General features: G+C 35.4%; 10 protein-coding genes across 14 annotated transcripts; 5 read left to right on the forward strand and 5 right to left on the reverse strand.

Annotated features, from left to right (window-relative positions):
* Positions 1-838: 838 nt before the first annotated feature.
* On the reverse strand, positions 839-11281 carry LOC128669654 (trypsin-2-like). Of its 2 annotated transcripts, none has more exons than XM_053744620.2 (5): positions 10544-11281; positions 3364-3679; positions 1716-1965; positions 1372-1521; positions 839-1061 (listed from the first exon to the last, which is right to left on the reverse strand). In XM_053744620.2, the coding sequence occupies exons 2-5, from the start codon at positions 3591-3593 to the stop codon at positions 909-911; spliced, it is 783 nt and encodes a 260-aa protein (XP_053600595.1). In that variant the 5' UTR covers positions 3594-3679; positions 10544-11281; the 3' UTR covers positions 839-908. The 2 variants fall into 2 exon arrangements, with proteins under 2 accessions (XP_053600595.1, XP_053600594.1); XM_053744619.1 differs by lacking the exon at positions 10544-11281 and adding an exon at positions 3910-4063.
* Positions 11282-12048: 767 nt separating this feature from the next.
* LOC128669651 (sensory neuron membrane protein 2) lies at positions 12049-33907 on the forward strand. Of its 3 annotated transcripts, none has more exons than XR_008404675.1 (12): positions 12463-12981; positions 21792-21949; positions 22254-22398; positions 22796-22964; positions 25721-25812; positions 27399-27619; positions 28738-28863; positions 30397-30583; positions 31280-31402; positions 32779-32920; positions 33151-33211; positions 33810-33907. XR_008404675.1 is itself a non-coding variant. In XM_053744617.1 (11 exons), the coding sequence occupies exons 1-11, from the start codon at positions 12868-12870 to the stop codon at positions 33893-33895; spliced, it is 1563 nt and encodes a 520-aa protein (XP_053600592.1). In that variant the 5' UTR covers positions 12049-12867; the 3' UTR covers positions 33896-33907. The 3 variants fall into 3 exon arrangements, 1 of the variants encoding a protein (XP_053600592.1); XR_008404674.2 differs by having other exon boundaries at positions 12464-12981; positions 33151-33219; XM_053744617.1 differs by lacking the exon at positions 33151-33211 and having other exon boundaries at positions 12049-12981.
* Positions 33908-34249: 342 nt separating this feature from the next.
* Positions 34250-38468, reverse strand: LOC128669650 (uncharacterized protein). The gene has a single exon (XM_053744616.2). It carries the CDS (start codon positions 38253-38255, stop codon positions 36498-36500), a length of 1758 nt encoding a protein of 585 aa, XP_053600591.1. The 5' UTR covers positions 38256-38468; the 3' UTR covers positions 34250-36497.
* A 499-nt stretch (positions 38469-38967) lies between these two features.
* LOC128669649 (uncharacterized protein) lies at positions 38968-60190 on the reverse strand. Its single transcript, XM_053744615.2, has 20 exons — positions 59983-60190; positions 59730-59842; positions 59218-59312; positions 58682-58810; positions 58216-58344; positions 57873-58024; positions 56713-56862; positions 56065-56236; positions 51630-51797; positions 51003-51089; positions 50289-50454; positions 49427-49574; positions 47566-47757; positions 46658-46803; positions 45751-45898; positions 43986-44129; positions 42660-42769; positions 41221-41369; positions 40577-40784; positions 38968-39139 (listed from the first exon to the last, which is right to left on the reverse strand). Exons 1-20 carry the CDS (start codon positions 59998-60000, stop codon positions 39007-39009), a joined length of 2757 nt encoding a protein of 918 aa, XP_053600590.1. The 5' UTR covers positions 60001-60190; the 3' UTR covers positions 38968-39006.
* On the forward strand, positions 51919-54000 carry LOC128669653 (putative nuclease HARBI1). The gene is made up of 6 exons (XM_053744618.1): positions 51919-52357; positions 52447-52618; positions 52703-52893; positions 52984-53119; positions 53218-53359; positions 53490-54000. Exons 1-6 carry the CDS (start codon positions 52263-52265, stop codon positions 53894-53896), a joined length of 1143 nt encoding a protein of 380 aa, XP_053600593.1. The 5' UTR covers positions 51919-52262; the 3' UTR covers positions 53897-54000.
* Positions 53965-56027, reverse strand: LOC128669655 (uncharacterized). The gene is made up of 5 exons (XM_053744622.1): positions 55389-56027; positions 55169-55301; positions 54898-55083; positions 54636-54732; positions 53965-54366 (listed from the first exon to the last, which is right to left on the reverse strand). Exons 1-5 carry the CDS (start codon positions 55541-55543, stop codon positions 54068-54070), a joined length of 870 nt encoding a protein of 289 aa, XP_053600597.1. The 5' UTR covers positions 55544-56027; the 3' UTR covers positions 53965-54067.
* A 7013-nt stretch (positions 60191-67203) lies between the features above and the next one.
* On the forward strand, positions 67204-71873 carry LOC128669369 (V-type proton ATPase 16 kDa proteolipid subunit c). The gene is made up of 3 exons (XM_053744158.2): positions 67204-67458; positions 68792-68978; positions 70997-71873. Exons 1-3 carry the CDS (start codon positions 67386-67388, stop codon positions 71199-71201), a joined length of 465 nt encoding a protein of 154 aa, XP_053600133.1. The 5' UTR covers positions 67204-67385; the 3' UTR covers positions 71202-71873.
* Positions 71874-73888: 2015 nt separating this feature from the next.
* On the forward strand, positions 73889-76911 carry Ostgamma (Oligosaccharide transferase gamma subunit). Its single transcript, XM_053744212.2, has 6 exons — positions 73889-74084; positions 74167-74448; positions 74654-74794; positions 75063-75351; positions 75750-75960; positions 76759-76911. Exons 1-6 carry the CDS (start codon positions 74007-74009, stop codon positions 76772-76774), a joined length of 1017 nt encoding a protein of 338 aa, XP_053600187.1. The 5' UTR covers positions 73889-74006; the 3' UTR covers positions 76775-76911.
* Positions 76912-77021: 110 nt separating this feature from the next.
* Positions 77022-81348, reverse strand: LOC128669400 (uncharacterized protein). Its single transcript, XM_053744213.2, has 4 exons — positions 80650-81348; positions 79880-80068; positions 78594-78901; positions 77022-77989 (listed from the first exon to the last, which is right to left on the reverse strand). Exons 1-4 carry the CDS (start codon positions 80975-80977, stop codon positions 77897-77899), a joined length of 918 nt encoding a protein of 305 aa, XP_053600188.1. The 5' UTR covers positions 80978-81348; the 3' UTR covers positions 77022-77896.
* A 1847-nt stretch (positions 81349-83195) lies between these two features.
* On the forward strand, positions 83196-85136 carry LOC128669342 (bombyxin A-2 homolog). Of its 2 annotated transcripts, none has more exons than XM_053744102.2 (3): positions 83196-83475; positions 84356-84528; positions 84815-85136. In XM_053744102.2, exons 2-3 carry the CDS (start codon positions 84357-84359, stop codon positions 84994-84996), a joined length of 354 nt encoding a protein of 117 aa, XP_053600077.1. In that variant the 5' UTR covers positions 83196-83475; position 84356; the 3' UTR covers positions 84997-85136. The 2 variants fall into 2 exon arrangements, with proteins under 2 accessions (XP_053600077.1, XP_053600078.1); XM_053744103.2 differs by lacking the exon at positions 83196-83475 and adding an exon at positions 83969-83999.
* Positions 85137-101823: the final 16687 nt, after the last annotated feature.

A 101823-nucleotide genomic window follows, 5' to 3' on the forward strand; every position in this document is an offset into this window, starting at 1 on the left:
ATCCTTTATCCTTTTGGTGAACAGCAAGCGAGGTACTAAAGAAGGTTTTGAAACCCCGAGGACAGACGGAGGGAAGTTATCTGTGTCATACCTATCCGTCAATCTGTGTCTGTCCGTGGCATCGTAGCACCCAAACGGCTAAACCGATTTTGATCTACTTTTATTTATTTGAAACAGAATTTATTTGAACGTGTTGTTAGATATGTTAATTTAATGTGTGTTCCGGCGTTTGGGAACCATCAACATTCAAACAGCTGCATATGAGAGGATGCAAGCAACTTCCACAGGCCAGGTGGTTTGGTTCGAAATTGAGTTGCAAGATTCCACCCGGACAACCGTATATTGGAAGTTATTACATTATCATCAGTAAATGTGTATTTACTGATGATAATGTAATAACTCAACATTTCAGCTACAAAATTTCAGCTCAATCGATTGAAGATATTTGGTTCAGAATACGGAAAAGCACTGGTTTCAATTTTGAAAGTTATATGAGTTTATATTCTAGAGATTCTGGCATTTTTGTAAATATATAATTCTTATCCTTTTGTTGAATAGTTTGTTATTTTTAATAAGTTTTATTTATTTTTTCTTTTAGTTATAGGTACTTGTATGTAAAATAGTATAATGTAAAAAACTTGGTGACAACAGACGAAGACACGAAGTGTTCGCCTCGCCCAGTAATAAGGCAAAGTTTTCAGTGTAAATCATTTGAATATTGAGAATGTGAAACTGAGCTACGTTTACCAATCATTGATACATTATATAATAGTAAAAACTTAATCAAAAACTCTTAACATATCGGCGACAAAAGACTCATCATTTTTTCTATTTCGTTTATTCGCAATTAACACATGATATATTTGACCAATAAATTATTCTTATAGCTAAAGATTCTTGACATTTCTTCAAAGGCCAGTTTGCTCCTTGATAAAATCCCGTATGGTGGGAGCGGAGACCAGCGCGAAGACACTTGGAGACAGTGGCTGAGCGCAGCCTCGCCCGAAGGATGTAATTCCTACAACTTTACCGTTCTGAACAGCTGGGCCGCCTGAATCACCCTGCAAATATATTTGAAATTACCCAACATAAGTGACGGACTCGTCAGGATTTAGTGTACAGGGTTTTTATAATTCTAGTTTTGACTATACAACAAAGTTTATCTAATATATCCAAGACAAAGATTGTTAGGTTAACGTTTAATGGACTTGAGCCGGAATTGAACCCTGCCTAACTGGGACAGTGCTCAGTGCAGTTCGGCCGGAAATTAATTCAATTTCCGCTCGAGTCCCGAATTTTCTCATCTCATTAATTATATTTTAATTAGTTAATGTGTGACATGTAATACAGTCATTTTAATGCTTATGGTACCTGACATGTTCCTTTTCCTCCGAAAAAGAAGTTACCAGCGCACAGCATGTTCCTGGTGAGCACGCTGTAGTAGACCAACATGCAACGGAAGTAGGACACTACTGGGATCTCAACTTCCATCAGTCGCTCCGGTATAGTCGGGGCACCTTGCTGGAGCGTACCAAACAATATAATAAGCATGCCTTACACTTCTTAAGTCATGTTGGGTGCATAATTTTGTTAAATATTAGTGATTTTAAAAACATCATCACATCTTGTTTGTTTAGTTTTCACTATATATTAACAAATGTTTTGACAAAATCGTAATGTGGCGTTAGGGAACAGAGAGCGCCGTTCTTACTCACCATCATACGCCCCCACCCGCTGGCTATAAGAGTCATCCCCTCATCTACAGGCTCTTCCCTCTCTGGCAGTGCTATCGGCTGCATCGTTTCATCAAACGTCATCGGCAGAACAGTTTTCATCACGGCCACGTCTTTGTCGAAAGGGGGGTTATCGTATTCTGGATGGGGGGTCACTGAAGCGATCGGTATGACTGTGCCGTTTTTACGCCAGGCGCTGCCAGCTCGCAGGACAACAGTTGTAGGGTCGACACTGAAATGGCGATATTTTTAAACTCTTTAGATCTTATTGTTGAAGCGGTGGTGGTGTAATGGTTAAAACCCCCGCCTGTGGATCGACAGGTCCCGGGTGCGAAAATCCTACTCGTGCCACATGAGTTTGTATACCAGTCTGACTTATTTATAGTAGTTTTCATCGACCACCACTTGCTTCCGGTGAAGGAAAACATCGTGAGGGAACCTGCACACTTGTTGATTATTAACTTGTGTGTGAAATGAAGAAGGCAATGGCAAACCACTCCATTAATAATGCCTATAAAGTTGTTATGTGTGTTTCAATCCATGTAATGACCACGACCCTCAGTAGTACTTATTGTAATATGATATTACATATTTTATATCACACATACTGTTTTAAACTATATTCAAATAATGAGATGAAAAAATTCAGTACGAGCGAGAAACAAACCCTGGGACGGAGAATCGAGCCGTTATTCCCGCTCAAGCCCTGAATTTTTAAATGTCATTATTTAAATTTAAAACATATTACATAATCAAATGCAAAATTATTCTTGTCTCTTTTTGAAGAATTTTTTTGTCATATTTTGAGGTATCCTGAATTTTATAGGTCTTTTAATGACTTTATTCTGAATATTAATCCCTGTTGTATATTCATGAGAGTCTAAATTAGATTCCCATCTGGAAATAGATCTGCTCAGCATCGGGCGAAAGAACTGGCAAGAGAGCAAACAATCCATATAAAGGATATATGTCTGTAAATGTAGCAAATATCATGTTTAATGAGGCTATTGAACTATGAATAAGTAAACTTATTCATACAGGACCAGTAGCTTTGTAGGTATGTACCTATGTAGTCCTGGTCCAGACTACATAGGTACCTATAAATTTACAAAAATGTTGGAAAATTCTATAAATAAAAATAATCTTCTAACGCGCCACAGACAACGTGGCCAAGACACTAGCAGCGTTTCCTCACTGTATTGCGAGACTTACACGCTGACCAAAAAATGTGCCAGCTCTCAAATCTCCTGTAGGCCTATCATCAACTTTTACAGAACGATTCCAACGCAACTCAGTTCAATTTAGGAACCTAAAATGAATCGCATTCATACTAAAAATCAAGTCGATGGTACGAATTTGCGATGCAGTTCAGTTTAGATCGTAAAATGGATCGCGTTAAGAGATGATGGTAAGCCCCCTGTTGCCTCCATGAGGCGCGTCGTGATGTCTCTTAAAAATAATTTTGCTTCAGAACCCCAAGGACCCATCGTTTTCATGGCAAAGGGTAAAAAGTAATAATTATCTACTACTAATGTATACCAACACTAATGTTCAGTATAGAAAAAAGGTTAGGCTAGAAACACACAAATGAATGTAAGAATAAGTATTATTTCCAATTGTATTTACTCACTTTTGAGCACAATGCGCAGCAGTCATTATATAGTTCTCGCTGATAATAATTCCACCACAGAAGTAGGAATTGTTTACAATGAATGACACTTGATAAGGATGGTCCTCTATTTCAGCTTCTGTTCCACCCACGATGCGGTCTTCACTCACTGGAGGCCTGGGTTCTACATACTCTGGATAGATTGGCACTTTCTCTGACAGAATTATGGAGTCATGATCGAAGCCAAGCATATCAAGAGCCTTTAGATTGACACCTTCGGGAGATTGGAGCTCGTCATCTGGTTGTAAGAGGACTTTTTCTGGCTGTGTCAGGGTGGCTGGAAACATTAGCATAGGATTTTTAATCTTGGTACAAAAATACACGTTTTATAAAATTTAAGTTCGCGTCAAAAATTATGATAAACTATTCGTAACGTTATAGGATAATTTTCGTACGGTTTTCACGTTATGAGGTTTATGATCATGACAAACGGTGTGGTTATATTATTCACACCAGTGAGACAAAAGGTAATTTATTTATATTGAGACTAAAACCATCTAGACTTACCCAAAATTGAATGAGTACATAGCACAGCTAATGTAATAAATACGTAATGAAACATGGCTTAGATGCACTATTAGATGAAATACTGACGAATACCTGAATGTCAACTATTTATTGTCTCCCCTATTTGAATATCGTATATAGATTACCCATATGGAATAAATTTGGTATTCTGTCATAATGTCCATTGGATATTCTAGTCTAGGAGCCCATGAACAGTTTTTAATGGATTTACCTTACTACTACAGCATATTTTAATCGAACTATGAAAATAAAAGCAAAAAGTTGATTTCGTTCAAAATCAACTGACAAAGAAAAGAAATGTTTTAGTCGATGACGGTTTATGTATACTTTCTAGAGACACACAGCCAGTGCAAGGTACGAGACGGGTGATCAGTCCTCATATTCTGGGACAATTTGACCTATGTCAGCACAATGCGCAGCAGACAATGTGACCTAATTCATCTATACTTAGTAAAGAGATGAAATACTCACAAATTATCAATGATAATAATATTATGTCGTATGTAAAAAGTTTGGAATTTAGAAAAGAATTTCTCATCGGTTTCAACATAGATATTTCTTTTATTATGCACAGTTAGTTGTCACAATCTTTTTACTTTTCGAAATGACATCATATAATCATTCATTCAAGTCACCAGGCTCCCAGACTAAGCACGCGAGCATGTTTTTTAAATGAACTTGTCATCGATACTTTCACAGTTAGTGAGAAATCAACCACTGACATGCACACACGGCCAAGGTTTCACAATCAAGGACATCTATTGTTTAGGCCTTCGATCATTGGCGTAAAGTAAAAAAGAGTTAAAGTTAAAACAATAAGTATTTTGTATTTTTGGAGGCTATTGTGCGTGTATTAATTTTAACACATGTACTTATTTTTTGTTTTACAATAATCTTATTACAGACATTTGAAATTCATAAGTTTAGAGTGAATAACTTAATGGCTTATTAATCTCAATCAACAACTCAACAGAATAAATGAATATGTTACTTAATGCTTAAGTCCATGGGAATCAGAGGCAAGATTTTTGATTACACAAACATCCTGTTTCTTCTATTACCTAGTACTTTCTGTTAATTTTAAAATAAGAAGCAGACAATTTTATTAAATTAATGGGTTATTTATTTTCATTTTCGTTTCGTTTCGTTTCGTTTCGTTTCGTTTCGTTTCGTTTCGTTTCGTTTCGTTTCGTTTCGTTTCGTTTCGTTTCGTTTCGTTTCTTTTCTTTTCGTTTCGTTTCGTTTCGTTTCGTTTCGTTTCATTTCATTTTATTTTATTTTATTTCATTTATTTCATTAGTCATTATTTATTTATTTATTTATTCATAAACTTTCTTGCTATTACAAATATGTACTAAAAGTGACACCATTGCTATAGCGTGTAACGGAGCCCTATTACTAGTATTATGTCTGTCCGTCTGCCACTAGGTTGAATCTGATGAACCGTGACATCTAGATGACATTTTCACAAATGATGTACTTTTGGCGTTATAGATAAATGTTAAGGAACCCTTCGGTTTTATTAAACAACTGCTAATAACAATACGAATAAACATGTAAATAAACAAATTAATTTTGTGTTTCCAAAATTGTAATACAGAGTCTAATACAACGTAGTATACAAACCTTTTTAAATATTCAAAATAACGTGCTTATTGGAAAAATGCTTTCCCGTTAAAGTTTAGACTATAATTATTTTATAGTGTGTCGATTCATAGTGAATATAAATACCGTGCATACACGGAATTCGTAAAAGCAAGCAGCACGCGAAGTACAGTCCCAGCACATCATGCTATTTCAAACCATTGTAAATTCGCTGCTATTGCCTTTGCATAAAGTTCCAAACGGGGTGAATGAACGTGCGACATCGTAACTAGAGGTGAAAATTCCCGAAAGTCTAACTTTGAAGGTTTCCAGGAATGTTTCAAATTCAAATTCAAATTCAAAATTCTTTACATACTTCATCTACATCACTTATTGACGTCAAAAAATTACTTAAACTAAGTCTACTGCCGGCTTCCAAAGCGCAAGTGAAGAAGAAGCGGCGCAACAAACTTCACCGCGGCCTTTTCTCCGAAGACGTCAATTAACAAAAGAGTTTCGAGAAATATTCCAAAATTACTACTTAAAAACTTTCAAAGTTTTTAAGTAGTAATTTTGGAAGTTTCCATAATAATTTATTTTATTTACAATAACATCGATGAGGGTTTTAAATGGCATCGAGCGAGTGCATTTCAAATATAAGAGTACATAATTGTCGAAGACTATTTTTACTAATATTATTTGTAAATTTCAGCAATTGTTCATTATAATAAAAAATAGTTTTTATGTTAAAATTCCGTGTTCGGTAATGCCTATGCATATGAATAATGTCATTGTGAATAAAAAATATTATTTGAAAACTTCCAAAGTTGCCGGTGGTTTTGGATGTTTCCAGGAAACTTTCCTTGTATTAGGAAATGTTCCTGGCAATTTAAATCTATAATCCTAACCCACTGCAACGTACATTCCTATAGAAAAGATGACACAGTGGACTAGGGTGGCCGATCACGTATAGGAAAATTTTGCTTTTGTATTTTTTTCGCCCTTTGCCCAGCAATGGGACTGTGGAGCACAAAGTAAATCATTATTTTTTTAGGCCCAGTATAAACATAGCCTATACCTCGTCATATTAATTTCTTTTCAAAGTAAATAGTTTTAGTGCTTCCCCAAAACGCTGAATTATGTAGCATTAGGTGCTCTCATAATATTATCAAAGTTCGATTGAAGTATGCTACACAATTAATATATATAACAAAACCCTTTTATAACTTATTTATAAAATACAAATTAAATTATAATGCCCAAAAGACGGCCATAGAGCTGGACTCTACAGACGCTCGGCTATGCTGTGCTAACTCATCATCATATCGAGTGTGTTATCGCTAACACTGGTGTCCGATTTTATTCAAGTCTCCTAAAGGCATCTAACATGACTTTTACGACTACTTACCGCCATCTAGTGGCAGGTAGTCGCATTCACACTGAGTGAACTAAACTGTCCACCAGTGTGCAGGTTTCCTCACGATGTTTTCCTTCACCGAAAGCAAGTGGTGGTCTATGAAAACTACTATATATGTATAGGTATACAAACTCATATAGCACGAGTAGTATACGAACCTGAGACCTTTGGATCCATAGGCGGGCGTCCAACCATTACACCACCAAGCTTCAGTTAGCACAGCATAACAGCTGAAGCTGTGCCAACAATAGTTATAAGTAACTCCACTAGTGTTCTAGAACATAAGAGTTCGGCTTTTATAACTGTGAGCAATTACTATTTGTAAATTGGAGAAGAAGAAGACTAAACATTAAACGATGTGGTGAACATATAACATAAAGCATAATGTGTTCATCGACATTACGAAAACGTAATGAGGAAAACTCACTCCCTTAATATTACTCGTAATGATAAAAATAATTGCCTCAAATTGAGTTGAAAGCTATTGCTCGTAATTTTCATGAATTATTTTAAAAGATAATGTTTTATTTATAACTTGTCGACCGCTGGGGCCTAATGGGCATCATGCCTACATGGCTACACTGAAGGCCCGGGTTCAATCCCCGGTCATTTTACCCTAGTAATAATTAAGAAACAGAAAATACAACTACCTAAGTACAATCGACTGTACACAAACTGGACGAAATGCACAGAGAAGCAACGAAAATTCTTTTAGATTCTCTCTTGCTGATTGATATGTAAATTAAATTTCTTCTTGATTAATTTAATATTTTGGTCATCAATTAAATTTAAATCGAGTAAATTACATTAATTTACATATCGAAAATAATCCGTTTCCCTATGGAGCGTAATGACACCGAATTACCTAATCGCAGAACATTAGTGCTTCCCACACAATTTGTATTACTGATAACATTCTCATCTCCATTCAAGCTAAGTTCAATATCAATCGGCGGCATTAAAACTGAACAAGAGCTAGTGCTCAGAGAGGCAGAGGGTTCCGTAAGAATAAAAAAAAATAAAAAAACACGAGTCATATTAATTACTATAATGACTCGTGTTTTTTTTAATTTATTTAAAGTAGTTAATATGGTTACATAGGTTCAAAAGATCAGCAGGCCTTCCATCAACTTTTACAGAACAATTCCAATGTAACTTAGTTCAATTTAGGAACCTAAAATGAATCACATTCATACTAAAAATTAAGTCGATGGTACGAATTTGCGATGCAGTTCAGTTTAGGTCGTAAGTGGATCGCGTTAAGAGATGATAGTAAGCCCCCACGTCTCTAACTTAATTTGGGGCCAACTCAATCCGTGTGATTTGTCCCTTTATTTATTTGTAGATAATATAAAAAATAAAAGATAAATATAAAGATAATCCGGCTCTAGAATAGGCACTCTCCGTATACTCCTGTGGATGTCGTACAAGGCGACTAAAGGATATAAAGCCTTGACAGTTGATAAGCAATAACAGCATTCCTAAAGAATGTTGACGTCAGACGGGCTGGTCTCAAAATCACAATCGAATCTTCAAAATGCTTTATTGTTTAAGCGGATCACGGATAGGCCTTCAAAAATCTTTCGAGAAAGAAATTAAAGGAGCCGAAAGGATCGCTATAATTAATTTCTAGTAAATTTCTTGAAAATGGTTCATGACGGACAGACAACCCTAAAACCAGCACAATTATACCGTAGCATGACTATTGTTGATTATATCAGTTGGTAGTTCAGCCATCGGTCAGTCGGTTTATATCCGTAGTTTTAACGTTTGTCACAAAATTGATTTAATAATGTGTCTGTGTTTAGCATAAACGTCAAATATCACAACTTTTCGTGTTGTGTTAAAGTTAGAGTAATTATTCTGGATGTAAAATTACTTGATGATTCTTTCAACCACTTCAGATGCGAATTTCCTTTCATACTGCGGACTGTCGCAATTCTGTCTTCGCTTCGATATTTCCCAAATCTTTTTTTTAATTTAGCCAAGACAAGGGTGAATAGGCACTTTTTTTGCATGAGTGTAAAACCGTAGACCCCATCTTTAGTTTTTACAAGGTTAGATTGAAGTCAAACGCAATAAAAACATATATGTATTTAGCGTATTACCCAATTGTTTAGACTAATTTATTGTTAATTTCGTCAAATACTTTGAAGACCGATCATTAATTAAAGAAAAATAAAATTAAGATACGATCATATGGCCCCAATTATTTAAATAAAAATTATAAATGATCTGTCCCGTTCCGTTATTATCAAAAGTTAAACAAACCAACGGAAGAAAATTGAAAAATTTGTTGAAAAAATAAAACGTTTAGACGATCCAAAGTTTGACTCCAGTGGACTTTAGTGACTCTGCGTCATGAATTGTGTAAAAAAATGTTTATCATTGTGATGTTGAGTTACGTAGCAACTAATTGCATTGTATTGTTGTCTTTGTCTCAACCTCCACACGAAACGTTAAGAGAAAAAAAAAATCTTTGTTCAATATTATCAAAGGATTCCCAAGATTCCCCGCTACTATTGTAGTATGAGGTCCAGGCCAAGTGATCTGATATGTAGCTGGCTGACTGTATATATTGTTTTATGTTACGTTTCAAGAAATATGGTTAAGTACCTCCGCGATTTACTTAGTAAATCCTAACGATAAGCCACGTTTTTTACTAATGTAATGATATAATAACTACAAAGCACGACGTTAATATCAACCTTTATAACAATTTAATTAGATAAATGTATTATAGTTTTATTTTCAACTATAAAAAAGCTCTTTCTCTGTTGTTCGTGTTGAGGAGCATTCTCGGCCATGGCTCCCCGAAGCCCAGGTACTTATCGAATAAAAAGAAAAAGGCAAAAACAGAAACACTCAGATATACTGCACATTTATTTAAGTAATGGGCGTTACATGAGCCATCAAATACTATATTTGAATAGTATTCAGTAGGATATTTGAATTGTATTGTATCATCTCAACTGATATTATAAATGAAATTAACCTAAGGTCGCACACTAATGCCACTTCAGTTTTATTCCTTATATATAAATATCCGTTTTTAAATATAATTTCCATATGTAATATAAAGAGTTCTCAAGTATAATTTAAAGTCCAAAATACGTAAGTGATCGTGAAAATTATACCAGTTTAAATGTTTATGGGGTGGAAAAAAACATTAAATAATACGTTAACATAATATACTTTGACCTCTGTGACGTCAATTGGACTCAGGCCATTTATTTATCCTTCTCAATGCAGGACCGGACAAATTAAGTCGGCAGTGTGACATTGAATCATTTTAGGGTCCTCTTAACTTAGGTTTTTTTATGTTATTTGGGTCTTTGTTAACTATTTTTTTTTCCAAAAAAGTCGAACAGATTTCCAATATATAAATTCGTAAAACAATAAAGTAAGGCATGAGCTTGCTACTTGAGTGGAAGTCGGATATACAAAACTAAATTTGGTCCCGAGGTTTGACATTGAATACAAAGAAAAAACGATAAATAGTGAACATTATACTATTATAGTCCACTTTTTAAGTTGTGCTGTAAATTTTTGAAAATCCACCGTTTTAAAAATTTTATTTTTAACATTTGGTCAAGAAATATCTGATTTCACCTGATTATAGTTACCCATGGGGCCCACGGTAGCTGTTAACACCCGGCTCTGCCTCCATACACTTCGATCTAGCAATCTACGACGTTAAGACTTATGACAGTTCCTACAAAGAAACTTTATAACAACGGCAATAATTACAACAAGATCAAATCTTGTTACGGCTTTTTATGTTATTGGGTCATTGGTCAAGTTATATTTATTTGCAGCTATAAATAACTTCCGCTATGATTAAAAAAAAAACAAGTTTGCTTCGTCCAAAGGTACCGAATTAACAAAAAAAAAACATGTTTTGGAAAATTCCATAAAACCGTAGAGAAAAAATAATATTTCTATGGCTAGGCATTCAGTTTTACTGGCGTAAAAGTATTAAGATTAAATAGTTTAATCTATACAATATAAGTATTATGTGCTGTACCACGCAGGTAAGATGAATGTCTAATCTAATATTGCCAAAAAATAATTTTTAACTTTCGCGTTTCATTATTACGTATAAATACTAGTCCCGAGTAAGAACGCAATAAATTATACACATAAAACTTCTTCAGAAAAGGCACTATCTATATTTGAAAACCGCATGAATCCAAGCCGTAGTTTTTGAGTTTAGTTAGTAGTTTGACGCATAAAGACGTGATATACACTGCTTTTGTTAATAATTTACTAAATGAAAAGATAATACGTTCGAGATATAAAAAGGCACGTGCGCGCTTAATGCGATTATATTATTCAGTATTATTAATATTTATTGGCAAATAGATTATCTATAAATAGTGATCTCCTGCAATCCGGTTACCCAGCATAATCTTTGTATAAGGTAAGGTAAATTTGCAACTAAAACGCATAAGTTGTTGTTGATTGTAAATATCAACAGAAATTAATTACTACGCTACTTTGTAGACAGCTCAAGAATTAAAACAATTATGTTTATTGTATAGTTAAAACGCGGAAAACTTTATAATAATATTCTATGGAATTTAAACTTGTTTACTTTGGAATAGAATTCAAAATCGTTTATTTCGAGTTCTCAATAAATATAAAATTAAGTGACTTTTTTTTTTAATTTTCTTTCCATAGAAATATGTATGTAGTATTGTTATTGTCCTATTTGTAAAAAAAATATCTGTATTGTTATGTTGTGTACGGTGAGGCCGTCATCCAAGCATCACTATTTGTGTTTCACAGTGAGTACTTTGCTAGCAAAGATTTAGGTAAATTTACTATTTAACTACCAATCAGCGACTCCTGTAACATCTGTCTTCGAAAAGAAGTGAAAGTAACGTATTCAAAATAAAGAACACGAATTTTTGAGACTGTCATAAAAAACTACCCGTTCGGTTATTATATATTTTATATACATTAATAAGCAAAATAATCATTTAATACATTAAATATAAATTCGTGTAACAATTAGTATATCAAAGAACACTGAACTCTCGTCCTTGTGTCCTTTGCGACAAAAAAAACAGGATTTTGGTATAAAATACTAGCCCCAGGCTAATGTTGAAACAATCACACATCAAAAGAGCTTTTATGTTGTTTTAATCTGTCTCTACCTCAATTTTTAGGACTCAAAAAGCCTTTGGTAATAGATATTGAATTTTCATAAGGTATACAAGTTCCAAAAATGTTGATAAAATACATAAAAGTAAAGCAAACGACCGAGAATATGTTCGTGACAGATTTTTATTTTATCTTTTTAATAGTGTTTTGCAATTTTTTCATTGCAATTTAAAAATAACTGGCCATCACTAATTACAGGATTAAATTAGCTGAACGGACTTTGACAAAACAACATTGTAACAAAAAAAAAAACTTCCGCATAATTTCATACATCATTAAAAACTATGACCTTCCACATAATGCTATGACATGACAGAGCCGTAGAAATGAAGATCTAATAGTATAATAGCACCTCCGTTTGAAACCTACTGTGTTAAAGAAACTACCATTTATATCAGCTATCGGAAAAAACACAAGGAAAAACTGCAAACACAAGACATAATCATTCTTACGTCTTCTTATGAGACGCGCGTTCTGTGCGAACATGGCCATAAATTCATAAAAAAAAAAATTAAAAAATATATATGAACACGAAAAATCTATAATTTAGAATAATTTTTTTTTTAAAGAATGTGCCGTGCTTGAAATTTTTATTTAAGGCCAGTTATATTTGTCTTTTTCATTCCATAATAAAAAATTACAGTGAAAAAAACATTCAATGTGTATTTATTCAATTTGACTTAATTTATTAGTGAAATATTTGTAGTGAACTTTAATTTTATTTAATTAGTGAGTTTGAGAGCGGGTCGTGGTAGTAATAAATTGTCATGCTGGGAAAGCATTCTAAGCTATGTTTTGGTGTGTCACTCGCCGCATTGATTATATCTGTGGTTCTGGCAGCATGGGGCTTCCCGAAGATAGTTAGCAAGCAAATCCAGAAGGTGAGCTGTGGTTTTCATACTTAATTAAAATAATAAGATACTTACAATTTGCCCTATGATTTTAGGTCTCAAATGAAATGTATGTTGAGTCATCCTTTACCTTTTTTATAATTTTTTTTTGTGGAAATAAATATGCCTTGTGGAATGGAGGAAAAAAGTTGGGAAACGGATTCTGGGCTCGCTCCTATGAGTAAAGAAAAAAAAATTTTTCATTGTAACTTTGAAAGTGAATAACTTTACTTGGAGTTGAACTCCATTCACGGATTTGAATAAACCGATATTTGATAATGATATTTTAGGACATCTCCCATATGTTAAAATTCATCAAAATTCGTAAAGCAACTTTTAATGGAGATATTGGTAGAGGATAAATATTCACTATTTTGACGTATTCAACATAGCATAATTTTCAATAAATTTGAATATGATTATGTCTGTATGATGTTAATCTCGGAAACATAGCTTCTGAAGGTTTTACTTGACAACTGCCGCTTTGGTATTAGCATACAAAAATCGAATGTGTGGTCTTGAGGGATACTTCACTTAATATAATTGAAATAAATAGAAATTATGTATTTATACATACTCAATTTTAATTAATTAATTAATAATAAAAATCTTAGATTTTTCCCCTTTCAGTTGACCGAATTAGCGAAGCGTAATAAATTTTTTTTAACACCCGACGCAAAAACTAAGGGTGTTATAGTTTTAATTGTTGTGTGTGTGTACGTGGCACCGTAGCTCATCAACGGGTGAACCGATTTGGATGCGGAACCTGAAAGAAAACAAGAAACCACTTGAAATAAGCAACATCTTTGTATTTACTTTCACTATTTTTCACACTTTTACATTTTATTTTTATTTTTATTACTTTTATTTTTTATTTTTATTAATTTTATTTTTATTGTTTATCTGTAGAACAAATAAATCGTAAATTCAGCAAAGTTCATGAAAAGAAATGAGAGAATTGAAAAACACTTGCGCGAAAGACATTACAAAGACAAGACCAAGTCACTTGCGCACCAAGACACTTGCGCGAAAGCCACTTGCGCGCAAAAACAAAACAAATCACTTCGTGTGTATGTCTTTGGCGCCAAATTCAGTGCGCGCAACTCAATGAAAAATAGATTATAACGTTTGTATTTTTGCCCTTTATATGTATGAGACATAAAGATAAATATATTTTAATTTGCATTTTACTATTTAAGTACAAAACCTTTAAAATGCGTCGTGGCCGCTTAACAGTCAAGTTATCGTCATTGCGACCTTTTTAATGTCAAAACAAGCACAGTAATTGAAGGTCTAACAAACAATTTAAGGTGCAAATTTCATTATGGTAAATGGTAAAATTACTTGTTTTAAACAAGACTGTAGTTTACATAGTATTTATTTTACCTAACGAACATTTACCACTGAAAAAATACCTAACTAAAGTGCGCTTTAACCGCAATATCCGGTCACAAGATGGGTGACTAAAAATGTATTCATCTTATAGCAGACTGCTGGGTCAATGGGCCTCCTTATCTAAAGAAAAGGAATATGGGCCATGACCCAACACGCGGTGCCATTCCGGAACACTGCAGATACAGCCGGCAACAACGGCTTGTGTTCCGGAGCACGTAAGAGCTCGAGATAAAATAAATAAATACATTTTCATAATGCACTATCCAATGGCAAATTTTAGGCCCAATATTCAAATGAAATAAAACCATACGTAAACATATTATTCATAAGAATAAATTAACATATCACGTAAATATATAAAAAAGTGTTAATCATTCGCTGCAGTGTCAACCGTTAACAATACAACACAGAATCTGTCAGCCATTCAAATAATAATTGGAAAACATCATTAGCAACTCTTTGAAGACATTTATTTGCAAACAATGCCGCGAAAATCCCACGTTCTAGCAAAATAAATTATACAAGCGCTTAGCCGCGGCTTTTGCTACTTGAAAATTTATAGATAAATCTTTATTTGTAGCTAACGAATACAAATTGAAGGTACATAATTTGCGTTGCCAAAATGTCGATAGCTTGACTATCGATAGTTGCAATCAAAATATTATAAAGGGAAAAGATTTGTATTTTTGTTTGTAATGAATAAACTCAAAAACGACTGCGCCGATTTTGATAAAACTTACCGAAATCGGTCCGTCGGTTTAACCAACTATAAGGGTTTAATCAACTGTAAGCATCATGAACAGACCATAAGGGTTCCTGGTTTACTTTGGAACCCTAAAAACAAATCAATAGAACTTGTAAATATATTCATAATTACATCAATTATCATGTCGTATTTTTCCATGATACGTTGCGATTTGTTCGATAAATATGTAGGTAGTTTCACTTGATTGCATTTTTTTTAAATCAGTGGGAAATTCGGGAAACCCGCCGTCAGTCTGCACCTATTTGAAACAGAAATAGCAAAATATTCAACTCTCTGTGTAAATATTGTTTCGGGGTCAAAGGGCCGGAAGCGGAATGTTTTACTTTTTTGTTGATTGTTGATACGGCTTGGGAGTAATGTTGTTATATTTATGTTATAACTGGCCGCAAAGAAAAGTTACTCAAATTTATAAATAGAATTTGAAAGAGCGGGAGAAAAATAAGAGACAATTTGTTGTCGTTTGTGTATTTTCAGTAGGTACATGTTTTTTGATTCATCTTCAAAACTTTTGGAATTAATATAAAATTACAGTAGTTTGTGCAGAAGAAGTGAACGAGATTTGTAAGGAGTGTTGTAGCAGAGATCATAATAGTAGTAGTCCCCCGTAAAAACCAGGTGAAAACCGTAGCCCTAGCAGGGTATCTACAGGCAGGTGTTTCTGGTTACATTTTTGGCTGTGACTCCTCAAAACCCTTTGAAAATTGAGTGATTTTAGGACTGGCCGCCTGTCTGACGTGCTTTTTGAGTGAATTCATTGAATGATAATCTTATTGTTGCCTGGGTATAGACTGACAAGATTTGTTATCTCTTAGTCGCCTTGTACGACATCGACAGGAAAAGAGTTTTACTATCATAGGGCGGAACCACACGCACGGAAGTAATATGCACTGGCGTTTATTTCTTTGATTTGAGTAGTTAAGGATACAAAATCTCTGAAACATGCATTGTAATTTCAATTATACAAATACAAATGAAAATGTTTTTCTCATTTTCGTCATTCCTTACAGACTTTTACGAGAATGGCGTAATGAGCCGTTTTATAGCTGTTCCATAAAGTCTGATTAAACGCGTATTACTTGACGATCGTCTGATGGACGGCATGTGGAGCACGACGACATTATATTGCGGTCACCCTTCTTCATATCGAACTGTAAGGTCAATCGATCTGAAAAACTTGGTGTTATTTTTTTTTAATACTTAGTCAATTAAATTATTTATCCTGAAATTAGAACATCACAGGCACCATTTTACGTCATATCCTGAACTAGCTTTTCGCCCGCGTTAATTTCCCACGGGAACAGATATTTATCCGGGATTAAAGATGCCCTATGTCTTTCTCCATACTTCAAACTACATGTATGCAAAATTTCAATAATATTGCTTGAGTAGATAAAGCGTGAAGAGGTAACAAACTTACTTTCGCGTTTATAATATTAGTTAGGAAATAGGAATGTTAACCTAAGCTACAAGCTAACGGAAAGACTACTGCTGAGAAGAAATGTCTAAAGAAAGTGATTTAAACAGTGTCCTAAATCTATCGTATCAGAAGGGCTTACCATGTTTTATAGAAATATTTTTCTTCATTGCAAATACCAAATAGCTGAGCTGGTTACCTTTTCGGCTTCGATTCGCACGGTAACCTCAGACATTACCACCGCCAATATTTTTCATATCTCGCTCCTGTCCCTATGTCCTTTAAAAAATTTAACAGGTTCGTTGCTACTGCAAAGAATATTATATTTATTTGTACCATGTTCAAAACACGTATCTATAAGGTCATTTTTAACTATAGAACTAAGAAGTACTTCACAAAAAGACCATTGGATAAAAAAAAGTTGTGGAAAAACCGGCTTTAACATTTGTGTAACAACGCTAACATGTCTTGGCAAAAAACTCAAAATGTTGCGTTGAGTAAGATCGGCTCAAGCTTTTTTTTCTAGTACTAGCTATTGCCCGCGTCTTCGCACGCGTGAATTTCAGTACTTAAAAGGTACTGTACTTATATTTCATGTGTCTCACTTCAAAAATTACGAAGTTTCATACAAACTGGCAACCCCTATATTACCCCTTTAAGAATGTAATTTCGAAATATCCTTTCTTAGCGGTCGTTTCCTAGTCACAATCTACCTTCCTGCCAAATTTCATCTTCATGGGCTCAGTAGTTTTCGAGATATCGTGATACATGAGTATGTGAGTGAGTGAGTGAGTGTTTTTCGCTTCTATAATATATAGAATAGATATATATCGATTTATTTATATATATGGATATAGATTTAGTCTGAGCGAAACCATAGCGCGTTTTAAAAGTCTTGGTGGCGCCATCTATTATCTTTATGTTCAAAACTAAAGTATAACAAAATTAAATTGAAAATTGATACCTTCTAACTATATCTGATATCCGACTTTCATCAATAAAAAAAATTGTTTACTCCTTTCTACAAAATTTTAAAGTAAATCGGCTCTGTAGATTATTATTTTAATTTTCCCACAGGACCCTCCTCATTTTCCGGGATGAAATGTCTATAAGATGTTAACCCAGGATTCCGAAGTATTTTTTGTGTTATAAAAAATGTACTGGCCCTTCTTCAATTTTAATTTAGTTTTTTAATTATCCTACAGACAGACAAAAAATTCCAAAACTATATTTTCGTCATCTATATCAGTAACTAAAGAATTAACAAAAATCCAATGTACAAATTTGGCCTTTCTTCAGTTTTATTATATGTATTGATTGATTGATGATTAGGGAACACCGCTGAAGGAAGTTTATTCCATAGTTTAGTACAGCGCAGGAAGAAGTTACGTGAGAACAATACGTACCTAGTTGAGCGCTAACATTACATTCTTCCTTAGATTGCGTCTTTATATCGTCATCTATAAAGTTAAGATCATAACTAAGTAATGGCCTAATTGACTGCTTCTTTGCATAAACCAGTTTCTGAGGCTGGGTTATACGAGCGAGGTAGGTATTATTTTTTATGGTTCATAATTTTTTATGTTGTTTCTTTGCAGGCTTTTAGTATCGTGACTGGGCCCTATCATGTTAGCTCATAATTGAAACAATATCGATTCTAACACTTTCTCTTAGTACCTTTGCAGCGTCATATTGCATGTACATGCAACAGCACATCGACCTACCTATCCAAATTCATTGCAAACAGGCGGCTATTACCGCGTCATAGAGGTTCATGCAGGGCACAATGGATTACGTTTAAAGTGTCCTGCACAATTTTAGTGCTTGACATTATTGTCACTGAAGCGGTGGTCGTGTAATGGTTAAAACGCCCGCCTGTGGATCGATAGGTCCCAGGTTTGAATCCTACTCGTGCCACATGAGTTTGTATACCAATCTGACTCATGTATAGCAGTTTTCATCGACCACCACTTCCGGTGAAGGAAAACATCGTGAGGAAACCTGCACACTAGTTGATTATTATTAACTTGTGTGTGAAATGGAGAAGGCAATGGCAAACCACTCCATTACTAATGCCAAGAAAGTTGTTGTGTGTGTTTAACTCCACGTAATGACCGTGGTGGTCATAACAGCTTTTCATAGTCGTATACCTCAGCCATGAGGAATACGACTATGAAGAGAAATATTGTCACTGATGGTTTAAGACATGAATTGGACATTGAAAGAGAACGTAGAGCATTGTCGGTGCGAGGTAATACGCTGACCCACAGATTCACTCGCTCGTGTACAAGTAAAGCTAATCCTGTTTAGAGCATATTGTCAAAGCTTTTACACACGTAAAGCTGGTCCATAAAGCAGCTTTACGTCGAAGCATACATTGCTCTGAGGATTCAACATAATAGTAAGTTGAGGTCTTTGTTGTGGCTTCCTCGATTCTGCAGTGCATCGGGCATGTTTGCAGATGTTGGCTTAGATGAATTCTATGTCATTATTAGCAAAAAGTCAGACTCAATGTTACGGCGGATGAGAGGCTCCCACAGAGTCCTGCAGTTCATAGGTCAGAGGATGGACGCGGAGATTTTTAGGAGGCATACTGATATTTCATATAAGTAAATCAATTAATTTAACACAATTATGCCCAATATTGTCTTTTGTCTGAAATATTTTTTATGAACATATAATTGACCGAGCGAGCAAAGCGAGTGAGATCTACAAGTCAACTTGGGGCAAAAATTCATTTTTTGTGTGTATGTTTGTAACGCGATAACTTTCAAACCGTTGGCCTGGTTTTGATGAGATTTAAAAGGTGTGTTAAAACTATCAATAGAATTTGTAAGTTCATCAAAATCGGTTAAGTCGTTTTTGAAATATTCACAATTTCCTAAAAAAAATATTGTGTTCGCGGGGTACATTTGTTAATTCGCGAGGTACATATTACTAATATTAGTGTCTGATTTGATTTATGTTGCCTAAAGGTATCTAACATAAGTTACGTCAACCCAGGTAAAACATCGATTATCTTTGGGAATAAAATGGGAAAATGCTGATATGTAATCCCATTTTTTGATATGACTTTTACGACCATCTACCTCCAACTAGTGGCAAGTAGTTACGTATATATTGATAAACTAAATAAATAATAACCCAGTGTGCATTGCGTACAGGCATGTGCTGGATTTCACAAGAAGTTTTTCTTCAAAATTGCTATAACGAGTACACATTTTGATGTACAAACTCATGTGTCAATAGAATTCGAACTTCGTACCTTTTGATAAAAGGTAGGCGTCCTACTGGACCACCGTTTCACTGTTTAGTTTTAACTATATGATAGTAAGTTTAGTATGAAATGAAAATAAACATTTTATGCTTATGTTACTGTCATAGATTTAAAGTTAAAAACTAATATTTTATTCATTAGTTGTCGGTTCGGTGGGATATTATTGTCTTTACTGCGTATACATTTATGACATTAAATTATAATATTATATGTATAATATTTATTTAATTTTCAACTTTTCAACTTTTATACGATTTCTTTCATTCAAATTAATTAATGTAAATATGCCTTAGAAGTCATTATGGTATTTCTATTTAATGTTTTAAATGCGAATGTAGGTAAGTAGTGAAAAAAAGTAAAGAAAGTCGCATCTGTGTCTGTCTGTTCGCCATAAACTCAAAAACTACTGCACGGATTTTCATGCTGTTTTTAACAATAGTTAATGTGATAAGAAAAGTATTATTATGTTTTTACCCGACTGAAGCCAGGACGGGCCGCTAACAGACCTTTCATCGCGGAAAAAAGAACTGTTTCTGTGGTAAACTCACGCGGGTAAAGTCGCGGACTAACGCTAATAAGAGAATAAAAATAGCCGGAACACCTAATGGTCTATACATGGGTCTTTGAGACACGGAAAATGAGAATTGGGTCAATATCAACAGACTGGGGGTCAACTACAATATGAGGCACATGCGGGCTTATGTATTACCTATTATTATTACAACGCTATAGCATTATGTCAAAGAAATAGATACTATTAATATTTATTAAATCTACTACATAGATCAAGCTCCAATAAGCTATTCGACTGGGTAAAAAATAAAACGCAAAATAATCCAATCACGATAATTAAATGTTGCTTTTATTCATCAGAAATTTGATACATCATTCAAAGTGAGACACGCCATTGTGACGCAACGACAACCAACCTGCAATGTGATTGGTTCGCTGCGTCTCACTTCGAATCGATTCGATGGTGAGAAGTAAAATGCAAGTCCGTACTTCGTCCACCAGTTTCATGAATTGTGCTATTTAGGGTGGCTTGCACCGTCAACTTTGACGTTGATTTGACAAAGTGTCGCGACAAGAGCAATACTACGTTTTACAACTTTGCAATAAAAATACTAGACGGCGCTGCGTGTATTTTAAATGCATGACGCAAAAACTGCTGGATGGAATTTAATGCGGTTTTTCAGTTGTATAACGGAAGGTCTAAATTAAAATGTGGATCGCGATATGTTGCTTAGAACCTGAGATATCTATATATATATCTATATCCCGAGATCTCTAATAATAGATAAGTTATGAGCGATAACGAAAGCAGGCGAAGCTGCAGGCAATAGCTAGTTTAAAACATTATTAATAATTCAGTGCTTGTGTTCTAGCGCTTTGACAGCGTTATGTGATCACAATTTACTGCGAAGTGATGAATATTTAATAGAAATTGTGGTACAAGACGATATCTATACATGTAGTGGAAATTAAGCATAATTATCTTCTTGATATTGGGAATTATTATCGAACTATATCATTAAATTATTATCAAATTATGTCTCCTGTACAGACAGACGCGAGTCTATCTATACGCGATGAAATCAAAATCAAATAATTTATTCAGAAATTAGGCCTTCATAGGCACTTTTCACGTTATATTCAAAATTAAATGATATTTACCAAATCTACAAAGTACTAGCATTTCAGAACGACCACTGACCACTCAAAAACTACGGGATGGATTTTTGTACAGTTTCCACCAATAAATAATGTGATTCCTGAGTTATTCATTCATTTATTTTATTCATTCCTGGTTTACGTAATATTTTTTATTGCTTTACTCGAGCGAAGCCAGCACTGGTCGTTAGTTTTGTTTAAGTATCACACAAGTTATCCTTCTAAAATTGATAGTATAAAAAAACCATGTAAGTAAATAATTGTTGTAATTGTTACAGAGTGTACAAATAGAGAACTCGTCGTTGATGTTCGACAAGTGGCGAGTGCTGCCGATGCCGCTGCAGTTCAAGATACACTTGTTTAACGTGACCAACGTCGAGGAGATCAACCAGGGGCGCCGGCCCAGACTCGTGGAAGTGGGCCCTTATGTCTACAAGTATGTATGGCTAGCTTTTGCCCGGCTTCGCCCGCATAAATATACCACGGGAACAGTTATTTTTCCGGGATGAAAGGTAACCTATAGGTTACCTTCATCATTCTGAAGGATATATCCTTCTGCATACTCCAAACCACATGTATGTAAATTTTCAAAAAGATATACTGTGAAGAGGTAACAAACAAACAAACGAGCGCACGAACGAACGAACAGATGGACGGACGGACAAACGGACGAACTAACGAACGAATGAACGAACGAACGCAAGAACTGTAACATTCCAACATTACTCGTTTTTTACCAGGGAATATCGAGAGAAGATAATTTTGGGCTACGGGGAGAATGACACAATCAAGTACATGTTAAAGAAGACCTTCTACTTCGACCCTGAAGCTTCAGGGTCTCTGAGAGAGGACGACGAGTTGACTGTCATCAACTTCTCTTACATGGTCAGTTCTTATCTTTCTTCCTTATCGAGTGTGTTACTGCTAGCTAATGCTTTTTTCAGATTTTATTCAAGTCGCGTAAAAGCATCTGACAAGACTTTTTGTTCGACCTGGACCCTTGGCCAGGTGGTCTCGCCCCGGCTTCGCTTGGGTAAAACCATAATAAAATGTCACTCCTGAAGGTTTCGCCTATCTCTGTGGCAAATTTCATCAAAATTGACCCGGTAGTTTTTGAGTTTATTATACAAACAAAAATACAAAACTGTCCTCTTTATTCTCTAAGTATTGATATAAATATAGATAAACGTATTTATACGCTTAACTAAAATCATTAAATAAGATTCAAAGAAAAAGAAAGGAACAGCTCCGAAATTAAGAAACAATCCTGTTATTTTTTAAGGCTGCCATGCTGACGGTGAACGATATGATGCCCTCCCTGATCCCGACCCTGAATAAAGGCTTCGAGGAGCTGTTCTCCGGTCTGACCGACGCCTTCATGACGGTGAAGGTCCGCGACCTCCTGTTCGACGGTATCTTCCTCAATTGCGTCGGAAACCAGACCGCACTGGGTAAGGGTTTTAAACACTTCTTTACAAGAGTTCTTTGAGATTATGTAGCTGTATTAGACAAGATTTAAAAATACTTATAAAAGTACGTACGTGGTGCTAAGTTACGGTAACTTTGGTAGATGTTAAATGACGACCTCGGTGGTGAAGTGCTTGCCCCTGATCCGAGAGGTCCCGGGTGCGATCCCCGCTCGGGTCATAATGGAAAATGATTGGCTTTTTCTGATTGGCCCGGGTCTTGGATGTTTATCTATATATCTATTTGTTACACATCTCATAACACATCTCATATCCCGTAACACAAGTCTCGAACTTACTTTGGCGCTAGCTCAATCTGTGTGATTTGTCGTAATATATTTATTTATTTATTTTAAAAAAGTTTCAAGTATAAAAAGGTTGCTTCATTTGTTCATACACACATCATCGAGATGTCTATCGATTATGCATGCACCCATCAAAAACTGCTTTACTCGGTAATAGCATAGTATGTATGGCACCGAAAATTTACAACAAAATTCCAAATCAATATAAAAGCTTAAATTTAAATCTATTTAAAAAGCACCTCAAGTCTTTATTAACTGATAAATGTTATTATACTTTAAATGATTTCTTTAATGATAGACTCGGATAGAATTTAGGGCTAGTATAAGTACATTATAATTCTTTTTTTGTTTTGGATTTGTAGTGGATAGCATGCTCCTCTTTATTTAATTATATTTGCATACCTATATTCGGTAAAACGTGTAGGTCTAATTCATTTTGACTATTTGTACTCATGTTTTTGGCAAATAAATGTTTTCTTTCTTTCTTTCTTTCTTTCTTTCTTTCTTTCTTTCTTTCTTTCTTTCTTTCTTTCTTTCTTTCTTTCTTTCTTTCTTTCTTTCTTTCTTTCTTTCTTTCTTTCTTTCTTTCTTTCTTTCTTTCTTTCATACTACCATACGAACTTCATACGAGTAGATGCGGGTGACGATTTCTTTTTAGAAATGTTATTATTAACTTCGCACCAATGTTCTACCCGTGGTACCCTATCTAATGGCCTTATGAAATACCTATGAAGTCATATCATAGGTATTTCATATCACCCTGTATTATATTCTTTTACAGTATCTATATCACATGATGGCGATCGGTCACTACAAGCTCATCGGCTTGTAAAACCTGTGTAACTTAGGTTCTTTAGCCATTCTCTCTCATCAGTCTCATCGTTGAGTCAGTATCCCATAACACAAGTCTCGAACTTACTTTGAGGCTAGCTCAATCTGTATGATTTGTCCTAATATATTTATGTATATTTATAGTCACAGCGTAAAAAACATTATTTTATTTTTGACCTTTTAACTTACCTGACTGTACCTTCTTTGGATATAATGTTGTCGGTATTACACACAAGCAATCGAATCTTTTGTTCGTAATGTACCTTCACTTGTTTTTTGAATGCCAAATATAATAAGTTTATAAGGTTGATTTACATCTTTTGACAAGTCTTGTGCGTGCTAATCATTATTCACATGGAAATTCACGAACAACAAGATGTATATAATATTTTAGAAAATTACATTCTTGGTACAAGATTCTGTTGGTAAAAACAAGGATGTTAAAAGTTACTTCCATGTTTCCATCTTGTCCTACCAATATTATAAGTGCGAAAGTTTGTGAGGATGTATGTGTGTCACACACACACATACATCCTCACAAACTTTCGCATGTTACTACGTTACTTAATTACTATTTCATGCAACATCTACTGGACGGATTGTTATGAAATTTGGTACACGGGTAGATTATCACCTGGAATAACAGATAGGGTATACCTGTTATTTCGAAATTCCCACTGGAGCGAAGCCCCGGGGCGAAGTAACTTACCTATATCGATATGGGATGAAAACAACCAAAGTATTTGTTGAACTAACTGAAACTGAGTATAACTGAGTAATTAATAGTTCTCGGAGCGCTTCGATCGCTGCGGCCGCACTGTGTCAATCACTGTCAATTTTAATTTACTTTTAAAATAGACGGCAGAACTGCCATCATCTCTTAATGCGATCCAGTTCAGACTTAGAAGTTCAGATGATCACAAGCAAGGTTGGAATTATTCGCTATGAATCTTTCAGATCTATTTGAGGTCAGGCACCTGATATGCCTGATGGAACTTTTTGGAGTCGATCATTTCTTTCGGAATCTCTCCATATTGTTTAACCACATGGCTGGTAGTCTGGCTAAATCCTTAGGTTACCTTAAGCAGAGGTAGACCTGATTATAATGATAATCTAGAAATCTTGCATAGGAAAATGTAATTATCTACCTCATATAAATCATACAAATTAAACTACCTTTGAAAATTATGTCATCTTAATTATATACTATTTAATTTATCTCCACATATTTACCTCAATTTACCCTACGTACTTTATTTAAAATTACCTTCCCAAAGCATAGTAATTAGACACTAACGACACACAAAACCAGACAAACATAAATTCAATATTTTGTAAAGAACTTATTATAAGTAAGTACTTAAGCTTTTGTAAAAGTAATTACCTAGTTATACGCATATTTTATACGTGTACCCATTCCTGAGAAAAAGGGCATTGACAGACGGGGAACAAAGTGATCCTATAAGGGTTCCGTTTTAACCTTTTGAGTTAAGAACCCTAAAACATTAAATCAAGTGTGTTACACGTTTCAATTTTTTTGCTGGCGTATGAATAAATGCTAATATATTCAACAATAATTTTATTGATATGTTTATTTTATTTCAGGTTTAATTTGTGCTCAAATCAAGTCCGACCTGCCTCCCACCATGAGAGTGGCTGAAGAGGAACATGGTATCTACTTCTCTATGTTTTCTCATGTAAGTTCTAACTTCTCTAACTTGTAAATAGAATATCTACAATGTAGTATCTCTCATTCTCCTGTTTTTTGTTCTCTGGAGCAGTTCCTGAGTGCACCATCTGGTCATGTCTATCATTATAATTCATTGTCATACAAACTAAACGCGTGTACAAAATTTCAGCTCAATCGGTTGAATATATCTAGATACATACCTACTTTAAAATGGAGTTGCAAGATTAGACATAGGACCACAGATATAACAACATTTATAATGCTCTGTAAGTGTTTGCAATATGACATATAGTTACATTACAAATTAAATAAAAGCTGTCTTTATGATCTGTTTAGATGAGATGACTGATACCACAATGACGCAAAATAGACGGGTTTTGAGATAACTTATTCCAACGAGTGCCAAAAGTAGATCAACAAGAAAAAAAACGCGCCAAGGCCCAACTAGATATAAATTATTTTATATTCCTCTATGGATCGTATCCCTAACAAAACTATAAGAAGGAAAGAAATCCTTTATTTGGCAAAAGAAACTTACAGTTTATACATTTGTTTACAAACTAAAGTCTATGCCGAAAAGGATCCCCGCTCAGTTTTGTGCCATGACTGGAAGTTACAGCGCTGATTTACAGCTGGTACCTACATAATTAATTACATTCTAATGACTCATTACATTCTGTAGAATAATTAAATTAACATCCTAATTGTATTCGCAATAATATCTCCAGAATTGAATGTCTTATAATGAAGGGTTAGTAATGTGAGATGGAGCGTATTCCTAACTATATGTATATGAAATTTCAAAATAATTCCTTCTTAATTAGATCGGTTAACGCCGAGTTTTACTAGTATAATTTATCTGTATGTATGGACCAAGAGGTAAGTAGGTAATAAACACAGAAATTAATTCTGTAATGTAAGATAATAAAGTAATATTCAATTCGAAGTTTTATTACAATTCATATTGCAGGTACTACAGTTTTCTAGGCTAGCTACAATGTACACTGTTCATAAACAACAATACGAGCCCTGTCGGGCATTAAGCGATGTTAAGGAGAGGAATTATGAGCGAGTTTATAAAAAATAAATATTGCCAGATGTTTCAAAGCAATTTATTTTTTTGAAACATGATTAATTTAATTTACTCAAGCTTTTAATAGGCATTTTGACTTAATTTTTTTATTAACTAGATGCGCCGGGGTTTCGCTCCCGTGGCAATTTCGGAATAAAAGTACCTTGTGTATTATTCCAGGTTATATTCTACCCGTGTACCAAATTTCATAACAATCAGTCCAGTACATTTTGCATGAAAGAGTAACAAACATACACACAATCATACATCCTCACAGACTTACGCATATATAATATCAGTGGGACCGTCCCAACCTTGCTCAGGAATCACAATATCTATTGTTGAAAACCGTACAAAAATCCGTCCGGTAGTTACAGACAGACGTCCGGTTGACAAACGCAATGCATGGAGACTTCTTTTTATAATATGTAAGGATATAAAGTGTTAATTGTGGTAATTACCTAGGTTAATATAGAAACAAACTCACTTTCACATTTGTAATATTTGAAATTTTATTTCAGCTAAACCGCACAGCATCAGGTCCCTACGACATGGTCCGAGGGACGGAAGACATCAAGGAGTTAGGTCACATAGTGGCGTTCAAGGACAAGACCAGGATGAGCGCGTGGGGCAACGACCCCTACTGCGGACGGCTGAACGGCTCTGACGGGTCCATCTTCCCCCCGATTGATGAGAAAAATGTACCCCAAAGGCTTTACACCTTCCAACCTGATATTTGCAGGTAGGCTAAGTTTTTTAGGGTTCAGTAGACGTGAGAAGACACCACACTCAGATTTAGCCTTAGCCTTTAGCTTCAGTCTCCAACCTAAAGCGCAAGGATCACTATTCATCTAGCATCATACATGTATCCATAGATGGGTTTACGCCCAGTAATTTTCCAGTTTCCTCCCAAAAAGTCTGAAATCCAACTATTAGATAGGTTTGCTGGATATATTACTAAGCGTAAAACACTAGAACTTAAATTAAAAATAGAATTAAAAAATATGATTGGTTATACTACTTTTGATTAAGTTTACTATAGTGTACCTACGTCTACCTTCACCTATGAGAATACAAGAAAAAATCAGAACACGTACCTAAATTACTCATAAAACAATGACTTTGTTTCGCCTTCAGTGGACCACACATTGATAAACCTAAACTTACAATTTACTAATGAACTATTGGAACCCTTTACATGCGAGCCCAGCTTGCATTTGATTAGTCTTTTGAGTCGCATTATCGCTATGTGATACAAAGTAGACTAATATATACACCAATATGTTGGACAAACACACAGGACAAACAGCAACTAACTAGCAACCGATTCATCGACGCGTAGCTCTCAAAGCCTGTTAGATTATACTCTGGAAATTCTAAAAGCACTGCCAGTTCTGATTCACTGTATGGAAAATTGAAACACAATATTACGCGTTTAGTGTTGCAATCTGCTTTGATTAAAAATACCAGAATTTTGTTTTTTTTTCCGCTTGAACAGCTGATGCGTGTTTTCAGGGAGGTTTTACGTTTTTGTATTAAAATCTTAGAATGTAGTTCGGGCTGCAAGGTTGTCATATACATACCTATAGGTAATTAGTTAGATTTATATCGCAAAAAATTTAGGTATAGGTACTTTATACCTAAGGCAGTTATTTCCGTAACTAACTTTTTTAATGGCGTTGTGATATACTCATGCGGTTGCCAGATGGAAAGAAAACACGCATGGACACCAACAACCCTATAGTTACACGTTACTTATTGAGAAAGCGATGCACCATTTGAAGCCCCTAATGTCGAACGTCGAACCTATTAATGAACACCGCAGAAACAGCTGCAATTACAATGCATTTCTTGTTCCAGATCAATCTACATAAGCCTGGTGGAGAAGACCAGCATCTTCAACATGCCCGCCTACTACTATGAGTTCTCCGAGTCCACTCTTGCTGCGAAGAGTGCCAACCCTAATAACAGATGCTTTTGCAAGAAGTACGTATTACTTCTTATTGTAATTTCTGTCTGGGCTGGGGGCTTACCATCATCTCTTAACGCGATCCATTTTACGACCTAAACTGGACTGCATCGCAAATTCGCACAATTAACTGGCAGGCCTACCATCAACTTTTAGGGAACGATTCCAATGCAACTCAGTACAATTTAGGTATCTAAATTGAATCGCATTCTTACTAAACTCTTATTAAATCGATTGTACGAATTTGTGATGCAGATCAATTTAGGTCGCAATGTAGAGATGATGATAAGGGATAACGCCGGATAGATGATCAAATGCAGATGGTTTTGTTTTTTATTTATAATTATTTATACTTATATATAATTACAAGCAGGCAGTAGGCATGGCCTACCTAATGGTAAGTGATCACAGCCTGTAGACGCCTGCAGCTTGTCGGAATCAACGGAATCACCTATCAAAATTTATTTTTTTATTTAGAAAACCAACAGCGGTACAATTCTATAGGTACTTCTGTTATATATAACTAAAAGTAAGGCCAATAACAGGTTTCCATGTAGGTACATATCCTAGGTTTCCATATATATACCTAAATAATCTCAAAGGAGAAAAAAGAGTAAATGAGCCAAAACCAACACATATACATTTTAAAACTTTCAACAAGATATAAAGATACAAAGAAAAATAGATTTTTCAAAATTTTAGTTTTTATGTAACCGTGAACAATTTTGTGCTTCACGTGAAGCACTAAATTGTTCGGACAGCAACTTTTTATGTTAGTTTATTTTGAGTCTCATTATACAACTAAAATTTTGAAAAATATATTACATAGCTTAGTTTTTTTTTTTTAAGAAAAAGTACTGAAATTATATAACCAACTAGGCACTTCATAAATTATATAATTTAATCTATGATAATATCCACGGTTATCACAATTACAAGAAACTGAATGAACAGAATTCAGAGAAATCTTTATTCGAATCCCTACAAACATTAACCCCTCGATAACGTTTGCTTGGATTAACGTTTGAAATAATACGATAATCAAATTGGTAAATACATAAAATAACTTAACTTTTAGGGTAAACTGAATAGCTTTTGAGTCGAGATGGGGTTTGGATACAATTGAAATTAACGCCTTCTTATTTGAAACTTCAGTTTAATTTCCATTAAAAGCAAATAAGGTCGAGTTTCATCAGAAATTATAGTATTGTATAGACTTTGTACAATCGTGATCAAGGTGGAGAACTAGAACTAATAAATTGGGATCATTTTAATTTCTTGTTCATATTTATTACGATTTTCCTTTTGAAACCTAGAAAGTACACCAGACTATGAATTTGTCAGGAGTTTTTATGCGAATTAATGACCTGTTTTCTTATACGAAAAAAATATCTGAAACGATAAATGTGGGAAGACAAATTAGCACGCTAATATGAAGAGATTGCTTAGCAATAAGCCATTGGTTCATATGTATACACTATTGTATTATATTGGATTAGTACTGTTTTTATGGGCAATAAAGATATATTGTATTGTATATACTTAATTAGGAACTGGAGCGCCAACCACGACGGCTGCCTGATCATGGGCCTGCTGAACCTGATGCCGTGTCAGAAGGCACCAGCCATCATCTCACTGCCCCACTTCTACCTGGCCTCGGAAGAACTGCTCGAGTACTTCGGCTCTGGCATCAACCCGGACAAAGAGAAACATAATACGTTCATTTATCTTGAACCCGTAAGTATTTTCATGATGTAAAAAGTATTGTTAACTTATATTAGCTTTTGCCCACAACTTCGTATATGAGTAAAAATCCGTTTACCGTTAGAATTTCAGGAAATCCCTACTTAGGGCTCCCGTACACTGTCCAAGGAATCTACACACCGAATTTCAACTTTCTACGCTCAGTAGTTTCAGCTGTGTCTGTCAATCAGTCACACAGTAACGCAAGAGTTTTATATAGCTATGCTTTTGTCTATTGAGAATTCGCCACTCCTCTATCCTCAACTTGAAGTTCTCGAAACGACTTGTATGTATACATATTATCCATCCATGCTGTCCAAATATGATAGTGTGACTAAAAAAATATCTTTTGTCAGATTAGCTCACAAAAAAAAATCTTAGGTACTAGTGTAGTGACACTAATGTGACAGAATGGTGGTGTTCCCTTACAGAATAGATCATAGTGTTCCTCAAAAGTTCAGTTAGCTCCGATAGAGATACAGTCGTAGAGCAGGGTCTTTAAAAATAAGTACCATTTAATATAGTCGTTGAAAAAGTGATAACTTTATTATATTCCACGATATTTCCAAAATGTTGGCTCGTCATGGCCCAACATATGGAAATATCGCGGTCATTTTCCCGATTTCTTCCCTGCCTATAAGCGTCGAAGCCCAGCTAGCCCAGCTCCGCTATAAATTAAATTTGTTCTAGGTTACAGGCGTAGTTTTGAAAGGTGTACAAAGGTTGCAATTCAACGTGGAACTTCGACAGATGAATGTCCCACAGCTGGAGAAAGTGCGCACTGGCTTGTTCCCGCTATTGTGGATTGAAGAGGTGAGTTGTTTGCTTACAACTTGCTGGCACGAGAACTGCGTCCTTGAACACAATCGCAAGACAGTAGCCGTGGAGCGTTGAAACCCAAGGTCCATTTTCTAATTTGTTTTATGTTCTGGGAAAATCAGCTTTATGGCTCTTAGTCATAACATACAGCTGAGCTGGGATCCATTTCGGCACGATGTTAGTATTAAAATCAAACTAAGTACATATGCCTAACAATGTAATTGTTGCCGAATAAAGTTTTTCTTTCTTTCTTACTTTTTCTCCGCCACTTCGCGCCGTGTTCGCTTCGGTCTTCTAGTGGTTTTTTGACAGATGAATGATATTCCCGGAATTGATAACTTAAAAGACTAAGCTAAGGATACAAAATTTGACAGTCCCATTGGCTTTGACGCAGCTCGTGGCGTTCCGTTGTTTTTTGCAGGTTTTGGCATTGACCTGCGTCGACGTACGTTGAATCTCCAAATAATTAGGGCACTAAACACTTGTTGGGGCACTAAACACTTGTTGGGGCCAAACTACTTTTTTCTTAAAAACTGTGTACACTAATCGCTGTTTTAGTTCTTTATAGTTTAATCTAATTGCACCACTGAAAGGGGTGTTCTATTACTTAGTAAGACACCCATTTCAGAGGCGTACCTACCTTGTGGAGATGCGGCATGACCATAGGGCGGCCAAATAATTCGCCCGAGGCCTAGTTCGCCCACTATTTTATTTTATACTAGCATCGCCGAACTAATACGCTAAAGGACGGCAAACTTTTATTCCGCCCCGGGCGAATATGATCTACGTTACGCCACTGAACCTTTATTCATGGGCACGATGTCAACGCCCTACATCAATCACAAAAAAGGTCTTCTAGTAAATCTGGGATCGGCAAAGTACACCTGATTCAGTCATTAATATGCTTAGGTACTTAATCGATATATACTTACTTTAATATTTATTTTGTCTGTGGTACTTATTACTTAATCTGGTTTAAGTAATGGGTCTAAAGTCCTTGCTGGATGTATGCTTAGATTATAGAAATTACGTGTGTTTATATTTATTATATAAACCATCAATCTAAGTGGAATTTAATAGCGGCCATTAAATCGAGTAGGAATTACAACGATTATTGTAGGTATTGACATTGACCGATTAACTGGTGTAGAACAATTTAATTCAGAACAATTATAACATCATGCCATCATTTCGATAAAGTAGTTTCTTAGATAAAGTAGCTTTTGCATACTAAAAAATAGTTACCTTTTAAATCGGAGCGGAGTCTTGTAAGTAAATAGCGTATAGTTTTATATATGAAAACATATGTTAACTTTACCCTACATTTCGCTGTGAGACCCTCGAAAATAAACTAAATAAATAAATTGCAGAGTGCAGAAATCCCAGAGAATATCCAGTCGGAACTGAGGCAGTCGCACAAGCTGCTGGGCAGTGTGGAGGTCGCGCGCTGGGCGCTCGTTGCGCTCGCGCTCGCCGCGCTGGCCTTCAGCGCCGTCCTCGTGGCCAGGACAGGTCGGTACTAGGGCTGCCGAACTATTCATAGTTATGTAGTGTAAGTCTGGGGTCCTAGGTATGAGCTAAATAATAGAGGGTATAGTTCCAATACACACTTTAGTTTATTCCAGTCCACAACACAGTACAAAAGTTATGTAATGTTCCCAAACTTTAAAACCCCGCAAATATCAAAAACAACTATATAGGAACCCATTACAGTATTCAATAACAGCGCGTCTCTTATTCAGATCGCTAGGAGTGACTGAGGAAGTAAGGGCCCGGTCGCCGTCGAACGATCACATATGCTGTGTAAGCAAGTACGCGTCCGAGCACCCTATAGTTTCAATAAAAAAAGACCATACTATCGATAGCTATTTTGGAGCAATACTATTGATACTGGAAGTACTTATTGTATAATCTGTGCTATTGATAAAGAACAACGATGATGATAAAACGAACCGTGATGACGAGTATCGATACTGCACCGGCCATTGATACTATTGTTTTTTCTCAAACTATCGATAGTCTATCGAAACGCTAACCTTACTAACGTTAACGCTTGACTATCGAGTGGCAACACTAGTTGGTACCTACCTATAAGTATCTAAGTAGGTACTTGCTTATTTTCTTCAAAAGTCGGGCGCAAACCAAACTTATTTAGGTTTGCGCCGCCAGTCTGTTTGGGAAAAGTCTGGGTGTAAACATATCTATGGGTAGAAATGAAAGGGAGGTCCCTACTCCCTATCTCTATACTTAAGCACAATCAGACAAATCTACTGACGCGAATAAACATAGGTACATTGCGTAGTTTCTATGCGAGATTATTTACCGCCAAGCGATCTTCACCAACACCACTTCATGGATCATCTACAGTGTGGTGATATCAATGTATTGTCCCTTTTTTCAGGAGCCCTTCCAATCTGCCCGCGCAACAACAATGCAGTCAGCTTCGTGCTGCGACCGGCTCCAGGCATCGACGCTAATAAAGGGTGATGGATATATTTACGTTTGTTTTATTATTTTATTGTTCCTAAATTCAACCAATCCATGGAAATGTATTTAACGTTATGTTATGGACTGTACACGTCCTGTCCAGTTGCTATGTTATTGCAAATTACATTATTATGTTGACGATATACTCTGATAGAAAATATTAATGTTATCGACATGTATATCTAAACGTTATTTATTTATTGTTTTGTAGGATTAGGTACCCGATTCGGATGAAATGTTATTAAGGTTTTTTTTAAATCACCCACGTGCAAATTAGGCATGTTTGTCTTTTGCCATTATTCCCTTCACATGGAAGTCTTGCAGGGTACTTGAGGGGTCGACTAAATACATCGGTGCGGTAAAAAAACATTTATTACTTATTCTCAGAATAACATATTTATACAATTTCATATCATCTACCTATCTAGTTATTGCTAGAAGCAGTTACCATCGACACTAATTAAACTACTTTGATCTAAATAAAGATTCCAAGATGGAGATTAAATTAGCTTTAAAGATAGCAGAAATCTTCTAAAACTAATTTATGTCGCGTATTTCAATAAAATGTGTTTTTACTTACATATTTTGCGAAAAAAACAAAAGTTTCAGGAGGCCTAAGGTTAAATTAATTTGTACACTCGATAAACTGCCAATATTCATTCCCCTTTAGTCACACCAAAACTAACAAAATACAAAGTATAGCAGGTAAAAAAAAAACTATTACATATTTCGAGTTTTTTTTTTCTTCTGAGTATTACACATATTGGTGATTCAAAAGGCGCCAAAATGTGTCCTTGATATGCCTGATAGAAAATAAGATTATAGATATAATAATCATTTCATAGTATAAAACATAGTCGTTTCATGCGTCTGTCTGTTTCTAAGCTTCCTTCTTTTAAACCACGCAACGGATTTTGATGCAGTTTCCACTTTTATTTAAATATTGTATTCCAGAAGGTTTGTTCACACATTGATCCTGTGCGAAGCCAGGCCAAATCGCCAATAAGATATATAATAAGAAGGCATATTATAGGACGGACAATTTTCTTAATACTAACAATGTGCGATCTAATGCAGAGCCCTTAGAAACAGTAGCATAATCTCTTATCTTCGTGTTCTCAGTTGCGTTCGGGGCCGAGACACCGTGGAGCCCGAGGTCATTAACAAAATGACACTGTACGATAATATAATGTTAATTGAGAGCCAAACCACATTGCTCCGTTTTGCTGTCGTGATTATTATAAGTTTTGACAGACGTGCGTCGCAATTCCATACAATTTTTTCATTGTTCTTCGTTGATCCGTCAACATGACGTAAGGCGACGGCGAATGGCTAACTCGTAAAATAAGCATTTCGAAACAGATCAGTAGTTCTAATGCTTCAAGACAATATAGCCAAATTAATAAAATACTAAATTAAAATATCTATTATACCTTGAACTTCACACCTGTCAAGCAATATGCAATATGGCCGTAGGGATGTTAACACTATACTACAACAATATTAATATAATTTATATTATTACAAGATATGCAGTTAGCTATTACTCTTAGATTAATAATCACACAGTTTTAATAGTCCATTAAATAATATTAAAACTAAATTCTCTTGATATGCCGGAGCAAGTCATAATGGAGATTTTTAACATAGATTTAGAATTTAACTGACATTGATTTTAAAATAAAAATAATTAACATGCAATGTCAGTTAGTATTTTTTTTAATTTTTTATTTTTTATTCCACATCAAACAGATTACAATCAAAAATAAGATAGAAAAATATAACATCTAAATGTAAGTCTATAATTTATAGCATATGTAAGTATACCTAGACTCTTATCTTAATCCAAAAATGCCTAAAAAAGGTAATTAGGTTAAGGGTGTGTTTTGTCGTGAAGTGATTTGTCGTTCTGGTGTATATTCTACATATTTTAGCAATGGAAATGCATGATTGATAAGCATTACCAGATTTCACTATCGAGTCGATTCGAAGTGAGACGCAGCGAACCAATCACATTGCGGTGTGGTTGTCGTTGCGTCACAATGGCGCACGATGATTGGTTAGCTGCATCTTACTGTGAATCGAGGTGAGATGTAAATCACAATACGCACACGATGATGCACACAGTCACAATACGCACACGATGATGCACACAGTCAAGAGAAGCTGTTATAAACAATAAAAAAATGTGCCAAAAAAATTGTGTAAAAAACCAAATAAATCTTATACCTATCTATACTATACATTCATTTCTCCAAGATGTATCAAACACGAACTATGATAATATTAGCGGCCTTTTGTACAATACAGAGAATAAGAATATTTGTGACATTCCACATCTTTATTCTGTTACTCAAAAACTATTCAGATCAAAAATAAAAACATACCAAAAACCCGTCCATAAGGTGCCTTCACCCTTGGAAAGTCATAATTTCCCAGAATGTTCACAGGATCTTTGCGGTTACAGAGGATTAGGTGAATCAGGGCCTACCATGGTACAAATTCAAACAGTCACCAAAATTTAAGCTATAACAATGTCCTTAGAATATAAAAGTTAAAATACATAATATCTGTGAAACTTTTGTGCCTGACATAAAATAGTTTACAAGTGGAATCCTCTTAGGTTTTTCAATCTGCGCTCCAGTTCGTCAATCCCTTCTTCTTCACCGTGCCACACTGGCTGCTTCTCTCGTTCTCCGCCGGGAGCCATTTGAAAAGAACCACCAGTTTTCCCTGGACTTTCAGCACTGAAGTACTCAGTACTAGAGGCCAAGGCACCATCCTCTCTCTTATTAAAATACCAAACCCCATTGTCAATCTTATGATCTCTTACTTGGAAATCATTGCTGTAGAGCCGTGGAGGAGAGGTGTAGTCTACATCCGCTGGCTGACCAGGGTGCAGTCTGTCGTCTTGTCGGAGCTCACTTGACCAAGCATCACCAACCTTATCAGCGGGAAGATACCAACTCTTTGTAGGCCGATTGGAACTTTCCTTTGGTTTTTCTACAAAGCTGTCTGCTACAGCAATTTTTTCACGTTTCTCACGGCCAGGGCTGGACGCATCCACATCCAATTTGTCCAATTCTGCTAGGATACGCTCTTCACCATCAAAAACAAAGTCCCGCTCACTTATCTTCTTTGGCTCCTTTCTTGCTGTTTTTTCTGACTTGGCTGGAGTGCCTCCTCCTGGAGGTCCAGGTTGGTTTAGAAGCTCCTTCAGCTCTTGTTCTAGTTCCTCTGCATCATAATCGTCTATTGTGGTGCCTAACGCCTTTTCTACTTCACTGTATGATTCTAGCACTTCTTTCAAAGAATCCATCGTGTCATGGACTGCATCCTCATCCAAACCAGACTCCTCCATGCCCCGCTTCATAGCTTGAGAGCTAGTTTTGTATGTGTCTACAATGGCAGCATTCACGTCTACCTCTCTCATTTGCTGCAACAGTTGTTTCACATTGTCCAATGCGGATTCACATTGAGTGAGACGTTGTTGGGCTTTGTGTTTACGTCTAAGATGATTTTTTGCAGCTAATCTGTTGCCGAGCTGCAATGCTGCCTTAGCATCGCTCTCTGCCATCGCAACGTCGCGCGACAATCGCGCCGCATCACACGACAATCGCACTTCCGACGACATCAGTTTGACTAGGGCCTTATCAGTTTCAGATACAGGTGTAGTTTTCTTATTGGGTTCTGCAAGTTTGACCACATCATCTTCTTTAACGGCACTGCCCTGGGACACAAGATAACCCAACAAAACCTCAAATGTCTCTCGTCCTTGCTGAAACCCGCTTACTTTCATTAACTGATCTATTGTACCAATGCGTTCAACTCCAGGAGGGAAATTATATAGAAGTTCTGTGGCCTGATCTTTCACTGCACTCTCCAGTACAAATCTTTGTGTGGTCTCAATACTAGCTTTGGGGAGTCCATCATTATCCAAAAGCTGCTTAGCTGGTAGTAGCGAAGTAACCGCTGTGAGTGCAAATGCTGCAGGTTTGAAGGCTAACCGAGCGCCCCAGCGTACCCAACCTTCAGGGCCATTATGAAGGATCTGTTGATATTTTGACAAAGGCGATAGTTCACCACTCCTAAACATTTCTTCAATAACAATGTCCAAGCATGCGCAGGTCCTGCCTTTACGTTGAAATGCAAACTTGGCGTCCGCAGAGCACAATATAGGATCTTTCTTGTATTTACACCACAGTCTCAACATATCTGACCAAAACTTCATCTTCATATCCCAAGATTCAGGATTGGAGGACTTTAATCTAAAAGGAGCGAATAATGCATTCATACGCACGTCGTCCGACCAACATTGTGGTAGTTTATCTTCTGGAAACACACTACCAGGTAAAGCCATTTTATTTACAAGATAAACTTTTTGTGTAATGTTAGGTGAATTTCCTTACACACAAGCACAGCACCAATATTATGAAATAACTTACGAATTATGTAAAATTCTTTGATTATCACTCTTTGTTTGTCATTTATCTATAAATAGAAATCGTGAAACAAATAAATGCAGGAGAGGAACAGAATTTGGCAGAAGCGGTCAAATCAAATGTCAATGTCAACTGATTTGCTTTGTTTACTATTTGTCGTTTGAAATTTTGAACTTTTAATTTTTATTTGGCAAATAGAATATAATAGACATTTGCCCAGCAGTGGGAGTGGGACGGAACAGTTTAAAATATATATATATATATATATATATAATTCATACAGCCAGGGTAACGACATCGTTGAAACAATCGGAAATTTTCCATCATAGCCACAGATATAAGAATGTAATGTTCTTATCATGGAATTAGTAGGTACTCCGTACAAGGTCGGCTTCATCACTTTCCTAGCTCACAACATTCATATGGATTCACTGTGGGCCGGGATCACCTCGACGGGATAGACAGTAACAGCTTGAAGCTGCACACCGGTGACTATTTAATGCTACGAGCTCGTAAAATAATGGTATATATCCGTAGTGTGTACTGTATGCCACTACAACTTGTAAGCCTTTAATCGTTGTGAATAAAATCTGACTGAATAGCGGCAACAATGATACACTCGATAGCAAGCAAGAAATAAAATTTTTTGTTGAATAATTTTTTTATTAATTAATCAGAATCGGACGCAGTGCCTCGTCCGCTTGACTCGTTGTCGCTGGTGTCCATCGCTCCCAACTCTTGCTTCGGAGTCATTTCACCCACCGCTTTTATACACCTGATTGTGTATTTGTTGAAATCGCATCTTGAACAAAGAATAAATATTATAAGGAGGCGATTAAGGGTGGCTTTCACCATCAACTTTGACGTTAAACTTTAACGTGCGCAGAAAAAGGCTAAGAGGATGGTTCGCAGAGCGTTTCGACCGCTGCGGCTGCGCGGTCATTACAATCCGTCAATTTTCTTGAGAAAGGAATAATTTCCAAAATCACTCATTCATAAAATTGACATTACTACGGTACAGAGTAATTGATGTAAAGTCATATGGTAAAACTCATTCTTGTCTTTGTTAAAATTTGAAAAATTGTAATGATTGCGCAGCCACAGCGGTCAAAACGCTTTGCGAACCACCCAAGAACGCCATTTTGTCTAAACGTCGGCAGCGCGCCGGTTAAAGTCAACGTCAAGTTTGACGGTGCAACTCACTCTAAATGTGTATTTACAGGAACAGTTCAGTACCTCACTCAAATTTAAGGTAATGTAGCCATAACACAAAACATATGATAATACATCAACTAATTGCCTTTGTTGTCCGTGGTCCGATCGCCGAGTTCTACTGGTCAATCTACGGGCAATTTTTTTTGCCTGTGGTTCTATCAATCGGACTACGGGCATATCAAATTACGGCTTGTCTATTATAAAACCGGAATATAATGTAAGAATCTGTAAAATCACATCCACATGTACGCGTGACTACTCTTGACCTTAATAACATATCTGATAAATTATCACACGACAATCCATCTTGATAACGCCTGCCGTCAAACATCGACCTTAGGTTGCATAATGTTTGGTATATTAATTATTTGCGGAAATTTCGTGTTAGTATGCTGTACGTTGAACCTAATAATTGTCCTATAAAATAGATGTTGTCCTTTTCTTTTTTATCCCTCTAAACTGGGCTCATGTGAAGAGCCCAGTTATATAAAGGAATCTTGACGACCATTGACGACCTCGGTGGCGCAGTGGTAAAGTGCTTGCCTCTGATCCGAGAGGTCCCAGGTTCGATCCCCGGTCGGGTCATGATGGAAAATGATCTGTTTCTGATTGGCCCGGGTCTTGGATGTTTATCTATATATGTATTTGTTATAAAATATAGTGTCGTTGAGTTAGTATCCCATAACACAAGTCTCGAACTTACTTTGGGGCTAGCTCAATCTGTGTGATTTGTCCTGATATATTTATATATTTATTTATTATTTATCTCACATATTTTCATGTTCCTGTGACTGTGACATACCAAAATCAGCGTAAAAAAACAAATCCAATTTTAGCTGTGATTTCACAACCTGCCTGATAACAACCCTCTTTTGAAATGTTATTGTTGCCTATAATTAGCCAAGGCCATATGTCCCATCTTCGCCTCGTACGACATCGTACAAACCCGTCTTGCGGTTTAGCCGTGAAACCGGAACAGGCAGACACGACTTTCGCATTTATTAAAAGGCTATAAATTACTCACATTTTACTCAATTGGGAATATTTGACAGTGAGCGCTTTCTCCAACGCGAGCAGCACACTGGCGGGGAATTTCCTTCGTTTCACTGAGACCACAGCTTTCACCCACAGCAGCAGATGTTCCACGTGTCTGCTGTCTTCTAATAGTCTGGCTATAGTGCTTAACAAACGATCCACGTAGTCATCTTCTAGACTCGATACTGTTAGTTCAACTGGAAAATGAATTGTAATCAGTATCTACTACAGGTTAATAAAATCATCGGACCCATGTCCGACCGGAAAATGCGTAGAAGAGAGAGAGTAAGTATGGATGGAGTAAGATAGATTCGTCAACTTTGGTAACCATACTCACCTAACATGTTACAAGTAGTATGTAGCTTTTTTTAAATACTATATAATTTAAATTTTGACGTGAAAGGTGCCTATGAACATTATTCTGACTATGGACAACACGAGAATTTTTTTTCGCCGTTTGCTAACAAGTTGTGAGAGATGATCACGGGATTGGGTAAAGATATAATAATATAATTTAGGAGATATACTAACTCAATGGTTGCGAGCACTATCCCTAACAGACAGGGGTGTGGGTTCAATTCCCGCTCGATTCCAGATTTTTTTTATCTCATTATTGTTTAAAAATATACTGACTGTCTCCAGGAGGAACAGCTTCCACGCACTGCTGTATGATCACGTGTTCATTCAACTGCAGAGCGCCAATCAGAGCCTTTCCCCAGGATTTCTCCACCAATAGCTGTCTTACTGCGTGCGGCGTTGATCCTTCTTCTAGGCGATACGGTCTGTAAATTAATCCATACTTATATTATAAAGGGAAAATATTCGTTTTTTTTTTGTGAGCAAAAATTTCAAAAACGATTGCGCCGATTTCAATGAAAACTGGCACAGAGATATACGAAACGTTTAGGAGTAACATAGCCCGGTTCCTAGTATAAAATAATTTTATATACCATTGTAAAAACAATTTAATTAAATGATCAGATTTTAATTTTTAATTAACTAAAATTTCATTATAAAAAAATCTTCTCATCCTATGTTGAATTTGAAGAAAATAATCTTTATTTAACTTACGATGATATAGTATAATATATCACTTATTGATGTCAAAAATTTACTTAAAATCTACTTTCTACTCCAAAGCGCAGGTGAAGAGGAAGCGGCGCAACAAACTTCACCGGAGCCTTCTTCAAGGACGTCGATTAACAAATGTGCATTGTGCATCTTTTATTTATATTATAACTACGTGGACGAATGTGTTTAATCAAAACTAAATGTCAAAAAATTTGATTTTCAATATAAAATTGAAAATTGACAAAAAAAGGCTACTTTCCAACCAGTCAAATCAGATACTTTATAATGTCGAAAGCAAAAAAATATATGGAGCTTGTATGAAAGTGATGTGCTATGACGTCACGATTTTTGGAGTCAAAATGTCTTCCCAACCTAAGAATTGAAAATTACGTAATTTATAAAGATTATCGATTAAAGTGAGATTTGATTATTGCGATTTGGTTATTGAAATACGTAAATTTTATTTTTTCACCCAGTCAATTGGCTGCTATTGTGACATAAGTAGCTTCGCCCCGGAGATTCGCTCCCGTGGGAATATCGGGATAAAAAGCACTCTATCTGTTATTTCAGTTTATATTGTATTCGTGTACTAAATTTCATAACAATCGGTCCAGTAGATTTTGCGTGAAAGAGTAACAAACAAACATACAAACATACATACATACATACATACACCCTCATACTTTCGCATTTATAATATTAGTAGGATTAAGCTTTCAAGCGATTTGGTCTACAAACGCCTTGTCACGGTTCCGTGACAAGACTTGTCACGACTTTATCACTAAATGTCGCCCGGGACTTCGCTCCCGTGGGAATTTTGAGATAAAATATAGCTTATAGCAATCTTGGATAATGTACCGTTCTAATGGTGAAAGAATTTTTGAAATCGGCTCGGTAGTTACGGTGATTGCCCACCTCAAACATACAAACTCACAAACGCTTACCTCTTTATAATAATAGTGAAGATTTGAAACAAGAAGAAATAGTGTTTGATGACATACCTAAAAGTGCCGTCGATGGGCGCGCCCTGCGAGTACAGCAGCAGCCCCTCGGAGCCCGCCGCCGCGAAGCTTTCTCCGGTCGGCGAGAACCTGATGCTGAACACACGCACCTACGAAACAACCGTTCAATATCTACAGGGTTACTGGTGTCTAACGCATAACCTTCCAAAGGCGCATAAGGTACATAGAGACTAACTTCTTTTGTTCTACGACTTTTGTCTAAACGTAATAAATACCAAAAAAAAATCCTTTTTTTAGTTTTAATGTAGTTTCTATAAAACGTTAACGCTATATTCGATTCCGCTACATAACTGTACTGTCTCGTGTTGCTTGGTTATTATATGGAGTTAAGATATGTAGAATCGCAAATGAATTTGTATTTTTTTATATGAAAAAAAAAAAAACTACCGAATCACGAAAAGTCGTAGAAATTAAAGTTGCTTGTCTTGATGTACTCAAGTAGTGTAAGTCATAATATATAAATATATAGACTTACTAGTATCAAACGCAAACCTCCTCAGGACTACTTGGGTACATCAAGATAAGCAACATTTATTTCTAAGACTTTTTGTGATTCGTAGTTCTTTTTATTTTCATATAAAAAAATACAATCTAATTTGCGATTTTATAATACATTTTATAATACATGCAATACGAGACAATATAGTAGTGTTATGTAGCGGAATCGAATATAGAGTTAACGTTTTATAGAAGCGACATTAAAACTAAAAAAAAAAGGAAAACTTTTGTATTTATTACGTTAAAACAAGTCGTAGAACTAAAGATGTTAATCTCTATGTACCTTATGCGCCTTTGGAAGGTTATGCGTTAGATATCAATAACCCTATATATATATATGTAGGATTTTTTTTTGTTAATTAATTTCTGAACGCTAAGAAAGGCTAATTCGGAAGTTGATGGTTTCCGAACGAGCGGATGTAGCTAGCTCGCTCTAAAAAAAAAAAAAAGAAAGAATGACAGATATAAGACAGGACATTGTGAAGCGCGTAAGATTTTTTTTCTTTGTGATTTAATAATAAAAGAATGCAGAGTTAACATAAAATATTATTTTATTTAGACCCTTCCACATATATATATATATATATATATATATATATATACCAATAGTATGTAACTCGTGTGACCCAGCGTTATATCATTCATGCGAATTGAATTCGAACGTAGACCATATTATCAACACTTAAACCCCTGAGCTATCGAGACCGTGCCATTTGGCTGAATTAATTCATCTCTTTACGTCTTACGCCGAAAAAACTGACCCTGTTTACATTGAATGACAAGTGGTGTACATATAAGCAATCTGACCTCAGGCTTGAGCGCGCGCGCGACCGCGTCCCCCGCGCGCGCGGCCGACACCCGCACGCGCGCCTCCCCGCCCTCCAGCTCCGTCCTCTCCTCCACCAGCGCCATGTTGCCGAACTCCGACACCACTCGACGGTTTGTAAAGTCCTGGAAATAATAAATACATTACGACAAATCACAGATTGAGCTAGCCCCAAAGTAAATGTGTTATAGGATACTCACTCAACGACACTATATTTTATAACAAATACACATATAGATAAACATCTAAGACCCGAGCTGTTGCGCGCAGCGCGATTCGCCATTAATGTCTTTGACTGACTTTTACTTGTTTTATACTCTATGGTAAGAAGAAGGCGAAAAACGACGGTTGCCGAGAACACGAGAAAAAGGTGAGCAGAACTCGTGGTACAAGTTAGGAACCAAGAGCTTTTAGGAGGTCTAAACCCCATAGAAAACACATCTGGTTAGTGTTTGTTTTGCTATAATACGTTGTCGACCTAAACATGCAATCACAGGATGGAAAGATAAAGAGACTATTAAATGTCACTCTCTCTGTTAATACTAGGCCAATCTTGCAGTGCACTGCACATTTGGTAGTCAAGGACATTGAACTGGGAAGCCCGAAGCTCCCGTATATTTGATGTGTGTCCGGGAACACACAGGCACGGTCGACTGAGTTGGAGCAACCGAGGCGAGACTATGGGGAAGGTGGAGGTCTCCGGGGGGCAAAGCCCACCGTCCGGCTAAGTGACTAGAGTGAATAATATGAATACCTCACCAGGGATAGACCCTGTCTAGACCGGAGCAAGTCGACCGTTGCCCAACTAGAGGCATAGCCATCAATGTAATGAATATAGCGGTAAAGGTGGTTCAGTACCCACAGAGATATAAGAGATGGAAAGGCACCAGGTCTATAACCGAAACATGTAGGTACGTGGCATAAATAAATAAATAAATATATTAGGACAAATCACACAGATTGAGCTAGCCCCAAAGTAAGTTCGAAACTTGTGTTATGGGATACTAACTCAACGATACTATATTTTATAACAAATACATATATAAATAAACATCCAAGACCCGGGCCAATCAGAAAAAGATCATTTTCCATCATGACCCGACCGGGGATCGAACCCGGGACCTCTCGGTTCAGTGACAAGCACTTTACCACTGCGCTGCCGAGATCGTCCTGTAAATAAATATTCTTGTTCATTTCTTAATTATTTTTCTTTGATATCTTCTATATACAGACATAGCTTACAGTTTTATTATATATATAGATAGGTATGTAAGTAATATTATAAAGCTTTTATGTTAGCATATTTCTCACACTCATTTTGGTCGCTTCAGATAAATCACTTAATACATATATATCACTCAGAGGAGTGATTTCTCTGAGTGATATATATGTATTACGATAAACCTTTTCATGTATTGCTTCAACACAGATACATATCGTGTATAATCATTCTCTTTGTTGTGTCTTGATGTATTGTGCTTTGTGTTGATGTAATTACAAATAAACTTTTCATTATCTTATCTTTCTACATAACGAAATTAAAATTATATAAATGAAAATTTATTGTATTTTGTGTATGTGAAGCGATGAATGTCTAGACGAAAATCATGATTAGATGCGCGCGCATGCCCTGTGCACACATACAATTAATACTTTGTTATCTATGAAAACAAAGATTTCACAACAACAGCGCCCCTAGTGGCGAATTAGCAACTCACAAGTAAATAAAACATTAAAACAACTCACATCAACCGCATCCAGAGATCTATTCTGAGTGATGACAAACTTTTTGATCAATATAGATTCTTTGACGCTGTACAAACACACGTGTTTGGAGTTACCGCCGCCCAATATACAGGACCCGTCGGCCGAGTAGCAAATTGTTGTGAATGCCCTGAAAATATGCCATATCAACATATATCGAGTAAAAGTCCTCACTTCTTACAAAACGATCGTAGTTGTTAGGTCAACCGGAAGTATCTTATAAGTTTTGATTCCCTTGTAAAATTTCAATTTTGTAATTTAAACAAAGTAAGAATTTGTAAGTATTATATGTATATAAATTATTTATTGAAGTATACAAGCCATTAAATAATCGTATGAAGCTCATTGATGAGAGGATGGATGCAGAAGTATATAGGAGGTATGCTGACCTCCACATAAACAAAATTGTTAATTTTAGATAAGTTTAATTTTAAGGAAATATATTTATAAATGATAATATGGACCGTTGGTCTGTAATAAACACATTTTATTATTTATTTTAATTGAATGATATAATAATAAATTCAAAATTAATTACATTCGTGATAATCACATATCTAATGCTATAGCTAATGATTTTTTAAACTGTGAAAAATTTGAGTTAAAAATATTCAGATTATATATGTATATATAAACGATATATTGTTTTTTTATCTATACTATTATTATAAAGAGATAAGCGTTTGTGAGCTTGTGAGTTTGTATGTTTGAGGCGGGTAATCTCTGAAACTATCGAACCTATTTCAAAAATTCTTTCACCATTAGAAAAGTACATTATCCAAGAGGCTATATTTTATTTCAAAATTCCCACGGGAGCGAAGTCCCGGGCAACATCTAGTATAGTATAAGAAACTCATGATTATATTTTTTGGTTTTTATAATAACTCACTTAGTTTTGAGCATCTTCTCAGCGGAGACGAGGTCGGCGTCCGCCCGGCCGGCGCCCAGGTCGCTGCGGCCCTCGATACTTCCAGTCTGTTCGCATGTCGTCACGTTGAAAAAACTTATATTACCGTCTAAAGTCGATACTGCTATCTGAAAACGATTAAGTTATTTATAATTTCGAAAAATATCAAGGTCATTTGGGGTAAAAGGTAAAAAAAGGGAAGGGGAACAAATGGTTCTCACTTGGAAAGTATAAAGCTAGACTACATCTTACCCCAGTTGATTTAATTGAAGTGATAACTTCTTCAGCGGCGTTGTGCAATTTTTGTGATGGGTAAAAAATGTTAAACTCGCGTCAGGACACGTGACCCTGATCGAAAATTCGTAAGACGTCAAAAATGCACAACGTTAATATTCAAGTTTTCACTTCAGCCGGCACTCCCGCAGTGCAACCCGGTTTTTTTTTTAAACCCTTGTGTTAGCAAACAAAAAAATATATATGTTTTTATTCAATTCTAAATAAAAATAAGCCAGTATTGATATGATAACATTTAAGTATTATATACGTGTTATTCTCAACCTTGACGTAGGCAAAATCATCGTTTGGGCAAACGATGGAGCCATAACACAAAAAAAAATGCGACTGAGCAATAGGAATTTTTTTTTATATAACAAAGAAATATTTTTAGATCTACTAGCGGCCCGCCCCGGCTTCGCTCGGGTAAAAACGTAATAAATTATACACCTTCCACAGGAACCACACTATCTATTGGTGAAAACCGCATGAAAATCCGTGCAGTAGTTTTTGAGTTTATCGCGAACAGACAGATAGACAGACAGACAGACGCGGCAGAGGACTTTGTTTTATAATATAAGTAAGGATATTTTGAGCAAATTTAATATTAATCTCACCTCTTCCCCATCGGGCCTGAAGACCACTTGCAGCCCGTCGGCGTTCAGTTGCACAGTCTCACAGTCCGCACTGCTGTCTATGCAGTTCCACAGCCGCACTGACTTGTCCCAGCTTGACGACGCCAAGCGGGAACTCGCCAAGGTGGGACTGAATGCCACGCACGATACTGGCGCTTCATGACCGCCTAGTACCTGACAAACAGATTTATGTTGGAATAAATGTATCAAAATGAAAAAGAAAATAAATTGTCTATTCGCAACCGGCATCTGTGTTTCTATTAGGTTATGGGCCGGTATTTTTACAGTTTTTTTTTTTTTTCATAGTAAATTCGTATCGTTGTCGGAAAAATAAGCTATAATGTCGTCTGGAAGCTAATTAGCTAGGTATGAAGCTCATTGACGAGCACATTGAGAAGCTAATTAGTTAACGTGCCAAAGTTAAAGGGGGCGAGAAAATTACGACGATTAAATTGAAAAATGAAAATATTTTATTTACTTTAACAAAGTGGTACAGTATAATCAAGTATTTGTGACCTTATATTAAGTGAGAAACACCTGTCATCAGAAAGCCACGCTCTTCCTTAACAATGGTATTACAGTACCCAAAAACTTAATTCTAGTTACAAATGTGTAATGTGGATTACAACAAATGAATGAAAGTATGTGTGCATGTCTCATTGTGCGAGTATTGCTTTTTCTTAAGTTATTATTATTGGTATTTTATTTTTATTATTCACTTATTTAAATATTTATATATTTTTAAACATTAAAAGAAAATATTAATCTATAATAATAAAAGTATATATATATATATATATATATATATATATATATATATATATATATATATATATATATATATATATATATATATATTAATAAAATAATAATAAAACGGCGTCGCTCGGTCTAAAAACATAATAAATTATACACTTACTTACACTTAAACCTTACTTAGCAATCGCACTATCTGGTAAAATCCGCATGAAAATCCGTGCAGTTGTTTTTTAATTTCGCGAATAGACAGACAGACAGACGCGGCAAAGGAATTTGTTTTATAATATGTATTGTATGGATGAAGAATTTCTGTGTAACAAATACAATATTCTTTATGTTTTAAATGTGTCTTCTTTCACTTTTACTGCGATTTTGTTTTTATCCGTTTTTCGACTAACTTAATACCTGTTTGCGATTTAGGTGGGAGGCCATAAAAATCTCGATCATTGGCCGGGTTGGACATTTTCTAAAAATGCTAGTCAGTTCGGCGTTCTTTAAGCGTGAATAAAAATATAAAATGTGAATTATAGCGGACTGTAGATTTAGGCTGGTAAAAATAAAAATCCGTGAGCTACGGAGAAACGTGACCTTTTATTGGAGGGAGAACGAACAAGAGAGGAAAAATATTTGATACAGACAATGTTGCCGTAACCAAAAAATTAAATATAAAAAAAAAAAAAACTTTTTAATGTTTGTGTTCCAACAGGCGTGTGGCCGAAAGGCTGCCTCATTAGAACTATTAGTGATCTCATTTATATTCAACTTTCTTTTCTTACGCCCGCGTGAATTTATATGCGAAAGCGGTAGAGGCTTGATTTTCGTACAAACTTTCAACCCCGCATTATAGTCATTTTGGGTTGATTGAAAAAAAAAGCCTACATTTGAAAAGAGGTACTTAATCAAATTTCATAAAAATCGATTCATTCGTTTGCCCGTGAAAGCGGAACAGAAAGACTTTCGCATTCATAATATTAGTATGGATAGTATGGAAGCATGAATTTATCAATACTTTTTTATATAATGGTACCATGCAAGACGATCTCTGTAGTACAGAGACGTACTACCTCTACTTATAGATACTTACATCCAAGAGTTTCCCAAACTTGACGGACCAGAGGTAAATAGAGAAGACATCTTGTCCTCCCGCGGCACAGAGTTCGCCGCTGGCGTCCAGCGCGGCGCAGCCGAACTGCACCAGGCTGGGCGACGTCAGTGTGCGGAAGTTGCGGTATCTGGACATGAAAGAATTATATTTCGACATACTGTCCGTTTCTAAGCTTACTTCTTTTTATACCACGCAACAGATTTTCATGCAGTTCGCACTGTATTTTAGACAATGTATTCCCGATGGTTAGTAGACCTCGTGCGTAGATGGGCCGCGTCGCTCAATTTTCATATTCAATTCTTATATCTTACATATTCAATATGCGTCCTAGAAAAAAGGTTATTGATAAAAGGACAGACAAACAAAGAAATGAGCTTATAAAGGTTCCATTTTTAAACTTGCATTACGAAACCCTACAAATTGCATATAGGCAATTTTTCACTTGCATTTAAGCATCCAATCTTTAAAACTTCAACTGCGCGTTCTAGACTTGTCAATTCGACCTTACCGCCATCTGTCCATAGTATTGCGAACGAATTTGTATAGCTTGTATCGTCATTGTGTTGTGTCGACGTATCAGCTTGTAGCGTGATAAATATGACCAACACAACAATAACTAGCACTCACATAGACAAATCTAGCTAGGAAGATATGAAAAACTTATTCGGACTGAACACTATGGCAGACCACTATCGATAAAGAATTCGTCGAATCGACTAATGTTCGAGTTACACTGCCTTTTTTTCTTGCAGTTAATACAAAGCACACATTATCAAGCAGCAATGTATGTAAATAAATAAATAAATTGTTTCAGTCATGGAAATAATGAAGTTTAACTCACCTAGTCAAATCATAGCAGCGCACAGTGCCATCTAGCGAGGAAGATATGAAGAATTTCTTGTTCTGACTGAACATTAGACTAGTGACCGCCGCCGTGTGTTCGCTGAACGTTACGATACAGAATCCACTGCTCGTATTCCACACTTTCACTTTGCCGTCATGTCCGCCTACAGACAAACATACAACATACATTTAACATGTGTCCTTTGTACAATAAAGACAAACAAATGATAAAGGAGTTTGAAAAATAACAAAAACATTTCAAATAAAATATATTATTTAAGTAAAAATACTCTTTGGGAATACTATTGATGCATATCAGCTACCAAGTCTATGTGTCCCTTATGTTCGTACAACATCCACGAATATGGAGTTCTCATACAGTGAGAGTTCTCATTTGACGACCTCGGTGGCGCAGTGGTAAAGTGCTTGCCACTGAACCGAGAGGTCCCGGGTTCGATCCCCGGTCGGGTCATGATGGAAAATGATCATTTTCTGATTGGCCCGGGTCTTGGATGTTTATCTCTATACGTATTTGTTATAAAATATAGTATCGTTGAGTTAGTATCCCATAACACAAGTCTCGGACTTACTTTGGGGCTAGCTCAATCTGTGTGATATATCTATTTATTTACTATTATATATTATTATGTACTACTAATCTTGACATCTAACAAATTGGGCTAAAAACAATGGAGAAGAAGAAAAATATTACCTGTAATTATGTATAGGCCGTCTGGTGAATAAGCCAAACATGTCATCTCAAGGGAATGGCCCTGTTGCTTCATCACATATTGTTCACCTGGAAGGAAGTATTTATTATCTGAGTATTTTTTTCTGTACTATTATTATAAAGAGGTAAGCGTTTGTGACCTTGTGAGTTTGTATGTGTGAGGCGGGTAATCTCCGAAACTACCGAGCCGATTTCAAAAATTCTTTCACCATTAGAAATCTCTCATAAGGTACGTATGTAACGTATTGCATGTTTTTTAAACGTTAATATATTTTACAATTAATAAGTTTTTTGGTCCGGCTTTACCTCTAATATTCACCCCACGCCACTGATATTTATGTGATATAAAACATAGTATCGTTGAGTTAACACGCCGGACTGCTACACTGGAGATCCCGGGTTCGATCCCCGGTCAGGTCAACATGGAAAATGATCTTTTTCAGATTGACCTGGGTCTTGGATGTTTATCTATATATGTATATGTTATAGATTTTAGTATCGTTAAGTTAGTATCCCATAACACAAGTTTCGAACTTACTTTGGGGCTAAATCAATCTGTGTGATTTGTCCATATATATATATTAAATTATTTATTTATGTAAAACTTACTCTGCCACTCCCACACCAGCAGTTGCCCAATGTTGGGACACGCGAACGCGATCCAATCTCCGGGCGACGAGACAGCAATACTGCTGATTCTATGTTCCGACACGCTCAACGTGTGGATCAGATTCACGTCCGGCATCTCGTGCAGGAAGAATATGCCGTTTGAGAAACCTGAAAATTAGTTTAGTTCTTACAAACTTTTGCCCGCATCTCTATCAATTTAGTAACCTTAAAAATTAGCTTTAATTGTTAAAAACAAACTAATTTTTTTCTTTATCTTCTCTCTCATCTGTACCCCGAGCACGAAAAATTATCGTTCTGGTTATGGTAATCGTAATCGTATTATTTTCTATGAAAACCAGAGCAGCGCCGCTACGGTCGTTTGAGGAACTAAAACTTTATAGCACGAACTTAGTACTCTTGTAATCGTTATCGTAATCGTATAGTAAACGATAGTTAAAGTATGGAAATCATAGCACGAACACACTTTTGACAGATCGTATCGTTTTTTTCGACAGCAAACTATCGTATCGTGTCTCACCGAGCATTTTACAGTGAGAGAACTCTCGTTTTGGTCGTGTTTCGTGATATAAAATATTTTTTAAAATAATAATAGGTGATTCAGTGCTTTAAAAAATGTCTATGTTATCAAGGAACCGTCCATTACGTAGTTATTACTACTTATGGCGTTTATTTAATAGCATTCAAGAAGAAGAAGACGAAATCAGAAGGTAACTATAAAATTGTATAAAAAATATTTTTGGATATTTATTATTTTTTAAAGAAAATAAAATATTTTTGCTTTTTATTTTTTACGCAGAGAAATAAAAATTAGAAGTTATTTGAGGAGAAATTTCAAGCCCCTAGACTTACACGAAAAGGAGTTTATAAAGAGGTATCGTCTCTCTAAAGCTGCATTCCATTATATATGTATTGAGCTTAAAAATAAAACCTCCTTAAGATCCAGCATAAGAGTCGATTTAGAACATAAGGTAAGGTGCTAATTATTATAATGAAAAAAATTTACTATGAGTTAGTGAAGTCCTAGTTTTCCTATATAAATTTACTTTTTACAGGTATTATGCGCTCTATCTTTTTATGCAACTGGTTCGTATCAGCGAATTGTTGGTATGGGCAAATATTTAGGGCAGACCACAGTCAGTAAATATATAACAGAGGTTACTAATGCCCTAAATAACAGAAATATATTAAGCAAGTTCATAAAATTTCCTACCAATAGAGCTGAAAGAGATATCATCAGGCAAAAGTAAGATTTATATTTTATCCATGGTTTATTTATTTTAAATTAAATTCAAATAAAAGTTATGTAAAGGTTATTTTTCCCTATTTTTTGCAGGTTTTATACACAATATGGATTTCCCGGCGTTCTTGGGTGCATTGATGGATCACATTTCCATATATTTTCACCACCAAAGGATGTGGAACATCTTTTCTTTTGTAGAAAACATTATTATTCCTTAAATGTGCAAATGGTAATAATATGAAATAAACTATTTACTACTACCTACTCTTATACCTGCTTAAATAATATGCATAATGCATAAGATTTATAATTAAAACGTTTTCACAGGTATGTGACAGCGATGGGCGAATTTTAAATATTAATTCGCGTTATGGTGGAGCTACACACGATGCATTCATTTGGGAGAATAGTGCCGTGAATGAATTTATGCAAAGACTTGACCAAAGTAATGAACATACATGGCTTCTAGGTGGGTTGCGTATTGACGATTATATTAATTATAGTCATATAGGTAAAATAACTTCAATAAAATCAATAAAAAAATTTAAAAATTCATAAAGTTAATTTTAATTATCATATTATTTTTTTTTCATTTGCAGGTGATTCTGGATATCCGCAAAGACCTTGGCTGATGACACCTATTACCGACGCAGCTGAAAATAGTCCTGAAGCTAAATATACCTCCGTTCATGGTCGAACAAGGGTGGTTATTGAAAACACCTTTGGAAGATTGAAAAATCGCTGGAGATGTCTCAGCAAGGATCGGACTTTGCATTATAAGCCTGAGAAATGTGCAAGAATTATAACTGCATGTAGTGTTTTACACAACTTGGCCCTTCAATTTAATGTTCCTGATCCTGAGTCTGATTCTGAACAAGTTTCAGAGATCGAGGACGTTTTAAGACCTGTGGCACCTGAGGAAAGGGCAGACACTGGAAGGGATTTACTGATTAGGGGCAGAGCAATACGAACTCAGTTGGTACGAAGAATCAATAGTTTACATTAATAAGGATATAGATTGTCAAATTACAAGGATTGATTATGTTAGTTATTAGATAAATGATAAGAAGAATATACATCAATAATTTTAATAGTTAAAAAAAAACTTAACATTTTGGTTGTTTTACTTATCACTTACCTCTATAATATAATACTAACTAACCTTATATAAAACTAGTCATTCATCATGCTTTTTTCCTTCCAAAAATTTATATAATACACTCAAAGCTTCTTTCATAAATTCCAGCCATTTAGCTTGCAATTCTAGCTCTAAATCTCTCTGCCGTATTTTCTCTTTCTCCAGTTCAAAATACCTTCCATCCCGATCCATTTCAGCACTTAAAAATAAATCTGCTACATTTTTAGTTTTATGAGATTTTTTCTTTGGTTGTGGAGTCCACTTCCTAGTTTGTGGTGGAGTTGGTGCTAGAGGCGGTTGCTCTTGGCTGGTGCCAGGTTGGTTCCAGTCCTCATCCCCTGTAATGTTTAATAAGTTATTTCAATAAATCTTTATCCATACAGAGTGATTGGCATTATTTTTTCTACATGCTCAGAGGAACCCTGAAATCGAGAAAAAACAAAATAGCTGATCTTCAAGTTAGCTATTCAATTTCGTATGGAACAGCTGACTAAACATGTAGACAAAATATTGCCAATGTATAAGAAATCAGTAAAAGAATAAATACATTGTATAAAATTTATTTAAGGTAAAGCAAGTAATTATTGTTTATATTTACCAAACATACCTATATTTAGTAGAGGAGAGGGCTCCCTCTGAAAATCAATCTCTTCTACTGGGTTTATGTCAACCTCCTGTGATGCCAACTCCACTTCTTGTTCTACCTATGAGTATGAAAACAAACAAATATTAAATCCTACTATCATATAACCACCATAGCCAAATCTTTGACTTCAATATTTGGGTTCTTTACTACACAGGTGTCATGATTAGTTTCACAGAAGTAATAAAATATGATGTGACAAATAAAACACAAATATTTTACTTACATGCTCAAAACCAACTTCAGGGATGGTATTCATGCCTGAGGCAGCCTGCTCTCCCATAATCGCCAGCACTCTGAGCTCTAAGTCTGTGAGGCTTATCTTCAAAGCTGGACCACCCCCTGTTCCAGTCATGCTTCTATTTAATTTGGCCGCCTTCCTTTTTGTATTATTTTTAAAATCCGTCCAGACCTATAAAGTAATATACCAAACACTTTAACTTTAATTAACAATGTTTATACAAATATATATTTAATGTCCTTCACGTAAAACTTACCTTTCGCCACTTTTCTTCCGTTCGGGAGTCACCAGTTCCATCGCAATTTAATTTCGCAGCGAGCTCCCGCCATTTATTTGTGGCCCACTGCCGACCTCTTGGGCCTCCAGTTGGTTTAGCTAAGTCCCCATTTCTATGTAAAAACAATACAAGGATAACTTTAGGTCACTTTAACACAACATTAAAAGTATTTCGACACTAAGTATTTAAAAAAACTCACCTCTCCATGAACTCCACCATAATAACAAACTGTGTTGGACTAGTTCTCATCGTAGAACGGTTATTTAACAAATAATAATGCAACATCACATCGCAGGCCCTTTTAAATTCCTTGCACTTGTAAAAGGCAATAAATTTCACGAAATTCCACTTCATATTCTTTCTAATCTTAGTTCCACTTGACGAAAGAACTTTTACAAGTTTTTGGTTGATAGGTTTTTTTAATGCTAAGTTGACATTGACTAATAGGATAGGTGCGTTCAAAATATTTTTTGTTGCTAGGTCGTCGGTGACAAAAACACACCTGATTTATATCACAGCTATAACTTTAGACGAAAGATTTTGTTAAGATTAGCATTAAAATTAATATGTTTTCTTGTTTTTAATAAAAATCGTAACAGTCAAGTCGTTTTTCAATTTATTTTAAAACCACAATTGCGTTACCGACATTTATGAACGCACTTTTTAACTACGTTGTGCTGTTTGCGGACAGCCTAAGATAACTATAGTATCGTATTACAATCGACTACACGATAGTAATCTAGGATAGTTTCGTGCTACCGATGCAATATCGTGATCGTTATCGAATAGTAAAGAATTACGATTACGATACGATAACTATATTTTTTCGTGCTCGGGGTACTGAAATAGAGATAGTTATAGATCGTTTCACTCACCAGTGACCAGCATCTTAGTATTCTTGTGGTACTCCACCGCGGTCAGTCTGACTTTATGATGCGCGTTACGAATCGCATCGCCTATGTAATGTCTGCCCAGTTTCTTGTACAGCAGACGCTTGTCGTCTTCTGATTTCGCAGCTTCTGCAACGGCAGCTTCTTCTTCACTTTCCTGATTAATTAATGGAATTAAATCGTGAGACTGTGCCTTAGAATAGGACCCAATATCATAAATGCCTCTACAGCTGATAGAGAGCACAGCACCTTCATTTGTTTTCTACTCCCTAAATACAAACTTTATTTGACTTAATAAAAATGCAAATACACCATTCGCTGTGCAAATGACTTTAATAACAAGTTTATTTGTTAGACAAATTAAAAAAACCCGCAAATTTCAATATTCATTTCGGTACAACTTTTGAACTGGTGAATCTATTTTCATGAAACATGGCTAAGAACACTCGGGATAAAATTATCTATGACACAAAAAAAAAACTAAACAAAATCGGTTCATCCGTTTGGGAGTTACGATGCCACAGACAGATACACAGACAGACAAGTTAAACTTATAACACCCCTCTTTTTGCGTCGGCGGTTAAAAACAAAGGTTTTGCAAGGCCTCAATAAATTAAAACAAAATATTCTCACGTATTCCTTATCCTTTTCAATGACGTTCTTCTCATCAATATCGTCGTCGCTTTCCTCCCTTTCCTGTAATTTCCGCCTTTTCCTCCGGGAGATCTGAACAGATGACATCACGAGATCATCCGAATCCAAATTGGCTTCCCAGAGACACACCTGCAAATAAACTAAATGATATAATAACTCTATGAACAAGGGTAAATGAACAGGTGATATTTCTGTATGTAAGTTTGTACGCGACTCAAGCATAAGGTGTTTTTAGGACTGGCCAACCCGAACACTAGAGCCACCACAGGAGAAAATGGTACAGTTCCCTATTTTTATGCATACAATTGTATGTCATAATTTAACATACTTTACTTATCATATTAATAGTTACGCACAGTATTAATTTGGCATATTTTTTAGGCACAATTTTCTTACGCTTACCTACCATAAGCATAACAATTTTTAAGCATAATATTCTAACCCACCCTAACCTACTGCTACACTATAGCTTTATGCAAATCAAAATTATGGTAAAAAACATTAGCATTATAATTATGCTTATTGAAAAGGTATGCCAAAAACAATTATGTCAAAATATTATTATGTCAAAAAATATATGCCTAACTAATTTATGCGAAAAAAAGGGATCCCAATGCTACATGTAGTCATAATTTACGGCAAAGATTTATGTGGACACCGTTTTCCTTTTAGTAAATTGTGTCCAATAGAAAACTATAATACTTTCTAATAAAATTAATTATCAGTCTATTATAAAGTTAATTGGAAGATATGGTTGTCTGAAATTCCTACGAAAACATAGTCACAGGGATGGCAACCTATAAATGCTCATGTAAATTAACATTATTAAAAGAGCTAACGCCCGCTGCAAAAAATTGCCAATGTCACTCTCCAACCATTGAACTATCTCCACAATCATATCGAGTGTGTTATTACTAACCTGGTTTCCGATTTTATTCAAGTCGCCTAAAGTCATCTGATATGACTTTTACGTACCAAGGAACTAAACTGTCAATCAGTGTGCAGGTTTCCTCACGATTTGATCCTTCACCGGAAGCAAGTATCTCATAAAACATACAATCAGTCATTGCTCCATTTGGACATGAAAGAAGGACAAACAAACACACTTTGAACTCTTTAATATTAGAACTAAGGATTACCTGTCCATTTCTGCTAACTGTGATTAGATCCAAACTTTTCTTCTCAAAGAAAACTCCAACAATCTTATCTGTATGCCCGCTCAATGAGTACATACTGATGTTGTCCAAATAGTCCACTGTGTAGATTTTGGTTGTAGTGTCTTTGGAGCCAACTGTAAAATAAAAAACAAACAACTGGGAAGCGTTTTTCCACCGTAATTTTACTTAGATAGAGGATAAAAATCCATACGCCGTGTACACGCCATTAAAAATGTAATTAGATGAAACATTGATGTAACTAGACTTTTTATTCCAAAAAGTTTACACTATTCATATATATTCATCCAATGTAATAAATACTGACCTGCAAGTAATCTGGAGCAAGTAGACCAGTCGAGGCAGGTGACTTCATCGTTGGACTTCTTGAACACGCGCTTCATGACAAAGGATCTGAATTCACCGGTGAATGTGCTTGGCGCTGTCATTATAAACACTGAAAGGGAAACATATATTGTATGTACTAGCTGATAGTTGAACAAGAGATGGTGGTGTAATAGTTAAGACGTAATGACCACGACGCTCAGCCATGAGGAATATGACTATGAAGAAGTAGAAGAGCTGACACTTGTGACTCCGCCCGCCGCAATAAGTATCCTATGTGTCAATATCCAGCTCACCAACAATCTTAAGTCAACTTAGCAAATTTCAATTTGATTCCTTTAAGCATTCCTGAGAAAAAGGACTTGACAAACAGACAGACAGACTAGGAAGTGATAAAGGTACAAAACCCTAAACTGAATGTAGTATGCCAAATAAAATTCTGGACTTACCTGTGTCATCACAACACGCAGCAAAGTACTTGCCATCAGGACTAAACTTGACAGCATTCACTTGTTGCCTGAACTTGTAACGATGTACCACTGTGCAGGTCAACAAACTTATCATCTGTGCCTCACCCTCTGAAAATTAAAATATTAATTACTATCTATTACACTCAAGATTGATTACAAAAAGTAGCCTGTATCACTCTCCAATTCTCCCATTAAATCTACACCAAAAATCACTTCAATCCAATGTTTTGAAGTAAAAGAAAAACAAATATGCTTCTATTCTTGTTTTTACTTATTAGTATGGATAATAGATATGGATGAATAGTATGGACTAAACACATCTCTGTCTTCAATTCCATTATTAAATTTGAGATAGTAGTATGTATGCTTGTAGCCTCAAAACACAAAATTTGATTCAATTTCAATGGAATCAGAAATGAAATAAAAAGCCAACTTTTGACTGGAAGAGATCCATTCATGGGATAAGCATCCAAGACCCATGAACACATGTAATTTAAATACTTTCTTAGACTTACTTTCATTAACCGCCAATAAAACTGACCCATTTGGTGAGACATCTATAGTAGTGTAATTAAAGTGACTTTCAACTGGTAGTGTATTGCTTTTATTCCTGAAAGTTACAATTTTAAACTACGGTTAATATTAATACTTACAGATAACCTTTATTTTAGTCAGGTGTATTATATCATCTTTGAACAAACTTCTAAACCCAAGAAATTATAACTTTTTTAAAATCTTTGATTTTACAGATTCCATTTTTTAAAATATAATCTAGTATTATTATAAGAATCTACGAAATTATGAATGTCTTAGATTAAGAATTAGAATTCAGATAACAATGAATTTTAAATGCGAGTTCAGGGTTACTCAAGTTTTACTTCACAAGAGATGGTTGACAAAAATTACTAGTAATAAGATGGGATATTCATTTAACCATCTCGGCCGGTAGAACTACCGGATTATATATTTTTACTATAAATAGTACATGTTTTGTAGCTGGTAATAATGTTACAAATTAATTACTTACTGTTTTAGATTATAAATAGTTATTCTGTTACCAACGGGACTGATGACACAATTACCATCTTGAGAAAATATAACATTGCCTTTTCTATACACAGTTCCAAGTAAATTACTAAACTGTAACAAAAAGGTTATGTTTTGAGAACAAAAAATAATATTACTACATTTTGAATTTAACTTAATAGATCTGCATTAAAACGGTTAATGATGTATTATTCATTTAAAAAATATTTATTAAGAGAAACAAGTATGTTTACTTTATAGTTAAACTTCATTTTGAAAGTTTCTAAAACTTGGTTAAACGATTTCACAATAGCCTGCAGCAGTTCATGAAAACCATAAAATGTATTTGTAAATTAAAAACGAAGTTCCTCCGAAGGTATGAGCATGAATTGAATTTCAGAAACTATTCACAAAATAAACATGAACACGCCTTCGCGCGCATGTTGTAAGACTATATTTAGCAAAGCCAAAGCAAACAACTCAACGTGACTTTGACGTTTATTGATGTCAAATCTAAATAAATATACACAATGCCAAGAGCATGGAAATAAAAACAATGGGTCAGGCACGGTCATACGTTCGCCTCATAGATTACAAGTAATTGTACGAGTAGCGATGCGCTGTTTTAGAATTTTCGGACTGTTCCCGTGGGACATTCATGAGACTTCCAACTATTGACAATTTTCATTATCATCTGCAGCGTTCCATGACCCACTGGTGGGTATGTGTATGTGACTCCTTCCAACTACGCCAACAATATAATGTTCTGGGCCATATTTATCTAGTTTTTTTCAAAAAAAAATCCTTACAACGTCAACCTACATAACTGCCGACCAAACGCAACGAATACCAAGCCACACAAGTGATCCAGGATACTACGGGCAGATGGCACGACGGTCGACTCACTATGGACAGCTAACAAGCCTAGACTGCGCAGACAGTGCGTTTTCGAATGGAAGCATAAATAAAACCTCTGACATGACACCGTCGGAGCCGTGCGGTTCCCCAGGCGCAACACCTAACCTGGCGGGAAGGTCTTTCCTTTGTGGCGGTCGAGCATAATCACCTAGCTCCCGCTACATACTTATTATGTTTTTTACTTTATTTATGTGCTTCATTAATTTTCATGCAGCATACACAAATAATTGATTTAAGAACATATAGGCTACTATTCTCCATGGAAAAAAATACCGCTCCCCTGGAATATTTGTGCGAGTGATGCCGCTAATAAATTACTTTATTACATCCATCATAATACAAACCAATTCACATACGTACGATACATATACAAATGAAATAAAACTGAAATGTTTTTTTTTTTTTTTTTTTTCTTCTTTGTGGCAATCAAACTTCATCAATAGAGCTTATTTTTGCCAATGTCGAGTTACATTGTTATTGGACGATAGGATAGGACTTAGGCGGTGTTGAAGAATGAGGGCAATAAATACATATATTATCATATGTAATGTAAGGGTAAATAAATAGTTTTAAACATAAATATTATGGTAAGAAAGGAAAGAAGCAAGAGCTTTAATATATTTAAAATCTGTAAAGGAAAGGATAGTAAAGGAATCACAAGGAAGAGGAGCACGGAGTTCTATAAGGAACTGGTAAAGAGGCTTTGAGTCATATTTTGAACATCTGAACAGAAGATGATCAATATCACTTTCTTCAACTAAAGCGCAGTCACATATATCTTCACTAAGAACACCGATTCTTTGTAAATGAGTAGCAATACAACAATGACCAAATCTAAGTCTACATATGGTAGAAGAAACTCTTCTATCAAAAATCAGTTTTGAAAACCAAGGTTTTAGACAAAGTTCTGCATTAAGGCGTCGATAATGTCCTCCCTTTGACTGACTAGACCTCTCCCATGTAGAGTTCCATTCTTTCAAAAGATACTCTCGTGGAACTGCCAGGAGGTCTTGACAGTAGACAAAGTCATTTTCAGCATTTCCCTGTGATGCTGCTAAGGTTGCCAGGCCATCGACTAATTCATTACCTTGAATACCCGAATGACCAGGTATCCAAGCTAGAGTGACATGTAAATTTAAATTATGACAATGTTTTAAATGGCATTTGACCTCAAGGGCTAGAGGACAAGAAGATTGTTTTTTGAAGGGATTTGATAAAATTGCTTGAAGAAAACTAAGCGAGTCTGAACAAACATAAGAGTTTTTAATTTTGTTCAAAATAATATATCTAATACACTCAAGAATAGCCATGCCTTCTCCTATGAAGTTAGAGAATAAATTTGGATATTTAAAAAGTTGAAAATAGCCTGATGAATGTCTTAAAAAGGCAGCTCCTACACTATTATTACTAGGGTCTAAGCATTTAGAAGCATCTGTATAGAATACTTCAGGTTTAGAATCCAAATCTTTAAGATACGAGATAAATTTAGAGTTTGCTAATCTTGTTCCTTTAACAATGCCTAGGGACAAATTTACTTTTGGTTCAAAAATTAAAGTATCGTAATCGTATGAAAACACAGGATGACAATAGTATTTGTGAGTTGAGCACTGAAGGCCTTCAAATCTCCTGTAGCTAGATATCAAATGTGGTATGCTATTTTTACGCCAAAATACATTCCGATCATTAATGGTGTCACTGAGAGTACGTAATTTTGAATTTAACGGATGATTGGTATATTGTTGATTTTTAAAAATAAACCTATCGGAAAGATATTGTCTACGTAACGCCAAGGGAGGCTCGGAACATTCGACTTGTAGTGCATTTGTTGGTGTACTCTTCATTGCACCAGTTATTATCCTAAGACATTTATATTGTAATAAATCTAATTTATGAACTGCAGTTTTATTTTCAAGACAAAATGTTATAGAGCCAAAATCTAATAGGCTTCTTATTAAAGCATTATACATTAATTTAAGTATACTAGGATGTGATCCCCACCAAACTCCACTAACAGCTCTAATTATATTTATATTCTTTTCACATTTTGTGATCACATTGTTAATATGAGCGTTACCGTTCATAGCAGTGTCAAATAAGCGTCCAAGAAATTTAGCTTTATCAGACACCGGAATCATTTCATTATCAACTGAAACATTTATCAATGGAATTTTTCTTTTACGAGTAAATACAACTACTGTGCTTTTGGATTTGGATAACGAAAGATTATGCTCCGAGAGCCATATTGACAATTTACGTAATGTACTACTTAGATTTCCTGCTGCCTTTTGAATATCAGAGTGAGATGAATAAATTAAAACATCGTCTGCATACTGTAACACACAACATGATGCCAGATCTATATTCGAATGTAAGTCATAAGTATAAATATTATATAACAGGGGACTAAGTACAGACCCCTGTGGAACGCCTTTCCAAATAGTTCGTTTTTCATTTTCAAATCCAGGAACGTACACCGATATAGTTCTTTCTGAATATAAATTAAAGATAAAATTGACATACTTCAATGGCACTCCCAACTTTTGCATCTTCTCGCTTAATTTAATTAAGTCAACATTATCATACGCAGCATGAATATCTAAAAATGCAGCAACAACTGATTCTGATTTTGTAAAGGACGTTAGTATATCTGTGGTAAATAAAGCATGACTATCAGCAACACTTTTACCTTTTCTAAACCCAAACTGTGAAGGGGGAAATAGATTATTATGTTCTATGTACCATTCTAATCTCTGTTTAATTAAATATTCTGCCAATTTCGCCAAGACGGATGAAAGAGCAACAGGCCTAAACGATGTAGGATCATTAGAATCTTTGTAGGGTTTTAATATAGGTATAATAATTTGATGTTTCCACGAAGGAGGGATCGAGCCTGAGTCTACAAACGCATTGATTAAGTTTAGTAAATATGTAAGAGTAAGAGGTCTGGAATGAATTACAAAAGAGTAAGGAATGCCGTCACAACCTGGAGTTGAATCTGATAGTCTGTTTAAAACCAACTGAAACTCAACTAAAGAAAATGGAGAAGATAAAATATTACTAACATTTTCAGATAAACAGTACATATAGGGTAATTGATTAAAATTTGGAACAGTGCTGGGAGCAAGATTATTTAAAAACGGTTCAACCCAATCTACAGAATTTGAATTCTTAGCCTGAGCTACTGTAGATGCTCTAAACATTCTTATTTTCTTCCAAATTACAGACGACGGTACATCGGGAGAAAGATTTAAACAAAAGCGTTTCCATCCATCTCTTTTCTTTTTACGCAGAAGTCTTTTGGTGGCTGCTTCAGTATTTTTAAATAACAGATAGCTATTCAAGTTTAAATTATTTTTAATTGACTGTTCTGTTTCATTTCTTTTATTAATAGCCTCTGTACATTCTTTATCCCACCACGGGGGAGAGGGTATTTTATTACTGGCAACTTTATTTTTTGGGATGTGTTTGTCTGCAGCTGTCAAGTATGCTGTGATAAGGTTATCATATGCTTTATTTATGTTTTCCAAATTTGTAGCACATAATGCGGGAAGTGGCTCGATATAATCGTCTACTGTACGGCTAAATGACTCCCAATCACAATTATTTAATCTATACTTAAAAAGAGAAGGTAATGGAGAAAAGGAACCTGTTTTACCAGAAGGAAGAGAAATAAGTATTGGGTAGTGATCACTGCTACCGGAAAGTGATAAACATTCCCAGCTTAGTAAAGAGGACAACTCGGGAGAGCTAAGGGTTATATCAACATGGCTTGGTGCTTGTCCTAGTACTGGACGACGAGTTGGAGAACCATCATTTAACACACATAAATTGTTGTCATGTATAATTTCCATCAAGCCATTTCCCATGTTATCATCATTAGGAGCACCCCATAAGGAGTGATGAGCATTAAAATCTCCTAAAACTACTATTGGCTTAGGCAGAGAATCAATGATTTTATCTAATATAGGAAGAGCAGATAAATCCTTTTCAGAAATATATATGGAAAGATAAGTTACTTCACCCACTCGAGCAGCAACTGCTTGAAGAGTTTTAGAATTAAAAGAAGGAATGGACAGTGAAAAGAAAGTATGATTATTGCGAATTAAAAGAGCTGTGCCACCATATCCATCAGTTCTATCATGTCGAAGAATATTAAATCCTTGGATATGAAAATTGGACTTGGGTTTTAACCAAGTCTCAGAAATAGCTAAAAGAAATAAATTATATGAGTTAATCAAATTGATTATATCATGTTTTTTAGGTGTAATGCTTTTACAGTTCCACTGGAGGACTTGATCCATGTTTAAATATATTAAAAATTGATATTGAAATATTGTTTATTATTGTAACAGCAACGGATTCTGGAAGGTTAGAATTAGCAATAATGTTAACAAGTGTTGATAACAACTTATTAAGTTCCTCTGATGAGGGTAAAGGTGCTTTATTTGCTGGGAGAGCTGTACCTGTAGTTCTAGTTTCTTCAAAGGAGATGGAGCGTATCAAGGAATTATGTTCCTGCTTATCATAACCTGGAGAATGACTTGGTGCTTGTTTAGGTTTCTTAACAATAGTTTTCTTATAAGAATGGATATTGTTATTGTCAAGAACAGAATTTGAAGAGGGAGGATGTGAGGATTGCAAGGAAGTCGCTACATGAGAATAGGTATTCTTAAAGGGAAATAGCTTTGCTGCTTCCTGATAAGAAGTTGAGTTTTCAGACATATGTTTTTTGATATTTGTTTGCCTATTGAACTCAGGGCACAGCTTATTTGTTGCCATGTGAGGTTCAGAACAATTGACACAGACATATTCAGTCACCAGGCATGAGAGCCCACTGTGTTCCCCACTACATTTGCTGCATCTCGGTTTACTCCTACAGTTATTTCTAGTGTGACCAAAACGGCAGCAATTGAAGCACTGAATAGTTGGAAAAATATATTGTTCCACGGGGATGCTCGAAAAGAAGGAATAAACTCTTGAGGGCAAGGCCTGTCCATCAAAGGTTAGGACCACTGACTGAGTAGGAGTCCATGAAACTGAGTCTGAGTTTACAGTCCTCCTACTCAATCTGCGGGACTTAACTATTGGTCCATACCCGTCCGGTATTTGTAAATTCATTTTAATATCCTCATGGGTCCATTCTACTGGGATTCCCTTAACCAAGCCCATCTTACAAATATTGAATGTTGGGATCGCAACCTTATAATCTAAATTTTTGGACATTACATTTAAGAAATTGTTGGCATCACTACATGTTTTAAAAGTAATTGAAATGCGGTTCCTCCCTATTCGTTTAATACCGTCCTGAAGTATATTTCCTAATCCGTTCTTCATCAAAAAGCTGCCAAACTTCAGGGGATGCAGTGTGGTACCTGACATGGGTTCTGATATCAGAGTTGCTTGTACCATATATGGACCAGGGTCAGTTTGCATATAAAATGTTCTATATGGAGATTCAGCTACTTTAGGTGCCCTTTGAGTCACTGAAGCAGGCTCGAGAGAAGATTCGACCTGCAAGGGGGGACCCGCGATATTTGGCGTTTTCTTATTTAAAATCAAATTTTCTGACACCAGAGCCTGCTGCAGTGGCCGCATTGATAATTGCTTATCTGTATGTTTGGTTTTGAAAGAATTAGATAATTTATTTTTCTTTTCTTTCTTTTTGTTTTTGATGTTAACAAACTCTGCAATATTTGAATGATCATATTCATCAACAAAAAACATAGGTTTGCTGAAGATGCTATTGGTAGTATCAGCAAAATCTCCTGAATCATCTTTCGGATCCGGAGGATCCGGGTCCGGCTCCAAATCCATAAGTAATAAAAAAGGCTTAAAACTTACTTACAAATTATCGGCAATGATATATACACTATACTACAATATATTATTTATAATATCTACACAGAAATATAGAGATATGAATTTTTGAAAAGGATATCAAAATTTAAATCCGCCCTGTTTTCCCGCCAATCCGATTCTCCAACTGAAATGTTTGTTTGCTGCCAAGTTGGTGCCGGTCACTTGCATCAGTTGGATGAAATCCATGTGCCAGCTTCTGTGTAAAATACGTTTAATGTTACTAAATGTTTTATATCCAAAATTAAATTATTTATTAGGTATACATATTTTTAAACAAATTCAATTTCAGCGATAGTAAAATATCAAAATTATATAATAAATAAGGCTATAAAAAAAAATCGCTGAAGCCATCTTCAAAACCAGGGCATATTTTTGTTGAGGGCAACTCCACGAAAAAAAAAAGAAAATTGTATCAAATCAGTGTTTTATAACAAATTTCTACTTAATGTTTTTACTTGCGAAAATATCAAATATTGTAAAACATATTATTTATTAAATATAAATTTAAAGAAATACTTTTTTGAATATTTTACAATCGTTAAAATAAAAAAGGATAAAAAATTTTCAACCGCGCATGCGCAGTAGAAATTAGCTGGCCAGCGATTCACATCAATGAGGATTGTACGTCACTGCGCTACCGACACAGAAGCTCAGGATTGGTTGTGCATTTTGGAAGTGACGTCCAAAAACCAATCAGAACTCGGGTCATATTGAGCACTGCCTTGGATATCAATCGTCATATGACCTATTCTGTCGAGTTTGCAAAGCTTGGGCCATATTAGTCTGCGCCAAAGTAGTTTCGTGGAGTGAGCGTGTGCAGATAGTCCTTAGCTATCACATTGTTTCGGGACCTGTAAATACTCCCATCAAATAATACAAAATGTCGAGTACACACCCGGCTTACTCTCCCTTCTTTGGAGTTATGGGAGCGGCTTCAGCTATAATCTTCAGCGGTATGTACCCCTTTTATTCTTACTTAAATGGTCGTCTCTGACCGATATCGATCTCTCTTGTAATGAGTTGTCCAATACTATTTTTCTTCAATAGATTCGAAAACGAGGCATAAAAATTGTTGCAACCAATATTAGAACATGTTATTTTAGACATTCTAATTATAGTAGCCAACCGATCGTATCTTGCGATCCCAAAGCCCGAAAGCTGTCCCAGTATCTATAAGGATCGTCGTATTAATTATATAATTTTATATTTGTACTAGTTAAGCCATATATTTTAAGTGGAAATATGTAGATAATATCTATTTCATGAGGGGCGTAGGTTTTCTTTGGGGTAAATTTTAGTCATGTGATTAGTCACAATAATTTGTGAGGTTTTTTACCTATTCTGTTGGCAGCACTGCATAAGTGTCATACTTTTACTATAATTTGCTGTGACTAAAACAATGTTCAAATCACGAAAATTCGAAAATTAATGTTTTGGGTAGTTTAATTTGTAAATTCATTGACATGTTTAATTCCTCATCATGTGTACCTCAATCACATGATCAATCAGCTGATAAGTCATGCAGAACTGAACTGAATATTGAACAATCACACACAGCATGAATGATTTCCTTATGTTTTAAAACATCAAATAGCTTATTATGTGGACAATGTTGTTAATCCTCTTCAATACAGTTAAGATTCTATTGCTTTCTTCAGTATTTTACGACTAATAGAATGACCCAGCATGTAGGTTTTCCTGCTTATCACTCAACAAATTGTAAAGAGTAAAGAAATTGAGAGGGTGAATGATGGAACTGCTTTTACAAATCATTATACATCTTTGTCCTTGATGGTTTTTGAACTGTAAGTCTAGTCTTTAGCATTGGGCTTGCTGTTTTCTGAAATAGATCATCATTTAGAAGTATAGTCATCAAGATCAAGAGATAAGTAGATTACTTATTTCAGTGATCAGCCCAACCATATTGTATGAAAGACTTTTATTGTTATTAGGTATCAAAATAAAATATACCATATATTTGCAAAAGGTTTATTTTTGGGGGTAGGTATGACATGGTTAGTCATCATTGACATGCAATGGACAACATTTTTATGTTGAGGTTATATTAATCCCTTGATCGAGGAGATTCAACATTCTAATTCCCATCATATAATGTATAGCCTATGGCATATTTCTTTTTTAATATGCCATTCAACTGTACACTTACATGTACATATGTATAAGTGTGTCAATTTAAAAATGTCTATACATTCTGATTATGCTCTCCAGCAAATCTTTACATATCTATAATGACAGCTTTTAACATCAAATTATTTCACATTTCAGCATTGGGAGCTGCGTATGGAACAGCTAAGTCAGGAACGGGTATCGCAGCCATGTCGGTGATGCGGCCCGAGCTGATCATGAAATCCATCATTCCCGTTGTCATGGCGGGTATTATAGCCATTTACGGGCTGGTCGTGGCAGTCCTGATTGCGGGTGCCCTAGATGAGGGCAACTACTCCCTATACAAGTTAGTATTTTACTTAGTTCTAACAAGATCTTCTTCAGGCATTTTGTTTTCTTTCTTTTGACAAAGATGTAAACACTGAGAAAGCCTGCTCACTAATTTATCTTTCATATTCTTATTATTTATCCGCTGACCAAGTGTCAAGTGTTCTTTTATTGAAGTAAAACATTATGAGGAAACCTGCACACTGGATGTCTATTTAGTTCTGTATTGTGTGTAAGACTACAGCTTGCTGTTAGAGAAGAGCTGTTGCCTTTAAGAGTCTTATTCAGTCACATAGTTTCACAACTCAACATTAAATAAATTGGATAACATTTCAGATCTTTCAAACTAAATAACTTGTTGAGAATAAGCCAAAAACACATTTCATCAATGTATAACAATAGACAAGCAATACTTTTGGAAAGTGATTTAAAAAGTCACATATATTTGTAATGTCACTTCAAGACATGTTCAAATATGCAGTCTAGGTACAGGTACCTTACACCTATACATTCATTTCATTCATTCTGTGATATTGAGTGATAACAAAGCCCTATATCTGTACTTATATCAATTTTATAATAATATCCACTTAAATCACATGAGTGATCACCTGATAAGTGATACATAAAGGCTCAATATTACTTTTGTTGAGTTTATTTGTAATCATAGGTACAGAGTTTTTGAATATCTTACTCATGTGGTCGCGTGTAGCCCTGGAACAGGCTATTCCATATCCTCCCATGGATGTCAAATCAGGTGACTTAGGACCATAACTTTGGCAGTTGATGGTATTCCCAAGGCTAGTTGACGCACACATGTGCTTACCTATAAGGCACACGCGGCTGGTTGTAAAAGTAAATAACCAAATCTTCAAAATGTCAATTTGTGGTGGCTTTATAGGGTCACGACACCTAACGCAACTGAGAAGTGCAGAAAAAAAGAGAGTACCTAGTAAAGATATGTTCAAAATTCTTTAAAATTGTTATTGGAAACCAAATAACATTGTACTCATTGCTTCTCAACATTACATAGATTTACATAGATAGGCTACTTTATTAGTGACATGGGTATTGCATAGCAGAGCTTCTGATACCATTGAACCTTGATTTAAAATTTTGTTGGCAAAATATTGTTTTGTCCCTATCCCATGTTAAGTAATAAAACTCTCCTAATGGAATAAATTTCAAAATTTTCCTTATATTTTTATAATGATTGAAAATGAAGAAATTTTAATGAGACTGAATTTAGGATTACGTAAAATGAAATACATACAGGGAAAAAATCTTATATCATAATTTTTTTTCATTTGTTCTGTTTCAGTAAACATTGCAATTTTTTGTTTTGCAATGTATTGTTTGAATGCAAACGTATTTGACCTTGTTTGTGTGCTCTATTGTAAACTTAACAATTTACGATTACTATTATTATACTACAATCTGTGATCTAGCTTTCATGAGGATTGCTTTTTGCTAGAAGTTTTGTGAAACATTTATTTGGTTGTGCTAGTTCCTATACAATCTTCATCCATAAATTGATTTAATTATTACTCAATGTGATTGTGCCATATTTTAGGTAAACCTTAGGCTCTAATTTGTCAGAATGCAGGAGAATGCAAAAAGTTTTATTAGTTGATGGGTTGTTGTTGACTAGATAGTAAAAATAAAAATATTGACAATAATAATTTTGAAATAGAGATAGGATCTAGGTTGTCAGTTAATTAATAGAAATAGGACTTAGGTTGTCAGATAGGCTCTTGGCATAAAGTTTCTCTTTTACTTTTACATAATAATAACATAACATCTCCCTGCTCATATCAGACAACACATATTATAGAATAAGTAATATACAAACATATTATCGTGTAATGAATAAATGTTTGTACATAATTTCATGTAATTTCTCTGTTGTGCTATATAGTTTAAACTGGTTTCATATTGAAGAGATTATTTAGTGCTTTCAGTAAAAGAAAATGTTACTTGTTTGAATCGAAACACAAAAGAAGCAATACTTAGGCGAACAATATTTGTCTATTTCAGAGGGTTCATCCACTTGGGAGCAGGTCTAGCGGTAGGGTTCTCCGGTTTGGCCGCAGGGTTCGCCATAGGCATCGTGGGAGACGCCGGCGTCCGCGGCACAGCGCAGCAGCCTAGACTATTCGTCGGAATGATCCTGATCCTCATTTTCGCCGAAGTGTTAGGTCTGTACGGCCTGATCGTCGCCATCTACCTCTACACTAAGTAAATATACAGCACGCTCACCTCCCGTCGCCGCCCCGGGCCGCCGCGCCAGACGCCAGCCCGCGCGGAGGGCCGGGGCCCCTGTATACTGTATAGTACTGGTATAGTCCTGCGGGCGCCCGCTCGCGGCGTCGCCCCGGTGCTGCGGCCGCGCCGCGCCGAGCCGCGACCGCACGAATATCAATCTATTTTGTAATCCGTTTCGAAAACCGATCACGAGATGCTCCCGCGCGATGACTTTTTAATTTAATTTATTGCCGTATTTCATTTTCGGTGACAGGGGGACCGGCTTAACCTATCAACATATCAATTTTATTTGCGCGTTCAGATCTCCGCGAAAACGTCATCGTACAATCTGATATCACTTCTAGATTATTTTAGCATTAAGGCGAAACTAATTTACAGTTAGAGTAGGAATTTATGTCCGAGAGATGTTATCTTAAAATAATTTATGAACCGTTAAACCCCCAGGTACTGTGTACCGATATTCGAGATGATAAGGTCTAACCTGGCTTATGTATTACAACCGAATAGCTTTCAGTGTTATAGTGGATGGATGTGTCCTAATTTGAACTGTTATGGCCCATGAATGTCAACCGTTTCTTGAGTGACTTAAATATAGTCACTAATATTGTATTGCCAGGAATCAATGAATAAACATGATTTGTACATTCCATATTTTTTGTTTCTACTTTATTTATTATTATTTTGTGTTGTTTTATTTTCCTTTTTCGAACGAAAGTATTAAAATGGTAAAGATAATTATTAAGCTTAGCCAGATGCTTACATGACTTATATGACAGTGTCGTAATCAAAGTATATTTATAGTAATGGTACATTTCTGTCGATTTATAATGTGAAATGTTTCAAATATATTTATTCTGTATACCTCATAGTCGAAATGATGTTTGAATGATTATAAATTGGTAAGTAAATACATCTAGGTAAAAATGTATTTTTATTTTAGGTTCATGTTAGAGAATGTTATAATCTTTGGTGTTATTGAATGAATTGTGTTAATAAAATATTTTAAAAACAACTTCTGTAAAAATGGATTTAGTTTTTCTGTTGGCTCCAATTACTTAGTAACAATATAATTTTCAGTTTCAATCCATTTTCAGTTTTAATCATCATTTTATACTGTAGTTAGGCACATTGTGCAATTTTAATATTGACTCCAAATTTAATTGAACATTGTTCCCGTTCAGATGTCGCATACAATACCTACTGTTACTTGAACGAGGAAAAAATCGATATGCTCTGTATTCCTGTTGAGTAACATTGTTACTAATCGGCAATTTTTATTCCCATTTAAATAAAGTGAGATAAAATTAAAAATATTTTATGAGATAAAATTGTATATTTTTAATAGGAATTTGAAAAGATAAAGATATTAGTATAGTACTATTATCTTTTTTATAAATTAAATGGCCGTTACTCAACGGGAAAACACAGTGCTAAATAATAGTGATACTCAATAGGAATACCTACGTATAATATACTGTAATACCTTATTAATGCACCTGAGTGGATTAATACTGACATTAATATACTTATTAGGAAAAGGACATATCCGAGATTTCTTTCTCGTTCAGTAGCAGTGTTACAAATCTGAAGGGTGGTTCATACAATAAATGGTAATATGTTAACCAATGTCAACGTCTCACTGCAGCATCTTAGAACCACTGCTTCAATGACTCTGAGCCACCTTAGTGCTATCACCTGTAGTGGTTGTGCCGTGGATGGGTGGGTTTGGTACACTGGTGGTTGTACCAATGCAGCTATTGCTGGAGCCCGCACTGTTACCCTTGCGTTTGAAAGGTATAATAATGGTAAACTAGCTTATGCTCGCGGCTCCGTCCGTGATTTTCCCACGGGAGATTATTTTTCCGGAATGAAACTACTCACATGAGTAGTTCGATGTATGGAGGACATCCTCCATACATCGAACTACATATGTATACGCAAAAAAAAAGTGGTGACCCTATGCATGTACCTCGCAAAAATATTGGGTTCGCGAGTTCGGGCCGAAGATGAGATAAGTAAATATGAAATTGTATCAAAAAGTTCTTGCTGATAGCCATACATACATCTATAGTGTATAAGATAGATCTCCGAGAGACATAGCCAACTAGCTTTTTCACGTACATTATATGTACATTTATATCGTATCACATAAGAGGCATCACACAAGCGTGTCACCTGATTGTAAGTGATCACTATCATCATCACCTAGGAATAAATTATAGAGTTAATGGGACTTTAAAATACAATGAAAATCCCAAGGTTAGCGTATAGCCGGCTATACGTCGCTGGTGGTGGTCCACCAGCGACGGATAAGCTATATACTTACATATATGGAAAAAGAGGTTCAGAATGGCTATCTACTACTACTGTCAACCCGACGCCTCGTAAAGGAGCTATTGGAAAATGAATCGGCGAGGACCAGCAGCGGCTTTGTCGTCGATCAATCTTCGGTTCACCATCCATTTCTAGGAAAAATATTGCCAAGTGGATGCGCTATATATAGGTAAGGTACCTAACACCATACCTACGTATATACCAAGTTTTGTCTGGTTAAAAAAATTTGACACGAAGTGAAGCAAGCATTTAGGGCGACTAAACTAAACCAAAGAACTAAACGTAAAAACACGTCAGCGCTCGGCTACCTTTCTATTTTGACATCTGTCAAACCAGACTGAGTTGGTTGAGTTGTCATGTTGAATTTTGGATTATTTATTCGGTTTACTGGTACGTATGTACTGAACTGAATAAAATCTTTTAAATTGTAGCTTATTTTTACATAGAAATGAAGTACTTAGGGCTGTTATGCCTTGTTATGGTAATAAATTACAATGCTGGAAATGCTCAAGTTCGTACGAAAGGGGTAAGCAAGTTAAAATGTTGATCCATAGCCGGCGTTTCTGTGCTCACTTTTCATTAATAAAATGAACATATCTCATTTTCAGGCCGACGAGAAGGTTTCTCAATTGACTGATATGATTGCAAAGAAGTCTATAATATCGTTAAACTTGAATAAGTTTAAGGAATACGTTAAAAATCCTCCGCGAGATTATTCGTTTATAATCATGTTCACGGCCATGGCACCATCGCGGCGTTGTGCTATCTGCCAGCACGTTTATGATGAGTACTTAATCGTGGCCAACTCGTTTAGATTCTCCCCATCATACACCAATAAGCTGTTCTTTGGAATGGTTGATTTTGATGAGGGATCTGATGTTTTCCAAATGGTAAGCTCTCTATTTTGTATTGTACAATGCTTTTTTTCATAAGGACAGATCTCTACTGCAAAATGTCCAGATTTGAAGAACTTTTGCACAGAAACAAACCAATATCAATATTTGAAACTATTTCTTATTTGCATTGAAGTTAAAATAATTTATTAAAGTCCTTTTGCATCACAAAAAATAATGCTATTATTAAACTAAATTTCAGCTCCGTCTCAACACCGCGCCAGTTATCATGCACTTCCCAGCTAAAGGCAAGCCCAAGCCTGCTGACACAATGGACTTTGAGAGAGCCGGGATTCATGCGGAAGCCATTGCCAAGTGGATACAAGATCGCACTGATCATCAGGTTTGTTTATTTGGAACATAAAACATGGAAAGGAAAGGGAAATACTTTGTTTAGTATCTGACCTGCATAGAAGATTGCTCACTGTACTTTAAAAAAATTTTTCACTAAAGTTATCTCAAAAATATTTTTCTATAATTTCAGCCATAGACATCATCAGTTGTGTCATCTTTTGAAAATAAATCTGTTAGCCTTATAAGATTTCATTGTAGTAATTTACTTAGTATCTAGAGAAAAATGAACAACTGTAATCATATACTCAATATTTCAGATTCGAGTTTTCCGTCCACCAAACTACTCAGGAGCCGTAGCATTCGCAATGGTCATCATACTTGTAGCTGGATTCTTGTATTTGCGCAGAAATAACCTTGAATTTCTCTACAACAAGCAGATGTGGGCTACAGCTGCAGTGTTCTTCTGTTTCGCCATGGTTTCTGGACAAATGTGGAATCAGATTAGAGGACCACCATTCTATCATAGGACTAAAAATGGCCCCGTTTACATTAATGGTGGATCACATGGCCAGTTCGTCTTAGAGAGCTATATTGTGGCCATTTTGAGTATCCTTTTACAAAATAATTATGATTTTTTTTTCACTTTGTCTTAAAAAAGCTATAACTACTTGTGATGTCTTGATGCTTGTAAAGACATTTCTTGTGTTTTCATTCTCATTTTAGTGGTGCAGTGTTACTGTGTAATAAAAAAAATAATTTTAAAAGCGCAATGGCGCTTGATAAAGTCGAAAGCAGCTACTGATAGTCAATGGACTATCAGACTTTTTGACCAAATCCTATGGAACTATTAGAGTACTTTCAGAATAAAAAGTATATCAACTACCTCAATACCGAATTTCATAAAAATTGGTCGAGCCAACCGTTTCGGCGTGAAGAAATTTATAATATTAGTGAGTATAATACCCTATTCTTAATTACATGATGCCTTAACCGAACACCAAAAGATGGCGCAGTGGTGGTGGGCATGATTCTGATGATCGAGGCGGGCGGCGGCGTGCGGAGTACGGGGGCCGCGGCGGTCGGGGGGGGCGGGGCGGGCGCGGCGGACGGCAAGCGGCGCCGCTTCCAGTCCGTGGTGGGGCTCGTGCTCGTCTGCGTCTTCTTCTCGCTGCTGCTGTCTGTGTTCCGCGCCAAGACTCAGGGGTACCCTTACAGGTGAATATCTTATTGTACCTACAAGTGACGCTCTAGGCAGCGTTGATAGATTTTTTTTAGACAAAGTTCGATTTTGGAACCGAATGAGTATCGGGATTATTTCAAACGCAAACGGGACGTAATGTGTAGATTTTTTTAAAAATATTTTTTAGAAATTTTATTAGAAATTTAAATTATTTTACGTAAAAGTATGTCAGTGTATTTTTGTGCTTCTGACTGCAAATCCAAAAAATCGGGACAGAGCGCCGCCGTCCTGCGCGTAACAGTAAATTCTGCGAGTCGAAAAGAGGGACGTCCCGCCAAAATAACGCCCCTGTGGCAACGCTGACTACGCGACAGTGTAAACTAGATCTCATTTTATTTGAGTCGTACAGTCCGTCCAGAAAGTGAAGAAATAAAATGAGAGCGCTGTCTCCTGTCGGCTGGCAACACTGTGTATCAACAACTCTTGACCATTATATTTGGTATTGCAATGGCAAAAAAATTTTGTTCGTCAGAAATCAGTTTTCTTTTTCTGGACAGACTGTACATTCGCATAGGATAGATTTGGACGATGCCTATGCTCTCTCTCTTTTTAAGAGGTTTTGTCACTATTATTTTACAGTATAACTTTTTAAAAATTATTAACTGTCTGATGCCCGCGTCTTTGTTTGCGTGGCTGAACAATTTTTGGTTAAATCGAAATTAGAGTCGAGGAGTCGAAATTATTAGTGATAAAAAAATTCTTTATATACTATATTGAAGGTCTTTCCTTCCAGCGCCAATATAAGAAAATTATTAACATTTTTTTTGTTTCAGTTTCCTATTCAAATAAGCAGAAGCTGGGTTGAAAATATAATTAAGTATATCATTTAAAGCGTGTATGATCTTCTTGGTAAAATATTTCTTTAATTGTTGTGAAAAAAGTGAAAGTTTAGAATAATAAGAATATTATATTCTTCTTGATTTTAACTATTGGTTTTTAATTTGAACTTCGTATAAATGTATATTTTAAATGTAAAAGTTGAACTTCCCACGATATCGAATCCGGCATAATCAAAATAAAATTAATATATCACAAGTATGTTTTTTATAAAATATAATTGGTTCCATACAAACTTAGCTTATGATATAAATAAAGCATTATAAAATAACGACAAGCCCCTTAAATTCAACTATCGAAGTGAATAAAGACTGCATGGTCACAACATAAATTGTGATAGTAATCATGCGCCCAAACCTGGAGGGAGGTTGGTACAATGTGTCGATGTTAGAACTTTAGTTGTAAACGACTGGTTACACGGTTGTAAACAACTGGCTACACGGTTGTAAGCAACTGGCTACACGGCTGTAAACAACTGGCTACACGGTTGTAAACAACCGACTTCACGGTTGTAAACAACTGGTTACACGGCTGTAAACAACTGGTAACACGGCTGTAAACAACTGGTTACACGGCTGTAAACAACTGGTTACACGGCTGTAAACAACTGGTTACACGGTTGTGGATATATGTTTGTAAATTAATTGCAAGGTTAGAAATACGGTGAATAAACTGTGTATTTCTATGTAATTCAAAGATTGTTTGCAATATTCCGGCGCATGCGTAATTCTACTAATGGCCCTTAATCACTTCAAGTTTTTTTTTACCAATTTTTAACATGTTTAGAGAAGTCTCATCTAAACATGTTTTAGATTTCAATAAACATACACAATATTGACATCTTTCTACTGAAATATTAACACATTTAAAATCAATGTATCTTTTGATCTTTAATATTATTAGTATAGTGCAAAGACATTGATTTTTTAAATGCTTATTTCGATACAAGATAAGAGATATATAGACAACGCAAAGCTTAGCGAGTGCATAATTTCGAGTTTATGGGCATTGCAGCTTTACCGTAATACCACTACTTCCTATGTTACTATGTACAATGCACATCAGTCTTAATTCTTATAATAATTGTGGGAATATAGCCCATCTGTTCTTTGGATAGTTCTTGAAGGTTTGGAGGTACCATTCATGAGCTTGTATAGCTGTTTGGATCTGAAATAACAAAAATATATTAGTTTTGGATAATAAAATAAACTACATAGTGGAAATGCGATTGTTTTGTGACCAAATTGTTTTTGAGTCAAAAATATAAGTACATATGTATGTATATACGGACAAATCACACACATTGTGTTAGCCTCAAAGTAAATATAAGTTAAAAACTTGTGTTATGGGATACTAACTTAACGATGTTATATTCTATAACATATACAGATAAACATCCAAGACCCAGGTCAATCTGTAAAAGATCTTTTTCCATCTTGACCTGACCGGGGTCGAACACGGAACCTCCAGTGTAGCAGTCTGACATGATGACCATTAGGCCATGGAGGTCGTCAATAGTCAGTTGCTACTTTATGTTTATTTTTATTAGCCCATGGTGTCCCACTGCTGGGTAAAGGCCAACTGCGTCCAATATATAACTGATATACTTTCTGATAAAAATACCTAGTGTAGTATGAGGTATACTGTGTTTTATTTTAGTTTTCACTATTAATTTAAAAAAAAATGTGCTTGCTCTTGCGTGCGGTTTGGTTCAGTCTCAAAAGGTTAAGATATCAAACTATTATAATAAAAATTAAAGTAAAATACAAACCTGATTACCAAGAACCCATAAATAAATACAGAAGAACGTCTTCGTCGGCATCAGTACCAGGAGCACAGTATACATCACGATTTCGCACAATCTGTGTGGACTGGACACGTTACTGAACAGTCTACCGTGTGGCACCATATGCTCTTCACTAACTACTTGCCCTGACTTCTTGTCTTTACGGAGACCGGCGAAGATCAAGTTGGTTTTGAACTGCTCGTACCAGGAGACCAGGAATATAATGGAGCAAAGGATTACGAAGGTTGTCGTCCATGCGTCGTTCCACGTGATCGCTTCTCTGTTTTGCTTGCCTTGAAATGAAGGAAAACAAAATTGTCAGCAATTGGTGCACTTATACACATGTGTAGTGTCGGATCCACACTATCGCGGACCAGTGCGCCAAACCTGGCGGATTTCGTATACATGGCTGGTTTTTCATTGCGATAAATAAAAGCGCTCATACAAACGACGCGTTGACATCTGTCCTAGTTCCGCGATAGTGTGGAGCCTGCACAATTAAAGGAGTTTAGTAGCTAGTGTTGTAAGTACCTATTACATTTTCAAGACACATCACACTATGTGTTAATTTATTCGTAAATGTTAGTATCACAAATATATTATTCTTTGTTACCTGTCCAAGTTACTATCACAGTCGACCTTGGTAGCCTTTACCAAGTATATAGTATAAAGTTTTATGTTAGGTATACATTGCGTGCTACACTTGAGTGAAGCAAAAACCAAACAGGTTTGCCGCACGCAATGTACTAATACTAAAGTAACTTCCACAACGGAGTAAACTATTCACCAGGATAGTACGTTGCAACATAGCACGAGAGCGTAATGGCGCGTGATAAGAATATATCATTTGAATTCGTGCAATCAATTGGTTCTTATGAAGATGCATTCAACAGATTAGGTAAAATGGCCCTACCGTTTGAGCGTGAAGAAGTGATAAACATAATAAAAATTTCACCTTTATATGTTGCGTGCGATGTGAACGCAAAAGCGATTTTATAATAGAAATAAGAATAGTATTAATGTTGGGAAGTTTTGTCTATCTATAAACATCTTTTACCCAGTCTTTCTTTAATAGACATATTTTTTTATATAGCCTATCCTGCAGGCAACAATAGCATTCCCAAGGTGGGTGGGTGGACGTCAGTCAGACGGTTGTAAAATCACAGTAAAATCTTCAACATTTTATATTTAATTTTTACATCAGTATGTAAAGTGCTGTGAAACAACAAAGCCCCAAATGAACTGTGCAATGAGAGAGACAAATGATTTACCACAAAACATTGGAGCTTGGCCAACTGTGGCCACGATGCAGGCGAAGTAATGTATGATCCCGGCGAGGTAATGACTGAGGTTCATTTTGCTGGTCTTAGCGAACACTTGTACAAAGTATGTTTCATACAGCCTCCTCACACATTGTATTGTCAGAAGGAACATTGTTATCATTGCTGCTGCCACTGACACTGGAAAGAAAGAATTGATTTTCAGTGAGTTTTCTTATTCATAATTTCCAAATTGAAATCTAAAATCAAAATTGAATTATTTATACAGAAATTAAGTGTTCATCGGCATTTTTTCACGTCTTATTCTATGAAATAATATTTACCAACACTACAAACTGAATTAGTATTGGTGGACAGAACCAGGAGGAAAGAAACTCGATGGTTAGGTTAGCTAGATAGCAGGCTTATTTGTGAGCTAAGATTCTGATATATTGAAATTTTTGCCTGTAAAGCAATTGGTTTTATAATCTGTTAGCTGGCTGCTAGTTCTTATATATTTTTTAAGACCTTAAAATATTGCTAACCAGAGGGCCATCTTTAAGTCTACCTAAGTGTTCCAAGAGCAATTCACTATGAAACTATTTTGTAAACTATCATGAATTAAAAATAGAACAAGTGAATCGTTTTGGTGAATTATTTTATGTAATTAGCAAATTTTGACTACCTACAATATTTGGTACTTGTTAAATATTTTCCAAATATAGGCAAGAATACTTTCCACTGGCTGGGCCGCCAGTATATAGATTTACAAAAATATTTACCTGAAGCTTCATCTTGTTCAAGTAACAATCTGAGTATAATTTTCACATATTCATTCACATTGTGACCACAGTAATAAACAAATATCATGTAGGACAAAGTTGCTGCTCCGAATAATGAAGAAAATAAGTAAAAATGTCGATACCATGCTTTTGGTATCTCTATAAGTTGCAAGAAATTGGCTTCAGACCCTTTATAAGCAAAGCTGCCGTATCTGTACCCCTTAATAATAAAAGCAGGTACATGTTTTTCGAAGTTATTTATCAGAACACCAGTAAATGTAACCGTGAACGCTAAACCGAGGAATATAATGTCAAGTATATTCAACATTACGGCCAATCACTAGTTTTCCTTACAACACTTAAACTAAGACAGCGTAGCAGTAATGTGCTAAGACAACTGGAATTGAACAGCGCAACAAGGTAACTGTGTTTTGTCCCACATAATCAAACTTTCTAAACTGGTCCCTCGTATGCATGCTCCCCTTCTGTTTTGATTTGCAAGTTTCTTGAGGTTTGTTTTTGACAATTATTTAGATAAGTGCAATACAAAGTTATAACCGTCAATTACAAAGTTCCAAGTACATAAGCATTTGAATATTTACGAAAATAATCCGACAAATAAAAGAAAAACTTGGAAAACAAATGAAATAAATTATTTAACTTTATCAGCTGATTGTTGTTTACGCTGACGCTAAGACAGAAAAGTTGACTTTGACACTGACAGTTGCGGGACCATTGAATTTAAAAATTTATCCATTTAATTGATAGAATACTTATATATGAGCTAAAATGTATGGCCAAGACTTTGAGCACTTATTATGTTAAGTACCTACAAAAATAAAAAATAAATATTAAATAGGGAGTATTTACTGCACATTTATCTCGCCAGAGCACTGTGTGTTAGGTACACAAAAGCTTTATCGCCTTTTGCTAATGTCGATTAAAACGATTATTTTAGAGTACTTACTTTATTAATCCTTTCATTATGTAAGTATTTATTTGTGAAAATATACAACACTGTAGCATATTTGGGTGCCGAAATATTGGGAAAAATCGTTTTCCATAAAATAAAAAAACTTCGAAAATGGGATACACCTCACGTTGTTTCGAGCCAGTAAACAAACGGTCGAAAAGAAGCTGAAAGACTTATTAAAATACAAACTTCATACAGGTAAGATCTTCAGTCAAAATCAAGTTTATATCAGTTTATGACCAAATAATGCAGAACATAATCTAAAATAGTGTTATTATTTTTAGGATAATCCACTAAATCCTTCTTTTTTCCTTTAAACTCGCACCACGATTGCGTAGAAGGTATTTTTGGTCGTAAATTTGCAACAATATTGAAAATTGGCGCTTTTTGCCTCCATTGGCAATGTTTGTGTATCTAGTTGTACCAGTAGCGCCATCTGTGCTGAGCTTTGCGTAATATGCCCTATTATGTAAATATTCCATAATGGTACACGGATGAAGATTTTAGAGAAAAATAATGCTTATAAAATAAAAGTACAAACACGTTCAAAATAAGTTCATTCTCTTCTACTAGGTATATAAATGTATATAAAATTAAGATTATGGTAGCTCATAGATTTTGAAGATTTTTGTGATTTTGCAAACGATTGACGGATTCCTCGGAAATATTATTTCAGCATTCATAATCAGCTGACAAGCTTATGACTCTTTATAATTACGACAAATAGATATCTATCGGTAGGTATTTTGTCTAATGCATCAAACACATAGTATAGGTACTACGATCTAAAATTCTTAGGACTGAGAAACGGTAAACACTTTCTTGAAAATCTCTCAACTTAGATTCCCCATTTGTTTGTTTACAGTTTAACACGTCAAAGCCACTGATCTCTATCAGAACGGGCAACGTCGTGGAACAACCCCTTAGCAAAGCGTACCTACACTTTTAAAATGTAGTAAGTAGCTAACTACTTTCTGTGAAGAAAATGACGAAATTAAATGAGGCCGCTGTCTCTTCTTGGCTGGTAACACTGGGTGTTTATCAACCAATCTTGATGACCATTCTATTTGGCAAATAAATTTATGCATTAAACGTATTGCAATAGTAAAAAAAAATAATTCGGTTTGTTATGACCACGAATTGGTTCAGAGGCATTAATGTACCCACTCCCAATTCTAAGTAAGTAAGTACTGCTTTATTTTGCTTTTGATGACCTCCGTGGTGTAGTGGTTAACATGTCGCGTTTGCCACAAGGTCCTCGGCTTGCTTCCCGGCGCGGGCTAATCATTGTACTTATTTTCAAAGGTGTATTCTGCCATTCGGACCCACGTTTCAAGCATAGTGGGCTGTTCAGTGCTGTACATTGAGTTATTTACCTTGCGATGCAATGTTTCAACATTCGCCAGTTCACTTAAGGGGCAGACTCCAAACAAATGAAGTGTGCGCTCATGTTAAGGCACGTCGGGTCTAATGTTCCAGTCCGTTTCATCTCGACTGACGGCTTAAGTGCGGAGTCCTGGATTGAAAATCGCGCCGCGGCGTCGCCTCTCGTAAAATATTGAGACGCCGGAATTTGATGAATTCGTTAATTTCAATGTCAATTTTTCTTCTAGAAGATTCGTGTCTGAGTTTCTTTAGGAATAAAATGACATTCCGATAGGTTTTTTTTTCTTTTACAGAACACTTACTACGTGATAGAAAGAGACAGAGATTTGAAACACTCAAAATGAAGTAGATAAGTGTATTTTATCCAGTAATATCAAACACGAGCACCACCTTTTTGACTGAACTGATCTAAGTGACCTGAAAAATATTTGAAAGTCAAAAACAATTGTCCTATCTTCTCTATCCTCGTAAGTCTGTCATATTATTTTTCATAGAAATCTGCACATTGGTTCAATACACAAATCTAGATCTAGTTCTGTAGTTGGCTTTAGTTGGAAGGCGGTAGATAGTCGTGAAAGTAATGTAGATGCCTTTATACGACTTGAAAAAAGTCTAACACCAGTTTCAATGGTAACACAACTTATTAACAAGACGTATAAGGTTAGGTATGTAATCAAATCGATGCAAAATCAAGCTGAAACGATAGCTTAATTTTGTAGCACTTTTCGTTTCCACCTTTATGCATACCCGACATTGTCATTCCTATTTCCCGTTAATAAAACTAATTAAGTGGCGTCCTTCAATGCGGGTAACATACATATACATTACAATATACTCTTGCTTATCAGCTCATCGAACCAGAAAGCTTGAATATAATGTATTCATAATCACACGTTAATGAATATTAATACCCAATCTGTATATAAGCAAGGATTTTGCTCAAACCCCTATATACGCGCGCGTGACTCCAATACACGTAAAAAAAATTAAGGTAAGGGCTTTACTTACTTCTTACTTTCCTAAAGGACTATTTTAGTTAGGCCTCTTGTCTGGGCCTTTCTGCGGGCAGAGTCCGTGCTGTTGCTTAGTCCAACTAGTGCAGCTCCTTCAGGAAGCGGAGACTCACTCACTCCTTCAGGTGTACGGTACCTTGGGGGTGTTTCTCAGGAACTCTTTTCTTGTTGAGGCAACTATAACACTCCAAATGGAGATGAAAGCTTATCCTATACTTGATCTTAGATGCAAGTTTCTTACAACGTGGCAGGCTACTACAATGAGAATTTAGAAAGGTCTGTTGATGAAAATATATTGTTCTTTTTAATGATTAAATTGATTTTTGATTGTTAGGATGAACCACCACAACACAGCTAGTGTCCTCGCCTTCTTAGCGATCATCTCTTCAGTCAGTGCCCACATAAGCGGCGGCCATATTGGACACCAGAAGGTCGTGTACTGCGGAAGAAACCTGGCCAATATTTTAGCGCAACTCTGTGAAGGAGTCGAGAAGAGATCGGAAACTGGTAAGTACTTATTACTAGCCGCGGGATATTTTCAATGGGAACAGTTAATTTTCCGGGATTTAACCTATCCTACCCTATGCAAACACTATCCCCATACCTCATACTATATAATATGCAACAATTCAACAAGAATGGTAGAGTGAAGAGGTAACAGACAAACTACTTTCGGATTTATAATATTTAGTTAGAATTAGCATCAAAATAATACGAATTACCTAAAGTTCCTTTTAAAGCTTGGAAATTTAAAAGGGTCGGATCTATAATAATGATTTCCAATCTTCAACAGACACAATCCTGTCGCCATACTACAAGGAGCAAGACCTCGTGTGGCCCTGGATTACTCATCACAAGGCCAGGGCCCTAGGTATACCTCGAGGCAAGAGGTACCAAGACGGCATAGTCAGTGAATGCTGCGAAAATCCTTGCAGTAAAGATGAACTATTGCAATATTGCTACAATGAAAACTGAGTTGAAATTATACTTTAGATGGGTTTCTGAAACGAAGTTTTAAGCTGTTATCGTCGTATGATTTCAGTTCATACGACGCATGAGTTGATTTGGTCGATAACCAAGCTAAGAGATAATTAAAAACTTAAATGAAATAAGTTATTTAATAAATAGGATTTTTGACGTTGACTTTTATTGTCATTAGAGGAATAAAAATTCATGACCCAGCAGTAAACCGTTGTGGAAATCTTTCGTTGGGAGCCGGCCGATTAGGTGTTTAAATTTTCGTCCAAACAAAACATGAATGCCGTATGTCAGACTAATGATCGAAGATAATTGCTTCAAAATCGAGTTGCACTTTTGATATTTACATTGCATACATAGCAACCTTTTCCAAGCTATTATGATAGCCTGTGAAAGAAATGAATTTAAATGCTGTTCAGCAAAAATAGGTTACATTACTGACTACAGAGATTGTTCTCCCTTGATACCACAATACGTGCCTTATCGTTGTTGTTGCTGTCGCTACCTGAGCTCATCGTACTATTGCTCGACATAATCTTGTCGTGTGAAAAAGTGCCTATGAACAGTTGATTGTTCAAAAATATAGGGAATATTTAAGGACGCATTGTTTGATGTAAATCAGCAATAGTCTTACAAATAACTTTACATCGCGTGATGTTAGATTTTGTTCTCATATATAAGACTAGCTGCGCCACGGGGCTTCGCTCCCGTGGGAATTTCGGAATAAAAGGTACACTATGTATTCCATATGTATATAGGTATGTATGTAGGTATTCCAGGTTATAACCATATATTATATAAATTTCATAACCATCAGTCCAGTAGACTTTACGTGAAAGAGTAACAAATATATATGCATAAAATTGCGCATTTATAATTTTAGTAAGGTAGTAGAACAATAGCATTCATAAGGAAGACGACCGGTTGGCAAAATCACACTCGAATCTTTAAAATTTTATTATTTTTTACATTAACCATTACCTTTGCGGCCGCACACGTGGAAATGAGAGTTAGACTTTGTTTCCAGAGTTGGTACACCTTGAATTAATGTAATTGTAATTTACATAAATACAGGACGACCCAGGAATATGGGTCAAGATCTGGAAATTGAGTGAAGCTGGCACCTGAGTTTGAGAGACGGGACTGCGTGTAGGGTTACCACACATTTAGATGCAATGAACGTTGCCTAATTACATTTCGATATTTATTTTTTAACATTTCCTTTCATGACCACGCATTTGTTTCTTCAAATTCTCAATTAACACAATCGGTAAAGTCATTTTTTTGGGATCAAAATTTGATGTTTTTTTATGTGCATCTTTATTAACTGAAAAGACTGGTGATTTTCAGTTTGTCTGCCAAAAAGTTTATTTCTAGTCTTAGTTTCAACGCCTTGGACTAGAAAGATATTTTTTGGCATAATATTTTAGTAAACAGCACTGTTTACCAATAATCTATAAATTAAAAAAATATTCAGTTTTTGGATGTTGTCTACGGCCATTTTATTTTATTTTTAGCAAAATATTCATACAGCAAACGAAACATCATTGTTCATTTCCCGTGTTTTTGTGTTTCTTAATTTTTTTTACATGTCCGAAATTTGCTTACTTCATAGTCAACCTAACTACCTCTTTGCCCACAAGTGGGGGCTGTCAGCTACTGGTGTCGAGTATTATGGTCGGTGTAAACCTACCACAGCAATTAATGGTTTCAAAATCGATTTGGAAATATTGTCATATCTATACTTAAGTATAATAAAACTGTAACTGGACTATGTCTGTACATTGGAGATATTTACGAAAAATAAATAGGAGAGGACTATTTAGGGTCAATAGAAGCCAAAACAATTTTTTTTTTAAATTTTTGTCTGTCTGTCTGTCTGTTTGTACGCGCATCACACAAAATCTACTGAACGGATCTGCATGAAATTCGGCACAGAGATAGAATGTGGCCTGGATTAGAATATAGGCTACTTTGTATCTCGAAATTCTATCCCGAAAGGGGAGAAATAGGGAGTGGAAGTTTGTATGAAACTTTTGTTATTTTTGAAGGTGAGACACGAACAATTTTAGATTTACGTTCATTTTTAGGTTGAACTTTAAAAAACAAGTTTGTAATTATTTATTTTATAAGTAATTATTTCGAAATTTTTGCTTAAAATTTCTATAAGAAAAATACGGATAAATAGTTTTACTACCTGATAATAGATGACGCCACATGTGAACTCATAACATTGAAAATAAAATCGTGGAAATAATTTTATTATAGTTCCCATGAAGTAATTTTTTTATTGTTAGAAAAAAAAAGCAGTTTATTTTACTCTCGCCATCGAACTTTCACCATTGAATACAGAAGCTGAACTCGCTTCATTTTTAATCTGATACAAGATGGCGTCACAAGGAAATAAAAAAAATATATCGAACTCGAAATTCGTACACACATAGGACGTTTTATATTTTCGATTCGAATAAAACAATACATTTTTCTTTTGCCTTAAAGGTATCAAAACTATGCCATCCCGAAAACGTTTCCGTTTGAGAAGAGAACTACGCACGCTTGAGAAGATTGATAGAAAGTCGACCGGATCGTGAAGAGCGTTTAGCTTCACAGCGTTCCAAGATTGCATCGTCTAGATCCCACTCTTTGAAACTCTTTTCTTATCTTATACTTATAATAAAACTGTAACTGGACTACGTCTGTACATAGGAGATATTTAGGAAAAAAAATTGGAGAGGACTTTTTAGGGTCAATAGAAGCCAAAACAATGTTTTTTAGAATTTTTGTCTGTATGTATGTTTGTACACACAAAATCAACTGGACGGATCTGAATGAAATTCGGCACAGAGATAGATTGTGGCCTGGATTAGAATATAGGCTACTTTTTATTCCGAAATTCCATCCTGAAAGGGGAAAAATAGGCAGTGTAAGTTTGTATGAAACTTCGTTATTTTTGAAGTAAGACACGAAATAAGTTTGTAATTATTTAGTTTTTTATTTAAATTTGTAAAAAATACTTAGAATTTCAATTAGGAAAATCTGGATTATTAGTTTTTCTATATGATAATAGATGGCGCACGGATAATTAGATTCATTACCTGATAATAGATGGCGCGAAATGTGAACACATAAAATTGAAAAATAAATCGCGCATGAACCAAATTGTTAAATTATAATTATAGTTCGCATTAAATTAATTTCTGTTAGAATAAAAATTGACAGTTTATATTACTCTAGTTGTCGAGATTTTACCATTAAATATAGAAGCTGAACTCGCTGCAATTTAAATCTGATACAAGATGGCGCCACATACAAGGAAATTAAAATTATATCGTCATATAGGAACTTTTTGGATTTTCGATTCGAATAAATAATCTTTCTTTCGTTTTTCGTTGTTCGTTTCTCTAGCCAAACGCGCACGTACGAGAAGGTTGACAGAAAGGCAACCGGTGTTTCAGGAGTGCATCGTCTCGATCCGAAGAGACTATTTTTGTAAGGGAATCATGTTTGGATGCTAAAAGAATGTGTTGTTCTTCGGGCAAAGTTGGACTGCCAATGGTACAGTTATTATATGGAGAACATCTGCATTAAAAACACTTGTTGGATAATATATGGGCTTACAACTGCGCGTTCCAAACGCTCTGGCTTCGCCTACGTTGTTTTCCCACGGGAACAGTTATTTTTTGAGATGAAAGGTACCATATGTCCATCTCCATACTTCAAACTGAACTTTCAAGAGTGGTCGAGTATATAGTGCATCAAGAAGTAACAAACAAACTTATTTTCGCATTTATAATATTAGTTTTGTATCCAAGCCTGGAACGCGTTCTGCAGAATATGCTGCATAATCCCAGTCGTAACTAATCCCAATCCCAACTAATATATGCGAAAGTATTTGTTTGTTTATTTGTTACCTCTTCACAGGTCTATCACCTATCTACTCAACCAATATTCTTGAAATTTCGCATATATATAAGAAAGAGTATGGAGTAGGATATAGGGTGCCTTTTTCCCGGAAAAAACTATGGTTCCCGTGGGATGCGAAAAATCGGTATTCTCTAACAGGTGGCGCTAAACGCGCTGAATGAATTTTGAATCAATGAATAAAAAAAATAGGAAGTTCATTCCGTTAATTTTAGAATTTCTTTCCCTAAGGGCGTGATTGTATGAAACTTGGTCTTTCTAGAAGTAGGCGCCATGAAATTTTGCATTTACATTTCCAAATTGTCCAAATACCACTATTGCCGTGGGATTTGCTGTAAAAGACTTTGAATTTTAGTACTATAAAAGATCAGTAGATGGCGCAAAGTGTATGTTAAAACGCGAAATGGTTAGCTTTTTTACAATTCCCGACTCAGAAATGTTCTCTCTTGCGATTTGGAATGTTAGTACGTACTATACAATAGATGGCGCTAAGTGTGAGTGTATTTTGAAACGTGAAACTGTTTTCATGAGATTTGTTGACTCTGGACCCGACACAAAAAATGTGAAAGTACTTTTGTTTGTTTGGTAGTTTTTTACCTTTTCACATTTTATCTACTCTACAAATCTTCTTGAAATTTCGCATATCATCGTCAGTCGCAGGAGTACGATGAAGGGCAACCAAAAAGTTCTATTCCTGTGGGATTTTCTATTAACGACTCTGCAATATTGCATTGCGTTATTTATCCATTGTCAATCATGGTGTGTAATCATGGACACAAAACGAAGCTTTTCTAGCCTCCGGCCGAATAATCCCCACTAATTTTCCATTGACAGACAGAAGATTGCAGAAGTAGGTAAGTACATCTAGAACAGACATGTTTTTCCCATCCCAGGCCTGTAGTGTTGAGAAAACAAACAATATTCTATATACAACAGAGTCCTAAAATAATTTCAGATTTCATGATCAATCCTATTCCACTTTTTCTATTTCATTTAATATCTACGATAAATGTAAAGTGAGTTTATATGTTCCTCTTCATACTTCTATACAATCGACAATATATTATGACAAATCACACAGATTGAGCTAGCCCCAAAGTAAGTTCGAGACTTGTGTTATGGGATACGAACTCTACTATATTTTATAACAAAACAAATATATATATATATATATATATTTGTTTTGTTATACAAATATATATACATATATATATACAAATATATATATATATATATATATATATATATATATATATATATATATATATATATATATATATATATATATATATATATATATATATATATATATATATATATATATATATATATAGATAAACATCTCATCAATCAGAAAAAGATCATTTTCCATCATGACCCGACCGGGGATCGAACCGGGGACCACTCGGTTCAGAGGCAAGAACTTTACCACTACGCCACCGAGGTTGTCAATTCACCTTTTGTTTAATCGCCAATATTAAAAATGAATATTTATGTCACTAGATGGCGATATTTAATTTTAGAACGCGCTATCGTGTGTCGCTCAAGAAATTATATAGTGTTTTGAAACATGTAAACTTTTTTTGGCTTAACTAATTCTGAAGTTTATATTTCTGGTTGGAACTCACGTGTATTTTTAACAATCAGCCGATCGTTCACCTCTTTTACTTTGAATCTTTACAGTCTATGAATTATTTATTATCTATTTTAACAAGATTAAGTACAATTTTTTTACAATTCTCTGACCTTGTCAACTACCCTATTCTTAAAAATATAGAACACTGAAACAAAATGTATCCGATATTTGTTTACGAAACTCGTCCATTTGTTTTGTATACTTACTTTGCCAATAAATAGTACTATTTGCTTCCGTTTAATAACGGCTGATTTGAAGTCAATCTTGATACAGCGACAATATCAACTGCTTTAGCGGTGCACCAATCTTAGGTTTAAGGCGCTAACTGCACACGAGCGACACCAACACATTTTTGTCAATTTATTTTATTACTCAGCGAAAAAATAAAAAAAAATATATTTACACAGATTAATTATGCCACAATAAATAATTTTAGTATTATAGTTTTCTATAATACAATGTAGTTACAGTTGACTAAACGGATTTTGGTGGTCACCGTTTTTGATTTAGTCGACTTTAACACTTTGTAATAAATTTCTTAATCGAGTGTGTTCATACATTAAAATTTATACATACTTACTTATAATAAAACTGTTAGTGGGCTGTGTCTGTACAAAGGAGATATTAAAGAAAAAATTGGGGATCTTTATAGGACTAATAGAAGCTAAAACATTTTTTTATAATTTTTATCTGTCTGTTTGTATGTTTGTTCGCGCATCGCCACTGTACGGCCTTAAGCGATACGCTGCCGAATACATCCATATCGAATAAGTTTTCAGAGCTTTATTGTCTGATTTTGAGTATATTTGTAGTTGAATCAAGTTATTCTTTGAAAGGAAATTGAGCTTCCCATTCCGGTTTTGCTGATGCAAAAAAAATTTTTAGTAAACCGTTGAGGAGTTCCCTCGTTGGGAGCCGATCCTGGGTGCACCATCTGGTCGTAGTTATAAAAATAGTACTTTGTCAAGAAAACTGAAGCAACATGGAAAATTTCAACTCGCTGAAATTTGATTGAACACAGACAAATATTTCATGCCTCTTTCCTCTCTGCCATGAATAATATTTATCTACAAATAATATTATACAATAAAAATAAGTACATGAAAAATAAGATAGGTAGGTACTTAGAAAAAAGCTAAAGTTCATGTTCAGAGATGTATCTCGTTACTTGCAACAACGTGCGTGCATAAGGTACGTGAAAGAAAAGGGCAAAAAAAGCAAAATTCTTCTCCTTATAATGCACGAAGACAGCACATAACTGTCAGGGACACGATGTAAGAACAAAAAGTGAGCAAAACCGCGGGGCGCACTCTGTCTGCGACGCGTGTCGCGGTGTCTCGGTGTGTTTCAAATATTATTTCAGCGTTGTTCGACCAGAGATTTAAAAAAAGAATAGACCTGAAAATTATTGTATTTTTTTCTCCCTTCCATCCCAATTCCATTTACACGAATTAACAATGTTTTTTTTCTCGTGCTGTGTTTTTGGCCAGCTATATCAAAAGGTTTTCTATTTCATTCTAATCAGAGATGGAAAAACAGACGAAATGTTTTTTTCTAAATTACTTAATTGTGAAAAAACTTCAAGTCATAAGTTAAATTTTCAACACAGCGGTGTCAAAGAGTGGTGGTCGTGATTATTACTGCATTTGTCGTCCATTTAAGAAGTCGCCGCCGCTTCTTCTCAACATTTTTGTAGATTGATTGAATAAATAAATAAATATATTAGGACAAATCACACAGATTGAGTTAGCCCCAAAGTAAGTTCGAGACTTGTGCTATGGGATACTAACAGATAGATAGTATAGATAAACTATGTATCGATAAACATCCAAGACCCCGGCCAATCAGAAAAAGATCATTTTCCATCATGGACCGGGGCTCGAACCCGGGACCTCTCAGTTCAGAGGCAAGCATTTTACCACTGGGCCACCGAGATCGTCAATTGAAGCAATCTGTACCTCAAATACCTATCTTTTTAAAACAAATCAAAATCTATTTCCTCTAAACATTTCTACTACACTATAAACTCTATACACGGTTCACAAAGTCCCCTTGTCTCTATGGATGTTATTGGATTACCATTCTAGATTTTTGCGCCGGTATTACTGGAGCCAGGGCTGTCGCAACGCGGCTTCTACTCAATTTCTCCCCGTACGTTTGCATTCCATTTTCGCATTCCCTGCATGGCATTTTCCGCGCAATATTCGATTTCATATGTAAAAGCAAAATAATAAAAATACAGATATATTGAACGTGTAAAAAGTTCGTAAGAAACTCATTTTACATAACCCAGGTGAAGATTGATGAAGAATTGATGAAGTTGTAGCGCGTGGGTTTAATGATATAAATATCCATACTTCTGTGAGTTTGTTATTTGATTTAGCTATATTTAAATTTAGCTTTAGCCCACGACTTTCCCACGGGAATCGTGCCTTTTTTTCCTGATGTCGTCAAGGGTGATATGCGTGCCAATGGTCTGACTGATTTAAAAAAAAACAGTAGGAAAGCTACATTCTGGCTTTTGACGCTCTTTGACTAAGACTGTTACTTCGTCTAAGTAACAGCGAAAACAAAAAAAATACCAATCCAAATGATAAGTTTTTCAAAAAATTCTCGAATTCTTTAAGGCAATTTTGTTCCATACATAAATCTATGCCAACTCTAACTTAAAATCTCACATTATATTTACATAGGTAAGCACCTAATTTTCTTAAAAATCGTTATCTGTTTATTAAAAGTTGTATCGTTTCGCATTATTACAAGTTTCGCCCCAGGGAGAGACTCAGTAAAAAAGGTAATTTAAGTATAAACGGAGTCTGCTTTGCAAAATGGAAAACTTAAATTGAATAAGTGTCAAACAAAATTGTACACTAGGTACGTTTGTAGGTACATTTCTTCTGCAATGATTGCACTTTTGTATTTAAACATTTGTTTAGTTTTGTTCACGGACATAGCTTTATGGCACAGGCGCCGTTAGGGCCGTTATCGCCATGATTTTATTTAAGAAACGCGCACGGCCGTGAAGTACTTTGGATTGGAGCAGACTTATGTCCTGTACTGGACGAGATGAGAAGAAGATAACACAGGTGCAGTTGCCGAGGTACTTCACAGGTTTTCAAATGACCTTTGTACGAATTTTCAAATGAATTTTTTACCTGACAAGACCTGCCTCCAATTGCGCCGATAATTAATTATCGAGAATTGATTGATTGATCTGGAATTTTTCACCGTTTCGGTTGCAACATTTTCTTCGAAACTCGTTGTTTTTAACGGCAACGTTAGTTTGCGGAACAGTTTTGATCGAAGAACCTCTATCAATAGATTAAAAATAAGAACATTGTGTGACAGATCAAACAATAAAAAAGGTAAGATTCTGGTTCCAGATTATTTTATAGATACTATCTAATGCCTGCGGCTTCGCCAGCGCGTTTTCCCACGCGAACAGTTATTTTTTCGGGAAGAAAGTATGTCCTTCTCCATACTTCAAACTACATTTATGCAAAATTTCAAGGAAATTGGTTCAGTAGATAGAGCGTGAAGAGGTAACAAACAAAAAAATTACTTTCTCATTTATAATATTAGTTGGGATCGCGTGATTGTAGTCTGGTTTTGTGAATGAGCAAAATTTCATTTTCATGTGTATTTCAAAGAAAGCACATAAAATAACACATATTATATTATATTCATAAGAAAATTAAGAATCGGAAAGCCCGTTTTCCAGTAGTGGCTACATACAAAAATAATGTTCTGTTAAACACAGTGCGATGAACGGTAGGCGATCTAATTCTAGATGTAAAATAAGTTGGGCAAATTCAATATTCCCAAAACAATATCGCAACACCTGTGTACACTGATTTCCATTCCGGCCCGCGGTACGTCGGATACTGTATAAATTTTCAATTTATACACACTACTCTGTGAGCGAGAAGGCAAATTATATTAATAGACACAAGTACATCGTAAAACAGAGTTTGTGTTCGAAAGTTTTGAAGAGATTCTTTTCTTAGAACGTGCGCGTCGTGAACGCCTAGTCCAGCATAGCCAGAAAATCTTTACTACGAGCACAAATAAAAATAACTAGATATTTTTATATCTTTTTAAGCATATTTTTTTTATTAATCGATTTTTAGACCAAAGCCCATTAACAAAAGGATGGAAGGTTCCATTGGCATACTTTATGTACGAATCCCTAAAACTGCAAAGGAATTTCCATCTCTCTTACTCATCTGCGTTCAATGAAATTATCTGATAACAATAAAAAAAAAGTTTTTTTAAAATTCAATTTTATTGCACAAAAATACAAATTGGTGTAAGACGCAGACGTTACGTTTATATATTGCATAAAAGTTTTATACACCATTGCATAAATGATCTAATAACTTTGTTTGTTGTTTGTGCAGCAAAACGTATTTATGCCCGGACCAACCTGAGTCACTTAAGACTAAAATAAAAAAAAAAATGTACACTAGAAATTTAAAACTGGCACAGCTCAGAATTATTCTGATTCAGTTCAGTTTCAGACATTGCATATCCCAATATACCAGTACATTGAGATGGGGTTTCAAGGGTTGAAAAAAAAAAAGAAAAGAAAAGAACGCTGGAATTTTTCGTAAATGGTATCTACTCGAAACTAGATCTTACCTTTCTATTTTTCTTTCACATAAGAATATCCATCATCTGAAAATATTAATGAGACGAAAATAATCTGGAATCTAGAAGGAATTTTTAATAACACAGTTTGTCACAAAGTAAATCAACCTATATATACTCGAGCTGTTGCCAGAGAGAAACTGTGCACGTCTATAGCCAACAATACGTACGGGCAGAGGACAGCGCGATATCTCCTTCCGAGATTAGTTAACGCACTACCCACCTCTGTAAAAAATGACTTTACTCCTAAAAATATTAAAAATAAACTTAAGTCCTGCTTTATCGAACAATTGTGTTAGATTGCAACTTACTACTAGGCACTTGTTCTGTTTAAAATGGTCTACGTACGTGGTTCCTATATTACTGTTAAGTGATTAATACAAAATATTTTATACTACAGCTGACGTTGATGCTCACTGTGGACAGTAGCTCTTGGCAATTCCCGCTCGATTCCAGAACTTTTTCATCTAATTATTATTTTCAAAATTAAGCTAAATGTATGTGTGATATGTATAACAAATCCATTTAAATATCCATCATCTATTCCCAAGAATATCAATGGGCTTGTTCTTGTTAGACATAAACAGCCAGTCTCGTCTTAATCAGCCAATCGCAAGGCTGATAAGTATAAAGGCGGTCGTAAGCGAGGTTTTCCTTTGAGTTGAAGTAATTTCCATTCGACTCCTAATGAACGATAAGCCGAATTTGATCGAATTTGCGAGCTGATGGCTAATGAAAAGGGGGTTTGTTTTTGTAATACGTTACGGAAAACAAGAGATTCAATAAATATTGTTATATGTTTTTAACAATGTTTCTACTTATTATTACAATGTTACTCGTATTTCTGTGTGTATATGAATAAAATAAACAATGGCGTTTATTGGCAAAAAGAAAACAATAATTACTATATTTTATAATTATTGTTTTATAGAAGTAATATTGTCGTAACCTACTTATATTATATATGCGAAAGTTTGTGAGGATGTGTGTGTTTACTCTTTCACACAAAATCTACTGGTACACGGATAGATTATAACTTGGAATAACTTATAGTGTCACTTTTTATCCCGAAATTCCCACGCGTGCGAAGCCTCAGGGCGTAGTTAGTTGTACTATATTTTACTATCAAAATCAAATCATTTATTCAGAAATTAGGCCTTCACAGGCACTTTTTCACGTCATATTCTAAATTAAATGATATTTACCAAAGCAACAAACTATTAGCATTTCGGAACGACCACTGCTGAGAAGAAATGCCGAAAGAAACTCATTCAAACAGTGTTGTGTGTTTACTATTATTGAGCACCCAGTGTTGCAGTGGACATGATTTTTTGTCCCCTAAAAGCTAGTGTTAAAATTTTTTGTTGTTGTTGTTTTAATCTTTAAATATAAATGTAATTCTAGCGTCATTATCTTAATGAATGGACTCGGTAGAAATTCCCAGGTGTGGGTACGCTTTCAGTCAAGTTAATTGTGTTGGAGGAAAAAAGGTTGATTTGACGACGAACGGGGCAACTGAGCGCGCCCGACAATGATTTATATCTGTGTACTTTATTTACTGGTCACAGAGTATATAAGTGCAGAGGGTTTTAATTATTTTCTTACAAGCCTTTATGTGTATGTGTATTATATAGACAGATAGATAAATTCTTTATTGAACTGCAAACTTATGCCTGCGGCTTCGCCCGCATGTGTTAAGTGCGGACGCACTCATATTTTTTGTGTGAATAAAGGGTTCAAAACAACGTATCGCGTTGAAACCTATATCAGATTTTAAGTTAGACCATCTGCTATACAACTGTGAAAACCTAGTAACCTAGTAGTTTTTGCCTGATGCGCAAAAAAACACAGAACATTCTGAAGAAATGTTCGGTCGAAGAAGGCTTGAGTTCCTGCCCCTGGAGTAGGATGCCATACGAGGCGATTATGGGACCCTTGGCAGCTGATAGGCAACAATGGTATTCCTGAGGAGGGTTTACGTCAGACAGGTGGCCGCGCGGTTGTTGTTGTTCAAAAAGCAATAAAAAAATGTTTTGAAGCAATATTCAGCGGTTTAGTTTTTTCTAACCGCGGTTTTCTAACTCTGACTGTCGGCGTCACAGCTCCGAATGTAACCAAGAGCGCGCGTAGGAGAGAGAAAATTTGTCGGTGTAATTATTGCAAATACAAAATCCTATGTGTCATGTACACGTGCCGCAACACTTTTTTATATCTATCTATTTATTTATATTTTATATAGTAACTTTTGAAACGCCAATTCTGTCTGTGCGGTCAAACTTCCAAATATTTCATCGGAATATTCAGAGTTTTGCCCGTATTGTTTAAGTTACGGCATTATTCCAGAGCTAGGTGCGTTCCCCTTTGTATCATAAACAAATAAATATATTGGGACAAATCACACAGATTGGGATAGCCCCAAAGTAAGTTCGAGACTCGTGTTAAGGGATACTAACTCAACGATACTATATTTTATAACAAATACACATATAGAGATAAACATCCAAGACCCGGACCAATCAGAAAAACCCGGGATCTCTCGGTTCAGTGGCAAGAACTTTACCACTGCGCCACCGAGGTCGTCATGGTTATTTGAAAAGAAAATTGTTTATTCGACAATACACTTGCTCTTGATTTTGACTACAAAAACAGTAACTCTCGGCCAATACTTTTAAATTAATCGTAGAAAATTTTTATCCTCTCTCTCTTTCTTTTGTCTGGAATAGAATAGAACTAATATTCATAGAATATAAGAATAGTATCTAAGCTAGATCTTTCATCTGAGCGTTTTCCCATAATGTCAATCGTATCTATTTTTATAATAGCACTTTTGGTATAAAATTAAATCCTGGTAATCATACTATTAGCAATAACTAGTAAATAAATAATGACTATTCAGAAAATCCACATCTAAAACCTATATAAAAATGATCGATAAATACACAATAAGCTTGACTCCGACCTCCCTTGAGAATGCAAACATTCACGACATCCAAACACGAATAATAGAAGAGTCTAATCAAATGTCGCAATGGGAATAAACCTGAGTTATTATTTATTCACCCAAAAACGGCTTTTGATGTGAACTTCACAATAACAGTAGCCACAAATACTTGTTTGGAAAAGTGTGAAATGTTTGAACGAGATTCTGGTTATAAAACTAAATAGTTAACTGTTATAGGGTTTTAGCAATTCCAAAAAGTTTTCTGAATATCTTTTGTTGCGCTGTTTTGTTTCGTAATTTAGCGGAGTTCCGAATAGTTTTTGTTATAGCGGCTCTAGAATCATAAAAACGATTGTTAAGTCTAAAAACTTATGTTTTCAATATCCGAAACTATAATAAGTACACTTCGTTTTTTCTTACCAATTCTAACATATTAAATTGTAAGTATAATATTTAGGTTTATTGTATCATATTTATCTCTTAATCTTAGTACATCTGCCTGTTTTATTTCAATTTTTCTTTTGCGAGAAGAAATGTATATAGAAAAGAGTACCTATTACCTTTAGACCTATTCGATTCCAATTTGTACGTTTTATATTACACTTTTGGGTTGTGTACATAAATAATTTGATCATCATCAACTTAAGTACCTACTCACTTAGTGATTAAATTTACACCCGCTTCTGTCACTCTTATCTGCTTTCTCGGTTGTTTCCTCAGCCATTGAGCGTCCACATCATAAAGCGGGCACATAAAAACATCTCCAGAAAATCGACAAGGTCAAATTTTCGTCTGAACACTGTTCAAATTACATTTAATCAGGATAAATATCCCCAGGGTACTTTCTGAGGGTGCGACACGGAAGGGGCGGGCCACAGGTGATGTACCAATGTACCATACCTCGTAACGTGGCTTTCTGAGCCAATTACGATCCGATAGTGATGTCTTGAAACCGTCTTAATGTCTTGTCGGCGAATTTAGACCACTTCGGTGTAGGTAATCTATTTGATACGGCTGTGTGCTTAATGAAACGATTTATTTATATGTTAGATGATTTGAAAGCATAGAAGCAAATTCGTAGAGCAGAAAATAGGTAAGCGGACTCTGGGCTCAGACGCTTTACGGTTGAGGAATCAACCAGTAAGATTAGAGAGTGAGAGAAGTAAACATTTATAACGAACACTTTATGTACTTTCAGAGGAAATGAGTAACTGTAACGGATCGGAAAAAGTATGAAAATTGTTATAAATATATTTGGACAAAAACACAGATTGAGCCCAAAATTAATTTCGATACTTTAATTATTGGTAATCAACTCAACTATATATATATATACAATATTTTACAATATAACATATCCAAAACCAAGGTCAGTCCATTCATTTTCTAAAAAGTTCATTTCAAATTCAAATTCAAATTCAAATCATTTATTCAGAAATTAGACCTTCACAGCCACTTTTTCTCGTCAATTTTTATATTTATAGTTATTTCTCACAAGCTACAAACTACTGGCATTTCGGAACGACTTTTTTCATTTCGACCTGACCGGCGATCGAACCCTGCAACTACTTGTATAGAAGTCGCTAGCAATGGTGACTATTAGGCCACATAGGTAATATTAAATACAAACAAACAAATTTTCTTATAAGAATGCATGAGATGGTCGTTATCGTATATAGACAGACTACTCAATCTAGGATCTAAAGAAGGAAATGCACGTATTCAATAGAAAAGAAAGGTCATCCTACATCTCTTTCTTTTAAATACATCCTTGATACCATACTTACCTGTGTGTAGCCGATTTCAAGTACCTACTAAGTACGACAATATTTACCAACTTCATCTCGCCTTCCAATGTACAAAGTAGCAATGACAATCTGACTTTAAACTTATAATATCTATACTTATTATTTGTCGCCGTTGGTTAATTAAACAACAATACGATACAATAACATCCAGTTAATGTTATGGAAATTAAATCTACGACTGTAAGCTGTTGACAAGTATAATTCCATTGCCGAAATAATTGATAGTGAGAGAGGATCATAACGCTTACCCCTGGGTCGAAACCGAGATAACTCAAAATTTAAAAATTCAGATTGATGTGATTTTTTTTTAATCGATCGGGAATTGAACCATCGCTTCTGTTTGTCTGGGAGAGTGCTCTCGATCACTGAGCTAACGAGAATATGAGAGTTCAGCCGAATTAATTCATATAGATACGTCTGTGACATGTTTAACAACAATTTGAACACAATTTGCGAATGTTTTATCAATTGAACTTCAAAATATTGGAAGTGTGTGGTTTATTCATTATATAATCTCCACATTGTACTTGTATTCGTGTGGTGGAATGGACCCTGGTTCTAAGTCTACTCTGAGTGAATTCCTTGTGAATTTGTAGACGAATCTGATTTAAACTACGAGTTTTAATTGCTTGTGGGGAAACTTACGTTCTATACTGATATTTTAAACTCGAGTCAATACAATAAAATGTGCAATGTTGGCACGAAATATTAGAATTTTTAATATTTATTATAATGAAAGATTTCAATATGTGACTGGACTCAAATTATACAATTTAGTTTAGTTGATTTATCAGCTAGTGTGTTTTTGTGTATCATTCTGTGTAATAGCCAAGAGATTATCTTTTAAATACATTGAAGAAAATGAATATATTTGAAAAATCACTTTCTTGACTTGTCTTGTTTTGATCTAGGACCAAATGTTCTACGCCTTGACGATAGATTTCTAGTTTACAATATGACAGATTTAGTAAATGCTAAAGTTTTCGCTCTATCAGACAAGTTACTTAGATATAAAATATTAGATGTTGCCCGGGGCTTCGCTCTCGTGAGAATTTTGAGTTAAAATATAGCCTATAGCAATCTTGGATAATGTACCTTCCTAATGGTGGAAGAATTTTTGACATCGGTTCGATAGTTTCAGAGATTACCCGCCTCAAACATACGGACTCATAAAGTCAGAAACTCACAAACGCGTCTCTTTATAATAATAGTTTAGATAGATGAACTCATCTACATGCCCATCATCATTTACTGCTCAGAGATTTAAAGCAATTAGTTAATTGCTTTAAATCTCTGAGCAGTAAACAACTATTTGTAATTACCAAAGTTAGATTTGTTGCATGTTGGTTACGAGCTTCAAATGGTGCTCAGAATGAAATTATATTATCTGTGTAATTATGGATATTCATTACTAGCCATTTGAACGTCCTCACTGCCGGGGCACAGCCCTTACTTGTGGATGGACAAGCAGTAATGGGCCATGACCCACCACGCGTCTGCAAATACAACCGGAAGCAACGTGTCTTCCGTGTAATTTGGAAATATTAACTAAACTCTTAAAAGGTTATTTTATTATCATCGCATTTAGTTTCATTGTCGGCTGTAACGACCCGAAGACGTTAGGTTACAGAATGAAGAAGGTAGTGGTTACAGATAACAGCAAGTCTCATTCTTACTTACCAGTCTAATAAATCTAATGTCAAACATAAATAAATTATCATTATAAGACCTCAACATAGAAGACTATTTATCAAATTCTTGTACGGTGTAGTCATATTTTGTACAGCAGTGTTTATTTCTCTCGAGGAATATTTTCGGCTGGATGGCTTCTCGACTAGGCCCTTTCTGCGTGCGTGGTCACCACCAGC

This window comes from Plodia interpunctella, chromosome 4, assembly GCF_027563975.2.
Source record: "Plodia interpunctella isolate USDA-ARS_2022_Savannah chromosome 4, ilPloInte3.2, whole genome shotgun sequence".
Classification (NCBI taxonomy): domain Eukaryota; kingdom Metazoa; phylum Arthropoda; class Insecta; order Lepidoptera; family Pyralidae; genus Plodia; species Plodia interpunctella.

Bases quoted from the DNA above. Each gene is read 5' to 3' on its own strand.
- LOC128669654 (XM_053744619.1), bottom strand. From the start codon at position 3,964: ATGTTTCATTACGTATTTATTACATTAGCTGTGCTATGTACTCATTCA. The intron at 1,966-3,363 runs GTGAGTAAATAC...TCGCCATTTCAG, and splicing joins GCTGCGCATTGTGCTCAAAA to TGTCGACCCTACAACTGTTG. The intron at 1,062-1,371 runs GTACCATAAGCA...ATATATTTGCAG, and splicing joins GAGGAAAAGGAACATGTCAG to GGTGATTCAGGCGGCCCAGC.
- LOC128669651 (XM_053744617.1), top strand. From the start codon at position 12,868: ATGCTGGGAAAGCATTCTAAGCTATGTTTTGGTGTGTCACTCGCCGCA. The intron at 21,950-22,253 runs GTATGTATGGCT...GTTTTTTACCAG, and splicing joins GTGGGCCCTTATGTCTACAA to GGAATATCGAGAGAAGATAA. The intron at 25,813-27,398 runs GTAAGTTCTAAC...ATTTTATTTCAG, and splicing joins ACTTCTCTATGTTTTCTCAT to CTAAACCGCACAGCATCAGG.
- LOC128669650 (XM_053744616.2), bottom strand. From the start codon at position 38,255: ATGGCTTTACCTGGTAGTGTGTTTCCAGAAGATAAACTACCACAATGT.
- LOC128669653 (XM_053744618.1), top strand. From the start codon at position 52,263: ATGTCTATGTTATCAAGGAACCGTCCATTACGTAGTTATTACTACTTA. The intron at 52,619-52,702 runs GTAAGGTGCTAA...TACTTTTTACAG, and splicing joins GAGTCGATTTAGAACATAAG to GTATTATGCGCTCTATCTTT. The intron at 53,360-53,489 runs GTGGGTTGCGTA...TTTCATTTGCAG, and splicing joins TGAACATACATGGCTTCTAG to GTGATTCTGGATATCCGCAA.
- LOC128669655 (XM_053744622.1), bottom strand. From the start codon at position 55,543: ATGAAGTGGAATTTCGTGAAATTTATTGCCTTTTACAAGTGCAAGGAA. The intron at 55,084-55,168 runs GTAAGTTTTACG...ATTACTTTATAG, and splicing joins CGGAAGAAAAGTGGCGAAAG to GTCTGGACGGATTTTAAAAA. The intron at 54,367-54,635 runs GTATGTTTGGTA...TAAACATTACAG, and splicing joins CTCTCCTCTACTAAATATAG to GGGATGAGGACTGGAACCAA.
- LOC128669649 (XM_053744615.2), bottom strand. The intron at 51,090-51,629 runs GTAAGTTTTACA...ACTTCCTTCCAG, and splicing joins GCTGGTGTGGGAGTGGCAGA to GTGAACAATATGTGATGAAG. The intron at 49,575-50,288 runs GTGAGTTAAACT...TTTCATGTCCAG, and splicing joins CGCTGCTATGATTTGACTAG to ATACCGCAACTTCCGCACAC.
- LOC128669369 (XM_053744158.2), top strand. From the start codon at position 67,386: ATGTCGAGTACACACCCGGCTTACTCTCCCTTCTTTGGAGTTATGGGA. The intron at 67,459-68,791 runs GTATGTACCCCT...TTCACATTTCAG, and splicing joins TTCAGCTATAATCTTCAGCG to CATTGGGAGCTGCGTATGGA. The intron at 68,979-70,996 runs GTTAGTATTTTA...TGTCTATTTCAG, and splicing joins GGCAACTACTCCCTATACAA to AGGGTTCATCCACTTGGGAG.
- Ostgamma (XM_053744212.2), top strand. From the start codon at position 74,007: ATGAAGTACTTAGGGCTGTTATGCCTTGTTATGGTAATAAATTACAAT. The intron at 74,085-74,166 runs GTAAGCAAGTTA...TCTCATTTTCAG, and splicing joins CTCAAGTTCGTACGAAAGGG to GCCGACGAGAAGGTTTCTCA. The intron at 75,352-75,749 runs GTATCCTTTTAC...GAACACCAAAAG, and splicing joins CTATATTGTGGCCATTTTGA to ATGGCGCAGTGGTGGTGGGC.
- LOC128669400 (XM_053744213.2), bottom strand. From the start codon at position 80,977: ATGTTGAATATACTTGACATTATATTCCTCGGTTTAGCGTTCACGGTT. The intron at 80,069-80,649 runs GTAAATATTTTT...CTTTCTTTCCAG, and splicing joins TGAACAAGATGAAGCTTCAG to TGTCAGTGGCAGCAGCAATG. The intron at 78,902-79,879 runs GTAAATCATTTG...CTTCATTTCAAG, and splicing joins CCAAGCTCCAATGTTTTGTG to GCAAGCAAAACAGAGAAGCG.
- LOC128669342 (XM_053744102.2), top strand. From the start codon at position 84,357: ATGAACCACCACAACACAGCTAGTGTCCTCGCCTTCTTAGCGATCATC. The intron at 84,529-84,814 runs GTAAGTACTTAT...AATCTTCAACAG, and splicing joins CGAGAAGAGATCGGAAACTG to ACACAATCCTGTCGCCATAC.